The sequence below is a fragment of the Larimichthys crocea genome, chromosome XIII (assembly GCF_000972845.2).
Source record: "Larimichthys crocea isolate SSNF chromosome XIII, L_crocea_2.0, whole genome shotgun sequence".
NCBI lineage: Eukaryota > Metazoa > Chordata > Actinopteri > Sciaenidae > Larimichthys > Larimichthys crocea.
In genome coordinates this window covers 47,953,193-48,097,371 of record NC_040023.1, presented here as the reverse complement: position 1 = coordinate 48,097,371, position 144,179 = coordinate 47,953,193, and the positions used below count along the sequence as shown (strand labels likewise).

The window sequence follows — 144,179 nt, the reverse complement described above, 5'->3', positions numbered from 1 at the left end:
GGGAGTACTTGGACACGATACCTTGAGCTTTTTAGAACGTTGACGACATGCCTGTAGGCATAACGTGAGAGTGATCATCTTCGGAGGATGGCCAAAGGCAAATATGAACTATTCAAAAGTGAACCAGTGCTTATGTGTTCAAGGGGCCCCTGAGAAGTTACTTTGAGTCAGCAGTCAAATAGCTTTATGGTTTATAAACTTTAAGACTAGAGGTCTTTCACTGGAGGACGTTGGATGATTTAAATATCAGTCTCTTTTTGTGTGTGTGTGATTTTTCTCCCTTTATTTTAATAAATCTGCTTATTCATCGTTGCTGCATGAAGGAAAAACAAGTTGTGTTAGTCTGTTGATCCAGCATTTTGCTCCAGACTAACAAGAGGATAGATTTCCATAAGATTTGATACATACATGGGCGCCGAGCATGAATCTTACAGGTTTTGATCATCCCGTTCTTCTAGCGCCACCATGATCTTTACATGTGTGGTTCATAAATATCTCAACGACTATTGGATGGATGGATTTTTCTCTAGTGCCATTTCCTTTTGTCCAATACTTTGTGACATTCCCATCCACCTACGTTAAGCATGCTCACATGTTAACAGGCTAAACTAAAATGAGGCACATGGGAAATATTTTCTGCTTAATATTAACATATTAGCATGCTGATGCCAGGATTTACCTCAAAGCACCGCTGTCTCTAGGTTCAGACAGACAGAGACTTGGGTATCTGAGGCAAACAAAGTGACCAAACATTACCCTGAGATGGAATTCTTAAGAAAGGTAGTCAACAGAGACTGATAAGAGGAATGAAAAGTATGGTCACATTTTTTGCTTCTAAACTGAATGACACTATTAATAGCGTCGGGTGGTGGGGGGGTCTGCATTTTGCAGATGTGATAGTTTCTCATCTCCTGCTTCCTGCTTTAGTGGAAATAGGGAGGAAGTTGAGGCTAGTTGGCTGAGATGTGTCGGCGGACTCACGTGACAAAGACAGTCATATTCTGAAAGTGTACAGACTGTTTGGGGGGGGGTCATTGAAGATTTTTAGAGCAGTGAAACCTCAAAGAAAAACATGAATGGAAACAGCAGCAATGCCCATATCATCAGGCAACAAAGTGTCATTGATGCTTTTTGAGCAGAGGAAAGTTCATGGCATCATTACTTTCATTTTTGTTGGAATTCTTTCTTCTAACCTTCTCTGATTTTAACTCCAAGTTCTCTGCAAGTGTTTGGCTTGATGTATAATTTGAGCACATCGTGCATGGGCATTATGCATGGGCATTATTAAAGCCAAACACTCGAGCACAGATTATCTTTTAAAATCTGAATGTATGCATAAGTGACAACTGGCCCAATTAGCATCTTCCTGTTACAATGTTGCAGATGCATGCTCAAATGCATGCGACTTCAGTTTCTGCATGGAGTTTGTAGCCCTGCACAATCAAAAAGTCACAGCTTGTATGATCACATAGCTCACGTAAAAGCCTTCTAGGAAGAACCACAGACCTAGAGCTCGGGGTATATCCGCCTAGAGTTATTCGAAAACCTGGCCGCAACTGCAGATTAAGGCATATATATCACACATGCATGCAGTCACAGACGCACCGGAAAATAAGAGTCAAGGCTTACTGCAATCTGAAACTACATCCGACTGCATGCAACAGTTTTTGCAGCAGTGCATCTAGGGCAAGGTGGTCTTTCATTCTATCTTTGTACTAAAGAATAAGACTGTACTGTTCTATTTTCTTCTTTTTTGTCAATGACTATTAAAAAAAATGCATTAGTCACTCAACACTTTCCAACTTCCCTACTCTGTCTTTTTTTTTTTTTTTTTAAATGGTCACTTTAATTTGCATGCTACTTGTTTCAGCTGAAGGCTAATACACATTTATTGCATTATTAAGTATTTATATCACCAGGACTACATTTCCCATGTCATCCAATACTTACAGTAGCTTCTGGACACCAATGGATATCTATGCCACAGAGGAATAAGCTATCAAGCAACACTTATGTACGATTAATTCATTTTTGGATAATAAATCGTAGAATATCAACAGACGTGGCGTGTTTAGTTCAGTTGGTAGAGCAGCCGCCCCATGTGCAAAGGCTCAGCCCAGAGTTCAAATCCGACCTGTGGCTCTTTCCCGCATGTCATTCCCCGTCTCTCTCTCCCGACCTTTCCCTGTCACTCTTCAGTTGTCTCTATCAAAATAAAGCTTGAAAAGGACAAAAAAAAAAAAAAGGCAGACGTATTTGCGGATTGGACTCTAAATTGAATAGGACTTCAATATCCTGCTGGTTTACTGTGATTTTCTGCACGCGTCTTCTGACAACAGTTATGACAAACAAGCGTGAACCCAGAATAAAGCAATAGCGCTGTACTTGTTGTCCTTCAGAATTGCTTGTTACTCTCAAATCATTAACTCCCCGCTCCTCAAAAGGGCTCATCTCAAACCTCAGATTCCCAGTTTCAGGGTGCTCATTTTCATTTCCAAACAAACAGTCCACTGTCAGCACCGCTTTCCACTCAGCAATCCTCCTCACCCATTTCTCCCTAACCTCCTCCCGCTCTCCTGCAATCTCTTGTTCCTTCTCCATAAAATGCTTGTTTCTGTATCTATATCTGAACAGCAGTCGAGTATCCATGAATGCATTCTTATCTTGCACAGCTTTACGCTCTCCATAAAATACTCAAATGTCTCAGTATTAAGTAAGTCTCAAGTCTGTGTACTAAATACCCCCCCCCCCCTTCCCTTCCTCTTCTTCCGACCACGTTTGCATTCCTTCTTCCTTAGTCTCCCTTTCTCACCCTTCTCATTCTCTGTTCTGCTTCACATATCCCTTCATTACACACTCCTGCTCTCCCTCCTCCGTACAGGCCACATGAAAACAAGAGATAGAGACACATGCATACAGTATGTAGGACAAAGAGACACAGAGAAAGTGAGTTGGCCCGTCAACTATGCATTACAGTGTTTACACTGTTCTTGGGTCAGCTGCTTTGCATTTTCAATCTGTCTCTCTGCCTATCTGACACCCCTCTTCCCTTCCGCATGGTAACAGAAAAGCCAGAGGAGGTCAGATAATGCCGAGGGGGGAAAAAAAGAAAAAAGAGAGAGAGTTAGAGTGAGAGACAGAGAGTGTGTGAGGCTGACTCCAGATTAAAGGACAACATTCTGAGAATTCCTCTCTGCTGAGAGCATCCTCCCCCTCCTCACCACCACCACCACCACCACCACCATCATCCTCCTCCTCCTCTTTAGCCCTCACTGCTGCTCTCTGCTCAGGGAGGAAATGGCTTCTCCTGCCCCTGAGGACCTCCAGACCTCCTGGGCTGGACCTCCAAGCCTTTCTGACTTGCAACATCCGGACCTGTGCCACCAGCGCACTGTGCGTTGCACAGAGGAGTACGACAATTGGATTGCATGCATGTGAACGTGGGGGCGTTTGGTTAGTGCACACGTGACTAAGCGAGCACCTGCTTTTGCCTGGATTCACGTGCTTCACTGCCAAATACTTGTGTGTGTGTCTCTGTGTGCATGTCTGCAGATGTATGCAAGTTATCTGCAGCATGCGTTTGGTGTTTTAAGGGTAATTGTGGACTATTACAACTTGGCTCTTGTTGTTACTTGCTTTCTTGCTGAGAGTTAAATGAGATGATTGATACTCTCTCATATTTCCCTGTTAAAGGTGAAGCTGTACTTTTTATTTTAGCTCTAAATAAGATGCAACGTGTCAATTAGTGGGCTTTAGAGGTGCTGGACAGAGCTAAGATAGTTGTTGTCCAGCTGCTTCCAGTCTGTGTGTTAAGCTAATGAGTGGTGTCAATCAAACAATCCCTGTAAGTATCAAACCCATGTCCTGTTGACAACCCGTTTGATCGTCTGACCACTTGTCTCCAACAGATTTGGTTGGAGTAATGTTGGTGTGTTCCCAGATCTCAGCAATGACTTCGATGAGCACAAAAATGTATCCTAGAAAAATGGTCAAAACTACAGTTATACTCAAGTTATAGTAAACCAAACTTATCCTTTAAATCCAAATCATGTTTGGAGCTGTTGGGAAACACGGTCTTTATTCCTCGCCCTTATCCTTCTACCTGTGCTACCACGATAAATGTTTAGGGGGGGGGGGCGTCACGGTGACCTGATGGCATGAGGATGACTGAGGCCGGGGCTTAAGGCTGCACCGCCGGAGGCACTGGGACTGATGGAGCTTGGCCGGAGGCCCGTGTTTACATTCCCTCTCACTGAAGAAGCCAGGATGAAAGAGCACCACTGCACACTCAGACACATACCATCGACACACACATGCACACACACATACAAGTACTTTGGATGCACCAGAGGCCATATAACTGTTGTAATTGAATCAATAAGAGCATGATTAGAGGTTTTAACTTTCAGCAATTACTGCATAAAGTGGAATCAACGTTCAGTGCAGTTAAGTCTCCCAGGTAAATAGCTGGACTGTTTCATGCTTTGAGTCTTAAGCTCGAATTTGATTACATTCCTGAAAGCAATCCACTGCAAATTAAAGTCTTCCTACGTGAATCTACGGACGGAAAACAGATAAATCAGTGTGTAGGCAGGACACGTATGAGAGAAATAGAACGGATGTTACTATAATAATATGAGCAAAACTATGCTCTCAGAGTACAGTGGAGCTGAGGCTGTAATATTGTGTCTCCAGAGAGGCCCCATTCGAAGCACTAGCAGTCAGCCATGTTGTAAACACCATTATTTCACTCCTCCCTCACTTTCCCTCTTTCTCTCTCTTGTTCTGCAAAAAGGACAATTTACAGTCGCAACAATACAGCTGCACCAGGCCAAGAAAGGAAATAAGGAAGGAGAGAGAAAGAGACAGATGATTTAAAAGAGAGATGAGAGGGAGGAAACGTAGAAGCAGAGGGAGAGAGAGAGAGACAGAGCTACAGGGTTAGAAAGAAAAGTGCAAGAGCAGCACACAAACTGTATACAGTAAAATAGAAAAAAAAGGGGGCACTACAACTGTTGCCAAAGTATGCACAGTGTACAGGAATGCAGCATGGGGCCCTCGGCGAGCGAAACAAAGACAGCACAGTCAGTGGCTCTCTCTCCCCAGTGCTACCACATCCGCACATCATTAGCTGGAAAATTCCTGATATATGCTGTAATTTCTTCTCTTTTTTTCCCCCCCTCCTCTTCCTCTTGCCGTTGCTGGTACAGACAAGGCTTTAATATCCAGATGCCGGTGTGTGCGGTTGTGTGCACATGCACCGATCAGTAACCCCTTTACGACCCCCCCCCCCCCCCCCCCCCAACCAACCTGGAGAGATGCCAAGAGGCCATCGACAATTAATACAGTGAAATGTAAAGGTGTGTAGGTGTGTGTGTGTGTATGTGTGTGTGCGCACTTGCTGCTTTTTTCGAACAAATTTAAATAAGACCTGTGCTGTGCATGCAAGGGTATGTGCAAACATTAACAACAATGCGATTGTCTCCATTTGAATGTGTGTATGTACAGCATATCCCTGTAGTTCCTATGTGTGTGAACTGTGTGTGTGTGTGTGTGTGTTTGCTTATGTCAAATTGGGGCCAGCCCCTTCGCTCCAGCCGGCTGCAGTCAAAGCATAGAGGATGACTTTTCCTTTTTTTTCCCATGCGGAGCCGTTTGAGGAGATATCTAAACATTCCCAGAGTGCGCTGCACGTGCTCTCCTGCGTGCAGTGCAAAGGGTTTTTCCCCCCTTCCTCTCCCTGCTGCCGCTGCCTGCCTTTCTTTCTTTCTTTCTTTCTGTCGGCCCAGAGTAGAAACACATTGTCTGGCAAGAGGACAGATTCACAGACATGACTGTCCGTCCAGTTCATCCTTGGTCATCGCTGAGAAATTTCACTTTCAGCAGACTTTTCCTCGGTTCCTGAACTCTGTTGCACTGCTAGTGGCGGTGCGCTTGCGAGTATAGAAATCTTTGTATTAGAAAAGCCTGTCTGCTGTTTGAGAGTGGGCAGGAAATCTGGTTTCAATTTGTTTAATGTCGCCTGAGATATGGGTGCCTTATTCTGGTAATCGTAGTGGGAGGGCTATAAGCAGATGGAACCAGGGGGAAGAATTGGGAAAACACCTTCAATCAGGTAACAGTTTCACTCGTCTGCAAGACACCAACAGTGTTTACAGGAAACTATGACAGTGGGTTGGAAGATACTATTTTTAAAAAGCCAATAAAAATAGTAATAGTTAAATTAAATTTAGATGCTATTTAAGTGAAAAAGACTTGAAAGGACCAGGTTTGGAGAGTCAAAACTCCCTTTGGCAGTTGTGTAACTCAATAACAGACTCACTTAAGATAAAGCTCAGGGGCAAGACAAAAAATATTTTCGCCACTAATAGGCTTATCTTGTCATCTCCTGTTAAGTATGGCAACCCCTCAGTTTATTTTGGTTTCCAGCTAGAAAAACACACAAATTCAACAACAAGTGCGAACATAAAGGTCTGGTGGCATTCCCCTTGAGTTCTCCAAATCCAATTCGAAAGGCAACGACATGCACATGACATGCATGGGAGTGGAAGTTAATGGGTTTCATGGGACCATCCTGTCGGCCTTGTACTACAATAGCTGCCAATGTGAGGCTGGTGTAGGTAGAAAGACCACCACCATGACCTAACCTGCTGTGCCACATCCAGATTAGGTTACCACTAGGAGATGTAGATGGAACCAAAAGTCCACACCTAAGCTAGTTTCTAGCCAAGTTCCTTTTTAAGGTCTGTTTACAGAGCTGCGAACATCAGCGTTGACCCTGTTGCTATGGATGATATCATGTTTCATGAAATTACTTACACCACCGTATTCCTAGTTTGTTCAAACTGCATTTTTCAGTGTGTTTGTAGTGCAGACTTTAGTGAACCATCTCTAGTACGACTGGATGGTTTTGATCTGTTGGTGAGCTCAAAGGATCCTTATTAACTCACCGTCATCACGATGAAAGCTTTTGAAAGTTCATGCTCGTATTTTTCCAAACTGTTGATGCAACAAGGTGCAATTCTCAAAGTAGCTGACTCACTGTGAGCAGGTCTCAATAACTTCCTCTGGATGCTTACCTCAGAATATGTAATTGCTCTTTGACCAAAAGCCTCAGTAAAGTTAGGACTCCAACTTCAGCACGCTGCTTTTCTCTTAGGGTGTTAAAGTCTTCTGACTTTGATTAGACGGGCCCATGTCAGATGATAAAAAGTTTTCTTCTAACTTGTTAAGAATACAAAATTGTACCAGTATTTGGATGTTATAAGTGTTTTATTGCTGAATTACACAGTATTTCAGTAGTACTCAGACTCTTGGGTTGAACGATGCTTTAGCATTTATTTTCAGATTCAACAGCATCAAAAGAAATGCTTTTTCCTAAAGCGCCTAGACAGAAATGGGATCTTAAAGAGGATGACCAAAAAAAAAAGACCCCTCTCCAATCTTTTCTGGTATGTCAGATTAACCCATCAGCTTTTCCCATCTGCCCGTCACTCAAGGCAGTACAATGAGCCTGTGAGCCAGACTGGGGTCATTAAAAAACCATCAACAAAGCAACGGACCTCCAGGGACTGTCAGGGGCAGCCTAATCTGGACCCTAGTACCAACCCAATGGGTGGTCTCCCTCCCTGCTCTAGCTCCCTCCCTCTCTTTCCCTCTCGGAGGGTGAAATATGTGCAGCATGGTAGGTGGGTGATGCCGATGGGGCCATCAGTCACACGCAACCATGCATGTGCAAATTCACCCAGACTCTGTTGCGCATCTTATTAATATGCACAAAAGAGACGTGACATTTAAAAAGTTTGTTAGGTGAGAAAGCAAATTTATTCCATAAAAGAGAAGTTTGAGCAATGCTGGTAAATCATCAGCAGAAAAAAGTACCAGAGTGCTACTTTCAGTTGGTGACAGGGAAAAAAACAGGAGCGAGGGACTCTTTTTGACGTCTTTTATGCAAATGCTCACTTCAGCCATCTTGTCATTCTAGAAGTGCTAAATGAATCACTTTGAAAGTGAGAGAGAAGTGTCTTGTTCGCTTAAGCAACAGCAGTTCTCCAAAGCCCATCTGTCTGCCAGTAACGGTGGTATTAGGTGACTAAATAAGCAACTGCTGGTCTGTTGGGCAAAGGGGAAGATCCTCTTAGATGCGGTGTGTATTTGTGTGGTGCATACAGTGTAGATTATCTGCTTTTATTAGCAAGAGGAAACAGTGAATGGATGAATGGAGAGTGCGTGTGCGTGTGCATGTTGGACTGATAGGGGGATTCCAGACACAGGCACATTAATCTAGTACCGAAGATCCCGTGCTCACGTTGCAGCGCTCCACTCCAGCGCATGCGTGCACTAACACACAGTCACTCACACACACACACGCGCACACACACACACACACACACACACCCTCCATCTCGTTTTTGTGGCCTAATCTGTATAACCAAGAAAGGAAATGAGTGTGTGTGAGTGTGTGTGCAAACAGATTCACATTCGGTCAGGTTATGCGTCTCTGTGTGAGCATGAGTAGTTTCAGGGACTTGTCACTTGGCACTCTTAACTAAAAGGTGAATTCCCAGGTAAATACTCTACCCTCCACAAAAGTCTAAAGTCATAAATGACAAAACCTGCGGGGAAACCACACACACACACACACACACACACACACACACACACACACTATTGTGTAACACTATGTAAATTCTCTGGTTAAGTACGTCTTCCACGTTGAGTTAGCTGTGCATTATCAATTATCAATCAGACTGACTAGTCTTATCTGAATCATAAAAATTACCCTGGATATTAATACTGAGAAATTACGTTTTACATGCGGCCTGGACTATTCAAGCACATTACTCAAACAGAGAAAAAGCTTTAATCAGTACTTCCTTATAACTGCTGCCTTAATTATGAAAGTGGCTGTTAACTTGTGATAACTTTATCGACAACCCCCATCATTACACTTCAGTTATAACTTCATCAATAATCCTATCATAGGATATTCAGTCCAAAAATCATTTCCAGTTAAAAAATGTATTCATCGCTCGTGCTCTCTTAAACAACTCTACACGCTACTTTAGTGTTTAAATAAACCACTTTGTGATGTGTTGTTTGGCTTGGCTTACTTAAATGTACAAGAGTGATTTACTGTTAATATAATTATTATAAAAAATCTGAATATAGCTATAATGAATATTAAATAAAACAAATGGCGCACAATGACGACTAAAATACTATGCCTGGTGTGCCAAGAAAAACAAATCTATTAAAAGCTGAGCGAGCTAACTTTTCCGTAAAACAGTGATCTGACAGAATAAAAGATTTAAAACTCAACCAACCTGATAAAACAGCACTCTATACAGTTAAATGTGCAGGTCACTCGTTTTTAAACAATTCAATAAAGAAATTCCCTTGTTCTTTCTTCTTGTGCTTGGCAGGGCTGTCAAGAATTTCAATGCTGCTTGATTTAATGCCACTGACAGCACCTCAGTGTCCACTGTGTGTAGGTTTCCAACCTTTACTGTGATATAACTGATACTGATAAGTACCTGATGTACTAGACGAGCCTGACTTCACTTCCAATGAAATGCGCCTAACAAAAGCTTCACGCACAACCCCCATCCTGCTTCCAATCATCCTGATGTCTTATCTGCAGATTGGATGAATAACAATGTTTTGTTGTCACTCCATTGTAATGCCAAAGTCATTCATTCTATTCACACTGACAGCAGTTTGATCTCTACATCTCAGTCACAACTTTTGCCAAATTCTCACACCTCTAAAGTGAAGAAGAAAAAAAACTACTTCTGCATTATTTAACAGGAAGGCCTGTGCTAAAATCTATTCCTTCACGAACTTCAATTTATCTTACACAGTATAACCCAAATGAACCAAATGCATCTGAACTAGTCGGGTAGGAAAGGAGCTCAAAGGATGGGTGTGAATGAGAAGCAGATCAGAAAACCTTCTTAGTAAATAAAGGCAAGGTACTGAACTACTGTTGCTGGCTACCTTAATCTTAAAAGTCTCATCTCTCCCCATTTCAAGCTCTTCCAAAGACTCCTTTCAGTCTTTCTCTCTATTTTATCTGGTCATCAGAGCCCAGAGCTCAACAGTTGGACATCAAAGTACCGACAGCGGGAAGGGAGGGGTGTCTGTCTCTCCTCGTCTGTCCCATCCCTGTCTGCAACAGCCACTGAGGGATTCCTGAGACAGACCACGGGGGCCCTTGGCTCTCACTTTACACAGAGAAACCCTATCATTTGGCCCAGTGCTGCAGAGCTACCCGCTGATGCCCTGTAAGTGCCCGCTACATCACATTAGAAGCTTTTCATCTAATTCTCTGGAGATGGGACGGTAGTTCAAGGCGGTGTTTGTGTGTGTGTGTGTGTGTGTGTGTGTGTGTGTGTGTGTGTCTCTCTCTATCAACAATCCTGATGAGAATGATGGAGTGAGTTTGAGTAGTGCAAAAAAATATGTATAAGCTATGATTTAAAAACGGCAGAGATATGCACACTTGCAAGTATGTGCAAGAGATTAATTTTTCATTTAGTCTACGGACATTTTCTTGGTTGTGTATGCAGTATACTCGTGTAATAGGAACCGATGAGTCAAAAATTGAAAATTGGGATTTCAAGAGGAAAAGGAGGACATAAAGATAAGGGTATATAAACTTTGTTTACATTTAACATGTGCATCAATGAGGTGAGGCAACACTCCTTGTGTTTTCTTTGTGTCTCTTTTTGGGTACATGCATGTTCACTTTGCTCTATTCTCTCAATACAAATATCAAAGTACATCAATAATATGCTATATTATCTGTTCATAGTGCCTACAGTGTGTATAACACGTGTATTCAGTTGTGTTGTGGGTAATTTATAGCATGGCAGAGATTTGGAACATAAGATTAAAGATGCAGATGTTAAAGCGAGTGCTTACCAATGGATACAGGTGCAACACAAGCCAACTCATGTTGCTGTACTCTATATGACATCCAATATATTGGATCATTTAATATTCCCCTATCAAGGTCTATTTGTGTCTATGACCCAGTTAAACACATCCTGCGACCCACATTGGGCTCACAGTGTTTTGGAGTGTTTGTTTTGACTCCCTCTGTTGTAAGAAACTATTGGATGAGTCCTGCTGAGTTCAGGAATATGAACAAACACAACTCACCACAGAGGTGAGCGCCATCTGGAAGCTGTAGATGCGGGCTAGACCAAAGTCGGCCAGTTTGATCTGTCCTCCGCTGGTGACCAGGATATTCTGGGGCTTCAGGTCACGGTGAACCACACGGTGCGAGTGCAGGAAGTCCAGCCCCTGGAGCAGCTGGTACATCATATCCTGTAAGACATGAAAACAGAAAGACCAAAGAGTGAGGGGGTGGATTTTTTGTAAACAAGGGTACAGAATTAATACAGCAAAGCTAGGATGAAGCTTTAGGATACTGACAAGGATTTAAGGTATGCTAAATAACATGATATGATGATTGTGAGACTGAGCAAACGATATTTTGGACACACGAATAGAATTTGGTTTTCTTGATCGTCCTTGCAAAATGTCAAACACAGATGATCCTACAACTCTACAACATTCCTCTGTCAAACTCTCAGGCAACAAAAAGCCTGAATGACCCTGCAGTGAGAGGTTTACTGTAAAAGCTGAGACATTGTGGCACGCCGGGAGTTAACTAGGAGGCCTGTGTCTTTTCTTGTCGACTGTAGCAGATGTTTGATAACTGACACACACTATAAAAGGCACAGAGGCCCCGCTCTGTACAAGCATGGATCTCCGTTTCTCAGCAGCTGTCCTGTTCGAGTTAATTGGCACTTGTTCTTTTTTTATTTATTTATTTATTTTTTATATGCCCAAACGCTGACCTCGGAAACTGCCATAGGCACCGCATCTGTGCCACAGTAATATAAGTAAACAGCAACGAACTATGTCAAGACTAGCTTAGACTTGTTCCTTTCAAACCGAAAAGACTCTCAAACAGGTCCTGCACCTGTAAACAAATAGCAAGTCATTACAAGGGATTGTGGCTAGGTGGTTTTTGGCAGCGCTTTACGCTTTGGATCGTTTGATAAAAATCTATGGAGAGCAATTAGAAAACCAAATGCTGTCAAGGAGACAATGTGGAGATGGGACGACAAAAGAGACATTTGTGAGGTGAAATGTTTTGATGCTGGTGGTGGTGGTGTTGCATGCATCCCACCCCCTCCAAAAAAAAAAAAAAAAAACCATCCGCCAAGACCTCACAAGTGACATGGACCTGAGCCCGCCGCTCTATTCACTGGCCGACCAGCTGGTGAGTGAGTCAAAGGGGTCTGCACACTCAAGCAGAAAACATTAGCAAACGGCGCGGGGCTGGCTGCTGTGCTGGCCATAGAGGAGGAGACAGGGCACCCCACACAATACTGTGGAGATGGGGAGAGTGTGTGCGTGTGCGTGTGTGTATACACACAAACTGAGTGCCCCCCTGGGTCTGTCTTAACGTAATATACATGCATCTACTTTTCTATTTGTGTGTGTTCAACCTCAGACTGTGTGCGTGTGTGTGTGTGTGTGTGTGTGTGTGTGTGCGCGCGTGTGTGTGTGTGTGTGTGTGTGTGTGTGTGTGTGTGTGTGTGTGTGTGTGTGTGTGTGTGTGTGTGTAAGCATGCACATGTGTGTGTGTGCCCTCTGACCAAGGGCAGGCAGGATACATAAACAGACCTTCCTTTCTACATCTCCATCCAGCCATGACCCAGCGAGGAGGGCAGCAGACAGACAGGGCCATAGGAGAGAGGCAGGCAGTTGGTTATTTTGTGTGTGTGTGTGTGTGTGTGTGTTAGGGGGGCTGGAAACAAATCGCATGCCCCCCCCCCCCCACCCACCCACCCCTCCCCACCATTTCCTCTCTGCTTTAAATAGCCATTTCGCCGTGCTTCCTTTCAGCAGCATTTCCTAGTAAACACTAATTATCTCAGAAGTGTGACTCTTGGACAAACACACAAACAATCTTGGCCCCCTTGGCCTGAGTGCCATCTTCTCTACTGTATCAATTACCCTCACAATAGAGTCATGAAAAATATTCCAACTATGTTCAACAGCATGACTCGGTGCCGTGCCAACAGGGAAACGGCGCAAGTTATAACAGCCAAAATAATATTGTCACAAAGTTTAGCAGAGAGAGCGATAGCGAGACAGCTCACGTCTCACACAAAGTTGATTTCAGCAGCAAGAAGACTCACGAGAGTTGCTCAACACACAACTGTCGTCAACTGGCAGAGCTTCAACCATCAAATCCCTGAGAAAGGACTTGGCCAGGAGGAAACAAAAAAGAAAAAGAAAAATCACACAAAAAGGCAACAGATCTGACCCTGAAAAAGCAGGAGGACCAGGAAAAAAGTAGTCAGCCCTCTGCGAGATGCAGTCAAAACATGGCTTTCTGAGTGCGCCTCCTTTTCTAATGCAAATCTACCAGAGGCAGCCATATTGTTTATTGTCGCTGGGCACAATATGGGACATCTGCCGGTTAGCGTTAGTGTAATTCCCTCCCCATGCTTCATTAACCTCCCCCTTTATGGGCCCAGAGAATGGAGCTGTGGAGGCTTGGACGGTGGTGGCGGAGGAGGGTGGGTGAGACCCAAGCGCTGGCCCGGCTGAGGAGCACTGAGGCTAGGGCAGCCAACCGCTTGATGTTCTTCCAGCTCATTTGATTCCTGGAGGAGGACCTCTTTCATCAATGACCATGTGGTAGGTCTTCAGTCTGTGTAAGGCTGAGTGGGTGGTGAAGGGTGGGGGACTGAAGTGGACAGGCTGGCGCAGGGTGGGGTGTCTGGTGCTGGGTGTAGAATGGTTTTGAGGAAAAGTGTCTGTTCTTTTTAGTTTTGGGTCTTTGGCTCAGTTTTTCTTTGGTTTGAGGTATTCAAGGGTGAACAGTAAGCATTTAATCAGATGGGCACAGGTGTGCTGCTGGACTGCGATCCACTATGTGGCGTCATCTGTTATAGCTGAGTGCAAAGAGTTGCTGAGAAGGGGGGCAACTGTGGGGTTACTGTGCAGTGTCCACTGTCCTAGAAATAACAGGGGATGGTGCCCGTGTCATATTGTCACTCCATCATTGTCCTTTTGTCCTCTCAAGGCTCCAGCTGTATGGCTGTTAAAAGAAAGATAAAGAGAGGGGTTCCTCAAGGGGTCAGTGTGCTTCAAACGAAGCGCTTGCAAGATCGTTGAAACTCTTTCCCAAACTTCAAATGTCAGAATTGGGGTATGTTTAACGTTTCATTTTTGCTACTTCCCAAAACTGACAATTCGTCAAGCAAACTGCCTTCACACAGTGTCTGACCACGTGTCCAGGTGTTTCCTTGATTTTGCGTGCACAACCGAACAAATGCCTTTGATGAGATGCTGTCCCAAAGTGGTGACAACTGAACTGGAAGATGTCTTGGTGAGGAGCCATTTTTGTCTGGGCTTTTCCAATGCTTCCAAAATTCCTTGTAAAAATGAGCATGACAAGCAAGGCAACCGTAAACAAATGGCAGATTCAAACACGTCATCAGCAGAGTCTCATGATTGATTGGTTCACTCACCCCACGTGAAAAAGTCTTTCATTCATTCACAACGCAGCCATTTTCCCTGAAATATTACTCGGTCTTGAGATGGGAAATTGGAGGTGGAGATTTTCACACATGACCCCATGCAGATAATGTTTCTTAAACCCCTTTCACGCATGCAGTCTATCCGTGAGATGTTAAGACGGCAGGACTTTCACCCTGCTCTCGAGCGTGACCATTCAGAACAGCCATACAGGACGACACGCCGCACAACCTAGTTCATTTCAAGAATACCTCAGAAGGAATGCAGAACACAAAAAAAATCTGTTAATTATAACTTCAATAATGAGAATATTGACCACTTTATTCAACTAAACAGTCAGTTATTATTGATCTGTCAATTAATCATTTGGTCTATTAAATGCAAAAGACACTCAGGTGCCAATCAATGAATCAAACAAATTACTTTTCTTTTGAGTAACTGAGTTATCAGCTTATTTTTTAAACGCTCGATTATTAGATATATTATACAATATACTGTTATCGTTATTATGATTAAACAGTCCAAAGCCAGTCTACGATGACATGACTCAAAGACAAGCAGCAAACCCACTTGATAGGATGCTTGCAAACAACTAATTAGTGTTTCAGCTTAAATAACTATATCATGTCTGTGTATAAATATCATAATAAATACTCACTTTCACAGGTTTCCATGTAAATGGGTACAGTACAAGTACAATATTTGGAGCCTAATAACACGATAAATGAGATACCCATATAAACTACAGTACCACACACTGTATCAACTTCAGCAAAAACCCTGGGAAAGCCTCGGGTGTGATCTACCTGACTCGTCTACGCTTGCACAGCATCCCACCAACAGTACAGCTTGACACAAAACTTTCACACATAAACCCGGCCCTAGGGGTGAAAACTAACAGTTACTCTAGCTTCCAGGACTTCTCTGTTTCAAATATGACACTTTAAACTCTGAGGCCCCTCTGTCCAAAAATAGAGATGTATCTCTCCAATAGTACATGCGATACATTTACAGACCTTGGGGTGAAACACGATAAAGAGATCTTTAAAAAGGTATGAGTGTGGGAAAGATTAAAATCAAAAAAGAGACAGTTACAGAGGAAAGGAGTTGGTGACACATCTATTTCCGAGCTCTTGGCAAAGTGTAAGTAGACACTCACTGGATTTATTTAATCTGTGAAGTTGATAGCAATGTTAAGTTTGAATGTGTCGTTCCTTCATTGACATTGTAGGTACAGAAACTCAAACTACTGTGAAGAGCGATTATTGGCATCCAATTGAGTACTCTTAGTTTCTAAACATAAGAAGGGAAGAAGTCTAGTTTCTCACACAAGCACACTTTTTTCTCTGCCTCCATCTGTAACACAGCATAAACTTGGAGAGAGAGTGCAGAGTGAAAATAGAGAAGTTCGGGAGCCTCTAATTTGGAGTCCCATCTGCCACATGTGCTGCCCTTCAAAACGCTCCGGTACCTCTGATGTTGGTGTCTCTGGCCAAGAAAACTCACTCAGTACCATACAGACACGGCCGTGGTCATGCAATGTTCAAGCCACAGAAGATTAGCAAATTGCTTCCTTTATAATTCAAATAGAAGCTGAAAGCAATATTTCAAATGAAGCGCTTATATGTTTTGAAATTTATCTTAGTAATATTATTTGCGTTCCTCACTAGTGTTAAATCAAACACGTTACACACAGTTTACAGCAAACAGCATATCTTTTCCCAAGTACGTCTAAATGCGATGGTTACCTTGATGGTTTCGGGTGGTACTCCAGGGTCAGGGGCCTTCTCCAGGTACGTGGTCAGGTCCTGATCCACGTGCTCAAAGACCAGAGTGAGTTTGGTTTCTCGGTCAGTCCGAGAGACTGTACACACGTCAAACAACCTAGAACATGAGGAACATGTGGAAGGAGATCAATACAACTGATTTAAGGTGGTCAGATCTTCTCAACAAGCTACAACTAATAATGCATCCACTCATTTTATACATGGACACTCATGACACAACAAAAGGCATTTCAAACACGTGTAATTAATGAGATTAATGATGACTTAATATAGTTGAGGCCATGTTAATGGCATTAGTTATACCTGTGTGTTTCCTGCTATGACAAGTCAAAATGTCTGTGTGACAAAAGGTGCAGCAAAGGGACATGATATCTTACATTTAATGTTTTTCTTTAGTAAAGATGTAAATTCAGTTCAATTCTCCAATAAAATCTTATTATATACCTTAACATCTGAGAGTTGGACATATCTGCTTTGTGGTTGGTCAGGAAAGCATCATTCATTCTAGGACATTCAATCGTAAATCTTAGTCAAAGAACCGGCATCTAGACTCTTGGCTCATCTGCATTTTGTTACAGAAACTTGCAGGAGAAGACGAACGTGCTTGGAGACCAGAATTATCATGTGCCGCAGGACATCTTGATAATGTTGTGTCAGGTTACCCTGAAAAACTACTTCTACGCAAAGCTTTTGAAGATTCAGTACCGACAAGCCCCAAACAGCAGCGTTTATGGTTGTGTTTCACTAGGCAACAAACTAAGGCCAAGAATCCAGATTATGTCGGCAGACCTGCCAAGGCAGGCTTTGGCCGAAAAGCTGAATAAAAGCTATCCAGTATGTCCTCTTCAAAGGGCTGGGGACCACAAGCAGCATTCCTCAACCGGCACTATGACAACTCCTGATGCTCTATGGGAAGTCGAGTGGACCCTGGTTGTAGCTGCTACACAGGCAGCATCTTTCATCACAACAACACAGAAGACGAAAGGACATGAAGGATCTCCATCGGACACATTGTACTGGTAGAAACTAAACTACACTAACAAGTGCATGTTAATGAGCCAGTGGTAAATATAATTTGTAAAATCTTTAGACTAAAAACTGTCTCCCATTACTCAGACCTAACCTACATTTACAATGTATTTATTGGGGATACACCTGGGTATCAGCTTTAAATTCCAAACTCTTAATAAGTGTTTTTATTTTGAATTTGTAAGTTATGAAATTAGAGAAAATATCGACACCTTAGAGACTATATCTATGATTACTGCTGCAAGCTTTCAACGCATGTGCAGCTATAATTCAAACTATCTAATCTGCATAAGCCGTTTAAATTCGAAGCATGGAGAGAAATGACTAAATCTCTCCGGAAACTCTTTCATTCCTATCCAACGAGGCACCGTGTGTCCGTGCCAACACCCTTGTAATCAGCGGACTTGGAAATGCTCGAGTCAGTACAGTGAGTGAGAGGGGATTCATTCAAGGTATTAGTGCATGATGTCACAGAATAGACGGCGCCCTCCTCTTGAAGCGCTGGAGTTAAACGCCCCTCACAGCTCGATTGTTGGGCTACAATGGGGGTTCTCGGCAGACATTGAACATATGGAATGAATAATGGGCCTCATTACAAACATCCAGGGGTTGCCTGGAGTCACAGAGAAGGCCCACAATGCACTCTTCCTGGACTGAGCTGGTTGGCTAAACTAGAGGGATAGTGAAGAACATCTGATAGTTCAAAGAGCTGATTGTTTGCACTCTTGGGTAGATTTATTACAACAAATGCTACTGCATATTATTTACACTCAAGCTTTCAGAGTAGAGCACAACATGTGTTCAACCACTAAATAAAACTAACCTAAGAAAACTTCCCAATGACGTATTTGCATGCAGTGAGAACAAACCCTATTGTGATCACATTAAGAGAAAACCATTATCCTCTATTTATTCATTTATACGTTGGGGAATTATTGTTAGAGGCACAATGGCACTAGCCATGCTTCTGAAACATTCATTTAGAATTTCCTCTTCAATCCCAAAGCACTCAATATTCCATAATAAAAACAAGTACCAAGGTCAAACCTGGGCTAGTGCCAACATATGACGCAGTATCTGACTACTGACCTCTGGGTGAACGATTCATGCCAAAACTGAAAGAAAAAGTCCTCTGTGTGCAGAGCAAGCGCAATGTATGTATGTATGCACATTGTATATGAAATGGCTAAGTACAGTAACTCCGGTCTGACTTGCAGGAATTGACTTACATGTCAGTGTCTTGCTCAACCTGTGACATGCTTTCAAATGATTGCATAATTACATACTGTATAGCCCACAGTGAGAATATATACTGTATGTCTAAGGTGGTTATCTTTATTGAGAACAGATCATTTGAATATCTGAACACAGAGATTCAAAACTGATCTTCACTTATGATAAACTATTTTAAACTGAGTGCTCGCTCTGGAGTTTTAAATCATTTGTCAATGAACCAATTAGTTGATTGGCAGGATGTTGGCACTGATATTGTCATATTTGAACAAACATTTGGAAAATTCACTCAAATGTGAGATATAACTTAATTTTCATGTTATTCTTTTCATTTTTGACTAGAGGTCAGACAGAATAATCAATCATGTGTTGACTTGGGCTTTAGGAACATGTGAGAGACATTTTAAAAAGACCAAACAATAATCAACACATTAAATCAATTATCAAAATAATAGCTGTTTGCAGTCCTGGTTACGTTACTAGTCAGGAAGTGAAGTTAAGTTTCGCATACTTAATCACAGATAGTTTTCATGTATCACAAAATGCATGATAATCGAACTAAAAACTAATGTAAGCTACAAAGCTCTTGCAGAAACACGAAGGCGGATTCATTAGAAATGCCAACTCTGAATGGAAACTTCACAGGTTTGATCGCCACTCATCTGTCATGTCAAAGTGCTTGAGCAAGACACTGACTGCTTAAAACAGTATTACACTATTATACTACAGATTTCTTAGGTCAACCTTTTATTTCAACAGTAGATCTAATTGAGATCACATATGCATTAAAAGTGGAGCTATTTTAAGAATTTGGAGTAATTTTAAAGAAAAAAAGATGTCACAATTCTGTCAAATTTCAGCTTTCAGGTTTCTTTAGTCCTCTAAGACAGTAAATGGGATTGTGGACAAAACATTGGAAATCATCACCTTGGACTTTGGGAAACAATGATAAACATTTTTTCTAACATTTTAGGGACCAAACAACTAATATATTAATCGAGAAAATGGTTTAGTTTAAAATCTTGCATTCATGAAAAAAGTGCATACAACTGTTCCATTTTATTTTACAAGGATGTTGATGTCTTGTGTCCTTTTAGGCAGAGCTGACATATTTTACATATGACATATATATATATATATTTGACATATTAAAGCCAAGAGGGGTTTCAGGAGGATTGTGCATGAGGTGGATCAATGTGATTGGAGCTGACCAATAACAATTATTAAGAGGCGGTGTTGCAAACCAGAAAAGAAACTTAACAATGCACATAATAAAGAAACACATAGAAAGTTGGGATCTGACAGGTGTGCACATACTGCCTGCTAAACCAACCGGCTTATGTGTTATGCAACCCACGTTTTCAAACTGTCAGCAGAATAAAGAAGAGGACTTCTGCTGCAGAAACAGTGGACAGTAGTGCAGACCTAACCTAAAGGTCATATGAGCTGTAGATGCCACCACAGACCATCAAAAAGGAAGTTGTGCATGTCTGTCTCGATACCAATTGTATCTCACACTCAATCCCCTCCCCTCTCTGTCAAACATAGCCTACACACACACACACACAGCTACCCACCTCTCCCCCTCACTTACCTGACAACATTGGGGTGCTCGAAGGCTTCAAGCTGCCTCAGTACCGCCACCTCCCGGATTGTTGAGAGTGGCATCCCTTCTTCCTCCGTCTGGACACGAACTCTTTTTAGGGCTACAAATCGTCCCCCGTTCTTCAAATCTCTCGCCTTGTACACTTTTCCATAAGCTCCTTCTCCAATCTCGGCCACAGGCTCATATTGAGTACCAGTACTTTCTTTGTCCATTTTTGCTGGATTTTTTTTTCTTTCCTCCTCTCTCTCTCTCTCTCTCGTCTCTTGTTGAAAATATTGCGGGGAATCCCGGCGAGGGTGACGAGCCAGAGAGTTTTCTCACAAAGGCATATTCACAGAAAAAAGTTGGCACATGCAATGCCTAGATGACAAGGAGACACAGATGGAGGAAGACACCATCTTTGTCAGATTTGGTCAAACTGGGCTCCAGGTAGGCAATAACAGGACTGTCATCATGTTTTATTCCAACTATCAACACACAAGAGGTCCGTTGCGTCCCAACTTCCACTCCTCCTCCTTCTATTACGCACAACCCTGTCCTCCTACCACTAACACAAAGTCAAATAATTCAAAATTAAAACACATTTAAAGCGTCTCTCTTTTAAAAAGATCTAACTTTGGGGGGGTTAAATTAACAATATGACGCATTAAAAAGAAATAAATTCAGCCCAACACGCGGTGTTAAGTAAAGTTTATGTTCATGTGTGGGCTGTCTCTGTCTGTTAAAAGGGCTTTTAAAAAAACAAAAACATTTAAAAACAAGAACATGCAAACAGGAGAGCACAAACCGTACATAAGGAGGCTGTTTTAAGTGAGCAGGAGGCAGCAGCTCTGCGCGTCTTGTTTTATCAAAGGCGATACAAACTTGGAGAGCACGTGGCTGTCTACTGATTGCATTGTCTGAACTTCCTACAGAAACACTTCCATTTAAAACAGCGCAAAAGTCGCATTTCAAGCCCCGAGACGTGTGTGTACGTGTAAAGCAGAGCATAAGCCGGGTTTTAAGAGATGTTTCCACAAGCTTACACGTCTCCCTCTAATTTTTTCTAATTTATTTCTGCATGGACTCTCACATAAGGCTAATTAGAATAAATTCTAGCAAGTCAGTCAAGTTCCCCCTCCACACACACACAAACACATGTTATTTTGCAAAGCAACATTTCTACCCTCTCAGAAAGACATTCTTGGTATTAAATTGTGCACACTTTACGGTGTTTACCTTGGTTTATGTTGTCAATGAAATGTCTTAACGTCGGCATGTCCGATTAAAAAAAATTTAAAAAAAAATGCTGAGGAGGCATTCGTGTCTCGGATAAAAAATTTAAAAAATAAAAATAAATAAAAATGTCCCTGCATCAAACGCATCCCTGTCCACTGTCCTCTCCTCCATGCGGGGGCCACACAGGTAGTTGGACGGTGCAGGCTCTTAACCCCCCATCCCTCAGACTGCACCAGCACCAGGCAGAGACACTCAAACAGGGGAGGGGAAGGGAGGGGAGGGGAGGGGGGGTAGGTTGTGATGTAGGGTTGTACGAAAACTCTCTCTCACACACACACACACACACACACTCTCACTGCAACTTTGTGGGTGTGTGTGGAGGGGGTGCGGAGGGGAAGGGGGTGTAGGTTTGGTTTAGGAGGAGGAGTGTGTGTGTGTGTGTGTGTGTGTGTGTGTGTGTGTGTGTGTGTGTGTGTGTGTATGTGTGGTGGTGGGGGGGTCATAGGACAAAGGCAAACGCGTGATACAGCCCTCCAAAACCACGCTCTTCTTTGGATTTTCTTCTTTCTTTCTTCTTCTTTTTTTTTTTTTTTTTTCTTCTTCCATATATCCCCGGATAGGCCTATGCAACTGCAGCCTGTGTGAGCTCCGTCTCTGCCTGGCTTTCCCACGCCGGCTGAATGTGGCCTGACCCCCTTCAGAGAGGTTTGACACGGAGCGGGGACATTTCCGCATTCCTCCCCGACTACAAAGGCACACCGCCTCCTTTTTGCTCTCCCTCGGCCTCCTCGGTGCTTTACCATTCATAGTCCTCTCTGTGTCAAACCCGGGAGCACCGCAGGGATCGGAGAGGGGAGAGAGGAGGTTTATTGGATGGACGGCCACACTATCTATCTCTCCCTCTCTCTTTTTTCTCTCTCTCTTTCTCTCCCTCTCTCTCTCTCTCAAAGGCACTGAGGAGCTCCTGCGATAACAATGCGCCAGCGGGGATGCAATGTGACAAGCTCGCCCTAGATGGTCCTGAGGGGTCAGGTTCAAGGCCCGGTGGCTTGATCTGTGGCATCAGGGGCCACTTCTCTGCTCTGGTGGTCGTTTGCAAAGCTCCATACCCCCCACAGCAGGCGTGATATGCCATGAGGGGGACTGGATGGCAAACTTTTTTTTATTTATTTTGAAAATATGAGGAAATTCCGCATAATCTGTCCTTATACCTTTGGATTAATTTCAAAGTAAAAGTTTTTTTTCACAAACTATGTAGGTCTCAAAATAATAGCAACAATTATCATAATCTTTTTACATTTGTACTTTTAAATATTAAAACAAAATGACGCAAAAAGAAATGCACAATGTTCAGTTAAATATTATATAAACTCTTAATATAATATATATCTATATAATATATAATATATTATATAATCTACTTAATCCACCTATAAAGTTATTGATGCTAAATGATTTAAACGATATTCTTACTCATGTTCTTGTCCCACTTGTACCCCTCCAAATTTAACATTTAAATATCTTCTATCCAACAATTGTGAACTTGAAAATTGTGTAATATATTTTAAATCTTTCTTTTTATATATTTCTTTTTATATATAAAATGTTTTGTTTCATTTATTTTGATTTAATTTGCCCATGTATGCTTATAATTGAACACAATTTAAAACAATTTTTGAGTTCTTCAGATTCACATAAAGTTTGTGTTTTTGGGCTGGACACGGTTTAGACATGACAAGACTTGATGTCAGATTATTCCACTGAATAGGCAATTAACAACCGTGTAACCAAGCCCTATTATCATAAATTCATTTGAAGGCGTGTATTAGAGACACACAGAAGATCACAGGAAGGAAGAACATTCCTCCGGTGCTATAATTTACATGCAAACTTGTTGAGCATGCTGCTCGTAGAATCCACTGATTTCCATTGAAAAAGGTGAAGTTGGGGGAAGATAATGACATGGAAGTATGTATGGCAATCTCTCCCCTGCCCAACCCCAAATTTGAGCTATTTGCATCACAAAACACACAAAGCAGACAATGTGCCCCAAACCAATTACTGTAAATGTGTGCATTTACATTTTTTCATCATCATTGTTCATGTGAAATCAGCTCTGAGAGCCATCGCCCAGATTGAATACATTAGCATGCATACTTCTTATTTGGCTGGAGAACAAACCAATTAGATCCGTTGTGTGCGGTACAGAGTTGAGACACACACACACACACACACACACACACACACACACACACACACACACACACACACACACACACACACTAACACACAGTCTGATACAGTGATTAGTCAATATCTGACACATTCTTCTTAAAGTTTCCACAGTCTGTGTTTGTCAGGTGTTTACCTTGATGGGGCTCATGCTGCAGGAGTCATTTTTTGGAAAGATGTAGGAACAGGAGGGTCCAATTAAGAACATCCTGTTCTGGGAAGAATATGATTTAATGCTTAATCATGTGCATTTGTCATGTTCTTGCTGCAGTATGAGCAATATTGCAGTGTGTGGACAATTCAGAAGCAAATGTTTTAGCTGAAATAAGTGCCTGGTTAGTCCTGTCAACACTTCATCATTTATAATTATAAATGATTAATTTAATAAAAGTGACGTCTTGTTTTTGTTTGTTAACAGTTTCAGTGAATAGGAAGCTGTTCATCTTTTAATTTCCGAAACATATAGTTGCCTAAGATGTGTATATTCACCAGGATGTTAATCAATCAGGGCGTTTCTAATTGTGCTGCTGAAATGTCATATTTCTGCTATCTATTGTTGTTTTGTTAGTCAGTGGTGGAAGAAGTATTCAGATCCTTTACTTCTGTAGTGATACAAAAATGTAAAAATACTCAATTGCAAGTAAAAGTCATTTAAAATTCCACTTAAGTACAAAAGTACCAAAAGTACAAACATACATTCTGCAGAATAAATCTCCCTGTGAGTGACACATCATGCTTAAATATGTGGGAAGCATTTTACTCTTGTAGCTGGAGCTAATTTTAACTTTATCTACAGCTCACTAGTTTAATCCAGTGGTTTCCAACAGAAACCTCCTCTACTGGATCACAGGATAAGTCTGGGCTGTTGTAAGATGATTAATGAGAGGGAGAAGAAAAAACAAAGTACTGCTGAACTCATTTGCATTCATCTTTTTGGAATTTTCTCTGGACATATTGGATAATTTTACTTCTTATCTATATATAAGTCATAAGTGGGAAGTCACAACTGCTCAGGTGTTAATTGCAGTTGCCTGAAATCTCACCGAAAGTAGCTCTATGCCGGTGAAGACTGAAACATGTCTTATAATCACCCCTTATCAAAGCAGAAGAAACACAACACTGCACAGCCAAACGCCCTAACTGCAGTTTCAGCTCAGTATTTCTTGCTGCTTGACTGAGTCACTCCCTCACTTTAAAATTAAACTAAAACGCTGTATCTGACTGGTGACTTCACTGACACTGTGAAACACTGTCAAATGTTTGTCAGACAGGTTGTGTAGACAGTTCTCCAGGTATGAACAGGTACAATAAGCTCTTTCTGCATGCTTGAATGTTGCTGTGATAAGACCGTGGAGGTGTTTGGGGGCGGAACTGCACATTCTTCAGGTTCAAGTAAAACCAGAAAAGGAATCAAATAGCAAGGCAGAAACTGAACATTATAATTGTGAGAGCAGTGTTTCTAGCTTTCGTGGGATTCTTATTTACCAATCAGAGTTTTAAATCATTAAAACATTAAAGTCTGGTAATTGAAGGCTAATATTTTCTCTTATCAGATCTCTTTTAAGCACTAAAACTTAAAGCTGCATTCATTAATTTTTGGGCCACTTGGGGGCAATTAAACAACATGTAAACAAAGTCTTTATGATAGCTAGATAGATAGCTAGATAGATCTTTGTGGGTTTGTCACTATGAGTAGCCCTTTCCAGGTCACACACATTTCACACATATATATTAAAGTATATGTATCAGAGCAGCTTTCATTTTTAACTCACTTTTTCACATTTACCAAAATAGAAGCAGTTCACAGTTCTCAGAAATCTGAGGTCAGTACAGTAATGATATGATGTTGTGCTTTGACTAAGGCACACCACTGAGTCATAATGTCCTGCTGCTTTTGAGTACCCCCCAAAAGACGAACCCAATTTTTCACTCTGACTCTATGAGATGCGAGGGAAGATGTATTATGTTTGTGTGTCTGAATGTGTTTGCCTTTATGCCTTTGTGCATGTGTGTGTGGGTGGGTGGGTGGGTGCGCGTGGCAGCTGCTGATCAGTCCAGCCAAGAGAGAATTATGGCCCTCCCGAGGGGGATGAGAGAGGCCAACAAGGGACAGGTGACTCCCAGTCTCTCCCAGATCTCCTTACACCCACACATAAACAGCAGATCTATACACACACACATAAAGAGAGAGAGAGAGAGAGGGGGAGAGATTGATTATGGGCCTGTCTGCCATGTCCCACCTAAATAGAGGGGGATGTCCACACCACAAGGCATAGGGTATAGTGATAATAAGTCTTTAGGTAGACAGCTGTCACACCTGGGTAGGAATCTGATAGGATGTGTGATATTGGATTCCTTTTTAAGTCCTCGATCCCATTGTCAGGATTTACAAGCATCACTTAGTCCGCAGTGTTTCATGTGAGTCAGGTCTTCAGCAGCTCAATGTTTAAGCGACATTTTGAGTGTAAAGACAGGGCCCGGCATTGGAGCCAGCAGACAATCTGACTCTGTTTTGTGTCTCTGACTTGATTTCCTCTCTTCTTCTTTCTTGTCAAGCCAGACTTAAGTCCAGAGTGTTTGGTGCAAGTAAAGCCCCTTCTCTCCTCTTCCCTTGTCCTCCTCTTCTCTCCCGGCACCGGCCCCCAGACACAAGCCTCTTTCTGTTGGGGCATCGCCATGGCAACCAAGCCACTAACTTGAGGAGGCGACATAAAAACCTGCTCTTTTAGGGGACACAGGAACACCTGCCACCTCAGCCGATGGGGAGGGCTGGGCTGGATGCCTAGCCACGTGCAGACACACACTTACATACAAATTCATGTGGTCACAAATGCACACACACACACACACACACACACACACACACACACACTGTCGCTCACACACACACACATCCACATAAACAGAGGATCAGTGTAACATTCAAATGAGACCTCTAGCTAACATCTGCTCCCCTTTAGAAGCTCATTTATCTTCCAGTAACATCTCAGGTTGTTTGGTGGCTTTCTTAACTCATGCTCTGGAAAAACAAACAAACAAAGAAACATATTGATAAGGTTTATGGTTTCAGACCAAGACAAATCTTTACTTATTTTAACATCTCCATTGTATCACCAGTGGTTACTTTGATAAGAAATAAATTAAATTACTCGTATTCCCAAAGGATCCCCAGACGCATGCTCACTGTTTGACCAGTTTATCCATACAATAACTACTGTAATCACGTGTTCGCCTTGCTTGTTAACTGTTGAGCCACATTATGGTATCTTAAAAATATCTGTATAATAAATATAATATTAAAATCTGTCTAAAGCTCACCAATTAACACAAGGGATCCTTTATGTTTAAGTAGATAGATAAAATGTGTGGTCCACCACAGTATTCTATATTTTATTACTAGTAAATCATATTTTAAACTTCTGCAATATTTTATGTCATATCTTAGATCCTCTTTTTCTTGTCGCCCATTCACCCGATTTTCTTTTTATAGCTTGTGTATTGTACGCGCATATGATGAATAAAGAATTGAAACTTGACATCTCATGATGCGCTGGTAGACTGATTTTGGTAGACAGATGTTTGGCTTTGAACAAAGCCAGAATAGCTGTTTCCCCACCTGTATTCAGTGATTTGGTCAAGCTAATCAATTATCAATCGTGTCATTTAGCTCTTAACAAGAAAGCAAATTAGCTTGGCTTAGCTTAGCTTAGCTTAGCTTAGCTTAGCTTAGCTTAGCATGAAGACTGGAAACAGAGGGAAACAGCTAGCCTAGCTCTGCTCACAGCACCTCTAAAGCTCAGTGATTGACACATTTGATTCATTTGCACACAGACGGACATAATGAAAATAAAAATGAAGGTTTTATTGGACTTTATGTGGTATAACTATTTCTTGGACGTGCACATTAACTGTCTTGAGTCTCGTCTTTACCGTCATAGTTAACCAACAGATATGACAGTGGTATCAATATCTAACACTTGTTTGATTTCTTCAAAATGTCACAGTATTACTTGCTTTAATTGCCTAGAAACTACCAGCACGCATAGATCTGAGATACCAAACAACAAAATACTAAAACCAACATTAGCATGAAATCTTTTCTTTCTTTTTTCTTTTCTTTTCTGTCACTCTATTTTGAGGTGGCCCTCTAATCATCTTGCACCATCTCATTGTTATATTTCCCCTACCTGTTGTCATGCCCTCTAACAACAGTAATATTTTAATATGTCTTGATTCAAGTTTGGGGTAAATAGCACATCTGTTCGTTGACAAACACAAAGCAAAGTTTAACAAGGAGATACAATTTAGCCCAGATCTCTTGTCTCAGCAATATTATAAAATCAAGCTACTGTCATTTTTCTCAAGACGGATGGGTGAAACTTAATCAAACAGTCAGCTGGTTCAAAGCTCCCGCAGCCCCTTTAAAGGCCCCAATCAACAAGTGTCAGTTCAGGGTCAGCCGGCAAGCTGAAGCTGCCTACGTCCTCCTGTCGTTGGCGGAATATTCTGGAGAGACTGTGGAGTGAACCTCTGGTGCCTGGCTGCTGTTCATTAAGAGTATTAATGATTAACTGAGAGTGCTATTGTCCCCTTGGGCCCAGCTGTCCCTCCTCCGCCGTTGATCCACTCTGATGCCTCTGGGCCACTAAACTGGCTCCATTCATGTGCTAAAGTGACAGCTGCTCCTCACATTCCACAGAAAATTAACCGCAGACGCAGGAAACACAAGCTGGGAGCAAATAAATAATATTTGACAGATTTCTTTTGTCTCTTCTCTTAAAGGGATGGATCGGTGATTAAAGAGTGGACCGGAAGGATTATTCCAAGCCTGTGTGGTAATAGTTGAAGCAGCAGAAAATGGGGGGGGGGTGCAGACAGTGTTGGGGAAGGGTAGATTTGCAAGCTGATGACTTCATATTGGAAGAAGTTGAACTACAGTAAAGCTACCCTAGGGAGTTTAGTTTAGGCAGCTTAGGCAATAGTTGCACCAAGCAGGATTGCTCAGTTAACCAGGTAGCGAACTTCTTTGAACATTTGTTCATAAATAGTACTATTCAGTACTTAAAAACATTAAAAAATAGAGCCAAAAATTGTTAATTTCAGGAGTTTACTACAAAAAAAAAATAGTTTAACTATTTAAATCACCCTGCAAATGTGAATTTAGTTGAACTACCACTGCACAGGGTACAGATTATGTTTGTTGTGCTGGTGCTTAGTCATAGAGAGGATGTGAAGCGTGTGACCTCTGCAACTTTACAGTTATGATGAAAGCCGCCAAACAGTGCCGCTGTACAATATGTGATCAATTAAAGGTGGATCAATGTTTTCATAATCTGCTGTCGGGTGAGTTCTTCAAGTTTTTCTAAAGTGTGTAATCATATCAGCAAGACAGTTGTTATCAGTCCTAAAGAGATATTATATTATTTTATTGTATCTAACAGTGATTAAGGTTTGTGAATATCACCTGGAAAGGACTTTGACTGCCTTTTGAAGTGTCCCGCTCTCCCTCAAAAAATGCAAATGATTACAAATGATTATGTATATTTTTCTCTCGCTTTGATTTGTGCCAAAGAAACACAATGAACAATATAATCAATCAGATCAAACATGTGTAGTAAAAGAAAAAATGGTGTTATATCTCTCTGAGGAGAGGACTTTAATTGGACCTTAAAAGGAACCGCTGGTGTTTCATTGGCATCTTACAATGTGAAAAATTGTTATTGTTTCACCTGGAAACGATTATGCCATCTTGTCTGTAGGAGTACAGAGCTCTAAACTGAACGGCATATGGTCCTCCTGTCCCTGTTTCCTTGTATTTGTACCAACACTCCTTGGAGACAGGTGGGATCTAATTACTGGTAACATGATGGGTGTTTTTCACATCGCTTTCAATTAGAGGGTCTCTTTCTGTCTTTGTTTATGGTTTATGCACAAGTAAACACATACTTTACATTCCATTTTTTGTGTTCTTGAATGCATACAGGGGAGGAGAAAACAGCAAAAACACCTTACAACACTAGACGATGGCTTTGAAATAAATACCGGACGGGTAGGACTCATAATTATTAGTTTTTGTTCAGCCTGTTGGTCATTATTGAGCAGTGTTGCTGAGCAGTTCTTCTTTCATGTAGTCACTGTGGGTGAGGGTCTGCTTGTGAGCACTGTTCCTCTTTGCTAATGCAGTTTTGCTGTCGTGTGTCGACATGAATTTTGAGACTTTTCCTCTTGCCACATTATGTTTGTGAGTTTAGGCAGCGACTTGTGAGGTTTTTTTTTTTTTTTTTTAAACAACTCATAATGATAGTCAGACCTCTGCTCAAGCTGACACATACTGCTCAATGGCTCAGCATAGTATGAATCATGACTCTATCTGCATTGTAGGTGTCATCTACAGTGGTCACTGCCTGTTACTGGTGCATCAGTATCAGTTTCAAACTCTGTAATGTTATGTAACAGTGCAAACCTGAGAAGTGAGAAACAGTTCGCCTGTTAGACCTTCACTAATGGCTGACTGACACAGACAAGTCATTGGATATGTGCCTAAAATTACAATACATTAGAACTATGACTCAAAATGACCAACCATTACCTCTGATAACCACAGAAAAAAAACTGCCTGTTATCATCTACATGAAACGGGCATATAATCTGTTTTATGTGTCAGGGTTGAAAGGACACGATTAAAGGAACAGTCTGACATTTTTGGAAATACCCTTTAGTTTCTTGCCGAAAATCAGACGACAGGGTCATATCTGTGTGGTAAATATGTGGCATGAGCCAGCAAGTTGAATTTAGCTTGACACAATATATCTCATTTCTTTTAATGTGTAGGATAAACTCAACAAAAATAAAAGATAATGAAATGTGTGTGTGTGTGTGTGTGTGCGTGTGTGTGTGTGTGTGTGTGTGTGTGTGTGTGTGTGTGTGTGTGTGTGTGTGTGTGTGTGTGGAGCTGTGGTGTATACTTGTTGGATTGATTTGGGTGGGAGAACAGGTATTTCTGCGTCCGTGTAAGCCGTTTGTAAGCACGCCACTCATCATCCCCTTTTCTTAGAAAACCACACACACACACACACACACACGCACACGTACACACACACACCCACACACCACACACCTCTTGCTGATTACATCACCACTGTGGGTGGTGAGGTGTATCGCATCTAAATTCCTTTGAACAAAGGAATGCCTCCATTTTTTTTGTAAGATACTTGGAGTGTGATTAGCCCCAACCAGCTGTTCAACTACCCTCATCCATACATCTTTCGTTTTAGACAGGAACTATGTAATCTCATACCTCTACTACGCTCCAGCGGGGAAACATTTTACCATGACACCTCCGGGGAAGGAGGGAGAGACCGCCAGATGTTGGGCACCGCAGCAGAGGGGTGCAGGGCATGGTGGAGTCCTGTATGCTGGCATACATGAGCAGCTACCAGTTAGTTTGTGTGGAGTGACGATAAACATTAGCACCTTCCATGACAGGAAAGAGGGGGAATGAGGTGGTCTCTGTAAGAGCCAAAGGTGTGTGTGTGTGTGTGTGTGTGTGTGTGTGTGTGTGTGTGTTAGGGGCTGGGGGTGTTTTGACTCCTTCTTCCCATGGAAATTCCAAAATACAAAACTGTGCTTTCATAGAATAAATGTTGGTGTTTCTGAGCTGCATTATGTCGCAGAATGTCACCTTTTCCCTCTCAGGTTACGTGAGGTTGTTACTGAACCAGTGAAGCTGGTCACATAAGGTTAATATGTACCCTTTTGCATCAGATCGGTGCACGCAGAGTGTTGTTTTCCCATAAACGACGCTCAGAGAGGACAAGCACAGACCCGAGCAAAGGGAATACTGTCTTTCAGCCTAGAATCGTGGTCTGTCTTAACAGCCAACAGTTTACTGCTGGAGAGAACATAGAGGTTGCTGTGTCCATTCAACTCTGTATGCACGCACGTGCACCCACCCACAAAAAAACACACCAGTTTGGTTTGCGGCATGTGCGATGTAAACATCTATTTTTCATAGATGTGTGTGTGTGTGTGTGTTGGACAAAACGGTGCTGGGGAGTTAATTAAAGAGTCATTGCTGCAACAGAATAAATTTGAACTTCCATTTTCTCTGGTAAGGAAGTATACACTTTGCACTGCAGGGACAGTTTACTTACTCATGTCTGGAGTAGACACTTGTCATATTCGAAGTCTTCGAAACCCACCCCAATGACATAAGTCTCAAAAAAGCGGCTGTTCTGAGTAATAATCTTTGATTTTTAATCTCTCGAAGGACCTCTAGACTGGAGAACAGGAAATAAGATAATATATCCGTGTGTGTATGGGTGTCAACTATGTAAACACAACAGTTGAGGAAAGTTTTTTTTATCAGTGCTACACCTGCCATTGACAGATACAGAGTCACATGTGCTGCAGTGAATGCACACTTTACAATTACAAGCCAGGAATTTAAATGAAGCATGTGCTCGGTGACATTCATAGCATGCCTTTTGAATTAAGATCATCATTCAAACGAGGTGAAGCAGCAGTGAAAGTAGGTGTTGAGGAAGGGTGGGTGTGTAGACAGACTGGATTAAAATGCAGTTATGTTTTTATACATGTACTGTACATTGAGCTGTGTGGGTGTGTTTGTGTAGGGTTTTAAGTACACAAAGCTTAGTCTTTGACTGGAAGCAGAAGAGGATCTGGGTTGCAGGCAGCAGGATTTGACATCGGCTTATTTCCTGTCATTGACTGTGGGTCACATGGCGAGTGCGTGGGCGCGAGATAGTGGAATGCGTTAAAGGGGTGAGGCTCTTGCCACCAGACGCAGTGACACACACACACACACACACACGCACACACATATGTGCACGCACACACACACAGCAACACTTGCAACTGTAGCTTGTAGAAGCATATTTACATGTTTGCTTTGGAACACATTTACAGACATTTATAGTCAGCTGTGCATTACACTCTCTCTTTCTCTCTCTCTCTTTCTCTCTCTCTCCCCTCACACACACACACACACACACACACACACACACACACACACACACACACACACACACACACACACACACACACACACACATGTTTTGACTGATGTTGAAAGTTCAGGGTGGAGAAAGCTGAGGCACTCTTTGAAAGATCCACATTGAGCGACCCACGCACTGTGGGTCAAACGCTCGGTTCACAAAGGCAACGTGCTATTTAGGCAACAACAGTCAGATCCACAGAGAGATATAATGGTTCAACGGTGCAGCAGTAAAAAAAAAAAAAAAAATGTCATTCACATGCATGCAAGCACAAGGGAAAAACATGCGCCGCCATAAACCCACACGCACGCACAAACACACAGTGTGCAGCGTGTGTGTCCAACATTCTATGTTTCCCACTGTTATAAATCTTTGTGTGTGAATGAAAGTTTGTCATCCAATCAAATCACTCACAGGCTATGCAGACATCCCCGCCCCTTTTCTTTGCTCCCTCACTGCTCCACCTAACCCCACTCTGTGTCTGTGTGTGTGTGTGTGTGTGTTGTTTGTTTTAAGCTATAGGATAACTTTTGTTCTTATGAAGCAGAAATGAATTTCAAGTTGTCATTCAAGACGTGACATCCTCTTATCACCATCTCAAATGCACAACTGCATGTGCCCGCTTCTCGTTTTGGTCGCACAGTATTCGATTGCGTGTGTGTGTGTGAATGCGAGTGTATCCTTTTTCCTGCGAACGACTCCTTAATATAACTTCTTTTTGTGTTATGCATACTATAGGCGAGAGCTGTGAGGTCATAGAGAGTGTTGAGATAGCATCCATCGTCCACTTCGACATCCTCGCTGAAGAAAATCGAGGGGCCTTCAAGCACAACGATGCAGCTGCAGCCAACTTTTATCCCACATTTCTGTGGATTAAGAAAGAAATATACATCCAAGCTTACAGTATATCACAGTAGGCCACCGACACCCTATGTGGCCCCACAGTAACGACTGCTCCAGACACACACGCACATGCACACACGTGTGCCAATAGTGTGGCCTTGATGTGGGCTGGTGTGCTGTGTCTGCTCTGAGTGTCTGCAGCTGGAGGCCAAGGCTGCTAGAGGAGAGGAGGAATGAAACAGAAGAGAGAGGAGAAGGTACTGGGAGTTAAGGAGAACACAGATACAAGAAAAAGGGATCAGGAGGAGGAGGTGCGCAAAGGCAACGTACAAAAGAGTTTAGGTGAGAATAATCACCTTTTAGGAAGTGATATAGCGCAACAAGAGGAAGGGGAGCAAAGATAATATAATGAGGATGAGGTGGAGGAGTAGGAGGCAGCGGGAGACAAACAGTCCACAGGGGCAGAGTTGTGGTGAAGTGTGGCAACAGTCATAGACATTGGGTTGGGAGGCTGAAAATGGAAAATGTGACATGTTTTAGCACAGCAAGAGGGCCCCCATTTGAGGTTGTATGTGTGTGTGTGTGTGGGTGTGTCACTACTCAGCTGCTGTGTCCTGGTTTTGGTAGGGCGGTCCAAAAAAGGCCATACCATATACACTATAATATAACTTACTGAATGTGCAGTGCCAGACCAGACCAAACCAGATAAATAAAACTGGGTAAATGATGGCAGCTACAGTCACTTACGTTGATTGTTTATTCATAATAATAATGAAAGAGGAAGAGTGCGGACAGAGATCCCTTCAGAGATTGTAAAACATTTTTTTGCTAATTGTTCACACAAAAGCCACTCACTGAGCACACATGTGAAACTGAACATGCAAGTTGCTGTCGCAGACATTTTTGCTTTAAACACTGGCCACTGATATTATCTTGACATATAACAATATGTATCTGGGGTGGATCTTCTTTTCTAACTCCTTGCAACGGTTGTCAAGTCAAAGGGTTGCAGTGTAAACAATAACATATTCCCCCAGTTATTAGCTAAGGCCTGTTTGTCTTTCTCAATATCCCCCAGTCTTATGACAATACATTGTTCCCTTTTGAATGAATATACACAATATTTCTTATGAATGTGCTGTAACGCTTTTTGATATTGGTCAACGCTCTTAAAAATGTACAAATATGGAGACATTCCCATGGGACGTACAAGATGAATCATCAAGGGAAAGAAAGTGTGATTGGTGCATTATGGAAAAAGAAAACTTGTGAAAAAAATGTCCTGACTTTTCTAAACAGGACTGTCTCTCTGCACCTCTAGACCTCTAAAAACAACTCAGCTGAGAAAACTCTTCCAGAAACTCATAGACATATGCAACCTGTGACAAGGGGTTGTGAACAGACATCTCTTTGATTTAAAAGAGTCACAAGCCAAAGAGGTTGGGAAGCGCTACCACAGAGCTGTGCAATGCCAGAGCGGGTCAATACAAATAGCTAACAAGAGGAAATTAACCCTTAAACCCAGGTTATGACCTGTTGCACAGCTCAGTTTATCAGTTTATCTGAGTCATCGTCAGACATTGCCCAATAGATGATGCACTGACCCCATCTAAAGGTGAAGAGGAAAGTTGCAGGTTCTCTGTAGAGAGAGCACAAGAGAGTAGCACAAATCTTTACAGATTTTATATTGTTTCAAACATTTAACTGAGATCATTTGAATTTGATTCAACCCTAACCCTAACTACAAATCCTAACCCACATTAAATGTGTGAAATGTAGACCATCATTTGTTCCCCAGACGACAAATGCTTGACTCCAAATCATGTGTTCTGGCTAACAAATACTGTATTGATGTGATAAAAAAACAAAAAAACAAAACATTAATCATTGTCCTTAGGTTATGGGCATCCCATGAAGTAAATAATCATTTTATTAAATGGTGCCATCACCAAACTAGGCACTCATTTACACAACCTACAATAGCCTAATTCATTCACTGTGCAGTTCAGTTTCACCATATCCTTTCAGAGGATGACCACGCAGAAAAAAACTCAACTGAACGAGTCACTGAGGGGACATAGTGAATGTTGAAGTGTTTAACATGTGACTGTTTTTTTTTTTTTTTTTGCACTTGACTGGGTATGATTTCACTAAACATACAGTGTCTGTATCAGAGTGTCTGCTGCTGCTATGGAAGCATCATTTCATGAACCTTTTTGAACTTTGTAGCATCTATATCAGAAACAAACAAAACCCAGTTGAATGAATGGAAAAGTCTACTATAAAGACGGGCTTAAAAATAAAACACACATCGGTTGTGGCACAAACAAGTCTTTGTCAGTGTCTTGGAGCGATGCAAAAAAAAAAAAAAACCCTCAAACAAACAAACAAAAAACTTGCTTGACAAGAATTAACAACAGATATTCCTGTCATGGAATAATTTCTTCTCCACAATATCTCCCGGAGCGCTGAAAAAAAAAGGTCTAAAAGTGTTGTCAGTGTCGATCTCTGTGATCTTGATGATATCCTGAAGGCTCTTGAAAGGTCAGTGATACATGTGTCAGTGTCAGGACAACATTCCTCCCCCCGGTTTTACCCCCAGTATCAGTCGCTTTGTCTTTTTGTCTCTTTGGGTTCCAGATTACAAAATCATTACAGACAGAATAGCTGATTGCTGACCGTTATTGTCTACTGAGACCTCTGTAACTTAACCAAACTTTGTGACGTTGGCAGTTAAAAGCTCTCTGTCTGCTTGTTTTTTCTTTGTTTCACAGCCCGAGGGACTGAAGCAGCAGACAGCTGGTGTATTATGATGTATGGAAACAGTTTCTATTCTGCTCTCAACTATCCTTTTACAGTTTTATGTTTCTCTACGACAGAGTGAAACCCTCAGCCTTAGGGCATCTTTCTCTCTCTGTGTGTGTGAGGACCATACTGTGTCGTCTCTCTGCCAGGTGGACCTCTTCTTCTTCCTCCTGGTGTCACCTGGGAGGGGCCTGGCTGTATGCAGGATAAAGCTAGCTCCTCTTATTTCCCTGGCAAATGTTGTCACCACAACCAGTCACATTTCTCTCCTCCTCCTCCTCCTCCTCCTCCTTCTCCTCCTACACCACCACCTCGTTCTCTTCCACTCCTCTCCTCCTTCCTACATCCCTCACTCCCTTTTTTTTGCCTGTCACAAGTCACACATATCCCTAGAGGATAAGATGCCATGGAGGCCACAGGGAGAACAGCGCTTTATATCTGCTGCTCTGTTCTCTTCATCTTAACAGGTGAGCGTTCTCCTATCATGCAGTGATGTTTTGCTTGGCTTGTTACCGTGTTTTCTGTGTTTGCTCGGTTGGCAGGGTAAAACTGAGGGGTTAGTTGAGGAAGTTTTTTTTTTTTTGTTTTTTTTTTTTGGTGGTGTGCTGCAACAAAATGTTCATGGAGACCTTGTGAAATCATCTGTCTCTAAAGGGTTCAGATCAGAGAAGCAGTAATGAAACTGGGTTGCAAAATGTAAAAATGACCGAAGGAGTGGATTGGATGGAAAAGCTCTGTAAGCATTTTTATTTGAAAAAGTTGAACGTGGCATCCTAATATTGTAACACTTTGTGTTGACACCAAGTTGGTCAGTGAGTATCTCAGTTTTTCAGTGTAAGCCTGAGACTTTAAAGCGTTCCTTTTAGAATCTGTCTTGGTTGATTTTGCATGTCCTTTCCATAGTCATCGCTGTGTGACTTTACAAGATCAACTTTTCTACTATCGTCGGCTGTAAATAAAAGACATAAGGACGGGGTCAGTGGAAAGAAGAAGTGACCCAGACCACAGCTGTGTGACTCAGTGATAACAGACATGTACTCCTCACATGACCAGATAAATCTAACAGAAAAGTCCCTAAAACATGGACTCCCCCCTCTGCTTTAATGTTTGTATCATCAACCTTTCTTGAGGAGCGCTTTGTCGTCTTATCTGAAAGAGAACAGAGGATGGTGGTGTTTGGACACGCACCGGGAGACTTTATTTAGTATCCAAACAACACGGATGTGTGCGTGAGGGTGATAACAGACAGGTGCTTGTGAGTCTCCGCATAGGGTTGTTTGAATGTGTGTGTGTGTGTGTGTGTGTGTGTGTGTGTGTGTGTGTGTGTGTGTGTGTGTGTGTGTGTGCACGACCACTAAATGAAGATATCCTCTCACCTCAAAGGCCATTGTCAGTGTAATCTGCTCTGTATCACCACAACAATATCCGTGTTGTTTGGGGACAACAGTGAAGGAGTGGGCTCGGCACACTCCTCCTCACTCTGCCTTTTCACTGGATTTCAGCTGGTGTAAACACAGGCACACTCCTGCTACTGACAACACACACACACACACACACACACACACACACACACGCACACGCACATAGAAACTAGCCTGCAGGCCTGTAAGAGTGGAACGTGTCGGGGGGGATGTCTGCACTACATTTATTATTTAGGACATAACACCAGACACACAGTGGATCTATTGTGATGAGTGACATGGGCAGCAGTCACCAGGGACCTGGCTGACACCAGCTGGACGTCCCCAAGGAGGAAGTATGGAGTGGTTTGAGGGGAGGGCAGAGGAGTGGGTGACAAAAGAAAAAAAGAGATTAGAGGGAAATATATGAGGCCTATTTTCATATCAAGATATGGCAAAAAAAAACGGTCTTTCAGGAATATGTCCCCATCTCCCCAAAGTCTTTAACGCTGAAAGAAGAAGTAGACACACATTCTGAAGTGAGACAAAAAGACACGAGTAAGGAAAAGTGAGAGGCTTTAGTGAGTTTATTTCACAGTAGCACTGCCTACTCACATGCTGCTACTTAACTCACCCTGGCATCCAAACACAGTCGCTCACGGACAGTGAAATTTGAAGTTGTCAAACAATTTTTTAAAAGCCAGAGCTTTGATACAATATTAATGATCCTTGAACTCGAGAATATAATGTAGATGAATGACACAATGATATATATAGTATACTATACTATAGACTGGAAAACAACCATAACTCCTCCCATTCTTGGTGTTTTCAGCTGGTTACTAGAGAATCAACTGCCCTGGCAACTCAAGTGCGTTTTGACAGACATACAACAAAGTAGAATAGCTCAACAGTGTTCTAGTTACTTCAGATAGACACAGTGTTTGTTTTGGGACAAGTTGGGATCAAAGACACAGACCATGTCCTTGTCTGACAACAATGACACTCTGTCGTGAGCTGGGTCAATATTAACTCACTACAGTTTCAGGACCTGCACAATGTGAAGACTAGGATATAGATTATTAGATTAAACAGACAAAACACAACTGGGTTCATCTTTAAATGAAAATTTCAAACTGCCACCCTCACTTAATTTAATCAACAGTACAATATTAAGTACAGTGTTTTTTTTCCAATATTGAATTATGTGAAGTTTTAATTAATAAATAGCTTAAATTTGTTCATTTGGGCTACAAAATTGTGTAAAACAATAATGATTGTGCAAGTGCAAGTTGATAAATGATACTATTTAGTAATTGTCAATTAATTGATGCCATAAAGCAGCATTTATGTGCCAGAAACTAGATTAAATGCATTTTAATCTGTGTTATGGTTGCTATTGTACGGTTATAAACTAGTGACAGTCAGAGTCCAAGTCTTGTCATTAATCTTGGCATTCATCCTTTTTTTTTATACTAATTGACATGTAATGTGAAAGTCAACATCAACATCAACAATAACAGTATTTTCACCTTATTTTGCAGTGTACCACCACGGAGTGTTTTAGCGCCTTTCAGCTTGTTATTCTTGTTTTACTTCCCAGGAAAAATGGCTATTTTGGTTACTTTGGTTCACTCTCAACACGCTCATCTGCATCATTTCCAGACACTGTAGACGGCTGGTTTTAGAGAAGTTAGCAACAAGCTGGTGAACATAGTGGAGCATTAAGCAGCTAAAATGTCAGGTATTTCCCAGAGGGAGCGTGAACATCGGAATTATATTTCAGGTGGTCAGAAACATCACTCCAAATGGGTGATAATATTGCTATATGTCTGCTGGATCTGTAAATAGGCAACAGTTAACATATTAGCCATATCAACTTAATAATGTGATAATATGCCTATGCTGTGTTTACAGCTTGTCGCGTTACCCCCAAAATCAATTATTGCAGTTTGAAAACCACTATCCAGTCCATTTTAATTACAAAGAGAAACATCCAGTAACAAACAGATACTGTAAAGACATAATGACACCTTGGGTTTTTATCAATAAAATGATCTAATTATTCTCGTTAGTCTTTTAGAAACAAGCTTTAAGTTAGTAACATAATGTATGAAGCCTGATAACTGTTATGGAATATCCAGCAAGTTATCCAACAATGATTGTGTGTTAACTTTGTTTCCATCCTTCTTCTTCTCCTCATCTCCTCCTGCCAATTCAGAAGTCAACTCTGAGTTGATCCACATCCCTTCATTAGTCCATCATGGTATTGAAGGGGAGCCCCTGCGCCTGCCCGTTGAGACTCGCTTCCCGCTGGATAAAGTTGAGATCCAGGGAACTTGGTCCCACACAAGGCCGAGCGGCACTAGAGTGACATTGGTGACGTTTACCAAAGAGGCCACAATCACTGACATGATGTACCGCAGCCACCTTCACTTTAGTGAACCCAATATTTCTTTGGAAATCCTGGAATTAAACCAGGAGGACGAGGGAGATTACCACCTGAACCTCAACATAGAGTTTCATAACAAGACAGGACTGGTTATCAAGGAGGAGAGGACAGTGCATGTAACAGTGGACGGTGAGTGTTTCCTATTATGGTGACCAGTTTGATGTCATCTATGGATAAATTTACCAACATTTCTTGTTCTTTTCCTTAGTCCCTGTGTCCCGTCCAGTCATTGGGAAAAGCCCATCATACGCAGTTGTTGAGGACAAATCGAACGTTACCTGGACTTGTTCTGTCAAGGAAGGAACAAAAGTTGTCTTCCAGTGGCTAAGGGATGACATCCCACTCGGTCCCAGTGACAGATACCACTTCTCCCAAGACAGATCTACATTGTTTATCAGTCCTGTGAGAAAGGAGGACAAGGGAAGTTACCAGTGTGTGGCCAGCAACCCTGTGAGCCAGGGGCAGTACAGCGGGACCATGGAACTCAATGTCTATTGTGAGTACATACAGTATCTTTAGTCTCCTACTCTTTGCCCACACCAAGCCTGAAACTGCAAGTTTAGCTCCCATGTGTTTTGGGACATGTGTTTTGTAATATAAGGCAGTGGATATTGAGGTCTCATAGCTTCAGTTTCTCAAGCTTGGAAAGTCTGGCATAACATTGTTTCATGTGAAAATAGCTGCTGTGAACATCATAACAAAAGGGAGTCCATGATTGCTGGCTAATGTTATAGGCTGGAATCAGATTTGTTTTACTGCCCGGGTTGCCAAAATCTCTAACACGGCACAATCATCAAGCTTAAATGAATCAACACATAAATACTATGAAGTCAGAAAAAATTATCAGTTGTAGGTGTGAAGTCTTTTTTATTGTTGGCAGACACTGGCATCAGATCTGTTAAAACATTATAAGGTCAGAACAGGCTGTTAAGTACAGTTTCAAAAACATTTGGTAGTAGGAAAGCTCTTGTACTAAGACCAACAGTTGTGATACGTACATCCATGTTCTATTTTACTCCTTTGCTTTCTTTTTGCACAGTTCTCTCTGAGGTATTAGGTTAGGTTATAAATGTCTGTGAGATCGGACTTCTTTCTGACAACTGAAAACACATGGCTGTTATGCTACAGTATTTGCATAGGAACGGACTTATCTCACAGAGTCCCTCTGTTCTATGCTAAAGTGTGTAGATGTACTGATAAACTGACCCAGTTTTGTGAGTCTGAGGTTGCACTCAGAACATTAAACCATTTGAATGTGTCCATAAAACTCATATTTATGTATTGACGGGACATGTTAGTACGTGACATGTCTGTAACTTCCTCCATTTGTTCCCGTATCCTCAGTCCATGTGCCTAAACTGTAGGTGTGTTAATAACTTGGCAAAGAGAACTCATAAATTAATCATTGTTTGCATATGCAAACATGTTTGTGTAAGCATTCAGTATCGTCCTGCAGAAAGCTACAACCCACTCCTATCAGTTGCTTCAGTTTCTATTCCAGACAGAGTTGTTGTTAATGTCAATGTAAGACTGACAACGACTTTCTCAGTGTCATAATTCTAGTGACACATACACATTAAAACGGACTGCTGCCACTCACAATGATCACATATTCACACATATTACATTAGTTGCAACACCTTTAATTCAAACAGCAACATCTGGGTTGCTACTTACAGTATGTCACAATGAAGATGTCTTTTAACAGACTTTACCTGGCTCAGAGATAATGTACAGAGACACTGTTATCACAACAAAATCCATAAAGTTTTCACATGTTCTTATATCCTTATTGGATGATTAAGTGACTTGTTCAAGGGCATCCTGAATAAATTGGGAGGTACAAGTACTGCTCTTTCATTTCCCCCACCTGGACTTGCTAGACTGTGGATCACACCTATGACCCTGCAGTCGAAATCTTTTGGCTGCTGATGCCTCACGATGCATTATGATGAGATAATTCATAGAATAGTAACCACTCTGTATAATAAGCATCATATCAACAGCGAACTGTCATGTTTTGCTAACCTATTGTTGGCCCCATGCAGATGGCCCCTACAACCTGGAGGTGAATTCTGGCCAAGGCTTGCGCACAGGAGAAGTGTTCACCATCAACCCTGGAGAGCTGGTCTTCTTTGAATGCCGGGCCGATTCCAACCCACCCACTAGCTACGTCTGGATCTCTAAGAGCCACAACGCCACCCAGGTCATCACTGAGGGCCCGCGATTGGAGGTGCGCTCCTATAAACTGGCACAGGCCGAGGAGTACCTGTGCCGCGCCTTCAACAACGTGACAGAGAAGCAGGACGAGGCCCAGTTTACTCTGGTGGTGGCCAGTTTAGGACCAGGTGGGTTGAGGGTGGAACACGGCAGGAGGGAGCAAAGCGTGGGTGGATTTTGGGAATCCTCTAAGATAAACACTCTGTAAACAATGCATCGTGCCAAAAGCATAAGAGGTTTATGAGCTATGAGAGATATACCCTGACAATGACAACCACCATGACCAGCTTTGGGAGAGGTTGGGTAGATAACATGCTACCCAGTGTGTGCACAACAGATGAAAAGTGAAACCAGGTTATGAATCTAACATGAAATACACATGGCTATTATAAAACCCATGTTTTATCTCCGTTGCTTGGTTCCTGTCCCTGCAGCCTGTATACGTTCAGTGGCTGGGAAAGTAAACAGAGCATGACAGCTGTTGTATTTGTTGACTAAGTTTTATAGCATGTGGAGTTTCTGTGTGCCGAATGCGACATTGATATGTTGTCGTGGTGATACTGAGAAAGGCTCACTGATGGCTAACGCTGATACTGGCTATGATTTAAAATGCTGTTCATTGAGTCAATAGATGTCATGACAACACCCCTTTTTTTTTATTGACATTAAAATCACCCATGAAGTTTCCCAGATAATTATTAGATGATTAACCTCCTAATGCCTGCTAGCTGTTGTGTGAGGCTAAATGCTAACATTAGGAGGCTAACACGGTCACCGTGGAAACACTGACATGCTGATGTTTGACAGCTAATATTTATCATGTTCTGCACCTTAGCCTGGTAGCATACTAACGTTTACTAATTAGAGGCTGATGGGAATGTTGACGATGTACTGAACAAATTATATTTGTTACAATTATGGCCTTGTGATGGTAAGATGGTAAATTATCAGACCCATGGCGGTGCCAAGGACACATCAAAGTCATTAGACTAGAAATATGTGTGAATGCGACCAGTGGATTGGCTAAAAATGAGCCTTAATATCAGTGTCCAACCTGTTTTTGCTTCCAGGGAAAGAGAAGCACACCCAGGACCGCAGCTCTGTACTCCCACTGGCAGCCATTACTGTCTGTTCTCTGTTCATCATCAGCTGTATGCTGATGTTCTTTATCAGGAGAACCTGCCATCCTAAAAGAGGTTAGATAATGTATTATTCTGCTGCCTAGACAGGTGTAATTTTATAGCAGCGGTTCTTGTTAACCTTCACCCTCACGGTCAGTCCTCCATGTTTGAAATCTGCATGTCTGAATGCTATGCAAGATAACGCTTAACGGCTTGTTAATCATAAATAGCTTGAAAATTTCACTCATGTGGAGGCTGATTAGTAACCACTGCATTTAAATGAGTTAAGGTAATGTTTAAGAATCACTTCTTTGTGAATAATTACATTTCTCTCTCTCTCTCTCTCCATTATCAACAGTGCTTATGAGTATTTACAACAGGTAAGATCCTTAAATATGAAGTTATTAATCACAGTGCAGTATTTACACAATAAATAGTGTACTGTACGCACTTCAACTAACAGCTTTATTTGTTTGTTTATGGCAGACCGCTTACAGAGCAGAAACGGCCGCATCGTTCAGGTAAGTTACCACTTGTTACCTGTTTATACCATCAGACACTCAAGGACACCCATATTATAGTGGGTAAATAGACATATCCTGCATATCTTCTTGAGGTGATATTAGGGATGAACATTTAAACTTAAAATAATTCCTAGAAAAACAGGTTTGAGATACAAGGTTTGGATGTCTCATTGACTCCAACTGAAAAGCAGGTCTTGTTTTTATGGCGTCATTAGGTTAATCATGTTACTCAAAAGTTTGACAAAATAGATACTAATGCACTAACTGTAACCTAAGTGTTGGCTTGACATTAAAACCTGTTCATCAACAGGTCACGAGGATGCAACAGAAGACTTTGGCATCTACGAGTTTGTCTCCATACCTGGGAAAATGGAATCTGCACAGGTATTTAACATGCCCTATGACAACATGAATACAGTCATACTGGACTGAAACTATTAAACTGCTCAAACTTTCCGTTGAACAGTTACAGAATGTGTGGTTTTAATTTTCCTGTGCAACTGTCCTGCAGGCATCGTGCAGATCTCTGGCTCACCTGGAGTCAGTGCAGGATATGCACACCACCATCTACGATGTGATCGGACATGTTCCTGAAACCTCTAGTCAAAGTTTTCTGGAGTAACGTCTAGCTGGGAGAGTAGGAGATATGACTTACAGTCATTCCACTTGAAGACTCCTGTGTAGCTTTATTCTCTTCAGTCCCTGAAACACTGGTTTTGGTCGTTATTTTTTATTTGCACAACGGATGAAGGAGACATGTGTGAGTACATAACCTGATCATGCACTGTTAATGTCCAGAATTAGGGACAGATGTTAATTGTCTTTTGCTGACGTTATTGTGAGATGAAAGTGTATGTGTGGCTTGAAATTTCTTTTAATGTGAAAGTTGAAAGATCACTGGGATCATGTTAAACTAAATAAGTTAGTAAAAAACATTTTCATATTATTTTAAAGATCTTATAAGCTACCTACAAGGTAGCCAAATCCCCATATCTTGACAACTATTCAAAACATATGTTTAATTTAAAATACTTTAAATACTTTGTTTGCCATTTTATTAATATCTTTTTAATTTAACATTTCTGTGAAGGAGAGTCTGTTTTGTGAAAGACAAGTGTTATAATGAATGAATGTTCGTGTATGAAATATATATATATATAAGTGTAAATATTGTACATGGATTATATTGCAGATTCTTTATACCTATTACTCTATTTCTATGTCTTGCTCAAATCTATTTATTCCTATCGGACGACATGCCCTGTTTCCACGAATGTAGCATTTCTTCTGCTCAACATGAAATGTGGAAACGAGAAAGATGATTAATGATTCCTAAATTATTGTACAGTTTGCATTCACATGTTTGTTTTGTACTTTATTAAAGATGTAACTGTTTACTACACTGGATCATTTTTTAATATTGTTGCCAACAACTACATTGTCTTTTCCTTTGGACAGCAATAACAGCCAGGGCTTGAAATGAACACTTTCTTCAACAGAGTGTGAACAAAATAAATAAATAAATAAAAAATATAGCTGAAGCCAGCAAAGATGTCAGCTGTTCTGCTGCTTCACAGTCAGTCTTTGTCTGATATCTTGGCAGTTATCGCTCTCTTTTCACAAGTGTGTTTTCATGTGTTTGAGTTGTATTTGCTGCTTCAGAATTGCTGCTGAGAGCTTGTTTGTCTGAGCTTTGTTGTATTGGTATGCTGTTTACCTGGCGTGATATGGAGACAGGCAGCAACAGACGGATGGTTCAGCATGTGGCATGAGTGCCCTCCCCCTGCTCCTGCTGACACCTTGTCACGAGGAGAGATAAAAATGTGTGTGTGCCCCCCTGTCTGTGTGTGTGTGCGAAGGAGAGGCATGAGGAGGGAAAAGACACAGACAAGCATGGAGAGAACCAGACACAATATATTTTTTTAAGAAAATAGAGGTCAAGATGTGTTTGTGATGGACAAAATTGATTAGAAACTTATTTTTACCCAAAAACAAAACAAAAAAAACAAATGGATTTAGTATTGAAACTTTCAAAATGGAAACATTTGACTTAATTAGGTATTTAGGTTTGTTTCCAAAGACAGCTGCTGCTGAGTTTTTACAATTAAATGACATTAATGATAAAAATATTATTTTAGAATATTGCCAATATGCACCAGCAAGAGAAATTATTACATTAGTATGTATTTAAAGATAGTAAATTGTCAAAATCTGAACCTTAAGTGTTACTTATCATGGTGCTCCCTTGCATAACAACAAGCAGTTTATTGAATCTGCCTCTAATTATAACCTGACCAGCTAAGTGTGCTATGTCTTTGTGGTGGCATCTCCGGGTAGGGGTTGCCATCTGTTCCGTCTCAGTGTATGCTTTAAGGGAGGCTCCGCACTGTGGATGACTGCCTAACAAACAACAGTGGAGTAAATCCACCTATGGAGATTGACCTCACCTTCATTTGACTGGGAAATAGCCTGAGGTATCATTAACCAGAAACTAGAACTCATGGTACCTGCTGTCTGCTGCATGCTGCCTGCTTTTAACCAAGCGCTGCTCGAAATAACACCCGAGGTGGCGACTATAAAGCAGGCTGAATGGGTTTGCACGCACAGATCTGGTAATTATTTTAAACCGTTTTCCAGTGCAGAGCCAGGACTAATTGCTTGGCAGAGATGAAGTCACATGGCACTGAGCCATGGATGGCATGACATGATGTCATGATCACTCCTACTCATAAAAGGAAATTTGCATTAAAGGTTCTGCATCCAAAAAAATATTATATATTAATACATACAGAATATTAGATTATTATTATTGATGCACTTACATTTAAGCAGCATTTTTAATGTTAATTTCATCTCTCAGCATTTTAATGTAGCTAGTACAGGGGAGGCACATTTTAACTGCTTATATATAATATAAGATGACCATATGTTAAGAAAATGGCTATAAATATAACATAATAATATACAGCTATGTAATGAGAAAATCACAAATAACTTGACTAGTTGGAGAGTTGACTTGTCTTAGTAGGGCAGGTGTTGCTAATAACAAAAAATGATCTGTTCTAATCAAGTGGACCTTGACAGCAAAGCAGCAAAATAGAGACGAGCCGTCATCAGTTTTACTGTTTACACCTGTGCTTTTCCTGCTCGGGCACGTGAGAATGTCTACAGGTGCACGACAGAACAAAAAAAAAAAGTTTTAAATGAGGAGTAGACCTTCTTCACCGCGGTTATTTTAAATTTGAAGGAGTAGTGTAAACACAGGTGTGAACAATGATACTAATTAAGATCCTGCTGCTGTAAATGGAAAGGAACATTGATTAGTGTAATTGGAAACACCTGTGTTGACCCTACTGTTTCATGTCAAAATAGCTGCTGTGGAAAAGGCCTATAACCACCGGTGTTAATTCTATTTGTATTTTATATGTTTAATTACTACCATCCAGTGGTGTGAGACAGCAATACACCTGTCACAATATTATTAATGCCTGACACCGCTTTTTAATATGATTTCTTTTTATCCATAACAAGCTATTTGTTTTTTAATCGCATATTTCATAGTACTCTATATTTAACAAATGTAGGATTCTTGTAGTTTAAAAAAAAAAAAAAAAAAAAAAACTACATTTCCCAGGGTGCTTTCGGAGCTCTTCCGGCACTTGCCGTGCCAGTCACGTGACGTGTCAACTATGGCTTCCCTCTCGTAGTGATGGAGGCGCATCGTTGACAACAAAACCAAACTGTAACTTCACTCACACATTTTTTGTATCCACTGAGACAAGCCGGATTTAGGATGCAGAAGATCAAATCTCTCATGGCCCGGCAGGTGAGCGAAGCAGGCGCAGAGACACCGAGACGTTGTCCCCTGAATGTCTCCAGGTAGCTAGCATTGACAGCTAGCTGAAAGCTAACAGGCTAACTTGACAGCTCATCGTTTAAAAAAAAAAAAGGGGGCCACATTTCTGACGACTTTAACACAAGATACGAGCTGTTTACGCCACACGGAGAACACACACGTATAGTAAAGAGGGGGGGAAGCTGTACCTGTGAGTTCAGCTTTAGTCGAGCACAACAACAGTGGAAACTGGGCGGTTAGGGAAGTTCTCAGCTTGCACCGCTGTCATGTTACACTCTGCTTCACCAATGGACACAACAGAGCATATCGCTGTCACAAATCTCTCCGCCGGTTCCCCCTTTTTCTTTTTTTTTTCCTTTTTTTGTTGCTGCTTTAGTGTGCTGATGAAAAGCAAGCTGTGTGACAGCTGGTCACAGCTGAATAAAACGAGACTTTTATTTTTTTTACTAACAGTGAGTCTTGTCTTCATAGGGTCTGAAAAGCCCCCAGGAGAGCATGGCAGACCTCAGTCCTGTGGAGAACCTGAGGATCCCCAGCAAGGTAAACTGTTGTTGTGACTGATGCATTTGTGCAGCATGTGCGAGTGTAAAATCAGCCTCTCTGTTTGAAAGTTACATTACATTTATTACATTACATTGCATTTAGCAGACGCTTTTATCCAAAGCGACTTACAGAGGAGGACATAAGCTGAGAAAGGTGTAAAGGAGCACAGAGTAGTTGTTAGTTTTGTTAGGCAGGGAAGCATTCTCGAAACAGAAAGGTTTTTACAGGTTTTTTAAAGGTAGAAAGGGATGTTGCTGTTCTAGTAGCCGTTGGTAGGTCATTCCACCATCTGGGGACGACCACAGAAAAGAGTTTAGAGTGACCTTGCTTTGCGAGAGGCGAGGGTACAACTAGACGGTTTGTATGAGCGGAGCGTAACGCCCTGGTCGGGACATGAGCCTTTAGTAAGACGCTGAGATAGGCAGGGGCATTGAAACATTCAGTCCTGAACTGTCGTTCACCAACAGCTGGCGGTGCATTGAAGCGTTCAGTCCTGTGTTAAGCTGTTTTCATTGTGGAGTACTTGAATGCCTCTTGCAACTGTTTTCCTTGAGTAACGTCACATATTTTGCTGCTATTGTCCGTTTCTTTCGACGCACAGTGGACGCCATCAAAACCTCTGCGTTTCTAAATGTCATCTTAAGCACGGCACTGTTGTCATCTTAAAGTAACTCATTTAGACAACATGACAGTGCATAATATTTAAAGAAGTCTGTCAAGCTCAGATGCAGTTATAGTATAGAGTGTCAGGTTGATGTACTTACTTTGTGATTTGTGTCAAGGTGAGCCTGCGCTGTGTTACATTTAGTACTGCTTCCTGTATCACATCTTTCCGTTTTTCCAGACAGCGGTGTATAAAGACTGAAGGCTCCCATCGATATCACTTAAGGTGGAGTCAGAGGAGTGTGAAATGTCGCGTGTGATAGCGTTTCTAACATGCAATCCGTCATGCTCAGTCACAGGAAGTGTGTGTCATTATCCGTTTGTCAAGAACGGACAGAGCGAAGCCGCTCTATATAATGTATAGTCACTCACTCACTTAAACCTCAATGCACTGCCGTTTGCAAGCTTTGCTTCGACTTTGCCTTGTTGCGATGACCTTCTGTTAAAGTGGTTGAGTACAATCTGGAAAGTGACCAACTCTATTTATTTACCGTGCGGGGTGATATCAGCCAGGCCGATTCAATCAGGCATTTAATTCCTCTCCCTCCGAAAGAGTTTGCTTTTAACGGCTGACATTGGTTTGATTGTCCCCCTTGTTTGGCTTCAATACGATTTGAGTTTTTTTGTTGTGGTGTGCTTTGGTGATTTGAGTATTTGCTGCCCACATTGACGCAGGCGGCAAAAGATAAGACTAAAAGGAAGTGTTTTTCTGTCAGTTTCAGAGGGTTTTTGCGAAAGGTGAAGCCGAGAGACTTTTTTTTTTCAGTCAATGTTGACTCTGTTGTTTATTTAATGTCCTTTTTGTGAGGAGACAAGAAAAAGACAACACAACGATGAGCTTTTTTTCAAGATGGAGCTTCTGCTCTGTGTCATTGCCGCAGATAAATCAGCAAATGTGATGGATAAACATGTTATTTAATAATCTAATAATCTGATGTTCTGATCTGTTGTTGTACCACATTGGTATAATGCTTTGTGGCCTATATAACAGCTAAGTTGCAGGACCTGTTTTTTTTTTTCTTCAGAAAACCAGCCAATGACACAGATCAGATACGATAAGCACTCATTCATTCTCCAGATGTAATTGGAGCCTGAATGAAGAGGAGGAGTGTCTCAAGAAAGATTTGTTTCTTTTCTCCCTGTCGCTTTGGGGATTGGTGTCAGGTGTTGTGGTCAAACTGGATAAGCAGACATCAAACACTGTTTTTAGATCTGAAATATTCACTTTTGTTAATGATTGAAATCATAACCCCATGAATGATTCTGAATGAAATCTTGTTACACCTGCTGTGTTTGGCTCACTGCGTCTGAGGCATAGGTCGATAGAGGGTTAGTATGCATGTGAGTTCTCTGGAGTATATGCTAGTACTCACAGATGAATTGCGTCTCCTGTGTGTAGTACAAACACTGTCCTTTTGTGTTTTAAACCAAAACACAGGTCTTATTATTTGATGATATTATGTATTGACTTTATTTACTTTGCTGCCGGGCCTTTCAGCTCTTAGGAAATGAAATAGGACCCACGCAGACCTGGCTTTGTATACACCGAAACCTTTTTTAATCCTCTCAATATGCCGTGACCGCTGTGAGGAGCACTGTATTACTTAACACGCTGCTCTGCCTCAGTGTGATCAAGGTGCTTAAGTGCATGCGTCTATTATATTTTTCAATCTGATACTTACCGTTCGGGAACCGTTCCTGTGTTTCCAACCATTTTAGCCGTGACTCACATCATTTATCATCCTCCAGGAGTTGACAGGAACATCTGGCTCACTGTAGTGGGCGACGACTGATGAGGGGGGAGATTGACAAATGATGCTGTCAAGTCACCATTTTGGACTTGGACTTGAAGGTTTGATGGTGCATAGGCAGGGAAAACATGAACACATGGTAGTTAGCCTTTAGTTGTAGAGTAGCTGTGCGTGGGAAGACAAATTGGCTGCATTTCTGTGACACTTTTATTCAAAGCACTTTCCAATTTTGCCTCTCATTCACCACTTCCATGCAAGGTGCTGACAATTTTAGCAATTTGGGGGTTCAGCGTCTTGCTAAAGACATCAGGAATTAATATAATAGACCATAATGAAGACATGAAACAGTTTTAGTATTCTCAGCTATTTTTATTCAATTCCTGTAGCAAATTTGCCGCTTCGTATGATATATTACTGCACAGAGACTGGCGACGAGGCAAGTCTTTTAGTCCTTGTGACTAAGAGTACAACAATTTCATTAATTTCATTATTCATTAAACTGACAATTATTTTCATAATTAATTCCTCAGCCTAGAAAATGCCACAAAGAGAAGCATCAAATATTCCCGTTTTGAAAAGTGCGTTGTGTTTGGAAAAAATGTGAAAAATGATGAATCAATTACAGCTTAACCGATGAATCATTTCCTTTGGTTTGCTGTAGTCATAACAGGAAGCGACAGCTGATATTTTCCTGATACTTCAGCTGTATTCATGTTGACACCTTACACCTTTTTGGAAGTAGTTTAGTATGTGCTGTTTACCCTCTTCGTAACCCTGTTTGAGTGATTACAGAGCTGCAACGATAATGCGACTAATTGACCAGTCCACTGATAGAAAAAGAACTATTTTGATAATCGATTAATTATTCAAAACTAGCATGGATGTTTTTCAGTATTTTCAGACATTTTATAGATCAAATGATTCATCAATTATTCTAGAAAACAATCGACAGATTAATCACCAATGAAAATAATCGTTAGGACCCTAGGTGCTTACAGAGATGAATAAACGTAATATGCAAATGTGTACTATGTTTTCTATTATGTAGTGTTTCTCTACTGAAATGGACCATATGTTTTATTTCCTTTCACATATGTCAGGCTGGTTAGATGTGCATACAGGTCAGACTCTTGTAGCAGCAGTTTACCCTCAGGGGAAACCATTCCCTCAAAGAAAACCTGATCCCTCTTGTTGACCTGCTGCTGTGTACCGAATGCCTACAGGTTTACGTGTAAAGCTGGCGAATGAGCCAAGGAGTATGATAGGAATAGATAGAAAAGATGTCACCCATTCAACAAATGCTAATATGTGAAACAAACAACCGTGGCAGATTCTTAAAAAATGTATTCTTTATTTAAATTACTCCAAATGGCACCAAGCTATTTAAACCACTTTGATGTTTTTGTTCATCTCTCTGGGTTTCTCACATTTTAAGCTGCTTCATGGGTTCACACAAAAAACAAACAAACCTTTCCCCCCTCTTTCCAGTCATTTCTCTTCAAAGCTGTCGCCCATCTGTGCGCCAGTTTGAAGAATTTCCTTTGTAGGTGTTGCGGTGTGTTATAGCTCTTAACCTCTGCAATCTGACTGAGCCTTTTATGGTTTCCATCATTACAATCTCTGTGGAAAAAGCAGCGCTCGAGTCCACAGTCTAAATATGACTTCCAGTGAACTTTATATAGGCTGATGCAGAGTGATGCAGCGATGGAAAATTATTATTTTTTAAATCTTTTTATTTCACAGATACAACAAAAGGAAAATATTAATAGACTATCGAGTTTCAGTCATTTTTTAAAACAAATATTGTCAAACATTTACTTGTTCTAGCTTCTCAAACGTGAGGACTTTCATTGTGTTGATCATCGCAAAGTGAGTATCTAAGTTTTGGCCAGATAATCAAAATTAATTTTAAAGTATTACTTCGGGCTCTCAAGGGTAATTCTTCACTCATTTCTAATAATTAATTAAAAAAATCATCGGCATACCAATCAAGTCACAAAAACAATGATTAGTTGTAACCCTAAATGTTAGTATGCTACAGGTTTACTGAAGCTGCTACAAAATATCTGTATAATGCTGAAAAATGTTTGATCTAACTCCGGTTTCCCTGAGGCAAACAGTGTTTCTCTTACAACCCTGCTGGTAGTACTTGATGTGCATGCAGCCACTGTTTCCTACCACTAGGTGTCACCCTCAGTTTGCTCATTACACCTTTTTATTTGATCAGAGTTAAAGACCTGACACAGAAAACATTCATTCAAAACATTCACGGTGCATCCCCAGCTTAATATTGCATTATTTCCTCAACCATTTAGGATGAATATGATTGGCTGAGTACCTCCAGTGCGCAATACGTGTGTGTTTTCCATAGATCTGTTGGATAAAGCTGTGAAAAGGGCATGTTTGTTGTTTTTCGAACCTGTCACAGGCTTTCTTGAGGGGGAACACAGCTCACTGAGAACTATGACTCTAGGTGCCACACTCGTATAATAATAATAACTGCATGACAACACAGATACAGAAAACACTTTTTGCCTCATTGATATTCAGTTGAGAGTGACTGTTGAGGAAAAATAATAACATACTTCCAAATTCAAATTAAATTACCCGTTAACCCAGCAGCTGACAGCGCTGTTGCAGCCTGGATATTGCTGTTGGTTGTGATGTTGTTCTAATATCCGAGAGGGCAGCTGTGGTAAACCCTTGTTTAGAAGCAGATGAGGATATGCACCCAGTTAGGCTGGCATAAATATTCAGTGTTGATTACAATGAGGAGGTTTTGATTTGTTCATCTAATGAATGATTCCATAGTGGAAATAACTGGCTCTCATCTCACTCTCCACACTGCGCCGCCTTTCTCTCCTGATGTCTCGCAGGATTTTCCACAAACCACCTATTGTTTATTCACTCTCCTGTTTTGCGTCGATGAGGGCCTTTTTGTCCTGCGCTTGATTTTTTTTTTTCCACATTCAATCATCACTCCTAACCGATCTCCACTTTCATTCTTTTGTCTCTCAACCTTCAAAGTGAAATTTGAAAGCCAAATCAGAGCCTCACTGCGCCTGATGTTGATTCACACGCTGGGCCATGTTTTGTTTTTATGCCTACCCACCAACAGGGAAGGAACGGACTTATTTAACCCTTTACCTGAGGTGGCATCACATGTCATTCAAGGGTTCTTCACATCACTGCAGGTGGAAGACTGAGAAATGGAAGAAATGGGAAGAAAAGGGAAGAACAGTGACGCTGGGGAGGTGAATCGCTCCAACCACACACTGGAGTCGCTTCACATGAGAGACGTCATCACTGTCTTTTGTTTTGCTCGTCCCTCCGCCTTTTTTCTTTGTGCACTAACTTTCTCTACCAGTGAGTCATCCACCTCACCCCCTCCCCTTTAGCGCTCTCTCTAATTTGAGTTGATATCCCGCCCACCCACTTTGAAGGCAGAGAGTGATCTCCTACCCCTCCTTTCCAATCTCACGTACCCACCCACGCATTTCCCCCGGGGCTTCTGCTCACTACTTTACCTGAGTCAGAAATGGCTGCATGCACACTTTGCCTGGAGGTCCGTGTGTTGGGTTGCAGACATATACACAGAGACAAACACACACATACATTTTAAACAAGGTATGTATATGTAAAGGGATTCTGCTATTGAATTAAAGCAGGCTATATTTGACTGCAAACATTACAATGATTCTCAGCAGCCTCATATAAATGTCACTCAGCAACAAACACTCTCCCACATAAACAGATTAAGTTACATGAGCGGCACACTCCATCGGTTTGCTGTGCACTCCTTGCTGATAACAGCTGGAAAACGATTTGTGGGTAGGCAGGTGTGTAACAAGGTTTACTTGATCAGTGTCTACTATCTCATGACGTCTATATGAAATGATGTGTGCAGATCTCTAAAAAAGATTGATATACTTTTATTTAATAGAGCGTGGATACACATAGATTGCATTCAATCCCATAATTCCACATCCATCCTGGCTTACCTTCTTCCCAAGCCTGCCGTCTATTTTTAGTGCTTTAATATGCTGATTCCTCAAAGTATCGATCCCTCACAAATGAGATGTTAGACTCAGCATGAAATAAAGGTTTTCCACTGAGGGCATCAAGTAAAACAACTAAGCACGAGCTCTTTTGTTTACAGGGGATGTAATATTGTGATTAAATGTAAGATTTACGGTGGGATTGAAATGACAGTCGATTGGTCAGTCTGTGTGTTTGAGACTGAAATATCTCAACTGTTAGATGAACTGTACTGAAACGTGTCCCCCATGAGGATTAGTCCGAATGATCTGTTGACCTTTCTTCTAGCACCACCCTGAGGTTGACCTTTAGGTTATGCTAACAGCTATTGGCTGCATTACTCTAAAACTTTGTGCAGGAATTCATTCATGTTCATGAATTAACATGTCCAGTACCTGCAGCTAATGGTTTTCCCAACATGTACTTCCTGTAGTGCTAAATTTAGGGTTGCAATATTCTGGGATTTTTAAAAGTTGGAAACATTCCATGGGAATTAACAGGAATTTATCGGAATAAATAGGAATAAACCGGGAATTTACTAAATTGAAGGTTGGCCCTTAACAGGGAAAAATATATTTAAGCATAATCTTGACCAAAACAACCAGATTTCACACTTGAATATCTGCTATTCCTCCATCACATGCACCTAGCACACGGCTTACTGCAAGTCTATTGAGGCCACGCCCCCTACCTGCACGGTGCATTCCTCCATCACATGCACAGAGCATTTCTACAACCTGGACCACAGTTTAGAGCGCAGAGCACAAGACTATTGAAGCCACACATTTGAGCTTGTGGACTACATAAAGTGACATTATATGTTAAATATATTTGATGTATGGTATTAATGTTTAACTTGCAAATAGCACATGAAAATGTTTTCCTGCAGTAGCTAGCAGATAAGTTAGATGCTTAATAAGCTATAGCTAGCACTAGCTTACACCCAATTACCAAATTACCCAAACTTTCAAGTTAATTCCCAAGATTTTCAATAATTCCCATGGAAAGTTTCCAAATTGGAACATTTCCAAAATCCCCCAGCTTTACTTCCCATGGAAAGTTTCTGGATTGGAAATTTACCAGAAATGTTCCACCCCTCTGTGTTGATGAGCAAATGCTGGCATACTAAGACACGAAACTAAGATGGTGAATGTGACACTTAACAGGTTGGCGCTGTCACTGTGAGCACATTCAGCTCAGCACTTAAGTGTTTAAGTACAGCCTCACAGAGCTGCTAGACTGACTGTACCGAGCATTAAATTAAGATTTTAGACACTTATGAATCATCATTTTGCGTCATCACTGAAAGGTGTACAGTGACACAATGGTAATTTTTTTTGTACTGTTTATCCTCCTTCCTGACAAGCTCCTGTACCTGTTTCTCTCCACTGCTCACTCAGCTCTACTTTTATTTTTTAGACAAATCTATTTCCTACCTGCGTCCTTTTCATACATGCACATACTCACATACATGGTGTTGGAATTTATTTAGTAAATAAGAAGTGCTTTCGTTTTGGCCTTGTTGTTCAACTTCTCTCCACTCATTAGGTTTTAAAACCATCTAAAAGACGCACTGCAGCAATAAGTCTCGACGGATGCACAGCATGTTAATCGGCTCTGATGTTCTCAGAGATTCTGTGATGGGAAGTTTCCGTTGTAATTCTTTGGTCATTCCTTTCTTCTCGCCTTCCCTCTCAAGGCTGTCTGACAATCTCCCATGACAGTTGTGCAACGAAACAAGTTGCAATCTTCTCACAAACTCAGATATTTCTTCATCCCTTTTTTCCCCCACTCCACACCTCCATTTTCCTTTGGCTTGCCACTCGTTCTATGCCTCATTTTTATTCTGTCCTCTCTCCACTATATCTCCACTCATTAGTTGTCCTTCACCCTTGCCCTTATCCTTAACCCGTACCGCTTGTTCCTCTAATCCTATTTCTCCTCCCTTTTTTGTTCCCCTGGCATCTTTCCTCTTTTCCTGGACTAACCTATTTATCTCTTCCTCTGTTTTGATGTGTTTATCTCGACTTTCATGTTAGAGATTTTGTTTGTTGCGCAATTCTCTGTTTTAGACCTTTTCTGTTTGTGTCCCAATGTGGAACTTTTTAAAGTGCTGATTTCAAGGACATCTTTTTAATTCTCTATTTTTCTCTCTCCTCTTCTCCCTGTCTCTCTTTGTCACTGTCTCTCTCTCTCTCTGTCTCTCTTTTGGCTGGTCTCGCCCTCTTTCAGGAGGAGTTGCGGGAGCTGAGGGAGCAGCCAATCGACCCCCAGGCGGAGCAGGAGATCATCGACAGCATCGAGGAGGTCTACTTCTCCAACGACTCCTTCGACATGGTGCAGCACGAACTGGAGGTCAGTGTGAACGCGTTATTGACTGAATGAGGACCACTCACTTGCGAAGCGATGATTCGCTCCAAAGTTCCCACGCCCCCTTCGTAAAATATTAACTCCATCAAGCCCGCCACATTTCAGTGACTCTGGTTACAGCAGTTTTGCATTTCTAATGAGAATAAATTTGATTTCCTGCATTTTGAACTTCATCTGAGAGGCAGGGGTAAAGCTTTTTGTTACCTGCTGTCTCTTACACATGCGTGTCTTTGACACCCGGATTGATGGATTGCATCCTCGCAACAGAGGAAGGGTGTGAAATCTCATTAGATTTATCTTGGTATTGCTACACCGTTTGAAATGAGACTCTCAGTCAAGGGGAAAGTAATTACCTATCATCCTTTGGGCCATGGATTTGTAATATCTTCTTTCCCTAGCAGAGTTTGTTTGCTGTTTACTAAAGAACATCCTCTACCTTCATGACTATTCTGACTTATGATCTGGCAAAGTATATTTATTTATTTATTTTTAACAGATCTCACCAGTTAAACCAGCTGTGTGATATCTTTGCTCAGGAGTAAAGATTAGCTCTCAAAATAAATAAAATCAAAGGCCTTGAGCACCAGAACTTAGATATAGCCAAGTATTGAGTAGTTTTGTTTTTTGTCTGACACACACCTAGCAGCAACTTTAACTACGCCGAATGTTTACACACGTTTGGAAGCGGCGTAAAGCTGTATGCATGTGTCTGCAGAAGTCTCATGTGCTTTCACCTGTGTTGGAGGATGCATTGTAAGCAAACGATAAGGCTGTATGTTTGGGCCTCTTTGTGTGATTATAGAAACTCCCTCCTGAGCTGAACCTGCAGGAGCTGGAGGAGTACAGAGACAAGCTGAAAAGACAACAAGCAGCGGTAAGTATCTCTTTCTGTCATACAGAATACACACACACACACACACACACACACACACACATGTGGAATAGTGTCAGTGTTATGGTCATTTCTGGTCCTTTCTTCATAAAAATCAAGAATGTAAAAGATGTCATTATTTGAAGCTTACTTTAAAAATAGTAAAAGTCCACTTTTTGACTTATTCTTGGGCTTTCTCTCTTGTATAACCAGATGTGCACCAGTGGGAGGTAACTCAGATCCTCAAATAGTTACTTTTTCTCAAAAGTGTGACCATTTTACCAGGAGCTGGTCATGAAGCGACACAAAAGCCGCAGTTGACCAAACAATCTCACCTTATGGTCCATTTTTATAAAGATGAAAGTAATGAAAAGTGCACTCAAAACACTCTGGCAGACACTGCAGTCATACATTATGGAAAGCTAATGCATTTGGAAAACAATACCCTGAAAGCCTGAAAGTTTTCATCTCGGGAAAAGCTTTACAGTTCTGCTTTGGCTCCGTTACTTCATAGAAACAATTTGCTTTGCTTGCCACCCCAAAGATCGTCTGTCTGCTGATGACTTCTTGTATACCCCCAACCCTTTGGCCCATGCCATGCATCATTAACACCCCTGAACTTTTTTTTTGTTGATTGGCAACCTGGTAGTTATCCTTTCTAAGCCAAAAGGGAGGGACATGGGGATAAGACAAATTACTGATTCTGACCTACACCCAGCAGTTTGTGCTTTGCGTCTGAAATCTAATGGCAGGCTCTTGACGTCAGTGACTGTGTTTTCCTCCTGCGGGCCTCAGCAGGAGCATTTCCATAGTGGCCATCATTTTGAGGTCAGTCAGGTACACGCAGTTTCAGACTGGAGTGCTGGCCTGTCAACAGATTTCTATTTATGGAAACATGTGGGAGAGAGAGAGAGAGTAGCTTCACCTCCCCCCGCACCCTCAATCCACACAGTCCAGTGCGGATTTCCCATTTACCCTCTTTCCTGACAAGCTTCTTTACTTTGGCACACCTGTTTGTCTCCATCACTCAGCTCTGCTTTTATTGTTTTTTGCCAAATCTATTTCGTATACACCTCCTCTATTTTGTACATGTCCCTTATTTTGACATTTTTGACAGAGCTGTCTGGTTATTTGGGAGGACGCTCCAGATTTTGTGGCCTGTAGCAATGGTAAGGCCTACACGTTATTAAAGCCTAATATTGCACCAACGTGCTATCAGAGATATCCTCTCCCTGGTTTATTGGAATAGCCATTATAATTGGTCCACTGTGCTGTCAGGTGGAAAATCCGCAGCTATGTTTTTTTTTTTTTTTTTCAGAAAACTCATCAATGGAAACCAGCAATCTTGAGTCTATATGAGCAAACCGTCTCCCAGTTTGTCTACCTCAGTGCCCCGAGGCTTTGTAAAATATTTTCAGCATATACCTCTAAACCTTTTGATTTGTTTTGTATTTCATTTTCAAGCTTTTCTTCTCTCTGAAGTTATGTTAGCTCAGTTCCCTTGGGCACGTTAAATTACACAGGTCTGTTACCTGACCTTACCTTACCTAACAAAAATATACTCTATTTGTGTTTTTCTACCTAAAAGTAGTCGGGTATTTTTAGAATATTTAGCAGGAGATGGAGATTACACCTGTTGCAAGTTATGAATAATGGCTTTGTTTTTCACAGTTAATGTTTTAACCAAGTGGCAACCTCCGTGACTGTGAAGACAAATCAATTCACAAGTGCAAAAAACTTGCAGCCCCTCAAACAACCACTTGATGAAGACTACAGGAGTTGATCGCCATAAGAATTTCTATATAACTCACCCGTTGAAATTACTGTATGTTACAGCGCGGGCGCTTTGATTGACAGGTGGGTGCCATTACAGGCAGTTAGTTTGAGCACCCAGGCGTCTTGTGATCTTGGATTACCCAGGAGGCGGCAGAGGCAGGACTGCCATTACGGCGACAGCCAGAGAGAGAGAGAGGGAGAGAGTTTAACAACGGCTCTTCAGAAACCTGTGGGTGACGTCACAGATATGACGTCCATATTTTATATTGTCTGGTTTTAACAGACACTACAACTATCACTCTCATTCCTCCCAGACGCAGTAGGTGGGTACTGGTTAATGTGGAGCCTTCTGCCATATAAAAATTAAAAAAATGCCACTTTGACACTTTCTTTTGAAATATGTTTGGTAAAAATATTTGTTTTTCAAATCAGCAGAGTTCCCTGTTGCCTTAAGGAGGGAGCCTGCGTGATTGATTATATACTTTGATTTGGTTCAGTGCGGGGAGTTTCAACGCTTGATATCTGGTAAAAATCAATGTTGTCTTATGCATTGCAAATGAGACGGGAGGAAGTATGAGATATAGTAGCAGAGCAGAATTCATTTGAAATTGTGCTGCAAAATAATCCTTCATCCCCCCTTTTTTTTTTTTCCTTAGCACATATTGTGTTGTGAAGTCATGCGTGTGGATGATGTGTGTACTGTACATATTGCCAATCTTCTGCTGCTTCAGATGCAACAGCCGTCTCTACATGTGGGCATGTTATAGGTGTGCATTTATACTGGACATACACACACACACACACACACACACACACACACACACCTAAGCCTGCAGAGGCATGTAGTCGTCAGTGTGTTAAATGCAGCATGGCCTGAAGAAGTGAAGTGTAACCTCAGATTCTCAACATGGGACCTCTCCTTATGGTAGGTGATATGAAAAGTCTCCATGCTGCGACGCCATTAGTAAAGCTATAAAGCAAGTGGGTGTGTGCGTATGTACCATGTGTACTGCTTGTACTTGACCCACTCTTTGCCACTATTTCTTCCTGCTCCTGCTGTGCGCGAAGTGGCGTGTTGACACCCTCTTTTTCCCTTTTTATTCCCCTCTTCTGAGTCATCCACTGTAGGGAATAACTGCCCACTTTGTCCGTCACAGTATACAAGCCTAATTGGCCCCTCTAACACAAGGCTACGAGAGGCTAGTCTCGGGGCAAATTGCTGTTTCATGCAGCGGGACTTCGGTTTGATGGTGAAAGTGCGAGACGCAGTGTGTTGTGGCTCCCAATTAAACACACAAATGCTAGAAAGCCCTGCTTATATTGCTTATACACATACTTATATTATCCATCTGAGATCTGAGATCTTGTATTGACTGTATTTGTCTACTGTTGCCTAAAATACTTGAAACAAACAACATACTCACAGTGTTTAATTTTATTTTTTAGCGACAACTCATGCGAAGCATCACTACATTTTGCATTAAAGTTCCCATCGATCTCAAAGTAACTTACTTCACAGGCGTGTAGACTGCAGACATGTCGGAGGAGGGGATGTTAATAACGAGGATGAACGTATTCAATTTTTAATGAAACTTGAAAGCTAGAGATGACTACCCCTCCTGCAGCAATAATGTATTCCCTCGCTCTGCTATGTTTTTTTTTTTTTTTTTATAAAGTTAGCGATGCTTATGCAACCTTCGCTTTAACTGCCTCAATCAGGCTGAAATAATGTCATGCTGTTCAGAGGAAGGTTCAGGTGATTGTGTGTCTGTGTGTGTGTGTGAAAATACTTCATTGTCCCTGGAGGGAAATTGTTTATCACAGTATTATTCATCACAGGGAAGAGACAGCAGTGACAGAGAGAAATGCATGAACAATAACGACGTGCAAAACAACATGAAAACAAGACTCGAAGTTCCCTCAGCGAGTCGCCCTGTTCAAGGCTGCTGCGGCTGTCAGTACCAGACTTTTGCCTCAGCAAACTCTTCTGCGCCTGAGGGACCTGTACGTGCTTCCAGAGGGCAGTACAGTGAAGATACGGTCGAGTGAGTGTGTGATGTCCTGTTTGAAATGTGTGCAATGGTCTTGCTATCGAGCCCTGAGAGACTGGGTGTAGGGAGACCTTTTAATCTTGACAGCAGGGTGCCGGTTTAACCCGATTTGTGACAGAGAGCATGAGAAAGAAACAGGTGAAGGAGTAGAGAAGGAAGGCTTGAATATGTAGGTACGTACAACAGAAGAAGGAGATAGGAGGGAAGTAGAGTCCTTTGAGTTTACAGATGGTTCATAGTCTTTGGCTCCTTTTTTAAATGTCTTTTTTCATGCTCAGATTATTGCAGTATTATTATTATTATTGGAGATCACATCACAGCAGGAAAAAGAGACATAAACGCGCAACTTCAAAGCACAGCAACACTGTATTTAGAAATCAGTCAGTCCACTGGGTATTTGTTAAAAAAATATGATACCAGTATTGATATTGATACCGATAAACCAAAAGACTATTTCATTCGATATCTGGTGTTGAAGAAGTCGTTGGCCTTGAGCTTCATCATGTTACACATATTCCAAGTCCTTCCACATTTCATGCTTTTATTTTATGAGATGTTACAGACAGTCGTGCATGCTGAACTGCCAGCTCTGTCAAATACACCACGCTTGACTTATGTAGACCTATGTAGCTGTTAGCAGTAGCTGCGGTAGTGGTCCCATCACACATCGCATTAAATCAAAGAATGCTTGCAGTTGTTGCTGTGAGAAAATGATGCAAATGCTCATTTTTTTTCCAGAACTGAGTACAAAAACATTTGAGGTATCATTTGACTGGCAGATTTTGGTTTGGGGTTATTTCAGTACTGATACCCAGCCCAGAGAGACTCTGAACCTTTTAAAATAAATTTGTTGTTTTCATTTGGCAATTTGGATTGCTTTTTTGTGTGTGTCTGCAACACAAACAAGACCTCTTCCCACAAGTGCAGGAGCAGCGTATGAGACCGCTGCTTCAAAGTGAATATGGGTTCTATTGCTTTCTGTTTAAAGTGGAAACCCTCACTGTGTGAGTTTACTCTCTGTCTGCCCTCAGCTCTCTTCATCAGGAGCACTGACCTTCATTACTACGTAGCCGCTTGATCCTTTTTCACTGCTGCTGGCCCTAATTAGTGCCAGCTAATTTAGCCTTAATTGCTTGATACATCTCAGTAAACACTTTGAAAGAAAGAAAGAAGTAGCAAACATGTTCTTACTGAGACTAAATATATATGTGTGCTGTAACAGCATTGTTGCTAATGAGCGAGTACTTGATAAACCGTCCAGACATGTTCACTCTCATTGATTTCTAGAAAATGATGTGTGTGAGATGCACGCTGTAGTCTGCACGAGGCATCTCCTGTGACTTCCAAAATATTTCCTCATTTTTGTCTCCCTGGCATATTTTAGTGCTGTGAAAAATGCATTTATTGTCTCACTGATGAATGTTTACTGCCAGTCACTAGTTTTGGACAACATTTACTCCATCTGCTAAATATTACAGGCACCGTGCTTGCTTTTACAACCCAGCTACTGCACAATTAGCCTCCATTTGTGTATATAAGGGCGAGCTGAGAGCTAATGACTTTGGCCTTGTGGTTCAGGTGGGAGGGTTGAGTTGCTCACTGCTGTGTTTCCATTATGTGTTTAGACTCTTTGACTTTTAAAAGTTTTAGTGTTATGTATTCTGGTCAATAGGTGGCATGATGGCCTAAATTTGCATCAACTTTGTGAATAGTTGAGGGTATGTTTTGTGCTTCTTTAAATTGTTCCACTTTATTTATTTATTTTTTAGTTTTTCTGCCATAATCTTGTTCTTGCTCTTCTTCCAATTACTGAATTTTAAAAAAAATCTGTTTCATAAATTTGAATGTCAAATGACGGATATACTCCTGTGGAATGAACGGCTTCAACTGAGCATTCGCCATCTGTTCAGGCCTCCAGTCGGCCGCCGTGCATACTTAACACATGTTGAAATGTCATCCTCGCCTCTTTAGCCTGCACATTAGCAAGTATTGAACACTTCCCTCACTATTTTGGATGAACTCGCGCCTACCGTAAAACACTCTCCGTGTGCGTGCGTTGGTGTGCATAGTTACAGGAAGGACCTGGAAGTGAGTGGGAGAAAGATGGCCGGTTACATCTGTCTGTCCTGAATATTGAATTCCACCACTTATATTTATAGTGAGTGTTTTAGCTTCATTTATTCTGGACTTCTTCCCAACCGAGCATTCATGCGTATGTAAATTTTTTATTAGATATATTTATTTTCTACATTTTTGGTTGCATGGTGCATCTATTACCCTCATTTTTTAAAGCTTTTTTATTAAATAACCCCTTCCTGTAACTTCCTGTGTTATGATGTCATAATGATGTCATCAGGGTTAATCGATTGTTACAATCTTGGGGCAACTGGAAAGTTATTATCAGCTCGACTTTCATGACACTTACACTTGTATGGTATGCAAGGACAGAGTAAAAGAAATGTAACAAGCTTACTTATAGCTTACAATCCTCTGACTTTTTGGAAAAACGTTGTAAGCCTTGAATGAGTCATCTGTAAGAGTTCACCTTCGCTCGGTACAACCTTATTTGTATGGTCCTTCAGTGTAGGTGAGGCTACGATTCATTTAATTTCCATTAACTCTCAGTGTTCTTCAGCTTTGCCCTTCTCTAATAAAAGTGGCAGTGGGCAACACTAAACAGCAGAGGGGTCATACTGACCTCATGACCTTGCTCACTGTGCTTTATGCCATAAGCAGGGCATATGCTCTTTTAATAATTGTAATTTCACCACAGCTGTGTAAAACTGGTAAAAGGGACAAGGGAGTGGAGAGAACATTGGAAAACACAATAGGAAGAGAGAGAACAGAGACGTCTGTGAATGATGTTATTGTGAAAGACACTGAATGAAAAAGAACTGACAGAGGAAGACGCTCACAAAAGGCTTTGGCTGTATTGAGCATTAAATACAGAAATCAGTGACGGTTATTTGTGCTGCTGCGTCCTTAAATTACTCTTTTTTTTCTGGGGGTGGTGGTGACATTTGTCAAGAACATCAAAACATCTCTTTAATATATGTTTGACAATTCTTATCTTTTTCTTCTCCCTCTCTCTCTGTAGGTTTCCAAAAAGGTCGCCGATCTCATTCTGGAGAAACAGCCTGCTTATGTCAAGGTATGCTTCCACTGTCAACTTATGACCACATTAAACAACAATTTCTGTCTTTTCATTTTCTGTCATCTTAAAGAAATATTTCAGCTCCTGAAATTTCTTTCCAAATCATATCCGTTCTAATCTTTTCTCAACTCATGACTTGTTATGATTGGACATGAGGTTATTTTGATGCTATCAGGGAGTCAGCGGATGTCTTCCTGTGTCAGGATGGAGATAAGGATAAGGTAGAATTTACGTAACCATGGCAATAGAAAATTTGAATCCATCCGCGGATAAGGAAAAAGGTGACAATAATCTCGTTTTCATTCAGAAGATAGTCCTCAGAATCCATTCTTTGATCGCCTTGGGGTGTTGCGGTGAACTGGAATGAACCAGTGAGTGCGACAATGTCCTTTGAACAAGAAATAAGATACTTAGTCTTTGCTTTGGTAATAAGTCAGAATGATCCTTTCAACAGATTTAATTTATCTGATAAATTTCATGTGATGTCATCTCATTCATCTCATACACCCTCTAGCCAAAACAACTTTCTTATCAAGCCTCCAAAACATGAGCTAAGTGTAGTTGAACCTGCTGCTACATAGAAAAGAAGAGAAATGACTCTATACCTTTTTTTGGAGGCTGACTGACAGCTGGTGTTTTTGTTTGTGTTCCCCAGTTGCCTCCTTTTGACAGAGTAATTTATCCAACCTCGGTGATCATACCTGCCAAATACATGGGGGTATTGAGGTGGTTTCATTTAAAAGACTAGAGATTGTCAGGCAATAGGGTTGTTGATATGTGTCGACATGTGATGGCATAATTCTCTTTAGGTAATTGCGTGTGAATATGGATGGAGAAATTATAAATTCACTGCGTCACTGCACTCCTAAATGTCATTCAACTTTGTTTTTCTATTCACCTTTATGCACAAAAAGCTAACTGGGGCAGGGCCCAAGCAGCAGCGCCATCATTACGATGTGGGTAATGGGGAGCTGGTGCATAGTCAATGTGATGGAGGGTCACAGGGAGGACCTGTTATGAATATATGAATAAAGAAGCCTGGCAGAAAGATCTCCCTTGTGACTAAACATCTCCTCCTACTTGACCTTCCCTTCCCACACCAGCGCCTGTGTTTGTGGACACTGTAGGAATCGGTTGGTATAGTTTAATTGTACTTGAAAATGCTACATATCAACTATAAACAGCGTTTGTCTGTTATAGTGGAGTTCAGACTCTCTTTGCTGAAACTTAATCCGTGTATTGTTTTTAGTTTATCTCCCTCATGCATACTGGCTCTTTAACCTCTTTATCCACTAAAACCCGACTGACCAATTATTCACCAGTGCACACAGTTACTAATCAGATTGAGCCCTCTGTCAGTCAGGTTAAATGTGGCTTACAGACGGGATAGACTGCTCAGAGCAGTGGAATAACAACAAATTGAAGCCTCGGGCTACGTACTGAGCACTCGGCATGGTGACCATGTCCCCTTGTGTGTGACCCTGTGTACATTTTATGTAATTTGTGGTTGCATCGAGTGGACCGCTTGAGGCAGTAGATGAAAGATCTATGATGTGTCGATTTTATTTGTGTCTGTCTTCAACTTACTTCGAAGTCAAACTTCACTCGTCCCTTCAGATATACCCCCATTGAAGTTTGGGATAGGAAGGTCGAATTTCTGCGTAGTCAGTGAAGCTTTGATGCCAGCAAGACACAGCAGACGATGGAAAGCTTTGACAAATTTGATCTGTAGTGAAATTGCAGTGAAATTACCATCATTATTAAACCATCTGAAGGTCAGTCTATGAATAGTAAATTGATCATTATTTCTGTGACCCTTCGTGTGACTCTGCAGAGTCAGAATGACAGCAGGACCTATTAGTAGATGTTGCCAGGGACTTTGGGGGGCACTTCCATTGACCCTTCTCAGCCCAGAATCACTTGGTCTACAAATGCCCTGTGGAGTTCAGAGGGAGCTTTAGTTTCTACGTCATTGCATTAATGGCACAATGAAAATCATTTCCTACCTCTCAGAAATATTTGGAGACTGACAGAAACCAAAAGCAATGACGATACTTGTCTCTGTGTGTGTCTTGTCTCTTGATTTGAAGATTTATTTGTTGCATACGCCCAGGCAAATACTCCCCTCACTGTTTTGTATTTGCTACAAAATACCTATACCTGTATTTCATGGGCTTTTCCTCCACACTATTTTCTCCATTGTTTTTCCTTCCCACGTCTTCTTCTACCTCCACCAAGTGATATTTTATCAAACATGTACACAGAAACACATACTGCTGCACAAACTCAGCCACAGGGCAAAATGCCACTTCTCCACATTGCTTGTGTGCCACTAAACACATTGGTGGATGAATAACTTGTGCAGGCACGTACGCTCATGCCTCAGAGCTCGAAAGGACGGGCTGCTAAGCGCCTGATGTGATTCATGGCTATGTAGTGACTATCCTTTTTTTTCTTTCGGGAGCTGCTTCTGATCACCGTCGCTGCCCTCAGGTGACACGTGGCCTCTGCTTGCACTCAGAAAGGGTCACAAATGTGCTTTCTCATTTGCTGCCTTTTTTTTTTTTTTGTTCTTATAGTTTGGGTGTTTTAAAGTTAAATTGAAAGGAAGAGAAAACGAAGGTTAAACTACTCGATCGATAAAACTGGTTGTGGGGCGATTTAAAATAATTGACAGTTTACAACTGAGTGGCTAAAGAAAGATCACCTTGTGGGAGTCCAAGTTGTAATGACTTTGCACTCGGCAGGCCTGACCAGGGCACTCAACACCACTGGAAATGAATGGTGAATGGTCTTCAATTATTTCCCACTGGAAACACTTATTCATCACGACTACTGCTTGTGCCTTTGTTTGTGTTTCCTAGTTGCCTCCTTTTGAAAGAGATTGGTAATTTGTCTGACCAATTACATGGGGTTAAAACCCCCATGTAATTGACAACAAAAGGCAACTGGGACAGAACAGCTAGGGATTTGAATAGTACTGCTACTCTTAGCGATACTGAAACTGGCAGTTCAGATGATGCTATGAGCATTTCAGATTGAATTTATTAACGCACCAGTGTTTATACCTCAACAGTCGGGGGCCTCATGGTATTAATCATGAAGCCGTGTTTGTATAATTTAGTGACTCCATGTGGGCTCTAGGTTGCTACCATACACGCTTGAGGTGAATGGAGCTCCACCTGTATGTGATGAACTTTAAAGGTCCAGTGTGTAACATTTAAGGGTATCTATTGCCAGAAATGGAATATAATATTCATAATTAAAATAAGAATAGTTGTGTTTATGTTACCTTAGAATGAGACTTTTATATCTACACCCAAGCACCCATGTTTGAGGGGACTGTAGGAGTTTGTGTGTATAGTTTGTTCCTGAGCAAGCCAACCATTCCTCTGCACAGCGCAGACATAGTGGCATTTGTCTGTTGTTATTTAGGGGAATTCAGACTCTCTTCACTTTAATTTATTTCATGTATCATGTTTATCTCCCTCATGCATACTGGCTCTTTAACCTCTTTATCCACTAAAACCTGACTGACCAATTGTTCACCAGTGCACACAGTTACTAATCAGATTGAGCTCTCTGTCAGTCAGGTTAACTGTGGCTTACAGACGGGATAGACTGCTCAGAGCAGTGGAATAACAACAAATTGAAGCCTCGGGCTACGCACTGAGCACTCGGCATGGTGACCACTTGTCCGTGTGTGATTCTGTTTGATGCTGCATGTGTGTATTCAAGCTGTTTACGTCTTTCCCTGTGTGGATTTGTGCACATTTCTGAATGTTTCTACGTTACACGATGGCCTGAGTGTTTGCTTTGTACAGTATTACAGTGTTGATAATGGACATCGTGTCAAAGGGAGTACGTGTAGGTGTGGTGAAGCGAAAGATTAGTTTTTGCTGGATGCAGTTAAGAAAAATGCTTCCTTCCTCGACTAGATTTATACTCTTTTGTAACTGCACAGAGTATTATTTACCATTGATTGATATATATGTCAATCATTGATACTTTTTTACAATTTAAACTTTATTTCACTATATTGTTGAGGTCAGGAGTTTAGGATTTGCCGGTGCAGCTCGATCCTCTTCCCCTGTGAACTTTTTATCAGTCTGGGTTTAGTAAATTCTGTTGAAAATGACTCGGTCTAGACACAGTAGAAGTTTACAGTTGTGTCTGTACTGCTCCCAGTATGTGAATCAATCTGATGGATTCAGTTCCTCAGTGGGAGCTGGTGAGTCAGCCCAGATGCTTAGAGTGCAAGGGCGTTTTGAGAGCAAACATTTTAAAGTACGTGTGGGTGTACCAACACCATCATGGCAGTTTCATGTGTTAATAAACTGTTACTACCAATGCTTATGAACTTATTTAATAAAAGTTTCTGTGTTCTAGCAAGTCTAAATGGGTAGTTCTTATATTTTTAAGTTATCATATCCACATTTCAAACCATTGTTTACTTTCTTAGCAAGAATTACTTTACTTTAAAAGTAATTTAAAAGTAAATGAACCTGTGAGCAGTTTATTGATCTCTCTGCCATGTGTTAACGTCAATAATGCTCTTTGAATTAGTATAACAGCATACTGATTTTGTCTAACAGTCCCAATTTCATAGACCCTGAGCAGGAAAGTCGCATGGTACACGTCCCCTCAGAGAAAACCTCAGTATTGAATCAGCTCTTGCAAACTGTTTTGGGTTGTCAAGGTCTTTGTCAACACTCAAGATCATGAGGGCAGATTGGTTTAAATGGGATCATTGATCTCATACCCACAGCTGAAGTGCCACTTTTATGTTGTTTTTGGTCATTTTATCACCGTTGAAAATGAATTTCCTCAGACCATATTCTGTTGGTAAAAGGTTGTCTTATGCTTGACAGTGTTATGAGGACAGTTTGAACACTGGATCTCTTTTGCAGAGGGGTGATACAACATTGAAAAATAAGATCAAAGAACAAGCATCTTCGTCCTCAGGCATGACATCTGGCAGATCAAGAAAATAAAAACAAGGAGAAGTGGTAGTCAAAAATATAACGGCAATTCAATTTGTCCTTCAGCCTTACTTTGGCTTTGGGAGTGTTTGTTCTCTACAGAGGTCACTGAAATGGCCTAATAAGTGAACTTGTGGTGCTCATTGATCCTCTTCTAAATGTCAGAGCTCTGAAAAAAAGGAAGATTTTCTGTAATTTCTTGTACATTTTTAAAGTTGTTCTATTGAACTTCATTACACATCGGAGGCGCTGACTTACAATTATAGCATAATCTATAATATTGGTCCTTTTATAAAATGCTCCCAGCAGGATGCATTGTACTGAAGAGTGCTCTGATATATGTGCATGTGATACTGTTCAAGTCTGTGCAGCATTTAGAGGGAGGATTTGCTCAGTAAACTGCATCATTACAGGCATTTTTCACTGATAGCCCTGTCATTGAAGTAGTCTTATGTTATATTTGTGTCCTATAGATTTTATGTGTCCTCTGCATCATAGGATTAGGTTATGGGGCTGTTTGGTAGCACAAAATATACATTTCTGTTTGAATGTTTATTATTAAAAATAATATGAAATCTAAAAGATTAAACTTAACTAAACGCTGTTTTTTTTTTCTTATTCCCTGTCTTTGTTCTTGTTCACAGGAGCTGGAGCGAGTAACGGCTTTGCAGACTAACCTCCAGTTGGCAGCAGTCATTTGTACTAATGCAAGGAGGTAATAGTGTTCAATTGCATACTATCTATTCACTAAATGATGTAATGATATAATAGCTGCTGAAATGGTCTATTCAGACCAAATCTGCATATGAAGTGCTTTTCTCATAACCATGATGACATTCCTTCCCTTCATATATTCTTATGTCTGGTATGGTCGTAAGTGACAAACTCTTCTGTCTTCTTTGCCAGGCAACTGAGCGTAGCGAAGGAGGGATTCACAGGAGCCAGCCTGGGTCTCTTGGCCAATCAGAGGAGACGACAACTTCTAACAGGCCTGCTTAAGTCACTAAGGACCATCAAGACGCTGGTAAAGTTAGACATATAGTTTATATGCAACATATTTAGTTTGAAACTGCTTTGCACTGGAGACCAGAGAAACACACTTAAGTGTCCAGATCCAAATGTTTTGCTACAGCTTTACTACCCTAAGCACTCACAATGTTGTGCACAATTGAGCCTGACCTATTATCTGCCTTTGAAAAATGCTTCCTTAGTGCCAAATAATAGCATGCTTTTTGTGGATTGTCATTTTAAATTACTTTCAGCACCAAGTGAGTGCTATGATCTGCACATTGTTCCAACATCTAATGTGATGTCCGTTTAATTCATCATCAAAGCTGGATAAAGCTCAGACAGTTGTCTACCAGCTATCATTTGAATTAATTGTGTAAAACATGGTCACTAATGGTAACCAAACACAGTTATTTTTGTACTTTTATAGTTGATTAATATGTGTTTCTGACCGGCAACTTTATTGAGTGACTTCCTAAGGCCAGTGTGAAAAGGAGTTGTACTCAAATAGTCAATTCATGTGCACTGTAATCTGAAGGAACCTTCCTACTGCAAAATCCTGAGATGTTATAAACACACTGCATGACATCCCACTGTTGTGAAATGAATAGACGTAGTCTAGAATAATCATTGGACCTGTTCTTCTCATTTGCTAACTTGCTCCTTTCATTTGTTCTAATCGTTTAATCATCTACAGACACGGTCACAACAGGAAAGTTGAACCGGCGTTGAACCCGTTATCACTTATCATTGTGTCCTGTTATTGACGTATTCATGTTTTCCTCCTGTCATTCTCCCCCCTCACAGCAAAGAACAGATGTAAGACTCAGCGAGATGCTTGAGGTATTGTAATCCTTTTTATACACACAAACAGACATGCAGAGATATGTTCATAATTGTCTTGAAAGGTCAAACATCAGCAGGGATTCTACATTGAAAGCTGAACCCACACAAACACTAGACGCTCTGACAAATGCGACAAATGTGAAGGTCAGCTATAGCACATGGAATTGATTTGACTGTCACTTCGTGTAATTCTTGGTTATTTACAGAGTATCTGCTGTAACAACCTTTTTTTTTAAGATCAAACTGGATCAGACAAAAGAAGCCATTCAGAATAATCAATCTTTGTTGCCTTTGTATGTGGTTCTTTTTTTTTTAACATTTCCCAGACTGTACTGTACATGTAACCACAGTCAATATATTGTATTTTCTAACATGTCATCACTGCTCTGTTCCTTTAGGAGGAAGACTATCCAGGTGCGATCCAGCTCTGTCTGGAATGTCAAAAGGCTGCCAGCACCTTCAAACACTACAGCTGCATCAGGTATAGTACAAACAGACTGATGGAGTGATATTTAGTTGTATCCACATGGCAGTAGACATGGACTTTGGGTGCATGGAAAAATGTTGACAGATTCAAATGATGTAAATGTGATCTTTCTGAGTAGCACTGGTCTGGATTCATCATCGTCAGCTCTGCTCAGGTAGAGGAAACTACGATAGTGGGCTCGTTTTAAAAAAATTATAATTCCATTTTGGAAGGTAATTGGTCTTATTTAGAGGCTTCTCTTGTTTTGCTCACCGTCATTACCTTGTGGCTGTGGCATGACGGCAAAGCACTCTGCCAACATTGTCAGTTGGCTCTTAGCTTGGAAAAATGTCCAAAGTCTAAACCAGGACATTTCATCTGAGTGCAAACATGCTGCAATTACTGTTGTCTTTAAGGAGTTTGTCGTTGGCATGTTCGGAATATGCAGCTGCCAGCTTTAACCATATTATCTCTAATCTCATATTGTGAACGTCTTTAGTTCTAAAATAGTTGCTAGATTGAAAGGTATCCAGCTTCGAGATGAAGAAAGACAGGCAGGCAGCTGGCTAGTCATGCTGGACAGATGGTTAGACAGAAAAACACATCAACAGAAAAGGCAGACAAACTCAATGAGACAGGAGAACACGTGAGGATCTGTGAAGCGTTTGTGTTTGATAGCGTTCACACATGACCATCATGATAAGCCCTGTTCTCCGTCTCTAGAGGGGCAATCACCTCTGTCCCTTTTGATTTCCTGTCACAGTGCTCCTTTTTGTCTATTGATTAAAGATTGATCAGGGATACACATCGCTGCTTTTCCTCTCCCTCTTCCTGCAACACCGTGTACCGACTCTGAGAAAATGTGGGAACTACTTTACCTGCTCCAGTGTGACACGAACACACGGTGTTCCTGCTGTAATTTCTGCTGTTTTGTCATGCGTGGCAGAGTGTGTGTTGGTCTATTTGTGGAGCGGGGCACAAAACGGCGAGCTCCATGTCAACACAGCTTTGTGTAAACGCTCACTTCCTCCCGCAGATACAGACCTTTTTAACTACACAGAGCACTTTACTCCTGTGTGCGAGGCCACAATTTTCTGCTTTATTTTTTGTTTGCAACCAACGTCTTTACAAAACCACAAAAAAACCAAACATCTTTGCATCGAGAAAAAAATTATTTCTTAAATAAACTTTTTGTAACTGACCTTGACTTGGCTGATATCACAGCTGCCTACCGCAGAGCAGAGCAGAATACACTGGGGATCTGGCTGTGACAATGCTAGTGACATAATGACTGCTGGGAAGTGGTGATCAATATGGCAGCATCGTGGACAGGAGAGTGTTGTGGTGTGGCTATGCAGCTGCTTTATTTGTGTGGCTACTGTATCACATTATCATTGGTCTACTTTAAATGCTCTCTGTATTTATTGCATTTATTATAAAAACAAGCTGTCTGTGTCACTACTGTAGGTCCAGATGTGTCAAACGTGTATGTGGCATCTGGATAGAAATTCGATTGCCCTCTTCATCTGTGCTGTCCTTTGCAATATGCTAATACCACTTCTTGCATGTTGTCGTTTTCTAACATTGATGCATTGATCACACATCTGTCATGCTTTACACTAGCAAGCTCTCTGCCCAAAATTGCTAGAACGCTGACGGCAGCATTGCCCCCTCCCTAAGTAGCTATATGCCGCTCTGTTGCACTCTGATTAACCTTTTAGCTATGCTTTTCCATGCGCTACTAAATTACCTAGATGGAGGCTTTATTTCATGACTGCCCTTCTTTTGTCTCTGTCCCCAACCCCCTTTTAAAAGTCAGTATTTTCCCCCAAAAAGGCACTTACACACCCTCATGCTCCGTCTCAGTCTGTTTTCATCAGTCGGGCAGCTGTTGGCTAGCAATACCCGTAAATGTCAGTACTACTGTGGCCTTAGAAAAACAAAGTTGTAATCTCTAGCCTAGAGGGCCTCTGTAGTATTGTGAGCCACACATATGGCAGTAATAAATGTAATACTTACAGACATGTTAAACTGACTATCTACATTTTCCCCTGGTTACAGCTCAAGAGATTTCCTATAGGACATAAAATCTAAAATGTTCGGCTTCTATCTGCCAACTTTAACCCCGCACTTTGTTATTTCAGATCAATTTATCTCTTGCAAAACTAGTATTCTGAATAAAAATCCTCAATTCTGTGCCACAAAATCAAATAACTTCATACAAAATTGCACAGCTCTTTCATCACACACATATCTCACACATCACATTAATTCAAAGATTTAAACCATACACATATACAAAAAAATATTGGATACAGGTATGGTTTAACTGAAGAAGTTTCAATGCTACTTTAATTTTGGTAGGAATTATACCATAGTGGTTCTTTTTCAAAGTTGTGTACCACCTTGCACCGCCATGTTTTTATCTTAGCCCTATCGGACAAAACAAACACTGGCCCCATAATAGGGTATTTTTCGTGGCCACTGTAGTTTCTCCTGCAATCTGCAACTACACTGCTAGATGCCACTAAATCTTACACTCGAGTCCTCTAAAGTACATTGTGCGTCTTTTTGGTGCTAATTTTAACAGGTTTTATGTACTGTTGGGTAGTTTTGGCCTTTGCCCAACATTGTGCCCATGATGCCTCAATAATTCCAGGCCTCTTAAAGGTATCAAGTACCAATACCCAACACTACTATAATTTTTTTTCTTTATTTTAAACCACTTATGATACAAAAATATCAGTGGTTTATTCTAGGTGGAGCTCCTCTTCTTCAGCTAATTGCCATATTAATATTGCGGGAGGTGGCTTGTTGAGGCGTGCCGATCTACTTAAAGTACTGGGCGTTTCAGCTGCATGTTCATGAGAAGCAAAGCGCAGAGGACTTCTGCATTCATGTTGGTGTCTCAAATACACAAACAATTTTTTTGCAGGTTGTCCCAGATGACACTGAAACACTACAGCAGTCACCAATGTATTCAGAGCCACGGTGCCACTTTTCTCCTGTCTGTGGTTGCAGTAGATTTTCATTTGTAGGCTGTAGTGCAGATTTTACAAGAAGATGCCGGTGCATCTTGCCAAGACCCCCCCCTCCCCCTCCCCCTCTCTAGCACTGACAACAACAGCAGGATTGTAGGACGTACTCAAAGTCAGGTCAGTCTGATCTGAACATTTGTTTTAGGGTGTTTCCCTTCTTTCTGGCAGATTTGCTTTCACACACACAAAAATTCAGCTGTACCGCAGTGCATTTTTCTGGTTTTCTATCACCAACAAATACTTGGAAGAGAGATTTTATTTTTTTTTATTTGCACTCGCAGTCTTTTTTATTATGTGCTCCAATTAAATCCAGGCTGCATTAATTCCTCCAACAAACCCATTTTACCCAGACATGTTATCTGCTTTTAATTAGATGTTCACTTAAGGTGCTGTACTGAATCGTCAGTATAAGTCACCATGTTTATTATTCGAGCCCTCGGGTCCTTAAATTTTCATGTGATGGCCCAAGTAACATTGGAGCCCATAAGTCTGAACTGTGTGCATGGAGAAAGAGACACAATCACACTATAGACACCAGGGTAAAATATCTAAATATTACATCCAATCTTGCACAAACCAAAGAATAGTCATTGCACATCCTCTTGGTCTGGTGTGATACATTTTTCCCACTGCTTGTTCTCCAAACTCATTTTTTTCTTTAAGTCGTTTTCTTCTTCTCTCTGTTAGTTTCCCCCTAGCCAACTATGCGTCACTCTTTGAAGGCCTTCCCTTGCCAATTTGTTGTCTCTCTGCCTGCCCTGCAACAGTGACTAACATGACTAGAGCAGGAAAAAAAAAAGCATTCTCACAAAATCTAAGCAACCTGCAGGACCCTGAAAATCCCAGAAGTCCACCACACAATGTCTTTTAGCAAGTCAGCAGTCACTGTGGAGGAACTTGCCTAAGGCCCTGTGGACATCTAACGCCAGTGCTAATTGAAAACGTGGTGGAAAAGAAACACCCTGATTTCCACGTGACCCTAACAATCTGTGGGTTCCCTGCAGGAAACAGGTTGTTAATTAGATTTTTCTTCTCATCTGTTATTTATGCATTCTATCTGATCATGGAGGGGTGCCAGTGTGTGGGGAGGAGCTGCATCTCTACACACATAAACACTCAGTGGACAGCTATCGTATTACATACATACTAACAGTAGGACTGGATTATATAGTCACCTGGGAGACTTCTTAAAAGAAGATCAAGGTTCTTGTTGGTTTGTTAACCATACACACAGGGAGTGTGTAATTTTAGCTTTGTGGTTATTATGGGTAACATCCGTTTAGATGATGTGAAGAGGCAGGCTATTGGTTAGGCTGATAGCCATGTGTTTTAGGAATAGTTTAAGATTTTGGGAAATACACTCACTACACACCTCTTCCTATCTCAGAGTGACATTGGATACCACTGTCAGGTTTGTCTCTAAATATGGATGGAACCAAAATCTGCCTTTATATTATATGTTTGTGCTTTTGCAGAGAAGTTTCACAAATTATGTCTTGGCTAGTGTGGAAGTCACTGACTTGGCCTGGCTTTTGGTTAAACAAACAATATAACATGTTAATTTGTTAAGCATACTAGTGCTCGTAGGTGTAGTTGTTCGGAGCGTGCCAGACTAGCCGTTGTCCCTTGTCTTTATGCTAAGCGAATCACCTGGTAGCTCTAGATTTATATTTGCTGTATACACTCGATGGCCGTATCGATTTTCTCATCTAACTTTTGGCAAAAAAAGAATGACTTTTTCGTTAATATGTGTATTTTAGTTCCTATAACCAGTAATCGTGGGTCATGTTGCTGCCCAGTCCTTAATGTTTGAGTGGTTCCCGCTCTGTGATATTGCAGTGGAGTGCTGATCTTGTGGGATGTCTCATATGCTCTTCGAGTTCAGTACAGTTTGTGGTTTAGCTTCCATTACTCTACCACACTGCAGTGTGGGAGTGCACTTGAACGATTTGTGATGAACAGGGCATTTATCCTGTTGTCCTCTACTTCTCTGGCGTATCTTCTTAGTGCAGCTGCCAGAACTGTAAGCCTTTGTTTAGCACTCTCCTGGGCGTTGCAGACATTCAGATGTATTTCTTCAGGAGCCAGGACCTGACATTGATCTGTTCACTACTCTGTAGTTGAGCCAGCTTACTTACCACTTGTTTTCTTTAAATTGGTTTCCAGTCATGGTTTCTATTGAAGATACTCGTTGTGGCTTACCTGACTGAGTTTGTAGCTGGTGTCACCATTGCTGCGGCACATATCAACTCATTAGATTCAGTTAAAATGTAGTAGTAATCCCTTGTCATATGGATTGATGGTAAAATGTTGGCATTTGTGTGTAGCTCATCTGTATGTAGCATCACACTGTACTTACTGGCCATTATGTATCTCTGCTTTTTTGGGACAGTTCCCTCCATCAGTCTCTAGTCTAGTCTAGGATTCCTGTCTGTTACTCATCCGTAACATTTCTCTCACACACAGCCAAATAAAAAAGGCTTACAGTACATCAAGTTTTTCAAATGGCATGCTCTTTTTGTTGCATGTTTTGTATTCGTCCTGTGGGACTCAGTCTGCAGTCTCCTCTCCGTTTTTTCGCCCCCCTCCTCCTCACTCCATCCCCGACTGAAGTTAAGATGCTTAATTAGCAATTTGTTAAGGACATTCTCTCCCTTGGGCGACTGCGGTCTCACAAGGCACAACATAAGAGGGAGCTGACCTGAAAAAGACCCCAAGCAAAGCAGGGACAGAGGCAGAGAAACGGTGGAATAGAGGATGATTATGAATGGGCGCAGTGCATGGGGGGGAGTCACAAGGGAATCGGTGGTGTCTTGGGATGGGTGAAATAATCGTGATATCTGTTGCTACTTTGCAGCTTTTCAGCTGAAAGCATTTCCTGGGATGAGGCAAATTCTAAGCACGCTGCAAGGATGCGTAGGCGTTTTTTTTTTCATCTGTGAAAGTCTGGTTCATGCACTGACACTCATAATTTCCAAATACAAAACACTGGAAACTCACTGTCCTAAAATATTTGTTGGAAATAAATCTTTTGCCCTGACTGTATGCTGTTGTTGTTGTTGTTGCTGTTTTATTTTCATGATTTAATGTCAGAATTCATGATTTATCTGCTAAAAGTCTAAAAGTTATGATTGGGTATGATTGTTACTTGTGTAATGTTTTGTTTATTTTTCTGTTTTATATCATTAAAAAATTGAGAATATTTGTAATTTTTTGACTAACAACAACAAACAATTTTGAGAAATTTGCTCCAGTAACTTGGATGTTTGCCATTACTTTTGGCTTTTTCTAAATACCTTAAACTCTTTAATATCAGTGCACTACTCGTATGTAGTGCACAGATATTAAAAAAGTTAATAGATTCCATATTCTGCTTCAGAGTTGAAATAACCCTCATCAATTTTTTTCTTCTCCCTCCACAGCGAATTGAACTCCAAACTTCAAGACACCCTGGAACAAATAGAGGTATGTGCTTCACTGATTTATGTCTAATTCCACTGTTTTAAAGCAATAACAGTAAAGAGACCTTCAGCAGTGAGTAATATTTTGCTCTAACCTTGTAATTTTCCCCACATCTGAAAGATACAATTTCTACTTCATTTTGACACTTTGATAGTTTGGCTTTCTCATTTTGGGTCTGTCAAATATCGACACGTTTATGAAGTCATTATTGTGAGTGCACTGTAAATTATATTTGTTTCATCTCTGGCTGTGTCGTGATACTCTTGTGTGATAAATTGTATGCAGAGCAATTTTCTCTGCTCCACTGCCGCTGCGCTTCGGTGGATTAATTACTCACAGTGTTGTCTGTACACAAGAAACGGGCGTGCATGCACACTCACACACAAACGTAGCCGTGCTTGTTTGTTTATCTGTCAGCCTGAGTTTGTGATTAAGCAAAGAAAAAAATCAGAAAGGTAAACATTTGCACAAAGGATTTTTGGTATCCAGCAGCCTCGTCTTAAGAGTGGTAAAAGCCATGAACATATATACACTCCATATATACACATAATCATCTCCTACTGTCCAGGTCCACAATAGAAAAGGTCATGTCATTGAAGTGAAACAATTCTTCCAGGAATAAAACCACTTTCTGTTCGCTTAGTATGATAAGGCACAGTAGAAATGCAGACAGTGTGTCACGAAGATTTGGTGCTTCTGAATAAAGTCATCATAACCAAAAACTACATTTACATACTGTATTTAAACAGAATACATGTAGGATTCCTGTGAAAATGATGTGTTACTTTCAGCTCAGCTCAGTCATTCTGTCCGTGGGCACGTACTGTCCTCTGCCATAGTGTGTCTTTGCTACAAGCAATAGGGGGCGCCAAAGACTTTAAATATAGTGTATTTAACCATCAGATGACCTCTCCATCTACTCCACAGGACTATTCAATAACCCATAATTAGACCAATTTACAATTCACGTCAAATAATCACTGAAATAGAGCTTTGTTCTGTCAACGGTAGTCATTACGTTATGTTCGCGTGCAGCTTTAATCATAAGGCATGAGAAAAAGTGTGGTGATGAAAGGTGTTTGATCGCCTAACCTTTGTCAGCACTTTATTCTTTGAGGTCGGCTTATTGTGTCAGGGTTACACATCCTTGAACATGACAACTTCCTGGTAACCTTGTCTTAATTTCCTACAACTCTTTTTTTTTTTTTTTTTTTGTATCTCTCTGTCAAAGACCTTTACACACACACACACTCTTGCATATTTTTCATCCACACCCAATTAACTGCCCTTGGCCTTGTGTGGTAGATATACATCTACACATCTATATCTAAATCCCTGGGATTAATGTTGATAATCCTGCTCTTTTCTCTTCCACTCACTTTCTATCCTTTTGTCATCTATCCATTTCTGCCTCCAGGAGCAGCTTGATGTCGCCCTGTCGAAGACTTGTAAGCACTTTGATGTTTCACACTACACCAAGGTCCAGCTGGCTTACACGCTCCTGGGAAAGACACAGGTCAGTGGTTTGACTTGTCTACAGGGTCACGGGGAATGGCTAAACATGACCGAATGTCTTGGTCCTACTGTTGCCCTCACTGCGTATGTCCTTTTCTTTTAAGGGGGTGGGGGGGGACTAAATGTCAGCATTTCTTTTAAAAGCTTTTATTATTCATCTTGGCTGTTTTGCGCCTTAACAGTATTTCAGGGTTGCGTGCATTCAGTCTGCAGTGTTGCTTACTTACTTTCATGACCTTTTGCAATCATTTAGATTAGGTAAGGCTGGTTAAACCATCACGGAAAACGTGAGGATGTAATTTGGTTCTTTCAAGTCTGTCTTTGTCATTATTATTCCTTCTCGCCTATGTGGATAGTTTTCACTCCAGTGAGCAAGTTCAAGGTCTTCTCATTGGAAGAATTGTGAAGAATTTCGGATGCAGGGCGTGTATGTCAACCTTTTGTGATTATGTAACGCTCTGCTCACTGCCAATCAACTGACACACACAGAAATCACGCACAGAAAGGAAGTGGGTCCTCCAAAACTAATCCTTGGCTAATATAAATGAAACTCAGATGATGCTGTCACAACATGTTTGAATTAACACATTTTTACAGTCCATCTGCAGCTGTTAAAACTTCATATTCACAACAATAATCCTGCAGTTTCTAATAATAATTCAAGAGAAGAAACGCTGTAACCCCATATGACACCGATTATCTCTTTTATCACCAGTGCCTTTCTTTCTCTTTCATAACACAGGCACTCCATCATCATCATCGTCTCCAGCATCACGCTTAGCTCTGATCTCTTTAACTTTCACATTCCTTCTTCCCTTTTCTTCACAGCCCAGACTTAATGCTCGCTGCTTAGGTGTAAAACAATTTCAGCTCATGACTTGAGTCGTACGCGAGTGTTGTAAGCTTTGTGCTTCCATTATCCTTGAAATATTTGTTACGTTCCGACAAGTAGGAGAACTTTGTGGCTAAGTAATGGCTGAAATGAGTAACCATCCAGCTGTGTATGATCATTTTGAACAATGTTGAGTCTGCTATGTCTGAAAATGACCAAATTTGAACACCTTTTGGCTAAGTATGTGGGGATTTGTGATACCAAAAAAACACTGTTGCATCCTTTATGCAGCATTTTCAACCCCTGCAGCTTGTGCCCTGCACATATTTTTGCTGAGCCTACTGGTGATAGTAATTCAAGTGAAGGTTCGATGCTTAGGGCTTATGGTGGATGTTGGAGCCGGGCCACATTGTACTCAGTGGATGTGTGGATGCTTGCCAGTGTAAAATGTTGTTACACTGGGTGAATTAAGTTCTGCAGACATAGCATTTTATTGTACAGCTGTTGTACAGTGTAAGTTCTGTTAATTATTGGAGTAGATGTTATAAAATATAATTAGGTCACCTTCTCCACATTATCAAGTGGCAGAACTGATTGATGCTTTTTTTTTTTCTTTTTTTTTGAGGAGTTCATTGCAAATCAAAAATAATTCACAGCCTGGCACTCGTACAGCAACGAACATATTGTGTCGTTTTTATTCAGAACTTAAGGCACCGTTAGTGTTAATAAATACGCTGCCTCTTGACATCAGCATCTGGCCTTGACAAAACTTGTTTAGAATGACTAATGTTGAGCATTGTCGCATTCAGAAGTCAACCAAAGAGTCGTTGTTGACTGTCTCTTGCCTACGTCACATCTTTCCTGACTCTGTGTTGCTCACAGTTACATTCTTGTGTATGTCTGAATCATAGCTTTTTCTCACTTTCAGCACACACACACACACACACACACACACACACACACACACACACACAAATCTGCTTGTTTGTTATAAATGGCTGCAGAAGAACAAGTCTGTTTGCAGCTGATCAACAGGTTTGACTAAAGACTAGTGGATGCAGGTTATAATGGCTATTGTGATGTTAGTGGCCATAGTTGCCTCCTTTTTCTTGTTGTTGGTGTTTTTAGGACACATGAAGTGAAACTCTCGTAATAAAGAATGAAGAAATGTTTTAATTACTTTTGTAGCAGGATGGATGCGGGCAACATTTTGTAGCCATGAGCTTGTGGTAAGAAAATTTGATAGCACTGCAACACCCATTATCTATAGGGTTTTGTTCAATACTGTGCCCACATTCACTGCGACTCTGGTGTCCAAAAATCACTAGCATCCTATAGAGAGAATGTGGGTGCTGCAAAACAGAACCTAATGGTACATGAAAGTGGATGCTCACAGAAACTTAGGACCCAGCTCTGCAACTCCTCTCAGCATTTAAGCATCTTTTTTTGTTTTAGATTTTTTTTTGGCCTTTTCAACCTTTTATTTGATAGAGACAGCTGAAGAGTGACAGGAATGTGACGAGAGAGAGATGGTGAATGACATGCAGCAAAGGGCCGCAGGTCGGATTTGAACCCTGGGCCACTGCAGCGAGGACTGAGCATTTCGTACATGGGGCGGATGCTCTACCGACTGAGCTAACCAACAACCATCTTTTTTTGTTTTAAAGTCAGCTGCTTTACTGTTTACTCTCACTGTTCTCATTGGAAACTTTTCCAGTTCAAATGGCAGACAGACAAAATTAGCATCTAGCTGGGGAAGATTGTTGAACTTTAAGCGACTGAGAGTGTTTGTGGAAACCGTAACAGATAAAAGAAGAGTGAATATTGGATTTCAAATTAATGCTATTGCTGCTCTGCATCTGTTTCAAGTAGGCCACTGCCTGCTAATGTATTAACCATGAAATTTTCAGCCGGCTGTGCTACCATACCATTAATATGCTTCTGCCATTGTGTTTGTGTATGTGTTTCTTGCCATTTTTGCTTCATTAATTACACTTTCTACAGCAAACAGAACTGGTTTCAGAGATGTGACTCATAAAAACTGGAGGCAAAATTGCCCATTTTCACTTGGACTTGAACACTGCAGTTTCCGGGGTAGACAGCTATCCTCATTTTCCCTCATACCATCTTGTGTAACAGACAGAATACGTCTGCAAACAATTTAAAATATTGAGTGTACAGCATGTGTCTCCAAGACGTTTGATTTCCAATTTCCCTGCTGCTTACCTTTTCTTTCTCCACACTGGCAGATGTCGGGGACATCCTGATGTAATAGTTTTCATAACGGTGTATTTGGCTCTCTCTCTCTGCAGACTGCTATGGACCAGCTCCACATGCACTTCACCCAGGCCATCCACAACACAGTGTTCCAAGTGGTGCTGGGATATGTGGAGCTGTGTGCTGGCAACGCTGATACCAAGTTTCAGAAGATGCAGTACAAGGACCTGTGCACGGTAAGAAATGAATGTGAATGGTTAGTCGATTTATTCTACCAATTTTCACCCTTTTTATCTGTAATTGAACAGCTTTTTGGTTCCATCGCCTTTGATAGATGCCAGTGCAAAGACTAACCACTTCTTCTGCACTTTAACATGCTGAAAGGACACACACTCACACACTTCACCAACATTACGCCTCAAGCTTTCTTATTATCCTGTAGCTAAGTGAAAAACGCCTTATTTCATGACAAGAAAGAGTGAAATGAAGGAGGAGAGGAAAGCGAGGAGAATGTGATTGAGAACAAGAAGGGGCGGTTATATAGTAACCCTTCACTATGAGATAATTAATCTTGCTCACAATACAGAACCAATACACTGCAGAAGCAGCACTTTGTAACTGGGCTCTCCATACTGGGATACATGCTTCAGTTCCCTCTCTATCTTGTACTTTCCCCCACCGATCAAAATAAATCACATTTGCATGGCCAGCAAGCCATAGCTTGGCCAATTCATCATGAACTCGCCAGGAATTTTCTTCCCCAGGGGATGTGTTACAGTCTGACCTACAGTGTGGAGGGGCATATAGATGTATAGTTAAAGGTTATTCCTGTGCAGTTTTATTTTTTTACAGCCTCTCCTGATATGTCAGCTGTCATAGTTTTTCTTCCTCCCTTACTATCTAGCTCCATGTTGGCCTTGCAGTCTGACTACACAGCTTTTACTTGGAGGCATTGCCCACTGTACTCATATCTGCAATGCCCTGTCCTTTACCTCTTACCTTCATGCGACCTCTCCTCCTCCTTACTACTCATCTTTCCCCGCTTCCTGCTTTTATTTCTGTCTGTTAAAACATGTTTTCCTATCCCAGTCGGTAAGTAGCTTGGAAGGAGCGATATTCAATTTGTTAGTTTGACTAGTGGTTACCGTTTTAAAGAAATACTCCTTTTACTATAGAGCACAAGGGGAATATGATTACACCATAACAGACAAATAATTATATATAATACAACAAGAACAACAATATGATGACGTTATTATATCAATTATAATTAGGATTTCTTTATTATAAAGAATTCCACGTCAAATGAATCAACACACACGACGGGATTTTGCAGTGAAAAGTGAGTTTGTTTTTAAGGTGTCATACTAAATGAATTTCAAGATAAGATAAGATACAGTTCCAGATAAATTGGAAGTTTCCAGATTCTTTTTGTTTTCAGGTTACATTTTCCTAAGATATTCATTTATATTTGTCATTTGACTTTTTTTATGAGAAAATATATTAAACTACTCTCAAATTTTAGACGTCTTCCACATGCTTTTGTTTTGTTGTACATAGTGTGTATTTTGTATTCAATGAGATATTACATTCTTTCTTAAAGTGTCATACTTTACTGTCCACCTTTTTTTTTTCTGTGGACCTAAATGCTATTAGGCTTACTGGAAATCCCTTGAAATACCATGCGCCTGCAACCGTACAGTAGTTACAGACACATTTGCTGTTTACTTGTGTTTGACAAATACCCTGTCAGCACGCTGTGTTACCGTGATGATCCCACTCATACGACAGACACGCACATGGACTGTACAAACACTCCTACCAACTTAAGATTGATGGGATGTGTCTTTACACTCTCGGTGGTGTGATCATGATTGATAGGGCAGCACATAAACACACAGTTGCACCCAATGAAGCGGTATCTTAACAACCACACGCAGTATATTTGTGTGAGACCAATTTCAGCCTGTTCTTATCTTTTTGCTTACTTATTTCCTTACGGTGGAATATTTTCAGGCACTTATGTGCCTGCGTTTAAACTATCAAAAGGAGAATTTATTGAAGTACCCATCTTGTATAAGGTTATGTGGTGTGCCCACACTGGACTAAGGTGGTTTTGAAGAGTTGCTAAAAATCTGAAGATGGGCTTGAACCTATTCTTTCTGAATATTTGAAATATCTTTCAGTGCCCTCTTCAGTGTAGTTTGGGATCTTGCAGGATAGAGGAACTCATTGCCTCGTCTCTCTGACTAGTATAAAATATATACCTGTGACAAGTTCTGGTTCCAGAGACTGGGTGAAAAATATGAAATCAGCCAAGCAATTCTCTCTGCTCTTTCAGCAAATACAGTTGATTCAGCGAGACTTCAAACCTGCTCCAGTGAAGGTGGTGTCAATGTTGAAAATTGTATCAATAGGAAACTTTGTGTTTGTGGAAAAGAGCAAACTTATTCAGCTGCTGCTCCCCAGATAAATAAAGCTTAAGAAAATGTTAAAGCCACGTTAGACCCTCTGAACTTATGCAACTTAAAATTCAAGGGAAATGGGAACACTCGGAAAGGTCAGTTCTGCTTGTGAAAGGGTCCTATTAATTTTACATCAACATCTCATCATTATTGGTGAGACTCACTCCTTATCAATCCCCTGGTCTGTCTGACTTTTCTCCTGATGGAAATAAGACAGTTTACCCCCAGAATCATAGGAGGTTCTCATAAAAGATGAGGTGACTATATACTTCCAACACTTACAATCAAACTTTTTTGTTCATAATGTGCATACCCACATAAGTTAGAGAACAGAATATTATTTCTGATAAGTCCACTATGTCTTTAAGTTGAGCTCTCCTCAATGGTAAAGTTGAACTTTAGCCTTATAATATTGTGTTTTTACATGTGTTATATAAAGCTGTTATCTCCTTTGATGATAGAGAAAAACCCTAAAGAATAAAAAAAAACCCAGGGTGATACATCCCACTTGATTGCGCAGTATTATTTTGATATAGGCTGACCTTTAGTGCAGTATATCTAAAGGTTGGACCATTTTACAAGGCTGTAGACACATTTACTATTTAATGTTAAGCAGTGCCACGACCTTAAGCTGATTTTTCTGTGTTTGATTAACTACTATTGTCGATTTATCATTCTCCTTTGTGTATGCTTCTGTGGAAACTGGTTTTAATAGAAAACATGTTCATTTAGTCAGTGCCTTTCTACAAAGTTGACATGTTCAATGAATCTTGTCATGCACGGCAAGACGATGAAACACACGTTCCTGTCAGAAATCTCAATCTCATACTTTATTCTCTAACCTGTATTTGAGTGTGGTTAAAGCAGTTTGGTAACTGTATGTAAAACAGTGACGATAAAGACAAGTCTTGCCTTGAACTATTGAATTATCAAAACCATTATAGTGTCAACCACTACATACAATTATTATTTTAAGGACTTTGAAAATAGCATCAGTAAACGAGAGTTACACCTGAGCAACAGAACTAAAGCATAAGGGCCAATCCAGTTTCTTCACTCATTAAAGGGTGTGCCGCAGGGTTCTCTATTGGGTCCTTTACTCTTTATAAAAAACAGGTTTGTTCACTTTTATGCAAATGATACATACATTATATAAATTGTATGTCAATTTAAATGGCGGCTGAGGCCTTTTAACCTTGACTCCTTTTATTCCATCCAGAATGCTGCAAAATATCTGAAACATGTCCTTACCTTTACAAAGACAAATCAACTCCTTTCCAGTAGATTAAATCAGGAGGCGTAGGATAATGATAAGACTTTTGTTTACAAAGTCATTTCAACAGATTTTTTTGCTTACGTAGGAACCTGTTGTACCGAACATCTTAGATGTGTTGTTAAAAATGTGTTATCTCCTGAATGTCGGCTCAAAGTTAAACCAGACTTTCTTTACATTTAACCTTAAAAACACCACATTTGTGTGTGAATGCTTAAGAGGAATCTCTCTTTTTCTCTCTTACACACAGAGTGTGCTGTACTGTACTTGTGTTTCTTTGCTGGCACAGCAGGTCTTCAGATTGCTGACTATGTTTTTGATCCCTTGCAGGTTAATCTGTTTGTTTATTCTTTTTTTGAAAGGAGGGGAGTCTGATTGTCTTCTCTTAAAGAAAGTGAATCAGCTAAATCAAGGGTCCCTCCATCTCTTTTGTAAAATGTGTGGCATTTCTTTTTCATGCATCCTCCTACACACACATCCACACATTCAACTAGGGAAAAAAATACACCTAGTGATTTGTCTTTTCAAACCACTCTTACACGGCTTGGCATGTGTTATGTGCATAATGATAGGTAACTGTCCTCAAAAAACCAAATAGCTGTTCCAAAATAGATCCCAAGCCTGCCACCTCTGAGCCCCACTGAGCTCTCATCACTGCACTTGTTCAGAAGGCTACATCCAGCAAAGTGCATGCTTGGTTCCAGCAAAACATTTTTCTTAGCTGATGTAGCTAAGGTAGCTGAGATTACGTCTTCTTAACAAACCCAGTGAAGAAGCACACGCACAAAGGCATACATCTTACCCCCACATCATCCCCCCTCACCCCAGTTGCCTGGCAACCTGCTGTTGTGATCAGTTGGTTGGTGGACATTGAATGTGAGCCTTGCTTTGTCAGAACAGGTCCCATTAGCTTACTTATCTGACCATTGGTGTTGGGGTCTTTTTGTAACTACAGCTATGTTTATCTCTAATTATTTATTTCAGACTCCAAAGCACTGGTGCATAAGTAGTTTGTTTAACTGTACACGAAAATTATAATTTTTCTGTATTATCAGAGTAGAAAAAATACTGTAGTATCATATTTAATAGTGGATACGCAGAGTATATCCAGAATACAATAAAATTATATCCAAGTGCTATTGATATTAAAAACAGCTGAAGATACCTCGAGCACAGCAGTGCTTCTCCTGGGTACCAACTGGTGCAGAGCAAACCACAATAAACCATAAATCAAATGAGCAAATGACATTAAAAACGAAAAAATGAGTGAACAATGTGTTTTGAGTGTTGTTTCATCAGGTTATTTCTGTGCTTGATTGCCATCAGGTGAAGATGGAAATACTCAGGTGCTGATTAGATGAACAGGTTCATGTTCCCCAGTACAAATGTTCTTAAGTAAGTAATGATAGGCAACAGTAACTATAATTGTAGAAGAATATTGTAAAATAAAAGTTTCCTTGTGTGTACTGAAACATTAAAGCTCTTTAGGTGAAATTATGAAGATATATAGAGGTGGTTGATACTTTGTTCTGTGGTGTAAGTGTTTAATGGCTCATGCATTGCTTATACAATATCAGGTCATGCATTGTTATTGTAGTCATTCATAAATAACATGATATTGATGATATTTTGAGTAATTTTGGACACCCGCTACTCTTTGGAAATGCCTGACATGTGCATAGTGCAGTTATCACCATTTTCATTTAGTTGTGAGAGTTTTGGTGTTTGAAATTTGAATTTGAAGATGAGTTGCTCTTGTGTATACTTACAAAAACATCCTCGGTAAGAAAACAGTGATTGATGTCAGTTGCAGCAAAGATATTATAAACCTTTTTATGCACTCAGAAAAGTTTTGAGCGCATGTCAAACAAATTTCAATGAGGATTTTGTAATAAGGTGTAATATGCTTTTCAGAATGGATGGCTAAATGTCTGATGTGTATTTAACAATGAAATGTTTATAAAAGCATCACCCTACCTCCAATATTCTGTCCTTTAATAAAGTATAACAGCTTCTTTATTTTAATAATATTGACTATTTCACTTGTAATTTTAAGAGCTAGGAATGTTTGATTACCCATCAAACTGGCCGTTGAATAGTGGTTTATGATTGACACTCATACAGTGTTTGACAGCAGTGGTTCATGGCTATTGTCCAGTTCAGCTGCCTTGGGCAATTTCTCTGTCATTACATTGCCATTACATGAAACTTTTTTGCGGATGCCTTACAGTTGGGAATGTGCTTTAGATGTCTCATTTAGAAACGCTCTGTTGAGAGATTGTCCTGGCAAGTGGTGGTTTCTCACTTCGGGACTCAAACATGCCAGAGGGAAAAGCCCGAAGGTGTGGAAGTCATGTTAGTGTCGATCTCAACAATCTTTATTGTGTGAGGCTCGCAATGTGCAATTTAAGATGCTTTTGTTGACGATAGCAGTGGTCTACAAACACTTCATTCATAATCAGTTGAAGTGCGGCTGCTGTCAACGGCACTGTTTCATTTGGCAGTGATTTATTTTTTTCTGAACATGTTGACAGGACTCTATTGCCGTGCTATTGTGTTGTAGAGCCTTGAACCACGGCAGTTATTGTGCCAGCTGCACTTTTCATAGGTGGGCCACATTTTAATTTGATTAAAAACTTTCCAGGCTGTCTGGTCAAAGAACTCAAAATCATCAAAGATGTGCATGCGTTGAAAGTGTGCAGGAAAAACAGCAGTGTGTATTATCCTTTGAGTACTATCATATATTTTAGCTGGAACGCTATGATATTTCACGAAATTATGGTTAGCCCATGTGTTCGTTAATTTTTGTCAGTTATGTCGATAATCATTTGTTTATCATTTAAAAAAAACATCGCATAAGCCATGTTTCTGGCAGCATTATCCTTGATAGATTATTTTTATTTATAAATGAATACTTTATATCCCAAGTGCTGTACAACACAGTGTCTCATAATGTGCAGAAATAATAACGTTGCCATTTTATGAAAGCAATAAGTCACTTAAGGCCTTGGGCATATAACCATTATATCACAACTGATGTATTCCTTTCTGAAGTGTAGACAGCGATTGATGACCCGCCTGCATAGACATATTCTGTATCTGCAGTTCTGGGCTTGTTATACAGGTCCTCTAACCTTTCAAAAACTCATAAGAGAAAATGCACATATATGACCTTGACACAAGTGCAGTTACCATGACAGTACGTCATTGCAATTTATATTTTTTACGTAACTTCTGAAAGGACAGTCTTTGGCTTTTGAGTCTCATTTTACTTTAGCTATAAAAGATAAAAACCGCCTGTGCCTTTTTACGTTTGAACTGAACCTCTCATGGTGTGATGTAGTATAATAGCCTTCCATAATGTGCTCATCAGTGGTATTTTACATGTATACTCATACTATCTTAATCAGTGCTTACATTAATTAGCTCTTACATAAGATGAAAGCGTTTCTTTGATACAGAAAATAGATGTTTTCCAACACGGTGTCCTTGAATGATGAGTACAAGCCGGCTTTAATTGTTTTTGTTTTTCAAAAGACTGAGACCACGTCATTTTGGTAAATGCAGTATAAGCACATCATTAAAAAAATGCGATAAAATATGACAAGGAATTTCATAAACTCAGTGACCTTGTTTTCAACACTTCTCTTGTTGGCAGCATATCACCCTGGACAGCTATATTCCCTGCCTGACCGATCTGTGCAAGGCATTGTGGGAGGTGATGCTGAGCTACCACCGCACCATGCAGTGGCATGAAGAGCATGACAAACAGGATGCCACACCCACTCCAGGTAAGAAACTATATTTAATATCTATAAACAGATATATGCGTATGAATGCAGCATCTGTAGGTAAGGGGCCATTTGTAGTCTAAGTAATCAACCAATCATATTTGAGCAGGCTTTGGTTGTAACGGTCCGTGTGAAGAGGAAAATTGGTGGAACGCACTGGCTGAAATGAGTCTCGGACGATTTAGCTTTTTATTAAGTTATCCGCAGATATCTGTTCATGCAGATGATCTGAAATGTGCCGCGTATTAAGTTGCTAATTGTACAACAGAGGAAGTCGTGGCCTGATTATCCATTATATATTTCTGGATATCTGTTGGCTACACTGGAGAGCCCGGAAACATTGGCTCTTGCCCACAGAGGCTAAATTGTCATCGCCTGTATTCTGAAGGTGATAGCTATTTAGTCCTATGACCTTTGTCCTATAGATTTTTAGAATCTTTTTCTATTCAGGAGCACTACTCTGTTCTAAACAGCCAAAGTGCAACAAAATCACACAGCTCCATGTAGTAGCATCTTTTCTTGGTGCAAATACAGATTCATAAATAAAAGATACTACCTCCCATAGAGGGATTACTGTATATGACTTGTACACCTCATGTCTTGCACAAGCTTATATTTGGTGCCTCAAACTCTAAAGTCTCTATTTGTCACCTGTTCTCTCTCTCTAGTTTTTCATTTAGACTTATTCATAAAATAACAAAGCTGCTCTATATACCCCAAGCTGAAAAAGTAAGTCACAGATTCAGTTTACAAGGATGCGGTGAACATGGGTTCAGCTTTCTCCACACTCTCAAGTGTGCCTGACTTTCCTAGCTGATTCATTTCAACGTAGAGTAGGTTTATCAGCTTTTAGACTCACAAAAAGGAATGATGGAATTTTGTTGCGTTAAAAAAGAAGAGATTATTGAATGTGTGCTCAGTACAGCACAAACATGTTTTATTTCTGCTGTGAAGTTGGACATTTTTAACATGGGGACTTTTGGAGATTGACTCGTTGTGTAGCCAGCCCCAAGTGGCCATTCGAGGAACTGCCGCTTTTAGCACTTCCGCATGCATTAGCTTCACTTTATGGTAGAAGAATGAGTCAGTATTGGAAAAATCACTGTTGGTTTCACTGTTATTGGTAAAACATCTCCTCTCTGCAACAGTACAAATAGTGTACCTCTGCGTGCCTTATGAAATTGAAATTGTTCTGACAGTCTGTCCTAATTGCATGAATATAAATGATGTGTATACATTGCTGAATTTACATTGTGAAATTAACATGACCGAGTCGATTGGTTTCAAGGACAAGTATATGCACAGGTGATGAACCATGAATGATGCATTTTTTTTTTTTTTTGTATGGAGATGTGTCATGCATGACTTTGACTGTGCTATGTGACTATGCTAATACAAACAGCACTTTGGAATCCAGCTGTCATTACTACATCTTTGGTAAAAAATTATGACTTTCCAAACATTTGGTTGTTGTCTTCAGTCACATTCTTGACCTTGTTATGTCGTGTAGACCACAGAATTTATGTTTTATCGTTTTAGAAAAGGAAATAGCAAGTAACCCGTTCTTTCTGTGCACTCTGACTCTCTGCTGGAAACTCGGTGAAGCTGTGCTCAAGTTACAGCCCATTAAGAACACCAAGACGGGTGATCACCACATCTGTGCAAACCCAAAGCTTACTTCTGGATCAACAAGAAAAGTCTTACTGGTGTCGATGCTTCTATCCATCCTGCCGTCAGCCAGATGTGAAAACATTAGTCTCAGGCAAGCTCAGTTGTCAAGGCAATACATATTTTGTGGCTTTAGCGGTAAGCTCCACTCGAAGTTGAATTTGAAGTGAAAGAAAGAAACCATACTGGCCAAAAACTTTGTTAGATATTAGCTGCAAATACAGAACTGTCAAATTAGCATGTATCCTCCTGCTGCGTATCAAAAGACATTTGCCCACCCTGTACAAAATTCATTAGGGAATTGGACGAGGACACAAGGATGTTCTGAATGGTTGGTGACATGCAAAGTCCTCATGGTGCTTCATTAGATGCCACCCTTTTCACATAGGAAAGGACATACACTACATTACCTTACATGAGGCCCATCTATCATCTCACTATTTGATTATCTCTCACCTCTGTCCTCTGTGTAAAGGTGTCCCTGACCACTGCTTTGTCCTGCCTCTCACCTTTTCTCTCTTTATCCTAATGTGCGTGTGTGTGTGTGGGTGTCCATCAGAATAGTGATTTACTGTACAAGCTTTTTCTCATTTGTCGTAGAGTATTTTGCAGTGACAACCCATCTCACACGAAAGTTCTAACGGTCAGACCCAATAATGATCACTCCTTCTCCTCTGTCATGCACACAGTCTCACCTCTTCCCTCATTCAGAAAGCGAAGAAAGAGGGCATTCCAATGAATTTAGGGTTGTGAGCTGGTCAATGTGTTGTTTTGTTTCTAGTTAATCTCTCCTCCTGATGAAAGGAAAGGTTGCTACAGGAAGTAATATAGACCAGGGTCATACACCCACCTGACAAAAAGGATTTGCTGCTGTAGCACAAACCCTGTCGTGTTTGATCAGATCGATCAAAAGGGTCGGTCCATCATGTGTCAGAGTAAATAACCATGGTCAGTTTGTATATGTGTGTCACATGTTCATACAGAGCGTGAGCATGAACCATGCAGGCTAATATTGAAATGTATGGAGGCTGTCTGCTCTGCTGCGATAAAGAAAACGATCAGTTTTCAGCTGTCAGAGCGAAAATTGGCCTTCACACCTCATTAAGGTTCAATATTAACATAGCATATAAACTAACCTGGGGAACATGCTATGTGAAACCTATAGTTTACTGACCACTTTCAGAACATATTGCATTTTTTTTTTTTGATTGACCCATTTTATCATGCTTTTGTATTCATGCTCATGAGTCAGCATTATGCACCAATCTTATCCTATTGTTTTCCTCAATATTTTCAACCTGTTTATAGATCATGTGTACACAGAAATGTGATTTATTTACAAACCCTTCAACACATTAAGGTTTGCATGTGAATTATGATTTTGTTATGCTAAAACTGCAGGGGTAAGGCCCTCGTGCGTTTGCCCCATGACTCATCAAGAACTCTGTTACCCACAATGTCACCAAAGGTCAAACACTGGTTACCACCTACGGATTGCCAAAGGGTGGCTATCGATTTTTTTTTCTTTCACTTTTTTATTGGCTATTATTAAAGCTTTCAAAGAAGTTAACCTGGGGAGGCTGTCTACACTCTCACCAGGGAGTGGGAGTTAGCAGTGATATGAACTGTACTGATAGCCACTGCAGAGTATGGGACTTAGGGATGTTTTTTTTTCTTTAAAAAATTGTCATAAAATCATCATTCACTGTACCATTCATGTGTTTTCTAAAAGAGATGAACTACTTTTGTGTCTCATTGTGCCTCTTGGCAGGCTCAATTTTGCAAGCTCAGTTGTCATGATGACATTTTAGTTTTAATCAGCTGCAGCAGGCATCTGTAAAGCAGAGGTTTTCAAACTGAAGTAGATGAGTTGAAGGGAGGGCACAGAGAGATGTGAGGCAATATCTTCCCCTCATATCTCTCACCATGTGCGAGGTAAAAGTGACAGATGCATGCTGCTTTTATGAAAACTGTCTGTTTGTAGCTTGTCTAGCTGATTTGGCGTGGTTACCAACACGGACAACGATAGCATCAACAGAGACTGTGTCGCACAACTCGTGGAGGCAATAAAGATACTTTAAAACCCTTTGCTGCAATTGGAGTTAATAATGGAACCCACTCCCTCATAATTTAATTAAATATGAACACACAATGTCAGGAAGCACTTATAGCTAATTCAGCATACTTTTAATGGTACCAATTTGCCATAAATGAAAGAAGATAAGGAATAACAAATCCAACACCATAGTGTTGGACATGGTAAACCTCGCTATATTGGGAAATTTTGGTATTTAAACTGACTCGCCGTTCTCTAAGGATTGTGGGTGTTAGTTAGGTTTTTGTAGACAAGGAAATCCCCACTCCCATTTATTCCAGTAGTGTTTTTAAAAATGTTAGTTAATGCTTCAGTACTTAAAAGTATCCAGTTGATTTTTGTCCTTTTCTTGGCACAGTCTTCTTGCTCTCTTTTCCTCACACTTCCTCCTTCCTTCTACCGTCTGCTTGTGCTCATTAAATGAAACCCAGATATGTCAAGTTGTCTTCCAAGCCCTCTGTTCTTTTGTCTTTCTAGTGAGTGATGCAATTGTATTCACCAAATCTGTCCTTAATTAATGACTCAAATTACAGCCAACGTTATAGGGCTCTCAAGGATAGTGTTTGAAAACCACCAGTTTAAAATATCCATTAAAATTACCAGATATTTTGATCGCTGCCACAGTGCAATAATTAGAAACAATTACTAGAAACGACTACAGCATGACAGTGCTTCACAAAGCTTGGATTTAAAATTCACAATGAGCACGATCACAGTAGGAATCTGAGATGAATAAAAACACCATATATTTCATATAAACTTTCTCTCTCCCTGCACACGAGATACACTTAACCATGTGAATTTAATATATGAATGAAACAGCTAGCGTGATTCATGATAGTGTTCACGACACCGACTTTGTGGTTTTATGCACTTTTGAAATTATTAACAAAGTTGTCCTGAAACCACTGGATGCTGAAACACACATGTATGTATGGCCTGAAGATTGTTAATGTATTTTCTGAGACAAAAAAGGTGAAAATTCAGTGAGAGAATTTAATCAGAATAGAGGGTTGTTAATAATTATGAGACAAAACACTGTGTCATTGCTCCAGAAAGAAGTGTAATGTAAAACTTTTTAAAATGTTTTTTGGTCGTTGAAGCTACAAATATATATATTCTAATGGATCTCAAAAACATGTAAAATATAGGACCTTTGAAATAAGATACGTGGTTTACAGACCTCATTCATAGGCTAAAGGTGGACAATTATTTCAGTGGACAATCTGTAATTATTAATGGTGTGTAATGGAAACCTGTTGTTCTGAGCTATTGCAATAACTAAAAGTTGACTTGAACTCTTCCTCAGGAGTATTCAGCCGTCTCTCACAATCCACAGTAAAACCTTTCTGCTCTTAATTGCATGCCTCACATTATGATTAACTCAGGTCCTGCGGGTAAAATGCATGTCCACATGCAGTCTGATTCAATGGGACAAGTGAGTAGGAAAACCTTGTAAGGTTAACTTGCTTTGTTTCTTAGAGGGATGATCAGAGGTATGATAATGATCAAGTGATGATTGATGAACCATGACTAAGAGTACTAATTTGTCCACTGTCTCCGTTGACACTTAAACCTCGAGAAGAATTCATATTTCAGGCCAAAAACATTAGATCTCTTTATTTGCTGATGACATACTGCTATATTTTTCAGGTTGATTTGATTGATCATTTTCGAACATTTTTAGGATATAAGGTCAATCTGTTTAAATCAACAATACTGTGCAACAGTGATTTCAAAACCTGTGACGTGAGCAGATTTTGATCTGTTGATTAACTGAGGTCCTTCCATGAATGTGTGCTGCTTTTTATTTAAACACTGCCTGTTGGTGAATAAAACTTTTCTCTTTTTGTACTTCTTTTTGTCTGTATCACCTATCACCATGTAGTAATCCCTCCACAGGCTCAAAGGTTTCAGAGCAGCTTTGTTTAATCCAGGTTCACTGATCCCAACAGAACATGAGTACAGCACTTCTTGTGTCTTTTGGTGTAGGTTTTTCTGTCAAGGTCCCATGTGTTTTTATTATTTATGTTTAGGCCCCTCACTCACAAAATCTTAGTTGTGGAAACTTTCATCAACTGTTCCTGCTCTTACTCTCTGATTTTATTTATGGGATTAGATGTACAGTGTGTCCATGTAATAATGGTGTTGTTTTAAAGTGTGTGTTGGTTATGGTGTGTCATTATGTGAACATCATATGAAATAACATTCCTTTTCTCTGAAAAATGTGACACGTGTCTAGTTTACTTGTTTAAATGGCGAGTGGTATTTAGCCTCTTCTGTTTATCCTCTGTAGACAAACGTCTCGCCCAGCAGGATCAATGTACACTGGTTGTGTTTTGACTACATCTCTGAGACGTTTGAGTCAAGCTGAGTTAAATTATGTGTTTGTGCATTCAGAATAGGACGATTAATGCCTCTCTGCCTTGTTTTCTCTGACTCGTGTGTTTAACCATCGTCTGGTTTAATGGGTAATGTAGGGCCAATGAGATATACACGTTTTGTGTCAGTGACACATTTATGTTTTCTTCTGTGCTTTGCAGACCGAAGCCTGGAAATTCTTGCCGAATGTCTTGGTCATGAATAACCCTTTCCCCTTGAAGATGGATTCACCAAATATTTTTTTTTGCCTCTAAATACACATTCTTGTCCAATACTTAACGAGAACTCTAATAACAGATGCTGCTGCTGCGTATTTGTTCACTTTGGCTTTTGCTCTCCTGCTCAGAAACAGTTGTGATCTTGTATTTGGACTTGTCATTTAGGGCATTATATACTGCGCAACACTGGATGTCCTTCAGTAATGATTTTGGTAGTTATCAGGGTGCTTTTGTGTACAGAGAGCCAGAAATGAGGTGCCTGCGTCATCTTTTGTTTTAACACATATTTCAGACATTGAATCCCTACGAGAGTAGCCCCACAGCTGATGCTGACAGCTGTAGAGTGGAGAAATAAATAAAAAAAGAATTTCCTCAACAGGACCAATAAAATAAAATAAACATTAATACAGTCAATAGAGGTGTTTTTTTCCCCTCCTCAAATAGTACTAATAACCTGTAAAGAAATGAACAAGGAAAAAACTATTTATCTAATATTCTGGATTGATGGATTTTTATTTATTTATTTATTTATTTATTTATTTTGTTTACACCTCATTTTAAAAGAAGGCTTTCTATGTACATTCTACCCAATACCAAAAGACACACAAACCACAAAAGCAAACATGAAACAAACAAAGTTTCTGTCTTAACGTGGGATTGACAGCCACCTGCTACTTGACTTTCAGACTCACTTGTGCTGGCTTTCCTGGAGATCCACTTCAAACAGAGCAAGCAGCTTAAGACTGATGCAGCCAATTTTCAGCCATGGCAAAGCATTTGTAGCTTCTACAACATTACAGCCTCTGCAGTGTTTGCACCACATGTTATTCTATCTGAGAAGTAAAAAAGAAATCAACAACAAATAAACAGAAGAGGATTGTGAGCTGATGTTGGAGGAGGGAACGCGTTCACTGGAGATGTTGGTTTCATTTTTCTGACTGACAGTGAAAAAGACCTCAACACCTCATATAAGTGCCATCCAGACCAATATTGTCCTGTTTTCTTCTAGGTCGCTGTCAGTCTTTCTGCTCTTGAGGGACTTTGTGACCTACACGCTTGTCTTGTCAGATACTGACTGACAGCCACTTTTGTACAGAAGGTCTCATGGAGTCTCCAGTTAAAATTCAGCCTGTCTCACAAACTGAAAACTTTTGACAGTACTGAAGCCAGTCAGATCTGCAGATCAACTGCACCAGATTTCCCCATTCATATCAGAATACACCAAAGCAGTCGTATTTTCAAATTAGCAAAAGGTTTTTTTCATTTGCTTCATCATCAGCCATAAGAATAAAAAGGATTCTGATCCAGTCTGCCTGTGCATCATAGTGCAGAAGTCCATTACAATAAGTAAATTAAATTATTTGAAATGACATGGTCAAACAATAGATGAATGAAACATGGATAAATGGAAATACGAGTCTCTTTGTTAGTTTTTAATTGTGATTTATTTGAACACCCTTAGATGACGCGGCAGCTTCAGAGTCTGATAAGTCGGTGGTGGACCGCAGCTACGTGAAGAAGAAGCTGGAGCACGGACTGACACGAATCTGGCAGGTCGGAAATAACCGTGTACTTTCTCACTTTGCGTGGTCTGAGCATGTCTCCTCCTTCTCCCTATCTGTTTTTTTTCCACCAGTTTTCTGTTCAACTCAGAGTTGCTCAATCACAAGTTTCCCTCCCACCAATCACCCTGTCCCTCATACTTCTCTCTTTAGGATGTCCAGTTGAAAGTGAAGGCCTACATCCTGGGAACGGACATGTCTAACTTCAAATACGATGATTTCATAGTGGTACTGGATGTCATCAGCAGGTAAGCCGCAGGGCCAGAGCAAGCCAGCTCATTCTTGTTTCCACTAATTGGTCTTCATTGCCTTTGTCCCTTTCTCCTTCTTGTCTTTTTTAAATTCTCGATTTAAGCTTGATGTGCTTTCACACGCCGTCTCTCTTTTTTCCCTCTTTGTTTCTCACAATGCTCATTTTGTCTGACATTTCCTCACTGACTCAAATTATGCAAACACTCTTACACACTAACACACGCACACGCTCCCCTTTCCGATTAGAAAGTTTTAATTAACTTTTTTTTACATGCACAGCTAAACTGAAACTATAATGCCATGTTTGTCTCAACCCATTTAAACGCCACAATTTGATTATATTGACATTTATTGTAAAGGTCTTTGAATGCACCTGAAATGATGTGTATCATGTTAATCTGTTCTGTAAATTTGAGCTCTGTGATCTAGATACAGAAAAATTTACATTTAGTGTTTGCTGATCTAATGAACCCAGCATTTGTTATCTGTGAACATACTGTAGTTGACATTATCTTGTCATTCATTGCCTTCTTAATATTCATACGTATACCTTAAAACGTCAAACTGGGTCATTGTAGATTGCTTGCTTTGGATGCAGACTCCTGTGGTCCTTTTTGTTCAATAACATCGCCTGTCCGTCTGTTGGCATCTCACCCATGCTGGCTCAGTTGTCAGTCAAACAGCGGTCCTTCTCCAGAGGCTTTGACTTCAAAGAGCTGTGTTTGCTGTATTCCTAATGATTTGACAGATTTAGAAAATCATTTTTTCATTTTTTAATGCCAAAAATCTCATCAGTTTTCAGGATTGCTTATACAAAAGCAAATACGATAGGGGTACAGAGTGAAATTTATAGACTTTTGGCTAGATAACTATTTTGTTGCTGTACTCTGTAGATAGAAATCTGGAAATCAGTAAATCAAATCATTATCTTTCCTAACTTGCAGTGTTTGCGTCATTGCACCTTCATCCTTCAACCCTCTCTTTCAGGTTAATGCAAGTCGGCGAGGAGTTCTGTGGCAGTAAGTCAGAGGTCCTGCAGGAGTCCATCAAACGCCAGAGTGTCAACTACTTTAAAAACTATCACAGGTACAGATTCTTCCAATATTTCTGGATCAAGAAAGAGGAGGTTGTAGATGAAACAGTTTTTAGACAGTAGGTTATCATGGCTTGAAAGAAAATTTTATACACAGTCACAACTGTTGGCTGCCTTGACTATGCTCTGTTCACAGCAAAACCCTCTTTGGAGTAGACGTGTAATTACATGGTAACACTCACTGAGCTGGAAGCACATTTTCTTCTTGATTAGATAACCCCCTGCCAACCACATGAATATGTATGCTTTCACACAGACAGATCGTCTGAGGAGATTCGCATTGATCAGTGTTATGATTGCCTGTCGAGAATCAATGATACACGAATGACAAATATCAGAATAGCAGAAGCCTTATTTCAAAATAGAAGAGGAGGGAGATTCAGAGGCATGATGGGGTGCATCTTGAGGTTAACAGTGATGAAATTTAGGTGACTGAAAAAAAGAGTAAGATGTGACAGGACCATAGAGAGAGAAGAAAAGGGGGTGGGCACCAGCTAGCATAATGAAGGCACATTATCTGCATCTTCTTTACATTAAGTTTGATTCATTTCCCACTCGGGTATCAATCCCAAACAGAGTACCTATCAGTGAACGTTGTCTGTCAGCCGCCTGCAGTAAAACACTCAGTCATTGGAGGTGGGTGTATTGTTGGCCCGCGGGTGCAAAGGATAAAATGACATTGTCAGGGTTCAGACATGATAAATATCTCAGAGCTGCGCCATCGGTACTCATTTTCTCTGAGTGATTGAACTGTTTTAATGTTCCTCTAATTCTCAACACATTAGCTGTAGGCAAGTGATGAAAAATGGACTGGTATACTGAATAAAGTTCATTGAGCATGGGGCTAAAGGACATGGCAAAAAATATGATCATGATAATTTATTACATACTGATTAATATCAATATTTATCATGATATATAATTAGATTGTGCTGCCATTTTGAAATTTTGAGTATCTTAATAATTACTGAAGCCTAGAGAAATCTGAGGCTTCACTAGTTAACTTTAACATAACATTTAACATTTAACATAAAAAGTATCATTTCATATGGCACCATGCTTTATCTGCCTTAAAGGTCCAGTGTGTAGGATTTAGTGGCACCTAGCGGGGAAGTTGCAGACGCAACCAACTGAATACTCTCCCACACCTCACCCTCTCCTTCCAAGCATGTAGGAAAAACTCTGGTTGGCAAATTGACATTCAAAAGCAAAAGGCCATATCTAGATCAGTGTTTGGTTTGTCTGTTCTGGGCTACCTTAGAAAAAATGGTGGTTCAAAATGGTGGACTCCATGGAAGAGGACCCACTTACACTGTAGATATTGAGGGCTCATTTTAGGACAGCAAAAATACATCAATTCTTATTTTTAGGTGATTATACACTAATGGAAACATACTAATGAATATTATATTCCACAAATATATTCCTAAAAATTACACACAAATACAAGTTAGTTTGCTTTGTAACTAATTAAAATAATAGCATTAGCACTTTCTCAGCTGATGATTCCCGTCTTGGTTGGCACACACCAACCACCTTTTTTGCCGACCGTCTGAATCTATGCCTTTGAGATATCCAAACCATTTCCATATAACTGATGTGTGTTACTTTATTTGCCAATAATTTCCTCAGATTTGGAGTATACGTTTACTTAACACTAGTCTCTGTATGGCTGTAAAACAAACCGGTTATGGCTTACGACAGGGAAGTTACTGCTGGCAGAGTTTCTGCGTGTTTGATAAATTGCTCATGACTTCCCTCTTTTGTTGCATTTATAGATTATGAGCATTGTTGATGTTGTGAGCTCTGCTCCTGTGGTCCACTCTGTGTAGAGGGCAGTGAGGCAGAGAGAGATGCAGAAAGGCCCTCTGTTCCAATCATTTTTATCCCTTTTTTCCAGAGGAAATCCACTTTCACATTCCACTTTCCTCACTGGTCCCATTGCTTGATGCTTTGCGGTGGGAAATGGATATGGATGTGCAAGCCAACAAATGTAGACTGACTGTCTGTTATGTGATAGATAGGCTGTTCCATCTATCCATATTTAGTAATAGTGTTCAAAGTTTATCATCATTATCGAGGTACATTTTTCACTATCCTGCTTCTAGGTTGTTTCATCACCCAGCCCTAATTGAGCATGCTGTGCCACGTTGAAGTTATTTGCCTATCTCCCGCTGTAGTACCACGTTTTCTCACTTCTCATACTTCAAACACATTTTAGACAAGTAACAAGAGGAACTGCAGTGTTTGAAATCAACACTGCTTGGACATTTCACGCAGAAAGACCCAATATTGACCTAGCAGGTGAAGACCAGGGTGGCTGTCTTGAGCTGTGAAACATAATACACTTATATCCTCTCGCACAATACCTGTCCACTGCACATCTGTGACCTTTGCAGCAGATTTAATCAGGAATCTTTAGAACTCAGGAGCTGTTTTAATAGATGAAATGGCACAAGGTCAGTAATAGACTGATGCTGACTTCTATTCTACTCTTCTTTTTATGTCTTTTGTCTTTTTTTTCCATCCCTGTTCCTTTTTATCTCTTCTCAACCCCTCAGGGCACGACTGGAAGAACTGAGGATGTTTCTGGAAAATGAGACGTGGGAACTGTGCCCGGTGAAGTCTAACTTTAACATCGCCCAGCTTCATGTGAGTAAACTGAGGCGAGAGAGTGAAGCGCGGCGGCATTCATTTATTCTACACTGTCAATCATCTCACACCCCCACCCCTGTGAAATTTGCATAAAGATATGAAACGCAGGGGATCCTGCTCAATGATTTCTACGTGTATGTGGGTGTTTGTGTGCGTGCAAGCATGTCAGCCTGCGTATCAGCATAGGAGAAGGAAAGTTCAATCCACATATAAGACAGAAGAAGATAAAATGGCTGTAGTTCCATGTGACTTTTATGTTAGATGTTCCATTTCCCACACTTATGAGCAACAGTTAAAAATAAAACCTTAAATGTCATGCACAAGCCAAACCAAAAGAAACGACACGTTCAGCTCGCATCACCTAGAATCAGAAATGACAGAAGAAGAGATGTCAGAAATATAAATGCAGTTGATTCAAAGATGTTTCATTTTCATACATCTCATGCTTTGTGGCACATTTTGAAACAATTACACATTGCAGATAACCTCCATAATAAACAACCTGCCTTCAGGATTACATACATCACACACATCTACATTACAGGATGGCAAACATCAAAGGCCCAGCTGACATTAAAAAAAGATTAAAGCTTACTTTTTTTAATGCAAACATCCAGCTGAGGTAATGGCTTCTTGTGCCTTTTACCCTTTAAAAGTCCCCACTGGGCATTAACATCGTGACTGCTAATACTATAAAGTTAGATAAATATGAGCTTATAATGTAATATATTATACTATAATATTATTGAATAGATTAGACTTTCATCTTTTTATTCCCTGTGGTCATTTTCAGAAGAACTGCCTGCCTGTTTGTTATCTTAGAAATAACAAAATAAAAACACCATGGGGAAAAAATGAGCACTGAATTTCTTAGCTTTTTAATATTCTTCATATTAGGTTGATTATGTTCTAAATTCAATCAATCCTATCCAAATTTGGGTTGATGATTTAGTTATTTTCTCACACACTGATGTTATTGACTCCAAAGTGCCCCCCAAAACTGACAACAACATATCATTGTTGACTTGACTATATAGAATAAATAAATAAATTATGCCCCTATATACTATGACCTAAGGCGAGAGCCCAAACAGAAAAATAATACAGAAATAAACAGGTTGCATTGTGAGCAGGCAGTCTGCTTCTGTTTTTACCTTTGTACCAAGCTATGCATGCTAATGTGCACCTGATCTGTTAAGTTGTTTTGTCCACACTTTATTTTAAATTGTCCACCACTGTCTTTACCAAATCATGATTGCCAATTAGCAAAATCTTATACTGTACATTGTAGGTTTCTTTTCCTGTGTGCCTCATCTGCTAACTTTACCAAATATAAATCTACATCCGTCTCTTGTGTTTCTCTTCAATCCAGGAGTTTAAGTTCATGGGACAGTGTCGTTCTCCGTCCGTCTCCCCGAGCAGACAGGCCGTGTCCACCACGAGCCCAGCTCAGGAGGAGCTGTCTCTGTTCCAGCAGTACCTTCAGGAGGGAAACCCCTTTGAGATGCACACTGAGCACAAAGAGGAAGAGACGGAAGATGTGCTGGCATCTAACGGGGTAAGTGGCAAACAAACATGCATCCAGTCGATGCCTGTTTTAATAATTTGGAATTAGTCGAAACACACTGGTACAGTACTTGTATCCATGTACAATTGTTTATTGCCAGCAGTCAGGTATATAGGAATGTCTAATTAGGCTACCTGTTGAGATGAGTCACCAAACAAGTCAACGAAGAGACAAGTTGATTAATTGAGACATAATCACTGTTGGGTCAGTAATTGGTTTACAGCAGCTCTCAAGCTGTTACCACCTGGAAGACACCAGCAGTGCAGAACTTGCCATGATTAATATAACACTTTGACGCATTGTCTGTTGTGCAACGCAGACTGTTAAATCGCAAATGAAACCTGCCTGCGTCAGGAAAAATAATCAACTTAAGAGTAGAGCTGTATGCGATAATGTAGCATCTTTGTCATGTACATTTTTCTATGGATTTTTGGGTCCTCATCCATCAGGATTAAACAATGTTGCCTCAGCAAAGCAATACTCCTTTGTATGCTCTTTTAATTCTAGCCCTCCTTTTTATTCAGACACACTTTCTCTACTCTGTACTTTGTGTTCAATAGAAATGGGCAGCACTTCACTGTGAAAGAAACATTTTGCTACATTCACTTTTGTCTATGTTGTCCAGGAAAACTACTAGCCCTGCCACTTGAGCAGCACACATAATTGACAGAGAAGATGAATCCTCATTCTCAGGCTTTGAGAGCCCGTTTAAAGACATCTATCAGGGTGCTTTGTGAAATTACATCTTGAAATCCAGAAGAGAGCAGCCTAGCTTGATTTGGCGGGGGAGCGTAAGCCTCTTGTCTTGTCCAACAACTGAAATCAAGCACTTCAGCTCGCTTGAAGAATCTGAATCTAAAAAGATATTGTGCCATTATATTAAACAACAGCCAAGTGGCTGCTATTATGTGGTTAAGAAGGAATTGGTGTGTTAGGATGGTATTGAGCAGCTATGCTAGGCTGAAATCAGGATCACGGTTAGCACACACACCAGAATGGGTTCGTTGTATGGATGCACTGATGCCGATGTTTTCCTCCTTAACCGCCATCGGCCATTGGCAAATAAAAATGACATTCATTGATGATTATATGTGCTGTGCTGAGAAACCTTTGCTTTTGGTCCGTCCTGCATGTGAACCCCACCTGGAGCGTTTCAGAAGCGAGCGTTTAGCTGCCAGACTTTGTTTACTTGCTCAGATTTGGCCATTTTCCTCGTGTATGTTCTTCTAAATATGCTTCTACATGTGTAAATATGTTACATAGTTAATTAGTTTCAGTTTTTGTCTGTTTTTAGGACGTAGTTTGCACGTAGTATTTTATTGTGAAAATTTACCAGATTCTCTATGCTTGTTCTGTGTCTTGCTTCCGTCTGCTCGAGGTGCTCAGTGTAGATTGACGCGTGCTGCACACGTCGAGCACCAAAAATAGAACAGGCGCGTATTCAACGCGTAGCCTTGCGTAGTGAGGCTTCTGGGACTGTACGAGAAAGATCCATGTTATGCAGTTTGCAATACATGTAACAAAGAAAAAACATCAAAATAGGCCGAGTTGTTATTTTAAACATTGGTATCGGCCCAGAATTTCACAATCGGTGCATCCCTAGTTCGTTGCCATCAACAAATCCTAGAACCTGCTGCTTCATGCCTACGAGCAGGGCCGGTCCTAGCTATGGGCAATGTGGGCGGCCGCCCAGGGCGCATTCTCCGTGGGGGGCGCACGAACGCCCGAAAAAGCAAAAAACCTCTGTAATTTTCGATACCGCTCGGGCGGGCGCCCCGGGAGCGGGGTGTTGACAAGGCAGAGGGGGGGCGTCGGACAGACCGATGGGGGCGCACGCATCCCGGGGCGCACGGCGCATCCAGGGGCGCAAGGGCGGCCGTTAGGGCGCACGAGAAAATGTTCACCTTGGTGGGGGGGGGTTCGCCCAGGGCGCAAATGTGGCCAGGACCGGCGCTGCCTACGAGCAAGCATGGGCAACTCTTTATAGTCTTGGGTCTTTGGTCACCACTGGCTGGAGAGGTTAGCTAAGCAGCACTGCTATCAGCTATAGCCCAAACCTCAACAACTCTGTGTCACATTTCTAAACTCATTTAAACCTACCTACGATAATAACTTCATAGCATATGTCTCAAGTAGCACTTCTCAGCTCTGATGGCAGTCTGAAGTGTAGTGACACCACAAGACGGAGAGAAGAAAACAAACTCTCTCTTCAAGGCTTTTGTAGGGTTCAACGAGATATCTGTAGCATGGATATAGTGATCAACAGACTATTGCCTGGGACTGTGGCTGTTATACACATGTGCTTCTCCTATGACGACTGTAAAAGTCCAAAATCAGTAAGCTGTTCCTTCAAGGCTTATTTGTTGTGTTTCTCTTCGAGAACGGAGAAGAGATTACACCAGTGCAGCGACACATAACCCACCTTTTGTTTTTAATATTGATGTATTTTCCTTTCAGGCTCAACTTCAAAAGCAATATTGCACTATCTAACATATTAGGCTTACAAGAGCCCTAGCTTGGCTTGCTCTTAAGCTTGTAATCCTTTCTATACGGCTGTTGTCTTGCCTAAGCTTACAGTTAAGGACAAAGAAAATATTGTCTTTCAGGGGAGCTTTAGCACATCTGTGCTTTTTCTCTCCAGGCTAGTCATTATAGCCCATCGGGGTTGAAAAGATGGGGATGTTACACTTTAATTTAGATAATATAATCACAGCCCTTTAAGGCATTTTGGTTTAGCATTCTGGAGTATCCAGTTATTTCCCGTTATTTTAAAACCTGTAGTTTGACGTGTTTAATCTCCCTTTTACTCACTTCATCTGTGTTGTATCTATTCTTTCCACTGGCCCTTTGACTATCATCTCCCTCCCTACTCCTGTCTGATCTTTCTCTCCCCTTTTTCTCAAGTATGAGTCAGACGAGCTGGAGAAGAGTGTGTATCAAGATTACGACAGCGATAGTGACGTCCCCGAAGAGCTCAAGCAGGACTACGTTGACGAGCAGACGGGTGATGTCCCCCTCAAGAGGTCAGTTCCAAGTCAATAGTCCACTGCGAAGACATACACCTACGTGGTGTGTCCAGCTGTCCATCATTTGTGTGTGTGTGTGTGTGTGTGTGTGTGTGTGTGTGTGTGTGAATGAATATGGAAGATTAACTCATTTTAATCACAGACACAAAATAAAACGATGCATTATGCCACTTTTTATGCATTTAGCTATGTAATTTTATCTCACCTGTGGCTAACCCTGCAAAGCAGACATAAAGCTTGTATAAATCTTTTTGTCCACGTCTGAAAAATTCCCATTCTTCCCACCTCCACCTACGTGATTGTAAGATTAGTTGCTGTTAATCAAAGTAAGGGCAATCCTCTGCACCTTGTGAATAAAAGGATGCATTTTCATCTGAAAGAGAAATCTGAATGCAATTGAGGAAGGTTTGTAATTTTGTTTGTATTATTATTATTATTATTATTATTATTATTATAGAGAGATCCTATAATTAATGTAATGTTAGCATGCTATGCTGCTGTAATTACGCCTTTCTCTCAAAAAGATTCCTCATACATTTGGTTGCTTTTGATGCAGTATGACCCTTCCTGTTCATTTTACAGTGTTTTTTCATCGGGAAACTGACTGCATGTGTTTGCGGGGGAGGGGGCCTGAATCAATAAGAAGCGCCTGTACATGTGTGCATATCTGAGAGTTGACAGATTTTACACAGGATTTGCACGGCAACACATACAACGCTATTACTTATTCAGCAGCTCCTCGTTACAGACATATAATGGCAGGGAAGGCATATAATGATCATTTCCTGTCATGTAATGACTTATTAATGGTATCGTGACGTTTTCTGCTCACTGCTGAGTCTCGGTGTTTCACAGGTCTGACATGCCTGATATTTTTGCTTTAACTCTCACCACATTTCATTTCCTGCTCCCCCTGTGTATTAACCCGACATTAGCCTATAGTCACTTAAATGCTAATATCACATTCTTAGATGCACGAATCACTAATGGTTAATTACTGTACAAGTTGCATGGTCACATCCAGAAATTAGAAGGCCCCATGTAATGATTGCTTGCTGATATGGCTGGATGATCAGAGTCAGGGGTCTTCTGCTCCAGGATCACCAGGTTCAAAGACTCCACCACCCGGGTCCTTCTGTGTCTCCTGCATTGTGTAATGGGTTCTGATTGATCAATTACAAGCCTCTGACCCGCACTTAGGTTTTGAACCTGGCCGATCAATGCTGAGGATTAGTGATGTTAACATATATTACAAAGTCTCTCCTTTTCTCATGACTCTGCCCCACTTTCTCTCTTGCTGCCACCTCCTGCACGTTCCAGTGTTTCCAGAGAGACCATAAGAAGCAAGAAAAAGTCTGACTACAACCTGAATAAAACCAACGCCCCGATCCTCACCAACACCACCCTCAACGTCATCCGGCTTGTTGGTGAGTCGTGCGCATCTACACGTATTCTACTCTCTTCCCTTTAAGAGCAACCCAGACTCTACACCACTTTGGGCGTGCTCTCCAGCCTGCTCAATTTATTCACAGCTGAAGCCGACAGCTCGTTGCGATCTGCACTCTCAGGTGTCTGATGCCACCTGTGTGACCGAGCTGCGCTAATAATATTTAGCCTTCGCCTTGAGCTCTGACCTTTCGTCTCCCAATAAGGGCTTACACGTCTCTTTGACGTGGCTTAGAAGACATTGTGGCCCTTCCTCAGCAAGGCGTGCCTTCTGGCGATGTCACCCTCATGATGTGATTTTTATGTGTAAAAAGGAATTAGACGAGGCAGTTATCTCTCCTGTGCTGGCTGCATGGTTCAATAAATTTTCTGCTATATGGATTCATTTAATAACTCTGCTTTTTTCCAAAAGTTGAACAAATGTCTGTTCCCACCACTTGTTCTCATTTAAACTGTCTCTTTTATGTTTGTGCTTCAAAACTTTCCTGGACAAACTAAACAAAATCTTTTTTTTTCTTCTTTACAATTGATAATATTGATTTAGAGCTGTGCTCCAAAACTGAATGAAAAGCCGAGGTTTGATTCCAAGCAATCACTTCTAATTCAGTCTCTGCAGCTCTTTGATGGAGTTAGATTGCTCCCCGAGTTTCTCGGTGCAGAATTCCAGAGAAGGGCGTGAAAAATGAAAGCGTGAGAGAAATACTGCTGTCTCAGTGGCAAAGCCGGCTAGATTGAGTTTATTTCTCCTTTTCTTTCCTCCATTCATCAGTTCTGAGTCAATGGTAACCTTGTTACACCCCTGTACCTCTGTACTCATTGCTTTTATTACCTTGCTGTTAAATTAAATCCTTGCCCTCAAGTGTATGCAAATGCGGTGTGTTCCCACTGAATTTCTGGCGGTTTTATTGCAATTAATTTACTGCAGTTTAACACTGTAAATCTACGACAGGTTGTACTTAAGAACAGAGCCATTTCATTCATTGCAAACTAACACTGGGTTAGAAAAAGGCCTGAATTAAATGTTTGTGTCCACTGTGTCACATTTTCTGTCACAGGGAAGTACATGCAGATGATGAATATTCTGAAGCCGATCGCATTTGATGTCATCCACTGTGTCTCACAGCTCTTCGACTACTACCTGTACGCTGTCTACACCTTCTTTGGACGCAATGACATGGTACAGTATTTTTAAAGTCGCTACATTACTGTTTTATTACACGGTGCCAATGAGGGAAACAGGTTACACACACTGCACAAATATAGTATGTTTAATTCCAGACTAGATTTTTGAAAGTAGAACATTATAGCTGTACTCGCCAACTCCTCTCACCCAACTGTGATGTAGTGCAGTCCTATGGTGCCATCACTGTTGCACACGTTGTGGAAAACGGCACCTCTAGCTGGCATGCCATGATCAGGATTATTAGACTGGGTGTAGTCACACTTAAACATGTAGTTACATTAAACATGTGACTGAATCTAGTTTTACAAATAAGACTCTCTACTAAGTCTCTACTGTTATAAAAATGTAAAACTGACAGATTTTATAACCTTAAAGTACTGATGTGTTTATGAGCATCAAGATGTTGGTGTGTGTGTACATTGGAAACAGTCGGGGTGCTTTGGGGACCAAGAGATTTAATGGGGCCACAATCAACCGCAACATCCCTTTGATTTGAGTGAAGCCGGCTGTTTCTTCGTCAATTTGTGTGAAATAAAGGCATAAAATGCTTCATAGACATTTCAAAAACAAACAAAAAAAAAAGATGCGCATCATACCGCGCTGGTGTACTAAACATAATAATACCCCACAAGTAACCAGTTATTGTCTGACCAGACATAATTGTTGCACTCTATTTTCATCTTCAGTCTTACATTACCTCCACTGTTACTGAGGGAGCAGAACACTGGAAACCAACCTATCCGCCTGAAATCTATCATAAGTTTAGGTCGACACTGATGTGTAGCCATGCCAGCATACTGGCTTTTGCCTGGGTTTTAACAGTAGAAACAAATATCTAACAATATTGAGAAGACGTGAGCAGTATGTGTGCAACATTGTCAAACAGTCCAGTTTGACAAATGCTTTACAAAGCTTAACAACGCTGTTAGTGATATGATATTTTTTCAACCGAGAAACCACTGTTTCATGTCATGATGCCAGACCAGAATCAGTCAACTCTGCAGAGTGGGTGCATTCAGAGATACGGTCCCTGGCAGCTGCAGTTACATAATATTACTTCTGTTGCTTTAACAAAATTGGCTGCATTTATTTCTAATGATGGACATCTGAATTATTTCTTATTAGATGATATACAGTGAGACGGCAAATAACCACTTCCATCTTTTCTCACTGCTGCCTCTCTCTGTACAGATTTCAGTTGAACGATAGGCTACAGTGAACAAGCCCAATCTCCCCCATCCCATCTAAAGACTATCATGTCATTTATACTGCGCCTCACAGAGAAAGAAAACACGCATTTGTGTCAGAATCGCTCTCAGGGAAGTGGTAATGATGGCAACAAAATGACTTCTGTCCCATTGAGGTGGAAGAGATAAAGAGGTTGAACACTCCACGGGGGATGCCATGATTCACATTATTGCTGCGTTTGTTTGTTGTGCGTGGGGAGATAAGAGATGGTGACACACTGGTTGTGAGTTGACAACTCTTCAAGCGGTCGCTTCTCTAATGTGTCTCTGACCAGTCTGACCACTGTGTTTCTCTGTTCCTTCTTCACACATAAATACTGTCTGTCTGCACCTTCCCACCGTTCTTTTCTCATCTTTTGTTCCGTACAGTATCCTTTATCTTGCATGTTCAGCTCCTTTCGCACAGCACTGCTTGTCTTTCATACGCTTTCCTTTCTCTTCATGTCTGCCTGCATCTCGCTTAAATTCTCACTTTCTCTTTTTTCCACTAGTCCTCGTTAAATGTAATTTCATGAATCCACCCATTTCATTAATAGTCTCACTCAAAGAGGCACCTGCAGGAAAATGCTAATGTCCCTATGAATCTTTAAAAAGCTTATGGAAATTGCAAAGCACATATGACGGTATTTTGACCTAGGCTCTGCTCTCTTTACGCCACTGGAATCAAAATGGAGATGCATGATGTCTTCACACAGTAATGAGTGACATTAAAATTCAAAAGCGTAAATACTCTATTATCTGTGTATATTGGCCCTGTCAAGTCAAGATGGACGATTGACTCTGTCATGCATATGCTTAAGATGCAATTTGTGCTATTCTCATGGATTCTCCATTAATAACTAGACTATTCTCCTGCTAGGTCTGAGAGAGATTTACAAACAGAGATTTTTTTTTGTTTTTTTGGAAAAAGTGAGTAATGTTTTAAAAAGTCAGGAAAGCTGTGCCACATGGGAATGAACTGGACGTTTTATGAGGGCGTCTATTTTAAGAAGAGACAGAAGAAGGACTCAGTAAACAAAGAGAGGAAGAGAGAGGGAAGGTAAAGATGGAAGACCATGTACTGTGTCAGTCTGTTTTGCACTATGATGGCAGGGAGAAGAGAGGAAAGAGAGGCTGGTTACAAAAACAACAAAGTGGGAAAGACGTGTTGAGACAGAGCAAATCAGCCAATTGAGAGCAAATTCAGATGATTACAAAGCAGGCTGAATATCTAAAAATACTGGTTCTTCACTGGTGGCCAGGGTAATTTAAAGTTGGGGTTACAATTATCACCTCTAATGCAACACAATTTAATTCCTTTGGAATAAGGGCAGGCTACTTAAAGGGGAGTGTCAGCAATTTAGTGTTCAACTTCTTTAAAGTTGGAGGAAAAGAAACTGTTTTTTTGTTGTTTTTTTTTAAAGGTCAAAATCGAAGCAGTAGAGGTCAAGATATCCTGGCTTTGAGTGTCCTCAAGTGTTTAATCCTACATTTACCATAATGCAAGTCAACAGCAATAGCATCTTTCCATTACTCTCTCTGTCTCCTACATGCCCACCTCTTTCACACCCTGCATCACAACTTTTTTTTAAGCTCACACTGGATAAACCTGATGACATCATCAAGGTTATTCCTGGTGACATCATTAGGGTTATCTTTTCAAATCTCAGAAACACAGAAGACTAACAACTGCTTTCACAGGCTGTGTAGTACTAATCGTGATGAGTGAAACAGACGTTTGTGTGTAAAGCAGTAATCATGTCTTACCATTTTACTTTCTGCATGAACTGTATATATTATATAATGTACCGTATTTTCACGACCATAAGGCGCACCGTACGAAAAGGCGCAGTCTCAGTTATGTGTGCCATTACTGTATTTAACACACACATAGGGCGCACCGTACGAAAAGGCGCAGTCTACACACACACATGGCGCACCGCCTTACAATAACACACACACAAGCATACAAGTGTGCGTATTTAAAAATAGAGCGGGAGCAAAACTGAGTTTGATTGTGCTTTATTTAAGTCTTTATTACAAAGTACTAACATTTTATTAGCACATTACCGGTAATCGTCATTAATCAAACTCATCGAAGTCCTCATCCTCCGTTTCTGAGTTAAACAGCTGCGTTAAATCAAATATGCCAGTTCCACTTTCTTCGCTGTCAGAGTCACTTTCCGTGCCGTGCGGCCCCTCGGGAATGATGCCGGCTTTTGCGAAAGCTCGAACAACAGTGCCAGTAGACACGTTCGCCCACGCATCTACAATCCATCCGCAAACTGTGGCGTAACTTGCCCGGCGCTGCCTGCCACTCTCTGTGAAACTGTGGTCTCCATCGGTCATCCATCGCTCCCACGCCGCTCGCAGCCTTACTTTGAACGGCCGGTTCACACCGATGTCCAGCGGTTGGAGCTTTGTCAGACCTCCCGGAATAACAGCAAGTGCAGCGTTCATTTGTTTCACTTCTTTTTTCACATCGGCTGTGAGATGGGCACGCATAGAGTCACAGATCAACAGCGATGGTGATGCGTGGAAAAAACCACCTGGTCGCCTTACATACACCTGCCTCAGCCACTCTTTCATCATCTCTTCATCCATCCAGCACTTTTCATTTCAACGTTCTCAACACAGGTTTAACAACACACATAGGGCGCACTGCACTATAGGGCGCACCGCACATTTTGGAAAAATTCTAAGACGTTTGTATGCGCCTTATAGTCGTGAAAATACGGTACACAGGACAGTGGGTGGACTTTTACATGTCACATTTAGTCTTGTAGTAGACTAACAGATATTGTATTGTTTCCTTTTCTTTCTTTTTTTTTTATATACTGATGTCATGCTGTTTGATTAGCCCACTCTATCAACGATGCATTGAGAAGTATGAGGCCCTATTTTTATCAAAGGTTTCAAGAGCTAATTTGGAAGCTTCTAAAATTAGCCAATTGCACTTGAAAGCATTAAGAGATGTTTGTAGTTGACGATGGAGAAGCTTTGAGCTGTTTCCTCTTTGCTGACAATCGGGACAAACGCACCATTAACTCTTAAGTCTCAAACATTATTCCTGTTCACATCTGAAGGATATATAAGAGACATTATTGAACAGGAACTGTGTTTCTGTTGCAGGACAAGTGCAAGTTAATGCGCGGACACAAATTAGGATGCTATAATGTATCTGGGTAACAAGGTCCAGCAGCTGGCTGACAGTTTCTGATTGGTTAGAGCAGACTTCTCCTAAATTAAAGACCATTTTAAAAGCGAGGCGAGACTTGTGGACGTGAACAAGATTAATTCCACCCGTTACCACCATTAATCTAATTCTGTTTGTTTGCTTCAATTTTGCTTCTTCTTGTTTTTTTCCTTTCTGCTGTCCATTCGTCACCCATAGCCTGTCCCAAGCCCATCTTTGCCAACTCATGGTGGCAGAGAGGCAGGCACCGTCAGGGTGGTGGGCCCTGCTTGCTTGGTAAGAGTAGATTTCTAGTAGTGTGACTAACACACAAGGTTATCCCCGCCTTGTGAGATCAAAATACTAGTGGTGTGGATTGATGTGAAGCCCTCAAGGTGTGCGTGATTTGCCCTCCCAAGTGACATCAAACACATCTGAAAGCGATTGCTGTGCTTTCACCCTCTCTCTCTCATACCTCTCTTTTATCACCCGCTGTAGCCCGTGTGTTTTTTGATGTCTGTTCCTCCCACTTCCTTCTTTTTTTTAAGATTAGAGTCAACTTTCTAGAAGCAGAAAGTAAAGATTCTCTTGCCTCCGACTACGTGACATGAGAGCAGATGTTGCCGTGTGTGTGTGTGTGTGTGTGTGTGTGTGCTTTCACACTCTGCTGATGTGTGTGTTCTTATACTGTTTGTGCACAGTGCAGATTTAACTTTGTGTGTGTGTGTTCTACAGTATGAGTCATCGGGTTTGGGCCTTATCAGCAGCAGACTGAGAACCACGTTGAACAGGATCCAGGAGAGCCTCATTGACATGGTAAGACTGAAAGTGTTTTCTCCTCTCTCTCTGTCACACACACACACGCACACACACACACCTACACCTTTTCTCTTTCTTTCTATATAACCATCACTTGTTACCTCATCGTGTGTCTCATTCCCTGACACATACATGCTCTCTTCACTCCATGAGGCTCTCTCCTCTTTATACCCCCATATTTTTTTGCCAGTCCACTCTATCCATCCCCACCGTACATGTGCCCACAGCCCGTGTCGCCACAAAATGCATTATGGGTCATCATTATCTGACCAGTGGTCGCTCACACGTACACACACCTCCCTCTGTTTAAGTGGCCTCACCGGAATGGATGTGTGTGTTATTCCATTAGTCTCAATCACTACTCCCTCCTGTAATACTACATAATGACAATTAGCCTGATGCAGTCCACACTCCCTGCACTTTTGTCTGATAGTGTATCTGTCTACAGCCCCGTCTGCTGTGTTACATGATGATACAAGTGTCATCTCTCGCTTCTGCCTTTCATTTGTCTCCATATCAGATGGCCTGTCTTTGGCCTGTGCTCAAAGAAGACATACTCAGACTTTAATCTGTCCCTAATCTGCAGTGCCGCTGCAGTTTTGTTTCTGCAGGCAAATATGAAATTCTCTTGATGTTGTCTGACATGATTAGACAGGAAAAAAACAATGTGTTGTGTCTCTTGAGTCTAATTATGGCAGAAGTATGAGTGAGTGTGGTTCACTGAATTCATACTTGCGTCTTTTTGCCTTGAATTCAAATGTGGACATCGAGACGAGACAAAATTTAAGAATGCTTAAGAAGAATGAGAATGCTTTTATTTCAACTATAAAGCCCAGAGAAAGAAAGAGGCTAGTATTGCTTATTTGTGCAGTTAAATTGGATTATTATTGTACGTCACAAATTGTGACTCACAATCAGCTGTGAAAATGAAAAAAATTAAAATAAAATTATTTTCCCATGGTGAAATCCTGAGTAATGTTAATTTAATTTTTCATTTCTGAGAATCTGTGGGGCTTTCTGTCAGCGTCTCGCAGATATCCTCTCTAATTTCATCTCTGCGCTCACGTAACAACATAGACCAGGCTGCAACTATTAAATGTGCTCTTTAGTGTCTGAAATGTGTCCACAACTTTAAAGAAAAGAGGTGAGAGCAACTTGATCACTAATTTGGTTTGTGTTAAGTTGTCAGATCTCACCTTTGAATGTACGGTATCCAATTAGAATGAAGTAGGAAAGTAAGGGACATTGAATCGTTTTACAACCAGCGTCACCTTTGCACGCAGATATAATCGTTTGTTTTCACACAACATCCAAAGCTCCTCTAAAAAACAATTTGACAGCATAATGGCGTGTCGCTGTGATAGCAGTGTGTGATGCGCTGTGATGTTGGGTTTGACTGACAAGAAAGACAAGACGGAAGCAAAACAGAAAGGCAGGAAGAAAACCCAGAAAAGAATAATAAATGATCGAGACTTTGAATTGCATTACGATGTGATACAGCGACATGTTTCCTTCTCTCAGGTGCGCACTATAGCAACTATTTACACCCCAGTAATTTTGTACACCAGTTGTGAGCTGTTCCCATAACTGTACGACTAGTCAAATGGACACAGACAGAAAGACAGACGTGGTGGAGATGGAGTGTAATACACTGAGTCATGTGTGAGAAACCTTGTGCACGTGCATTGACGCACACATTTCAGAGGAGTGTAATCATATCACAGGTGGCATCACAGGCCGTGTCCTAAGACTCTGGCTTTGACACAATACCCATCCTCTCTCTAATGTATTAGCAAATGCTTTCAGTCTGCCCTTTCTCATATGCAAAACTATTTTAGCTCATCTCGATAAATCATTGAATGTGGGAAAAATGCCCTATTTTCCAAACTAACAGAGCACTCCCTACATTATTCCTCTCCGTCCTGCTCTTCTTTTGCTCTCCTGTGTTTCACATCATGATTCTCACACATAAATCTCACGGACACTTCCATTAAAAATATGAATACATATTGAACATATGCAGTTTGAAAAAGTGGTTGTCATTCGTACAGCATTGTATAACAATTTATATGCAGTTTTCATGGTTTTATAAGGTGTTGCATCCAATGGATTATACAGTAAATCCCTTTTTTTTCTTAAAAAAAAAAAATATATGTGACTTTACGCCAAACTGTGAATGCATTCATGTTGAGAACAAGAACGCACTTCCCTCCACCTGCATATAAATTTGCAAACCCGCACACTCCAGAGATTCCTGCAGGGTAGACCTCATTTGTAAACAGATTATAAAGTTAATTGCACACTGCATTTCAATTGAGCCGGCGAATCCTTGCGGTTTTGTTCCCCTGATTTGCTGTCACAACTGTTTGATTCCAAAACCAATGTGCTGGTAATGACTCCAAGTCCCATATGAATGGCGAGATTTTCCATCACATCTCGTCTCAGGTATGGAGTGGCCTCGCCTTAAATTGGGAGCTCCACAGGGGGGAAAAAAGTAAAAGATCTTCCCCTCATTTATGTTCTGTTTCTCCGCCTCCGTTATTCTTGATTACCTCACTGAAACCATGTCGCTCGTCTGGGTTTGACAGTTTTAATTTAAAGTTCACTCACTTTCAACTTTGACTATATCAATGAGAGTTTTCGGAACATTTTGAGGTTAGGGAGAAACTTCTGACAGAAGCAGAGACGTAATTGCCTTCAACACTTTCCACAAAACACTTGTAACATGATGTTTAATCACATGCACTGACATCAACACCAGTTTTAAATTCAAAAGTGTCATCTTTACCTGAATGTGAAGCTCTGAACTGAACTGTTTTACTCAAATCAGCTGTCACGTAAAATAACTGCAATCCTCGCTCTGAAAAAAAATCCTTTATCCCTCTGTTGGTATTGCTCGAGGCACGTTAGATGATGGTAAGTAATGCAATGAACTTCATCTGTAGCCACATTGTCACTGCCACAAAGTTCAACTGTGTCAGCTGTTGAGAGCCATCGCTGTGGGCAACTTTGTGAAAAAAGCTGCATCAGGCAAGCAATTGCAAGTTCAACTCTGGTTCTCCATCCTTCTCTAAATAGTCAAACTAACAGTGTTTACTCTTTCAACAAGTCCATTTTTCTCTCTTGTTTTTCTAATTTCTTTCCCTCCTTTTGTTTTATCTGCTTTTCCCATCATCTTCTTTTCTTTATCTGTGTGTCGATCACCCTAAGCATGAACAACTGCTTGTATCATGCCTCTGACTGAATATACAATGGTATGTTTCATCACAGATATAATCATATGGCTGGACATTCTGTTCAAATACTTTTTTCTTTTTTTTTTTCAGTCAACCCACAATTGTGTGATGAGTTGGTTAGATGTGTGTTGTTATGTGTGCATTGGTCCACTACTGGGTGCTCAGCTTTAGTATAGAGTGGGCTTTTTCAGGCTTGGCACCGAAGGGAGCGGGAAGCCTGGTAATTTCTGTGCTGGCACCAGTTTTTTGGCAGTGAACGTTGCTTGCAGGGACTCACACAAATACATACACTGCCAGGGTACATACATACCAAGAGAATGCAAATTTTAACCGTCAGATTAACACACTTGCAGTCTTACTGTCACTACCACATTTAGCGCTCCACACTTTTGATGCCCTCTTCCTCTGTCTCCCAGTAGCACAGTGATAATCCCCAAGCATGTGTTTGTGGTTATGGTTCGCTACATTGATTGGCCGAGCTGTCACTGGCACACTGCCTCTTGTGACACTCACCGGCTAATGTCACACACACAAACACACACAAAATGTACTTTCTTTCACGCTGCACACTAAACGCAGTCATTAAGTCCGTGTCTGTCACGACGGCACATCACTCTCGAGACTGGTGTCTCTGCCGTCTCTCTCTGTGAATGGTGCAATGACCCAGAGGGGACAACCATTTGACAGGGATTATGGATCTTGATTACGGTTTCATGGTGTCACTGTTTATACTGTAGTTGTCAGGATATCACAAGTATTGACATTTCGTCGGGGTGTCCGAACACACGGGCACATTTTCCATTGATAAACCAAACTGCAGGTCGTGGCCCTCAGCTCTGATGAGGAGACGGTTGATCCCCGTGGATACCATAACTCTCGCTTCCTGCCTGCAACTTCTTGTCAACTTCTGCAGATGACTCATCACATCTCCCAGCGTGACAAACATGCTGATGAGCAGAAATTATGCACTTTTAATTAAAATCCTTTCATTTGTATTCCTCTTTCTCCTACCTACACTTCAGTTTATTCACGTTCAGCTTTCTTAACTCAAGTATTTTAAGTTCTTTTCTTCTACTGTCTTGTTGCCAAAGCAGGTAAGTGGACCTGCAGCTATGGGAATAGAAGTTGCCAAAGATAGGCTTAGAGGTGCCGGGCCATATTTCACAAAATAAATGAAGGCCCTAATTCCATTTGACATTCATCTAATGAGAACAAAATTTCGAGTATTAGAGTGACAAAGAGGTGCAATAGGATCCACTTGACAGTAATTGCCTTCCAGCCAGTCCACTCGACTTGGCCGTAAATCTCTATGGAATGGATTGGAGAGGAGTTAGCAGTCAATCATGACAGATTGAGACACTTCAATTCAGAGATCACTTTTCAACTCCCTGAGCTGAAAGCTTCCTTCATGACAAGGGTGATTATATGGTTTGGATTAATCATGGAGTTTTACTAAACCTTTCAAATTAAGGATCTCCATTTTTCATCATCAGCCCAGAAATTTTTTTTTTTACGTTGTTGCCTCCAAATTATGGCGTTTGAAAGCCCCAAATTTGAAAAGGTATTTTAAAGGCGAAGGAACTGAATTGGTGCCTTGGCACCTTTTTACCATGGCCCTGTTTTTTGGTTACAAAATGCAAAAGCCCTCAATTTACCATTAATGAAGGCCAACAAATCAATTGACGTCTAACAGCATTGTATAATAACCTTAATCATAATGCTGCATATTATGTTCAATTTTTTGCCATATTCTGTATATAAAGCTCCCTAAATCATACACACTAGACCTTGTAATTATTTAATTGTATTTGCATATCTTTCCTCATACCAGCCTCTTACAGTGACAGCTATTCCCTGCCCATCCCTCAGCTGTACTGTATATAATTTTACCTCACACAGTTCAAATTATTGATCCAGCCAATTTGATACTGCAAAAAGACAGTCCTGTCTCTCCTCAGGTGTTTGCTGCTGCTGACAGATAGGACCTTCCATACCCACCTCAAAACTACCTCGGGCTGTTTGTTCAAAATTGAGCTGCAAACAACAAATCGCACAGTGGACGTGTGGGGAAAACCCAATGATAGAATAGATTCTCCAGCAGAGGCGGTCCTGACTCAGCACTATGGAAAAAACAGAGAATTTGTCCGAGCCAGTGAAACTGATGGCCAGCCCGCATTGCAGACTATGGTAACTAATGAGCCAAGAGCTATAGTATGCTTCCCCTGTGTGGGAAATGCTGGAATTAAGCTTTTGAGTGGTTTTGAGTTCAACAAAAACTGTTGAATTGTTGGGTCTCTGTAGATAGGTGTATACAGAATACAGTCTAGACCTACTGTGGCTATGACTTCTGTGATGATTTGTTGATTTATAAAATAAAATTGAATTGAATTGGATCAGAGAAAATAGCAAAGAAGTTATGTTAAGTTTCAAATGCAAGTATTTCCTGATCAAAATCTAAAATATGCTACAGAGAGATGAGACTTGAAAGCTTTCCCTGTGGACCTGCACTCTCCATTCTGATTAATACAGAACTTTAGTGTCACCCTAAGGAGATGATTATGGGAAAAATGCAAAGAAGTCCCATATGAATACCATAAAGTACAGCACAGTCTCATTCTAGACAGACACAATTATTGTACACACATACAGCATACATGCGTTGATCCTCTTTAAGAATAATTTTTCAGCTGTTAAATATCACAGTGTCTTGTCTTTGATCTGAGGAAAAAACAGCAGGGGGGTTGATAGTCATCAAGCTGCTGCTGTTTTTCAGCCTAATTCAAAGCTTTGCTCTTAACTGTTTTCAAATCCCTCCCTGGATGTTCAATTTTATACATTTGCTTCTCATTGGGAAATCCAGGCCTTCATTTCTAATCACTGCGCAAAGGTAGATAAGCTCCCTGGCTTTGATGTTTTGACGTCTTCATACTTCTTGATGCTGCTGCCTTTTTGGCTTTAATACCCTGCAGACATCAACAAAGCCCCGCTTTACGTTTCACCTGTCCACATGATACAAATGTCCTCAAGGATATTGGGGTTGTTTACACTGTTAAGAAAGATGTTCTTCTCTCACTTACTGGATTTTTATAAAGCTGCCAGAATCATGTAAAGAAACCCTTATTCAAGGCTTTGGGGGTGATGCTGTTCTCCAGAATTCCTAATCAAATTATGGTTGGCTGTTAAATAAATGTAGTGGCAGTGAAACGTCTCTTGAATGGCTAACCTTCCCATTAAGAGAGAAATTATTGTAGAAGTGATTCATATATAAACTTGGCTTAGAGTGTGAATTGTAGCATTTCTTTCTTGATGGTTTAACCTCTCCTGTCATTTTACACAGAGAGAGAGACAGAGATCATTAAAAACTCTCAGAGTAGAACTCATTGTGTTTTAATAAGTGCTAAAATCTTACGGTCAGCGATAAAGATTCACTCTATGATTGTTAGTGTTCATATGTCAGTATAGAAAAAGATGATGCTCTGAGTCTTATTTTTCAGCTTGGTACTCTGAAGAGGAACTTAAGTCATTAAATTTCCTTTAATTATATCTGTGATGGATATATATTAACATCTTCTGAGTCAAACATTTGAATTACTTAAGTATTCCCAGGGCATTGCTTTAAGTGTTATCAGGGGGCACAGGGGTCTATATTTTATTTATTTATATATATATATATATATATTTAAAAACTAACAAAAGATTGAACTATCTGTCTGTCACAGAAAGTTTTAGTCACGATTTTACTTGTTTTGTAAAAAGGTCTTAAAATGGTTCATTAACTCAAGAGCGTCTTCTATCTGAGCCAGACAGATAATTAAAATGTGGTGAGGAAGAAAAGAGAAGAATTGTTCTCTCCCCCCTGTCCTGCTTCTTGGCCCCCGTTTTGTTACTTAAACTCAGATTAAACTGAGCATTCAGACACCCACGGAGATATTTCCTTTTCTCTTATTCAAAGGGTAAAGTAGATCTTCCTTTTTTGTTGATGTTTAAAGCTCATCAGTGAACTTGAATGAATCAGTCGGTGGTTGATATGGATAGTTTCAGACAGGCTAAAATGTTGTATTCATATCTGTTGTGATGCACTTCATTGGTTAAAAAATTAATATTTCTCTAAAAAGACACTACTCAAAGTGAATCTTTAAGGCGACTGGGCCTGCACATTTTCAAAGTCACCTTACCCATGTTCTAGAATTCTTGCCTATATCGATATATTCATAAATTACACCAATATCTTAGAAAGCATATTACAAAGTAAAGGTGACAGAAAATATTATAGCCATGCAAAAAACATTATACTTATTACATGAAATGGTGCAGTTTGACTAGCGTACCGCAAAGAGAAGTTGCAACTGATATTCGTAATGTAACAGACGTGAGCACACATTGTTGCTATTTATGATTGAAGCCAGTCTGGGTAGCTACTTTTCATCTTAAAATAGATTTAATATATCATAAGCTATATATCATATTCATTTCAAAATGAAGAAGGAATGATTGAATTGTATATTATATCAATATACGTGATACATGAATATTACTTTTGGCTCAAACAATTACAATAAGGGCATACTTTAGGTGTGGGTGCAAGGGAAAGCTTAATTACCGTGTTATCAGTGAAGACCTCCTACATCCTTTCTGATTAAATAACTCACGTCACTGCACAGATTACTGTTAGCTGTGAATACTTAATATACAATTTACTCCTTTACAGTAGATTAATTTAATGGAGCTTGTTTAAAGATTGAATAATTATGTATGATATATCTTGGGTGTGGGGATATAGTGCTATTATATTATTTTATTATTATGTTACTGTTTTGAGAGATGTCACCAATGGACATTTTTCAAGCACCACTTACATGTTGCAGGTAGCAGTGGGCCTTGTAGCTTGTTTTGAGTCAATAACCTGATTCAGGATCTTTTATCAGTGGACTGCTTTCTGTTCCTCTGTGCCAGTGTTGAACAAGTTGTACCCTGCGGTTTAATCCTCTTTGGAGCATGCCAACCTTGTTTATTACCTGCAGTGCTGGAAATTTACTTTTGGCCCCTGTTGCTAATCTAACTCTTGGTCTTCAGAGTAAATGTCCCAAACCAAAACATGTTTTTCATGAAATGGAATTGAATACAACGAGACTGTAAGTACATCAAATCAGCTATTTTTAGTCATCTTTTCATAACAGAACGTGGCGTGGCTCTATTGGTAACTAGACTGAAAATATCCTACTAATACCAAAGAATAAATGAAAGCCTTCAGCTGTGGCTGTGTAATTATTTCACTAATAATTTCAAAATAAAATTTCACGTGCATAGCAGATAGATGGTTTGTGGTGTTACACATATTACTAGAATAATTGCTTATTTACATTTTCAGCAGAGATACAAGTCAAAATCAGTGTTTATGAGACATGACTCACTGACTGATGATAATAATAAGTCTAATTTAATTCTTTCTTTACACAAAGAGACAAAATGGCAGAGCTCATTTCACCATTTACCGTTCAATAATCACTCTCTTATTGTTGCCCTGGCTTGCTCCGCTGCATACACATGATGATGACACATGATCTTAATTTGTGTTTTTGCAGAGGTCACTCAGGTTCCCAGTCTGAGTTCAGAAGTTCATCGATTCCACGATCATTTACATAATGTACAAGTACACTGAGGTGAATGTCTTCACAGTGACATATGAAAAAAAATAAAAAAAAATCCATCCCATAACTTTCCAAACTGATGTCACTTCTACAGAAAAGAAGCTGTCTCTCACCATTTGTAAAAATAAATAAATAATAATAGAACAATTTTGGGGGGATTAGTGAATATCTGCTGAGTTAAGTGTGTGTGTGTGTGCTCAGTCTTTGGCTCTAAGTTTTGTCCCCTGCTCTGGGATAAGCAACAAATGTAATTTGAGAACATTTCCTTGTAGAACTGCTCTACCATGCTTGGATGCACATGACATATTCTTTCATAGAGGAAATCATTGATATGGCTGTAATAATAAATTCGATTCAGCTTCTCGCAATGGCTTCATGTTTTCAGATTCGTATTCATTTTGTTTGTCAAAAATGTATTTTCCTCTCTTTTCTTTTACCTGTTGCGAACAGGAAACTGTTAACAACGAATGGACTCCGTAAAGGGAATTAACGTCACATGTTAATGTCAACTTGTCAATCTGAAACTAATTAGTATTAACTGTATGGATTGTGGGTAGTGTATTAAAGATAACAAGTGCCTTTAAGGCTGCATTTTACAATTACTTTTGTTATGAATTAATCTGCCTTTTCTTTTGTGATTAGTCATTTGGAAAATATCAAACAATATAAAGTTTACAAGCAGAGAATTGCAGCAAGAAACCAGGGAATGTTTGTGATTTTTATTTCCCCCACTGTTTTTGCCTGAAAAATGATTTCCGTCCATCAACTACTCGATTCATCAGCTAATACTTTTAGCTCCAATCATTTCTGCGTACAGTACACACCACAACCACAGACAGACACTGTACATACATATATAGGCATTTTAAATTGTTCAGTAGTTATTGATTATATAGCTGTTATCTTGTAGCAACTATTAAGAACCACCAGAGATCAGTCTATATATCAACAAATATACTACACTCCACTATGGAAAAGCCATTTCACTATTTATCTCAGTGAGACAGCAGAGAAACTGCTGTTGAAGTTTAAACTCCTAAATATCTTCAGCAGCTGCAGGGTGTAAATCAAATGATGTATGACCTCTTCACTATAAGTCATGCTATATGGAAAGTTTTTCCAAGTCCTTGTATGACTTTGAGATATCCATCACTGATGCATAATTTGTCCAATATGGCATTCTTTTGCGCGTACTTGGCAAGGCAGCAGACGCATGGAGTTAATTTGCTTTCATCCTGCTCGAGTCATTTGTCATTTTGATTGAGACTCATCATAAAAGTGAAATCATAATTGTTTGTGCAGTCGTATCTTTGAGGATGTCAAATAACCAACAGGTTACGCTATAATTGAGTACAGCAGAGTTTATGGCTTTGTAGGTGAAGTTAAACATTAGAGTCATGAAGTCTTGACATTTTTTTTAACCTGTTTTCTGTTAAGGGGATTCCAGCAGCGGTATTTTGGTGAATGTGTGCCAACAAAGATTACTGTGTTTGATTCATCACAAATAATTAATTGTCACAGGATTACGAAAACCACCAAGAAACAAATTCTCTCTTATCTTGGTCTTTCTCATCTCAGCCTCTTTTCCATTTATTTGCAGATTAAAACAGGCAGAAACATTCAGTTTTGTATGCAAGTATTTATATCCATTATATTACCATACTAGATGTCTCCCCAAGTGTCAGACATGATTTGCATGTTTATCCCCAAAAATCATTTAAATATTCAGGGGCACTGAAGGGTGACAACAGTGGAAAATTATGTTAATACTATTCCATCAAATCATGTTTACCATTTTGAGCATATAATGATAGTAGATCAAGCATCTCATAACATGAAGTAAGGCACTCAGGGCTGATGCTGAACCACATTCACCCCAAACAAGAGTTACAGCCCTGTCAAGGTTGCCACAAGCTGCCAAATGTTGGAGCAAATTGTTTCTGTACTGGCTTTCTCACTTTAAAAAAAAGTAGATACATGGAATCCTAAATCTCATGGATGTTCTGTTTTTTTTTTTTTTTTTTACACCGTTTATTTTTAATCTTGACCTGAAGAATTCCTGCAGGATTATGTGCAGTTGGAAAAGAACCACAACCTTTTTCTCCGACAGACTTTTAGGAGCCTTCTTTTTCTTTTTCTCACATAAAATGCTTATGCTGCAGTCAATAAAAGGTCAAGCCCCATGTGAAGTGATTAAAAATAGACCCAATCCACTGTAATGTCAGACTAATACAACCAAAGCTGAATTGATTTTATTAATTCAAAGGAGAATATACAGCCACCAGATTAGTTAGAAAGAGAAGAGACTGACATTATGGCATTTCATAACAACTATTTCTTAAACCTAATAATGGATTTTACTGAACATCAAATCTGTGTTCCAATACAAAACACTAGAAACAATCACATACATTGAAATCATGTATTCTTCCCTGGGGTGCATTTGGAGCCGTCCTTACAAATAAAGAGACATTTCTCTCACTGAAAATCCTCAGTGACTTCATCTGTCCCCCAGCAGTAGGAGCTTCTTAAAGAAGACATCAGGAAAAGTCACTTTTGAATTCAAAATGTTGTCCGCCACCAGAATGAGAAAAAGAACCACACAGGTGTATGTTTTTATCACAGTGTAGCACCGATTTTCTGTTAAGATGAATGTTGTGTTACAAGACGTGAACAAATTAAAACTGTTGTTCTTCATTTGGTAGCAAACATGTCTATTATATTAAACTTCAGATAAATAATCAGTTAATGATCGCATCAAACCTCCATGCAGGTATCAAATCCATCATCCATCATGGTATGATACAATATGGCCAACTAAAGCAGACACATACGATGACAACAATAATTTCTTGGTACAGCTGAGACACTGAATGTGCGTGTAACATATCAAATCTAACCTCCATAACCCTTTGAGTTAAAGTGAGTATATGATATTGCACTGTCACACTTCAAAGGTGGCGAGAATACAGCCTAATAGCCTCGTCCTAAGCACGATCCATGATGATGAAGGTTCAAACAAGTAGAAACATATTGCACAAGTAGCATATTGTCAATAGAGCCACTGAGAATTTCACAAATCATGTTTTCATGGGCGCTCATGTCTAATTAAGATCTAATGGCTCATCTGTAGTTTGCACGCAGTATTTTGTGGATTTACATGTTTGTGTGTCTGTTGGCCTGGCAGGCCAACCATATAAATGGCCACCAGCTGCTGCGCAACAGTTTTTATCATGTTCCACATCTTTAACCATTTGTCACTAATGAATGATGAATGTGGGTACCTAATGGCCTTTCTGAAATAACTCCTCATGTTTGTCATATTTGTGTGAAGGGTTTGAATTATGGGAGACTGTTGATCTTTTAGTGGCTTTAACCCTTTTAGTGATTGTTTTAGCTTCAGATGTGCTTAATCATACAGTCCTTTTTGTATTCAGTAATAGGATTATTAAGTCGTGATGTTAATGTGGAATGCGGGAAGTAGTAAATTTGCCATGAATAAAAGTGGTCGTTTTTTTTATTGGTTTGTTCATGATAATAATCTTGATTTAGTGTGTCAGGCCTCAGAATATGGTTACAATTATCAGTGAGACAGACACGCTCAAACACACTAAATTTAACATCAGTACACTTCAGTGATTAAGTAAATAATTTAAAACAACAACAACAAAGTGCTTTTTTGTTGTCACTTGTTCGTCCTGAGTTTTGAATATGTGCACTTTCAGCAAGTTCATCTGTATAAAGGCCAAGGAGTGGATGCTTTGAGAGGTTGCTGTGAGTCTGCTATAAATGCTCTGCAGCCTCTTGCCAAAAGGAGAGAAAATCTGCAGTGGAGTCCATGTACTTTTTGTCCTGTCCCTTCAGCTCTGATTACATCAGAGGTTTGCAGAAATTGGTGTTTTTTGCAATCAGATATGAATTCTGGTTTAAAAATAAAAGGTCTATCTAGAGCCAGTAGTGGTGGTGGTCTGTGTTGGTTCACCTTGGTGGACTCTGTGAAAGAGGATCTGCAGTGTCTGTAAATGTAAAAGGTTCGTTCTAAGTTTATTAAAAACATAATGATTTGTATTTTCAGGCGAACTGAAAACACAGTTATGTATATTACATTCCATTTCTGCCTTTTTCTGTAAATAGAGCCCAGTTAATCTTACACACTGGACCTTTGAGACCTACCATATTTGATTTTACCATCTGTGCTGAGGAGGGTTTCAGTCTTATTATTCATGTTTCAGACTTTTAAATAGTCCGTTTTTAGAGCTGCAGAGAGTTGCTCTTGGGGGAGATATATTGCACCCTGCATAGAGAGGCCATTAGATTCCCTCCACTGTACAGTAAAAGTGATATAATTCAAGCGTTAATCTTCTGAGTGTAATAAAATTATATTTCAAACTGATAAAGGTTTCTGCGATGCTGAAGGTTTGATTGAATGCAGAGAGATAACTTGGAGGCTCTGGAAAGGTTGCAGTGTTCACAAAGGAGGAGGCAGGAAAGCTGCATACTGTGCATTTTTGTTCTATGTGCTGTTTATGTATCTCTTTTTCAGTGAATAGATTGAAAACAAGACATCATCGAACAAGTGTACTCATCATTTTCCTGCTTTCTGCTTTTCCTCTAGCTTTCAGTGATGATAAACTACTGCCATGAAGGCCTCTTATCACCCAAGATTTCATGTTTTACGAGTTTCTCCGATCCTTTTCTTAGACGAATTAGTAGTGACGTAACCAGTCGCTTTGATTTACACGTCCTCAAACTTAAATAGCTCGTTTGTACTCGGCACAGTCTCAGTAATGAAAGCAGTCCACCAGTCGTGTGGAATAATGGCGCTCGCACATGGTATTAGACCTGGATTGTACAGGAGTGCACTATGTAAGTGGATGATGTGGTACAGCATTAATAGCTCCCATTCGTTCATTACCTGTGTGATTGCTATTGATCCGCCAGAGGCTGTTTCATAGGGCTTTAAAGCTGCAATGCTCTGCTTGCCAACGTGATACATCATGTCTCAGATACGGCTTACAGAAAATGCCCTCATTTATGGAATCTCATTGGATTTGTATGCAGATATAGATTATTGTGATTGATAGGAAGGGATTTAAATTGAAATCTCTCCTTTTCTATTTCAGTTGCTTTCTCACAGGAAGGGATCAAGAGGGTTGTTGGATGGAGAGGTGTAGTGGAATATATCAAAAGGAAGATAAATGCTTGCTGTTGAGGACTGTGTGGTCAGCAGAAATTCGAGTGTTTGTGTGCTTTGGATGTAACAGAGTTCCAAAAGGTCGATTTGAATTTCAGATTATTCTTACCTACCAGAATACATCTTCATTTTGCCTTCAGTTTGCAAGTGAAATATGAAATATTTCTAATATTTGTTAAGGACAATGTACAAACAGTACTTCAGAAACCATAACGGAACATTACAATTAACAAACAGTTACAAATGACTTCATATTTCAGTATTTCATCAGTTGCTACCTCTGTTCCCTGCTTATTGCACACGTCTATGTGCTGCTTCAAATAATATTTATAATGATAACTAGACTTACAAGCAGGTATAACAAGATGATTCAAGCACCCTGCTGTACGCTGTATTGGTAGTGAACCATTTTGCGCCTCATTCCCAAGTTCTAAAGTGTCTCTGATGAAAGTACATCTTTGACGATAACTTGTCCATTCACCCATGTGTCTTTCAGGAGGCAGTGGGAGAGAACGCAGGAGTGCATGGCCCAGCAGAGGACAGGAAGGAGAAGGTCCCCAGTCCCCATCTCAGCCAACTTGTGGTCCTCACTAACAGTGGGACACTGTATGGACTTGCACAGAGGGTGGTGGCCACTGAGTCTCTGTAAGTACTCTCTCTTCAATAATAAATAATAATATGGGTAATTATAAGTAAAGAAAGCAATCAGACAACACACAGCGGTGGTGTTTATTCCTCTGGTATGAAGAGAAGTTTAAGACAGCAGGATTCGTTTCATGTCGTCACTCGTGTGTCCTGATGTAACATGGCGGTTATGTTCATCAAAGCATTTTCTCTGATCAAGTTATGGAGCTTGTTCTCGCTCAGTGCCTGGCCTCAAGGTGTTCATAATTTCATTTGGGAAATGCTGTGCAGCCTGGCCATCAAAGATCTATGCTACCTGCAGCATGCTTGTGTGTGTGTGTGTGGCTTCGTTGTTTTCCGCATTCAGATCCAAAAAAAAGATTATTGAAACAGAAAATTGAAAAGAGAGTCTAATTTTACCCCTAAATATAATCCCCATCTTTCTCCCTATAATTTTCTGTTCGTGTTAAACTTGCCTCCCCTTTGCTCCGCTTGATTAGCTATTCTCCTACATTATCTTTGTCTATTACATACAAGTACGTACATAATTATGATTAGATCAAACTGTCGTCAACGCTGACAGCTCTTGGACCCCAAGAAGTCTGCAGTGTGCAAGTGCTTTATAATGAAAGTCTGTAAACCGAGGGTCCAGATGACACCGCCTGCAAAAATGCTGAATAGGCTTCCACTCTCTTTCAAAAAGTTTCTCATATATCGGAGGCGGGCGACAAGCTCAGAAGAATAATGAAAGTAAAAGAACCAAAGTGCAGAGGTGAAGATATTTCTTGGTTAATGCTTGAAAGGAAAAGAGTCCCTGGGGGTGAAAAGAGATAGACTTCTTCTGGGCAGAGCTGCATGAAAAAGTTTTCCTCTCTGAAAAGGTGTAGGAAAAGGCGTCTAACCATCAAGTGTGTTGTGAGAACCGCATATGCCACTTTAAACATCTTGAAAAAGAAAGATAAGAGGTGCCCTTTGCGCTGTTGTTCGCCCTAACCCGTAGCTGATGTTGAGCTGAAGTGTGATCATATAAGTGTGAACCGCAGGACATCTTTCCTCTCCACACGGCACCATGTTACAGAGATAAACACAAGCTGTTCCAGCTAACCTTAATGTGATTTCCTCTGCTCCGTGAAAAAAACAAATGTCCACTGGGCTCATTCATGGGTAGCTGTGTTTAATGTAGTGCATTCAGATTTAACCAGACAGCACTTATTCATATTTATTCTTGCCTCTTAATATAAAGATTGCTGTTAAAGGTTAGCAGTATTCACTGCCATGCAGCTTCCTTGCACTTCCTTGCAGCGTTTATGGAGCTTGCACTCAGATATCTCAATTATTGGATAAATCAGCCTTGGACGTTGGATACATCTTAACTAAGGTTCATGATTTTCTTACCTGAAAAATATCAATTTTCTTTTTTAAAAAAAGGAGAAACTTTTCAAGAACACATGCATCCAAAATGTCTCTGCTGCAAGAAGTCACTGATTTTAAATAATATAGAGGGGTTTTCTTAAAAAATACATATTAAAACATTCCCAAACCCAGATCACAATTGTCTGCTTCATAGTATGATGTTATAAAGAAACAAACAATACTTACTCTAAAAAGCAAAAATGCTTTGTGTGTATAATAATAACAGGGTATAAGAGAGAGAGCTAAATCTCATTGTATTAATAAAACCATGACAGGACTCAATTAAACGATTAAAAGGGAGATCAAAAATTATGTTATTGCAAATGTCAGCCAATAATGAGGTAACTGCAGTAGAGAAATGCAAAAGACATGTTTTATGGTCATTTAGAGACTCCATTAGACCCTGTCAAGTGTATTAAGTATAAAGCTGAGATTGTTCAGACTGACTGGGTAGTTTTCAACCACACTGACATTACTGTTGTTCAGTTGGGTTTGTGATCACTCATGGAGTCTAAGTCTTTATCTTGTTGTTTTCCCTCTTAAACTGCACAGTTGTGTTGTTGTTGTTGACTTGGAACTGTAAAGAAATCACCATGTGAGTCACACTTGTACGGCATCGGCTGTGCTCATTAAACTCCAGCCTAAACACTGAACTTCAGTCCGTTCAAACCTACCCCTTTTTATTTATTGTACGGTTACACTTCAGAGCCATCGATCGGCCTGAGTCGAAAGGTCTTCATTTAGTGTGCTGGATTCACAGAGAATGGTTAGTTCTGTCTGCATTGATTTGTCTGTCCTGTGTTTATGTTTCTGCCGCTTTGCTTGGCCTCAGTATTTTTCAAATATAATTGAAATCCATTTATTGTAAAACTGACTGCCTGGTGAAGTGAGACTTGAGGATTTCAAATTTAGAAGTAGTTTTCTAGTACTAGTCCAGGGATGATTTATGTGTGACAACACTGGAGTCTGTTCACCTTAATTATTTACTTCATTAAACTGCGGTGGTCACAGGGGAGAACTGTGTAACCTCATTTAATGGTGCAGTTTTTGTACTTTTGCAATTCACATCTAAATGTTTCTTTAAACTTAACCTTGTGTTTTCTCTTTTGTGTAGAAGTCTATTGCTGTTATGTCAGATGAGGAAGGCTGAACTTTAATATTAATAGCTTCATGGATCAAGCGTTCTGTGTTCTCGAGCTGCTCTGTTATTAAGATTTAAGGTGACGATTTGTGAAAAAAAGACTATCAAAAGTTAATGGATCTGTCACTCTTGAACAATAAAACAAGACACAGTTTTACTTTGCTATGTGCTCCACCGGGCCATATTATCCCACCACTGCACTGGATTAAATGGATGCTCCTGTGTGTGTGTGTGTGTGTGTGTGTGTGTGTGTGTGTGTGTTTTTTTCTCAGTGTGTTTCTGGCTGAACAATTTGAATCCCTCCAGTCCCACCTGGACACAATGATGCCTGCAGCCAAGAAACCTTTCCTGCAGCAGTTTTACTCCCAGGTATACATCTTCTCTGTGTTACTGTTACAGTTTAATTATATTGTCACAGTGAGCCGCAGGTAGACTTCAGCGGCACTTCATTTTAATCATGAATAATGCTTAATCTTACGATACTTACAGATATGTATCTTTCAACTCATTGTGCAGTAATTAAGACAGACTTTTAACGTATGTTACGTAAGTCTCCTTTTCTCCTAAAATAAATCACTATGTACTGTAACTGGAACTGATAATTCAGTCTTCATTCAACAAAGAAGAAATTTGTCTTCTTCTTCTTCTTCTTCTTCTTCTTTTGTTTATTTGACCTTTGAAATGTTCAGGTACACAGACAGTCTGTTTTCCCCCAAACATCCAATGAATGTCATGTCCTATAATTTCACTTTTGGAAATATTGTGTAATCAAAGACGTTGTTACCGGCACAACATATTCATCTTCTGAACAGACCTTGACCTCATGTCCGCCTCGTCGCTATTTACTGCTTACATAACGTACGTTCAGGTTCAAAAACCTGTTGAATACTCGAAGGACAGACCTTTGCCAAGGCTTATACTCCAGTCTTTGGAGTATATCTCTAAATCACAACTGACCTCACTAAAGTGAAAAATCAGATCTGCTCCAAAATTACGTACTTATTTGGCCCATGCTTCAACCTTCTATCATTAAAAATCCGGCCAGTGTTTTTTTTTTTGCCAAAGAAGCAGCACAGAAAACACACACATGTATACTCTCTCTTTCTTCCCTCAGACGGTGTCTACAGCCAGTGAACTTCGGAAACCAATCTACTGGATTGTTGCAGCCAAGGCCATCGACTACGAACAAATGTTGCTCCTGATGGCTGGAGTCAAATGGGACATTAGGGAGATAATGTCACAGCATAATGTATACGTGGACGTGCTGTTAAAGGTAATGTTGCATAAGGAATGTGTAGGTGACTGTTGATGTAACGTGCTGTGCTGTAGCTTGATGGTTTGTGAATATGAGTTTTATGAGTTTATGACACTAGAAGCAGTGGATATGAACTGTTTTGAATCTTTAAAACAAGCTGTAAACACATCCGGCACACTTGGAGCAACATTAGCATTATTTTCCAGTTGTGTTTCTGGCCAAGGTAAAAAAAAAAAAATGCAAGCCCGATATTTACTCTTTTAGCTCCATTTTGGTCTTTATCAACTCCAACTGTTCTCTTAGCAGATAAATGCTCCACTATGTCGCTAACTTTGTTGTAGCGTGCAGTTAGTTTTTTTTTTTTTTTTTTTTACTGAAGTTAGCTGCCTGCTGCTGGAAACAAGATTGATTAGAGGAGTGAGAGTGAACCAAAACGGTGAGCTGAAAGACTCTAAAGCTAAAAGCTAGATTGGTCCATAAAGATGCCAAAACAACAGAGTTGGTTCATAATTATCTCTGGGTTTGTTACTAAAAACTACCCCTTTGACATTAGATCTAGTAATTTTATGCAAATTACTCAAAGTGCTGCATTAAGACTCTGTTCAATGACAAAAAGACTTCACTGGAACAGATTTTCCTCACATGTCTTAATATGCTATTAACATTGTTTCATTATTTATGCCCGTAAGCCTCATTGTCAGTCGAATATAAATGATGATACCAACTCTGGTAGCTCTATTATAATCCTTTTATTTTTTTTGTGTATTTCAAAAGCAGGAAAAAATTTGGACTTGTCCCAATGTTTACTCTTTGTCCCAAACAAACTGTCCACTGCAGCCCAGAAAACAGCTGTAATAGATGTGCTTTCCTCTAGCAGGGATTTTCCACACATAGTTTTCTTTCTAATACAATCTGGGTTATCCTTTTAACAGCTGTGCCATTTACATAAAGTATACTTAACCTCTTCCCCTCCACCCATCCTTATGATAAAAATACATTTGTTTGTTTTCAAGGGGATCCTTAGGGGGAGATAGCAGGTAAACAGTATATGCAGCATAGTATGCATCATCTCAAAGCTGGGAGACTGCATCTCAGCACTGTGTCAAGTTTCTAGTCATAAATATGCAATAAGCATTGTGTTTTGTTACAATATTTAAAAAGATTAGAGCTTAAAGGGCTTTAGCACAATATGACTGAACTATGTGATTTGCATGCTCTCTAACGTCTCATAAGCCATTTTTGAGTTTATACCATTCGTTACACAGATTTGGTTCAAAGTTTAACCATTTTCTCACCACTTAAAATAAATAAATTAAAGAACAAAACTCTCCAAAGTACCACATTAAGAGATCCAGACCTTGAAGAGCACGGTAGGAAAAATGCTTGGTGTGTTTTGGTGTCAAGAACTATTGGAGATTTCTGTAAGAATTAAAGTATTTTTTCTGTGATTGAATGGTGAACACTTGCTCAGAAACCCACTTATTGTCAAAATACCTTACAACGCCATATATCATCTGAATGCTCTCAGCCACTGATTTTTGGTTGTACAGTTTCACAAGGCTGTGATTATCCCAGAGGTCACAATAGGTTATTTTATACAGTGAGGTCAAGTAAAAATGGTCTCACCATAATGAAATGGCTACTATGGAAACTAACATCGTCACACATGAATACAATTGGGCACTGTGAATCCACAAGAGTCTTAGCTTTCCAGTTATACCTAATTTATGTGGCATATACTGTTTTGGGACTCGTATAAATATTTTAATACACTAGATGAAAATAAATGTATACTGTATGCAAAAAGTTGCATGGGGTTAGCACAAGGTTGGTATGCCTCGGGAGACTCATGGGTACAAATAGAACTCATTTTCATTTAGATATCTTGAGGTGAGAGGTGAAATGATTGAAAATGGTCATGCCAGTATTTGCCAGAATTTAGCCTTTAGTATTCTTAGCTCCCTTCCCGACAAGCTTGACATGGTTGGTACAGATGGATGCCTCAGGTCTGGTTTCATATGATACTTCTGAAACACCATGCCAAGAATACGAACGTCCCCGTGAGGTAGAAGAGGTTAAAGTCAAGAATTCTTAGGTTCCTTGTTGTCACTCTTTAGTTCAGATTTATTGGGAGGATCTACAATATTTATTATTTGGGATGGAGTAAATAATTTAGTACACATGTGTGCTGCTGAGAGTTGGATGCAGAAGTTTCAGCTTTGTTAAAGACATTCGAGCTCACTGGTCGCAGACATATTTTTGGAATTGGAAGTTTTCCACCAAATGTGTGTCTTTATGCATGCTGGCCACTTATCCCGCTCTAAATCTTTCATGAGGTTGGAAGGACACACAGCACCAGTTTTTCTCGCCTCTGACGTTCAGAGACAGACCGGTCAGAGGGGCTCAATGTGGTGTGAAATCCTGAACAGACCAGCACCAAAGCAAGACAAATCCTCCTAAATGTCTTAGAAAGCTTTTAATTTAGTCACACTTCCTGAACTAGTTATCTACTTAGGAAAAAAATAACTCATCTTCTGAAGTCCTGAATGAGTCACAGATCTTTGTTAAGCTTTGGCAGCGCTATAATTAAATAATTGACTACTTATCTTATAAACTTAATTGGAACTTTCAGGTTTAAATGCAGATCCACTTCATAATGGTCGAGCTGATGAACTGACATGATGCATGTTACAACTAGCATGTACTTTTCTCATCAGGCACTAATCGCCCTCACCGCCAACTTGTCAGACACTCACAGTGCACATGGACTGTGTCATATACATTGATTGGTACATTCTTTTGTACTGCAGGCAGGACAATATTTTATTCATGACTTCAGGTTGAACACAGGCTTTCAACAGTGGCATTGATTTGCATATAAAGTGGCAAGGAAAACGTGGCAGCCTCAGAATGACTTCATTGACAAAATGCCCAAATCGGAAACTGTTGTTAGACTGTCGTGAATGATTAACACTTCATCCTCGGGTGCAAAATTAATAGCAGTGTGCGTATGCCTTAAAATAATTTGTTAATAAGATGCGGTTTGCATTAAATCCAACAGACGTGTGCAAACACACACCAGAAATCCACATCCATCATATGTATGTACAGTCCTTTTTTTGTGTACTGCAAATGTGTTCCCTGTAAACAACGACATAATATCATAAATGTAGAATTTCATCCATAATTGAACATTTCAGAGTGCAGTGAGTACACGGCAATTGTTTTTGCTGAAACTCTTTCCTATGCAGAGTTTGTATGGCTACAAACATGTACTGTAGCATCAAACCGTGGCACATGTAGCCGTCAGCCACTTGTGAGTCCTTAAAGTCCTGCAGCCTGCATCGTCTTCTGGGATATTTTCTCTTTATTCTTTGGCTTCAGGAACTGGATGGATTCCAGTTGTAACAACACTCCTTGTGACTGGTGACATGTGTTTTGGCATCTCAAGTATGCATTAATAGAAATAAAAAAGGAGCCTGAAGGCCGACTAAGGCACAACTGTAAGAGCTGAAAAAGTCAATGGATTGGAGTCTAGTAGGGATGTTCCCAAAACAGAGTATTCAGCAGCATACATATGATTGCTGGTAACACATGATTTGTGGCTTTGTGGATTCATTCTTCCTGTCTACATCTGTTGAGCACATCAGGATGTCGTATCCATCAGTCCAGACTGTAGAATCATTTAACTAGCTTAGTTAACGTAGAGTCGTGGTACAATAAAGGAGACATAAATGTAGGCTGCTAGAATATCACTATCAGAATATGCGCTGCATGTTAAATGACTGAAGATACAAACCCCTCATGCAGTTTATTCATCACAGACTCTAATAATTAAGTTGAGGTCGTTTTATAACTCTGTGCAGCTTCTTCATGTTGTGAGAGAGTGTGGGAGTGTCATCGAGGAAGACAGAGTAGCTAAGAATGAGTCAGAGGAAATATATTTGTTGTTTTTTATCTACTTTTATTTTGTTTATCTCCCAGTTGGGAAACTAAAGTTATAATGACTTACTTGCCACTTTGTTTAATATACCTTATAGCTAATAAAATGTATTACCTTTTAATATTATGACTGTCTTTTATTTAAAAAGAAAGAAAAGAGAGATTTCACTTTTTCCCCAATGACAGAAATCCACCTCTTGAATATCGTTTATTTCTGCTACTTTTTATTATGCCCTCGTTAACTTTTGAATGCGTTCACCTGTTCTTTGTCCTCCACCTTTCCAGGAGTTTGAGCAATTTAACAAGCGGCTGGGTGATGTTTCCAGACATGTGCGCATCCCGCTGCCTGTGTCCAACGTCCTGTGGGAGCACTGCATTCGCCTGGCCAACAGGACTCTTGTAGAAGGGTGAGCCATAGAACGCCTCTTCAGCATCAAAGAGATGCGTGCAAGCCCAAAACATCATTCTGATGAAGTTGCGGTTGATGCTTCTTTTTCTTTTCTTTTTTACACCACTGTGCGATACTGTTAAAATCTCTGTAGAAAAACACATGTGCACAGCACATATGCTGCATGATAGTTTCCCCCTTTTCTTCTGTACCACACTGTGACTCAAAAAAGTCTGTTTGAACAATTAAGTGCATCTGCCGTTCAATATTTGATGAAGTGGCAGTTCTGTGCTGTACCTGTGCAGTATATTGATTTCCTCCTGTTTTCGGTGGGAGAAAAGATTTTAGCAGGATTTTCAAGGCAGAGCGAGGTGAAACAAGTCTGATTCTTATAACTTTACCTCGGCATGATGACCTTCCCTGTACACTTTGTGGATTCCTGTTTATCTCGGCTGAGAGCTCTTAAAGAATAAGAGCAGTCGGAGACCGCAGTTTGCCCTTGGGTGATTTTGTTACGGCAGGCTTTCCCACGCAAGTAACATCAATGTCTTTATATCTACAGAAACGTGCATATTCAAGTGCGTAGGACTGTTATCACAAATAAAAAAATAAAAAAAGCTGAGCTGAAGGTGAAATGGACCGTAAACATCTTAACTATGAATGTACGGTATTCACACATTGTTTAATTGTTATATTGTGTGAGAGTTACCACCTGAGTAAACGCATCTATTTATAAATAGAAGTGTTAAAAAAGCCAGCATTTTAAAACTGGATATTATTAAATTATTAATAGTTTGTCAGAATAGTAAAAGCTTCGGTCAGCACTAAGGTTTTATGTATTTAATATTTATCTCCATGGCTACTAAAGAAGCAATTCAGTGCTATTCATGTTGATACTGGATGATACTGCACTATAAGGAGGACAAGCTGAAAATAAATCCACATTTTAACATCATGAATTATTCAAAACAGTAATGTAACCAAGCTAAATATAGTGCAGACCTGTAGAAAAAGGTCTCTTAACTCTGTGGTTACAGATTGTAAAATAGTGTCCCTAAGCTTGTGTCATGTCTTCATAGCAAACAGCATTCATGAGTTATTGCATCACAGTGATTTGAGGCCTTATCCACTACATCATTTACAGGAAAGCTAACGGAGATGCCAATCACCTCTTTGGGTCTTCCTCTCTGTGATAATCCCACAGTTTGAACATCTGCAGATCGTAAATTCAGAAACGAACAAATTCTTTCCAGCGGACGCTGTCAGGCACCATGAAGAACAGAGAAAAATACATTCGATTTAGATTCTAATACCTTTGGAGAAAACCACTCTACATTCCTGCCATCTCCTTCTCTCTGCAAACTGGCAAACCTTTACTGTCACATCTTTAGTCACCCATCAGGGAATTGCATGACACAGTCCACTCACACAAACGGTGAAACGCTCTTGACACCTAACTTGTAATGCATTTCACCACTTTCAGCCTTGTAAGTGAGAAATGTGGGCTGTCGTAGGTGACAGAATATCAGAGTGGGAGTTTTTTTTTTGTTTTTTTTTTCTGTGTGTGGACTGAATGTGTAAAACAGGTTTTTAGATTGAAGGTGAAATAAATAAATAAAAAAGTCCGATCAGTAAGACTAGAACAACACTGAGTCACAGTGGCGGGATGCTGACGAAGCATGACGCTAACAGCTGAGAATTATCGTGAAGTTCCACATTTTATTGGCTGAAGTTGAAAGCTGCTAATTCAGGTTACAGAGAGAGGGAAATGGCTAAGTTCAAAAACAAACCTGTGTTAAGTGGGTGCGTGCCAAATGCCTTTTAAAAAGAACATTGGACATTGAGTAAAGGTGGGAGACTTGCCCTCACCCAATGAGCAAAGGGAACACCTTTACCTCCCAACACATTTGCTGAGCAATCTTCCCATTGCGTAAAAGAACATTTGAACCATTTCCAATTAACAAATAGCCCATTAAGACTGCAGAGCTCTGTAAATTTAAGCTGCCATTGCAATTTCTTCTCTTGTTTCCACCTACACACACACACACCGATCTCCCACTGGCGCACCGAGACCAAGTAGTCATATTTGTTTGTTTGTTCTCCGACGCGCCCAGCCTGTTATTCAGTTTCTCTCCGTCTCCCCTTAGAGACTCGTGGAAATGGCTCTGTTAGCATTCTGAGCCGAGGCTCGAACACTCAGCACCAAACTCTGGCAGGCCTGACAGGCAAAAGAAAGAGCGAGAATGACAGAGAGAGAGGTGATGAAAGAGAGAGAGAGAGGGAAAGAGAAGTGCGAGACAGAGAGAGGTTACAGACCTCTGTGTGTGTGTGTGGTGTGTTAATGTTCTGTAGATGTCACACACACTGACCTGCCAGTGGACAACAGACGCCGCTGCCTAACACATGAAACACAAACAGAAAGACTGAAATACATGTGTACTCTAGCCCACACACACGGCACAGACAGCTGTGTGGACCCACTTTACTTATTATTTAATTTAGGTCACGCACGCATAAGTACATTCTTCATAAGGATTTGTTCATAAACACACACATAACATGTCTAAATGCTTACAAGACGAAAGAAAACCAAAAAAACAGATCCAACAAAAACACAAAAAGGTAATTGTTCTCTCAGTCTGTGCTACATCACAGACACAAATGTGTGACGTGCAGATTTAGGTAGGTATTTTCCGTACAGGTATTACATTTACTGAAATATTAAGTGCATTCACGCATCCCTTCTCTTTCCATTTCCATCAATAAAATGTTTTTACGCTCCGAGTATCTCCAATCATCTGGTAAATTCACAAACATTTTTTTGATCACTCTGCTGCTGGAGATCTACAGAAACAACTTTTCCTGTGCAGAATCAATAAATGTTATCTAACCTTAAAATGAACAACAAAGACCAAAAAAAAAAAACACAGATTTCACTTGCTTCACATTTTCCACCTGAACTTGCGTCATTTGTTCTATGCTATGTTAACTTCCTTCTCCTTCTGCTGTTTTTCCCCCCCACTTCTCCTGCAGCTACGCCAATGTGAAGAAATGCAGCAATGAAGGCCGGGCCTTGATGCAGCTGGACTTTCAACAGTTCCTCATGAAGCTGGAGAAGCTGACGGACCTGCGACCCATTCCTGATAAAGAGTTTGTGGAGACCTACATCAAGGCCTATTACCTGACGGAGAATGACATGGAGCAGTTTATCAAGAATCACAGGGTGAGGCAGTGAAGCAGACTGGCTCTATGCACCACTACACATGAAGTTTGATTGAAGTACTCGCTTTGTTTTCTGTCTACATGTCTGTTTTGCTGACTGAGTCGTGTTTTTTTTTTTTTTTTTTTTTTTTTTTTTTTGTGCAGGAGTATTCCATGAAGCAGCTAGCCAACTTGGTGAACGTTTGTCTGGGCTCGCATATAAACAAGAAGGCTCGTCAGAAACTTCTGGCGGCCATCGATGACATTGATAGACCCAAGAGATAGACTGATGAGCAGAGCAGACTCTGAACGTATCACCCACGCAGAGATGGACACTCCGAGCAGAGCTGAATGTCTTCATCTTCAGTTTAGGGCATTCATGTTGTGGTGTGTTCAATAATCCGTGCAGTAAACAGACGTAGAGCTACTGTATACATCTATTTAAAGCTCATTTGTTAGCCAAAATGCTAATTATCTCATATTTTACGGTTCTTATGTGGTCACATATACAAACTGTCACCTCATGTGAGCCTGATGAACATAAAACTTACATAAAGCATGCTGCAGTTACTCTATGCATACAGTAGATGTACCGTAATGCATGTCAACGCGTTTTCATTGAGCAAACATGACGCTTTCTGCAAATTTCTTTAACCGAAACAATTTAAATCAGTGACCATATGGAGCAGGTGTTGACTATGTTCTTCAGACACACAACATAAAGTAACTGTGTAATGTGAAGTGTAGCTTGACCATGTGGGTGTTTTCACCAAATGTGCTCAATTTCTAAAACAATTCCTACCTTGAAATTATTTAAAAAAATAAAAAAAAAGAATAAGTGAACATTTATGAGTTGCTTAATTTGACGGATGCGTAATGTTTTGTTTTAACTGATACATCACAAATACAGACCCAAGAAGAGTCTGTAGTAATTATAAACCTCCATTATCTCATACAAAGCTTTTCACATGATTGAATGTGCCCCCTGATGGAAATTATTCCAGCCCATGTGTTCACTGTACATTATTTCCTTTCAGGGTCTTTGTTGTGCCTGACTGGATGCTCTGCTTTTTGTTTTGTTTTTTGTCCATGAATGACATAAATCTAATATAAAGATGATTCTGAAAGTAATATAAATTGCTGTAGTTTGCATTAACATGTAGTCTAGCTACACCAGCTGTTTGTTTGTTTCTTTGTTTGCCATTTGTCATATCTGAGGAGAAGAATATTTTACGGTCCTGGGGCGAGTTTTTGAAAGTCTTTGTGAAAGGCCTCTTGCTGAGCAGAGAAATAAATGTTTATTTTGATCTGTTGTGTAAGTTTGTGCAGTCAGGCACTGATAATATGATGTCTCATACGTTGGTAGTTGAACTGTGTTAACTACAAGAGCTTTCCTCCAAAGTTTTAAGCCCCCCAACCCTTCAGTCATCTCCATTAGTTTCATCTGACCGGAGCTCCTAAGAGAGCAGATTGATTTACTGTTAAAAGAAGAAGAAAAAATGTAGTTTTTGATACTGCTTCATATTTTGTGTGCAACTATTCCAAGAAGAATACTGTAACTGTGAATGTTTTGAACAATGTCTGTATTTATTTCTTGCTTTGAGTCTTGTTTGGGGTTTTATATGATAATTGCAGGATGTGTGCTGTCATTTGTCACCTCTCAGTATCTTGAAACTTATCATCTGAAGCTAATGCAAATATTTAAACTTTGTCAAATTCTGTCAAGGGTCATGTGCACTATAGTAAAAATCAGTAATCAGTGTTGGAACTGTAGGTCGAACCAAATGATTCTAACATAATAAACACACTAATTAAGACAGTAATTGCCTTTGTTTTTCTTACCCGCTTTATCTTTACATTGCCACGAGTAAACTGCGTAATTTCTAATGATCCAACTTTTAAAATGTCGCCGTTCATCAGAGTGTTTCCTTTCAGCAGCGCTGCTGTCCATCCTAATGGTACTTTACTCAGCCAGGAGCAGGACGCTGTCAGAGTAATTAATGTGGCTTCCTGCATGGTTATGAGCCCTCAGCTTGTTTAAGAGGAGCCCACTGATCAGGTTCAACTGAGAGAGAGCTGTAAAGGACTCATTATAACTTTGATGACTCACTGCTTATACTAGAACAAAAGTTTTGCACAAAACTTTTTTTATTTTATTTATTTTTTGGACAAAACTGAACATCACCAACAATGAATCTGGGTTCCAGAGTAGAGCTAGTCTAATATCCAAGCCTTCTTTTATAAATAAATGAACATACAGTACATTAAAATTCTGTTTATTGACTGAAGTACTGACTTACTGTACATTCCTGAGATATCCAACTTTTGCTTTTGAGTGACGTGTCCTTACTTGATTGCTAAAGCATGTTGCAAACCACGCTGAAGGAGAGAAACCCCTGAAATGTTTTGTGAATTAGGTGAGACCAATAAACTTGTTCACCCTGAGGCGCCGTGTCCTGAATGTAATGACGCATCAGGTGAGTTTGCTTATCGGTATTCCCAAATGGGTAGTTATTATTCTCTGCTGCTTTTGTTTGCCGCTATCAGCATCATGCAGGTCCCTCCAAGCGTCCACTGTGGGCTCTATTTCCCATGTTTCACCGTTTAGGGGGTATACAGTATCAATTTTGCTGGCTTTAAATGATGCCTCTGGGGAGAGACATAAATTACAGCAATGTTAATTCATATTTTCTAACTAAACACAGATCAAGTATCACTGATGGCATGGTGACGTTTGACCTGCA

At 40.3% G+C, this 144,179-nt stretch overlaps 3 protein-coding genes across 4 annotated transcripts in view; 2 read left to right on the top strand and 1 right to left on the bottom strand.

Moving 5' to 3' along the window:
• Window positions 1-21,751, bottom strand: part of cdk6 (cyclin dependent kinase 6) — a 32,945-nt gene extending 11,194 nt beyond the window's left edge. Inside the window, exons 1-4 of one of the 2 annotated variants that reach the window (XM_010741539.3) lie at window positions 21,445-21,751; window positions 20,215-20,586; window positions 16,320-16,455; window positions 11,167-11,334 (exon numbers count right to left, since the gene is read on the bottom strand). In XM_010741539.3, the coding sequence (XP_010739841.1) occupies window positions 11,167-11,334; window positions 16,320-16,455; window positions 20,215-20,438 (528 nt within the window). In that variant the 5' untranslated portion in view covers window positions 20,439-20,586; window positions 21,445-21,751. Of the gene's footprint in view, window positions 1-11,166; window positions 11,335-16,319; window positions 16,456-20,214; window positions 20,587-21,018; window positions 21,364-21,444 lie in introns of those variants that run through there. The other variant, XM_019262686.2, reaches the window with a different exon arrangement.
• A 14,865-nt stretch (window positions 21,752-36,616) lies between these two features.
• Window positions 36,617-45,579, top strand: hepacam2 (HEPACAM family member 2). Its single transcript, XM_027286068.1, has 9 exons — window positions 36,617-36,808; window positions 39,963-40,322; window positions 40,402-40,689; window positions 42,242-42,541; window positions 43,484-43,609; window positions 43,893-43,914; window positions 44,021-44,055; window positions 44,369-44,442; window positions 44,570-45,579. The coding sequence occupies exons 1-9, from the start codon at window positions 36,748-36,750 to the stop codon at window positions 44,678-44,680; spliced, it is 1,377 nt and encodes a 458-aa protein (XP_027141869.1). The 5' UTR covers window positions 36,617-36,747; the 3' UTR covers window positions 44,681-45,579.
• A 2,140-nt stretch (window positions 45,580-47,719) lies between these two features.
• Window positions 47,720-143,258, top strand: vps50 (VPS50 subunit of EARP/GARPII complex). The gene is made up of 28 exons (XM_019262658.2): window positions 47,720-47,884; window positions 48,386-48,454; window positions 57,142-57,264; window positions 58,082-58,153; window positions 65,075-65,128; window positions 70,758-70,828; window positions 71,020-71,137; window positions 71,929-71,964; window positions 72,366-72,448; window positions 78,894-78,936; window positions 80,351-80,449; window positions 83,593-83,733; window positions 90,894-91,026; window positions 98,852-98,943; window positions 99,105-99,199; window positions 100,191-100,289; window positions 102,858-102,948; window positions 104,324-104,509; window positions 107,423-107,541; window positions 108,865-108,971; window positions 110,046-110,167; window positions 115,310-115,390; window positions 129,968-130,116; window positions 132,922-133,018; window positions 133,764-133,922; window positions 138,132-138,253; window positions 141,268-141,457; window positions 141,601-143,258. Exons 1-28 carry the CDS (start codon window positions 47,852-47,854, stop codon window positions 141,718-141,720), a joined length of 2,904 nt encoding a protein of 967 aa, XP_019118203.1. The 5' UTR covers window positions 47,720-47,851; the 3' UTR covers window positions 141,721-143,258.
• Window positions 143,259-144,179: the final 921 nt, after the last annotated feature.

Excerpts from the sequence above, each read along its gene's own strand:
- hepacam2 (XM_027286068.1), top strand. The coding sequence starts at position 36,748 with ATGGAGGCCACAGGGAGAACAGCGCTTTATATCTGCTGCTCTGTTCTC. Across the intron at positions 40,690-42,241 it reads CATGGAACTCAATGTCTATT|ATGGCCCCTACAACCTGGAG; the intron begins GTGAGTACATAC and ends GGCCCCATGCAG. Across the intron at positions 44,443-44,569 it reads GGAAAATGGAATCTGCACAG|GCATCGTGCAGATCTCTGGC; the intron begins GTATTTAACATG and ends ACTGTCCTGCAG.
- vps50 (XM_019262658.2), top strand. The coding sequence starts at position 47,852 with ATGCAGAAGATCAAATCTCTCATGGCCCGGCAG. Across the intron at positions 138,254-141,267 it reads AACAGGACTCTTGTAGAAGG|CTACGCCAATGTGAAGAAAT; the intron begins GTGAGCCATAGA and ends CTTCTCCTGCAG. Across the intron at positions 141,458-141,600 it reads AGTTTATCAAGAATCACAGG|GAGTATTCCATGAAGCAGCT; the intron begins GTGAGGCAGTGA and ends TTTTTTGTGCAG.